The sequence below is a fragment of the Leucopleurus acutus genome (genome assembly GCF_964270905.1).
Source record: "Leucopleurus acutus genome assembly, chromosome: 1".
NCBI lineage: Eukaryota > Metazoa > Chordata > Mammalia > Artiodactyla > Delphinidae > Leucopleurus > Leucopleurus acutus.
The window spans coordinates 24,805,104-24,919,524 of record NC_139142.1 but is presented as its reverse complement, the minus strand read 5'-3'; the positions used below and the strand labels follow the sequence as shown (position 1 = coordinate 24,919,524).

General features: G+C 40.8%; 3 protein-coding genes and 1 pseudogene across 4 annotated transcripts; 1 reads left to right on the top strand and 3 right to left on the bottom strand.

Annotated features, from left to right (window-relative positions):
* Window positions 1-27,632: 27,632 nt before the first annotated feature.
* Window positions 27,633-57,676, bottom strand: ALKBH1 (alkB homolog 1, histone H2A dioxygenase; the record flags this gene model as incomplete). Its single annotated transcript, XM_082838439.1, has 6 exons — window positions 27,633-29,067; window positions 29,900-30,093; window positions 38,575-38,665; window positions 51,283-51,445; window positions 55,123-55,231; window positions 57,485-57,676. 6 exons carry the CDS (start codon window positions 57,674-57,676, stop codon window positions 28,662-28,664), a joined length of 1,155 nt encoding a protein of 384 aa, XP_082694565.1. The 3' UTR covers window positions 27,633-28,661.
* Window positions 57,677-57,780: 104 nt separating this feature from the next.
* SLIRP (SRA stem-loop interacting RNA binding protein) lies at window positions 57,781-69,164 on the top strand. Its single transcript, XM_082854228.1, has 4 exons — window positions 57,781-57,880; window positions 65,232-65,290; window positions 68,495-68,602; window positions 69,052-69,164. Exons 1-4 carry the CDS (start codon window positions 57,784-57,786, stop codon window positions 69,121-69,123), a joined length of 336 nt encoding a protein of 111 aa, XP_082710354.1. The 5' UTR covers window positions 57,781-57,783; the 3' UTR covers window positions 69,124-69,164.
* On the bottom strand, window positions 62,749-63,432 carry LOC309960192 (RAD52 motif-containing protein 1-like; annotated as a pseudogene). Its single transcript has one exon. The product of its transcript is annotated as an RAD52 motif-containing protein 1-like (transcript).
* A 19-nt stretch (window positions 69,165-69,183) lies between the features above and the next one.
* Window positions 69,184-104,994, bottom strand: SNW1 (SNW domain containing 1). The gene is made up of 14 exons (XM_082854216.1): window positions 104,958-104,994; window positions 100,318-100,471; window positions 96,091-96,252; window positions 88,654-88,749; window positions 88,455-88,561; window positions 87,419-87,523; window positions 85,080-85,149; window positions 84,327-84,392; window positions 82,592-82,708; window positions 76,443-76,584; window positions 73,546-73,642; window positions 70,439-70,556; window positions 69,932-70,095; window positions 69,184-69,855 (listed from the first exon to the last, which is right to left on the bottom strand). The coding sequence occupies exons 1-14, from the start codon at window positions 104,969-104,971 to the stop codon at window positions 69,657-69,659; spliced, it is 1,611 nt and encodes a 536-aa protein (XP_082710342.1). The 5' UTR covers window positions 104,972-104,994; the 3' UTR covers window positions 69,184-69,656.
* Between the last annotated feature and the right edge of the window lie 9,427 nt (window positions 104,995-114,421).

Here is a 114,421-nt window from a genome sequence, read left to right as displayed (position 1 = left end):
ACCAAGATTGGATTTCATCAAAATTAAGAAATTTTAGTATTCAAAGGACACCATTAAGAAAGTGAAAAAACAGGGCTTCCCTGGTGGCGCAGTGGTTGAGAGTCCGCCTGCCGATGCAGGGGATGCAGGTTCGTGACCCGGTCTGGGAAGATCCCACATGCCGCGGAGCGGCTGGGCCCGTGAGCCATGGCCGCTGAGCCTGCGCGTCCGGAGCCTGTGCTCCGCAACGGGAGAGGCCGCAACGGGAGAGGCCGCAACAGTGAGAGGCCCGCGTACCGCAAAAAAAAAAAAAGTGAAAAAACAACCTACAGAATGGGAACAAATAGGGACTTCCCTGGTGGCAGGTGGTTAAGAATCCGCCTGCCAATGCAGGGGACACGGGTTCAAGCCCTAGTCCGAGAAGATCCCACATGTTATGGAGCAACTGAGCTCGTGCACCACAACTACTGAGCCTGTGCTCTAGGGCCTGTAAGTCACAACTACTGAGGCCCGTGTGCCTAGAGTCCGTGCTCCGCAACAAGAGAAGCCATCGCAATGAGAAGCCCGTGCACCGCAACGAAGAGTAGCTCCTGCTCACCGCAACTAGAGAAAGCCCGCGTGCAGCAACAAAGACCCAACGCGGCCAAAAGTAAATAAATAAATAAATAAATAAATTTATTTAAAAAAATAAAGAATGGGAACAAACATCTGCAAATCATTCATCTGATAAGAGACTTGTATCCAGAGCATATAGAGAACTCTTATAGTTTAATAATAAAAAGACAAATAATTTTATTTTTAAATGGGCAAAGGATTTGAATAAACATTTTTCCAAAGAGGAAATGCAAATGTCTAATAAGCAAATGAAAACATGCTCAACGTCATTAGTCATTTGGGAAATGTAAATCAAAACCACAACTTTGGGCTTCCCTGGTGGCGCAGTGGTTGAGAATCCGCCTGCCGATGCAGGGGACACGGGTTCGTGCCCCTGTCCGGGAGGATCCCACACGCCGCGGAGCGGAGCCTGTGCTCCGCAACGGGAGGGGCCGCGGCGAGAGGCCCGTGTACCGCAAAAAACAAAACAAACAAACAAACAAAAAACCCAAAAAAAAACCCCACAACTTCACAACCACTAGGATAGCTAAAACTAAAAGCCAGACAATAGCAAATGTTAATGAGGATGTGGAGGAACTGGAACCCTCATACATTGCTGGTGGGAATGTAAAATGGTTCAGCAGCTTTGTAAAACCGTTTGGCAGGTCCTCAAAATGTTAAACATAGGGTTAACATATGGCCCTGCAATTCCACTCCTAGATACCTACACAGGAAAAATGAAAACATATGTCAACACTAAAACTTGTATACAAATCTTCGTAGCAGCATCATTCATAACATCTAAAATGTAGAAACAACTCAAATGTACATCAGCTGTTGAATAGATAAAGGGTCATATATCCATACAATGGAATATTATTTAGCAATAAAAAAGGAGTGAAGTACTGATACATGCTACAACATACATGAAACTTGAAAACGTTATGCTAAGTGAAAGAAGCCAGACCAAAAAAACTATATATTGGTCCAGAACAGGCAAACCAGAGACAGAAAATAAATTAGTGATTGTCTTGGGCTGGGGTGCGGTGGGGTATATGTGGGGGTAGAATAAGGAGGGGGCAGAGGGATTGGGAATGACTGCTAATGGGTACAGGTTTTGGGGGTGGGACCATGAAAATAGTCTAAAATTAGATTATGGTGATTGCGGTGCAACTCTATAAATATACTAAAAACCACTCACTGCATTGTATACTATGGGTGTTGAAGTTTAATATATATAAATTACATCATGATAAAGCTGTGAAAAACAAAACCTAAGATACTTTACTAAACAAAACAAAACAAAAAAACAACCAGCTCTCACCAGGATACTGTCGTCTTCTTTGATAGGAAAGGGTCTGTGTTTTATAAACTCTGTAATTTCAGCAGCACCTACCGCAGTACCTGGCCCATGGAGTACTTGATAATAATTGAATAAACGGAAGGAAGGAAGGAAGGGAGGGAGGGAGGGAGGGGAGAAGGGGGAAGGGAGGGGAGGGGAGGAAGGAATGGATGGATACGACTGTGATATTCCTTCAAAAACTACTCACTTTCTATAGTGTGCCGAGAGCTAACATACATTATGACCGGCCCCACCCTGCATATGAGGAAACTGAGTCTCCTAGAACAGGGGTCCCCAACTCCTCGGCCTGCTAGTAACCTGGCCGCACAGCAGGAGGTTAGCGGAGGGAGGGCGAGCGAGCGAAGCTTTATCTGCCCCTCCCCGTCGCTCGCATTACCGCCTGAACCACCACCCCACTCCCCTTGCCCCACCCCCATCCATGGAAAAATTGTCTTCCATGAAACTGGTCCCTGGTGCCAAAAAGGTTGGGGACCGCTGCCCTAGAGGATCAGTAACAGACTCAAATCCATATACTAGTAGTGAATGGCAGAGGGAAAATCAGAACCCAAGGCTGTATACACCGAAGCCAATAGCCTGTATACTAATTTCTATAATTCTGGTGGTGAGGCCTAAGGACAGATTTCAAAATATAGGGGTGAATCTCACCTATCTTGATATGAGTAAGAGAACTGTAGATGCATGTGCATCAGGGCATTGATGGGGGGCACTGGGAGGGGAAGGAAAGGGATAACTGCTGAAAATCCATGTTAAGTGTCACTGGGGTTCAAAGGGGCCCAGTAAATAATAACCTTAACTTCACTAAAGTTCTGAACCAACTGAGAAGTAAGACAAAAGGGTCAGCAGATGCAGAATTAAAGCATTGGGTTAAATTCATGGGCTTGGGGCCTTTGTGAATTGCACAGGGCCCTGTACTTGGTTTAATGTTCTGCCATCACCATCTTGAAATTTTCAGTGACTCATTTTGTACTGGGTCCCCCAAATTACATAGCTTACAAAAATGTCACCTGAAAAATGTCACTTTTATTACTGTTATAAGGGATCTGTGGCTTGTGTGTGAGTGACAACTTCTCACCTCCAATCTAGACCTTGGGCAGCCCACCTAAGGGAAAGTTTGAGTCTGCAACACATATGCATGTTTCCATCTCCCAATGGTCCTGGTGGAGAGAGAAAGAAAGAAACCGGATTCTCCTAGCCAGGACCGTCAATAGAGCATCGCCATCCAGGGGAGAACATACCCCACACCAACCAGGTACCCCATTCCACCTCCCTGGGGAAGGAGGGGCAGGAGGTAAGTCAGAGAAATGCGGAAAGAGGCATTCTCTTTTTACAGGAGTCTTAGTCAAGATTCTTTTAGTTTCAAGTAACAGATAGAGTTAAATTAGCCTAAATGGAACTGGAAGTTTGAGGAAGGTGTGGCAGACACTGTTTGTTTTATATGCAACACCAACCCCCTCCCCCTCTTACCTTCTTCCTTGCTGATTTTATTCAGGTGCAGGAAGGATATTCCTTGATTTCACAGCAGCTGTCCTGCCAACCCCACGAATCATAATTGGTCTAAGCTAATCATGGAAAGATAATTCCCCTTTGCCACTCACTTTTCCAGCCTCCCTTGCAGGTAGAGTAGATACTCAACACTGTTCTAGCCAATATAAGAGGAAGTCTTCTGCGGAGCCTCTGAGAAAGAGGTATTTCTCTTTATTAACAAAAATTGAGCCCCTTCCTCTCCCCTCTCTTCTTTCTTACTTGATGCAATGATGTGAAAACATGATATCTAGAGCCATGGCAGCGATACTGAGACCATGAGGCAACAACAAGCACAAGAATGGAAATTCATCATGCTGAGTAGCATAGCCAAAAGGTGGAAAGAACCTGGGTCCTTAATGACATAACTGAACTGAACACACCCCAACTATGCCTGTCTCCAGACTTTTTAAACGAAAAAAAATGTCCTAATGGTTCAAGCAACTGTCATTTAGGTCGGAGGTCCCCAACCTTTTTGGCACCAGGGATCGGTTTCTTCCACAGACAGCAGCGGGTGGGGTGGTGGTTCAGGCGGTGATGTGAGCGACAGGGAACGATTGGGGAGTGACTGGGCAGCAGCAGATGAAGCTTCGCCGGCTCACCCGCTGCTCACTTCCTGCTGTGCAGCCTGGTTGGGGACCCCTGATTTAGGTTATCTCTTACTTGCAGTAAAATACATCCTATCTCACACAGGCTTATATATCACATTCATTGCGAATCTCAAGGAACCCCAGGGCAGCTGCTCTCAAAGGTCAGGAAGCAGGAACAAGAAAGCTGTCATATCCTTAGGGAGTTACTCTTCTAGCCTCATCTCTGCTTCTGAGAATTTGTGTCCTTCTTTCTTCTCTACAGACCAGTTTTCACTGATTCAACATTCACATGGCAAAGCCTTCCCTGTCTGCATTTCCTGCACCTAAGAGACCAGCTCAGGTTGCCATTGGAGTCTCCAGCTCAATTCCAAAGTCTGGAAGAGAGAATAGGCTTGACCCAGTTGTGAGTCCCGTACCTCCCTGGCCCAGTTAATACCATGGAGGCAAGGTCATGTGCTCAAACTCAAACATGGCTGCCAAGGGCTCACCCAGAAGTGTGGTGTGTGTGACGTTCTCAAAGAAGGGAGAGACAGGGGCTAAAAGATACCCCTAAGTGTCTACCATATTGGGTGAGGAAGAAAGGAAGGGAGATAAAAATCATGTTAAGTACTTTAGGGAGTGGGTGAGAAGGGGCCAATCAGCTTGAGAGAAACAGATTCCAACAGCAGGTGAAAAGCTGACAGGTAAAAGCTATCCCTGGGCATTGCTGAAAATTCCTCAGAAAAGAAGCCAAATTTCCATCTTGTAAGGACTTTTCTTGAATGAGGAGTGAGGAAAAGAGGTGGGTAAAGAAATAAGAAGGAAAGAAAGGACTGGCCCTAGAGAAGAAAAAGAGTTGTCATTGAGAAAATAGAGGGCAGGATTAGGCATCCCTCTAACCTCTCAGCCCAGGCCCACCCCGGAAGAGTGAAAGCCAGGACTTGAGGCTATTTCAGGCCGAAGTCCCACAGAGAACGTGCGTAGGTGTGCATTCCCTAGCAATAGCTGGCAGCAACGTTTCTGTCTAGAAAAGGTCACCGAAACAGATTGGGGTTAGCCTTAATATTGTTTCCCTACAGAGATCAGAACACTTGCGTGGAGGCCAGAACGGCGCCCTGCGGGTCGCCAGGTTTTCACGTGGCCCGAACTGATAAGTGCAGTAATGGGGCGTCGGCTGTGAGCGGGGCAGTGAGCAGTTCCGAGAAGCGCGAGGGAGGGGGGCTGGGGGCGTGCGGGGCAGGAGGGTGTGACTTCTAAACTCTTTCCCCTCCTGTGCGCTGGGAACGGCAGGGGCAGAAAGGATGCGCTGGCGCAGGCGCTAGCCCAGGAAACTGAAGCCTGTGTTTGGCGAAAGCACCGGAAGGAAGTCGGGGAGGTAAGATAGCAGGGGTTCGGAATGACAGTTGGACAGTTCTTGGAACACAGAAGCTGGGGTCGATTTCCATCCAACTGTCCCTCCCTCCCTCTGTCCCTCCCTCTTTGCCAGCATTCGTACGTGGTCCATCCGCACAGCACTAGCCATCCCCCCACCCCACCCCCGCCCCTTCTTTCATCACTCCGCTCCTTCGGGAGAAATCAAGTCTGTTTTGTTCACTTCAGAACCTCCAGGGTGTGCGCTGCACATAGGAGATGCTCCACAAATGTTTCTTTAATGAGTGAATGGAACTTTGTGCGTAGAACAAATATATAAACAAGACATAAACATACTGATCGTCTGATAAGGGAGTACTCAGGGAGGAAAGTAAACTTTTACGCCACTTCGTCTCTTTGAAATGTTGGATTTGTTTTGTGCTGGTAAAGAATGAGGAGGCAGGGGAAAGATTTGGAACCCCTGGATCAATTAGTAATTTCCCAAATTAATTCGTTCGCGGGGAACTTTTGTTGAAATGACATTTTTACCTGGAAACCTAAACAATTAAAAAAAGATTGAAAACAGGAACAGCAAAACCAACAGCTGCTCTCCTGCCCCATCCTCACGGAAGAGCCGGTTTTAATAAACACTCATTTACTACTACTCCGGAGTTACTGGGAAAGAACTGAAGCCCAGATGGATGTGAACTAAAATTATTGTGGTATGGGACTTCCCTGGCAGTCCAGTGGTTAAGACTCCGGGCTTCCACTGCAGGGGAATGCAGGTTCGATCCCTGATCAGGGAACTAAGATCCTGCATGCTGGGGCAGCAGGGCCAAAAAGAAAAAAAAAAAAATTATTGTGGTAATCATTTAACAATATATGTTATGTCAAATCATTATGCTGTACACCTTAAACATATACAGTATTGTATGTCAATTATATCTCAATAAAACTGAATAATTTAATTAAAAAAACCCTGAAGTCCAGAGAGGCTAAGTGACTTACCCAGTGTCACACAGCAAAGAAGGAAAGAAAGGGCAACAACTAAAAAAGCACAGGAACTTGACTAAAAGCCATCAGAAAACTATGGCCTGCAGGCCATATTCTGCCTGCCACCCGTTTTTGTACAGCCTGAGAGCTAAGAATATTTTTTATATTTTAGGTATAGCTAAAAATCAAAAGAAGAATAATATTTTGTGACAGGTAAAAATTATATGAAAGTCAAATATCAGTGTCTATAAATACAGTTTGATTAGTACACAGCCATGCCCATTCACTTTCTGCTCCTTTCACACTAAAAAGGTGGAACTGAGTAGTTAGCATGCAAACTGTAAGTGGCCTGCAAACAAACCTTGAAATATTTACTATCTGGCCCTTTACAGAAAACATTTGCTGATTCCAGGTCGGGAATTCTCAGCAGTTCCTTAGGTTTTCGATGGCCTTGGAAGGCCTTAGATGCTGGGGACTGGCTGGGGTATGTGAAGGGTGAGGGGTGAGGGGAGAGAGGACTGCATATATTGGGGTGCTTTTTATTGGCTACGTTGGGTCTTGGTCGCTGCGCACGGGCTTTCTCTACTTGCGGAGATGAGGGTCTACTCTTTGTTGCGGTGCTCAGGCTTCTCACTGAGGTGACTTCTCTTGTTGCAGGGCACGGGCTCTAGGTGCATGGGCTTCAGTAGCTGTGGCTCGTGGGCTCTAGAGCGCAGGCTCAGTAGTTGTGGTGCACGGGCTTAGCTGCTCAGCGACATGTGGGATCTTCCTGGACCAGGGCTCGAACCTGTGTCCCCTGCATTGGCAGGCAGATTCTTAACCACTGTGTCACCAGGGAAGTCTGATGTTGGGGTCCTTTGGTTAAAGGCCTGGAAACCAAGGGTGAGTTCAGGGCCAGGTGTAGGTAGTACAGAAAAAAAGGCAGGCCTAATGTAAGGTGTTCTGTGGTAATTAGGAAATCAGGGCCAACCTGACTTCCTGAGACTCTCCCATAATGTGTTCCGGACACTGATTATAAACGAGGGGATTATAAACAAGTTTCTAGGGTGCTGCGCAAGAGGCTCCCAGCCCTGTTAGGAGACTGACTGCACATCGCAAATGATAAGAACGCTCTGGTGATTATGGCCGACAATGTCAGCTCCTCACCAGGCCCTGTCCCTCCTCCTATTATATTAGCTAACACTTACTGAACACTTTCTCTGTGTCAGGCACTGTGCTAAGTACCTTTCAAGCATTATTTCCTCTGTGGGCTAGACTTTAATATTCTTATCCCCATTTTGCAGATGAAGAAACTGAAGGTTAGTGAGACTAATGTTACACTTTGGCGACTGAACAAGGAAGTGGGTGGGGTCAGGATTCAAACTCAGGTCAGCCTAATTTGATAGTGTCTTTCTTAAGCAGCACACTGCGTTGTCAGTGAAGGAAGCTGGATATATCTCAGTCCATGCAATGTCTTTGAGAATGATAGAGTGAATCATTCAGGGTCTGATCAGGAAACGGGAAACCACTGTGAGCACTTGAAATAGAGGGAGTTTAATGCAGAGAATTGGTGATAGAAAAGCTGAGAAGCCCGAAGGAGAAGCCCGAAGGAGACAGCCCAGAACTTAGCAATGCCAGGCAGCTACCAGAGCTCCTCAGCTGCAAGGGTGTCTTCGCCTGTTCAAGCTGCTATAACAAAATGCCACAGACTGGGTGGCTTACACAACAGAACTTTATTTCTAACAATTCTAGAGGCTGGGAAGTCCAAGATCAAGGTGCCAGGGAGGTAGAATTCATTCTGAGGCCTCTTTTCTAGGCCGCTACCGACTCACTGTGTTGTGTGTGATGGGGGAGAGAAGGGGTGGGAGGGAGGGAGAGAGAGAGAGAGCTCTCTGGTGTCTTTCTTAAAAGGATCAGTATTCCATCCTGATGACCTCATTTAACAGTAATCACCTCCATAAAAGACCTACCTCCAGTACAGTCATGTTGAGGGTTAGGGCTTCAACATATTTGAATCTGGGGCGACACAACCATTCAGTCTGTAAGGAAGGGTAAAAAAGGAAGGTGGTGTTATGGAGACCAGGGATGGGGTCAATTGGTTTAAGTCATAACTGTGGAGGGCCTGCCCAGCAGGAGGTAGAGGCACTGAAAAGATTCAGCAGCTGCTGGGACTTCCCTGGTGGTCCAGTGGTAAAGAGTCTGCCTTGCAGTGCAGGGGATGCACGTTCGATCCCTGGTCAGGCAACTAAGATCCCACCTGCCGCAGAGCAGCTAAGCCCGCATGCTGCAACTACTGAGCTCACGCGCCTCAACTAGAGCCTGCGTGCCACAAGCCACAGAACCCACGTGCTCTGGAACCTGCGTGCCACAACTACAGAGCCCATGTGCCCTGGAGCCTGTGCGCCACAACTAGAGAAGAGAAAACCCACACGCCACAACTACAGAGAAGCCCGCGTGCCACAACGAAAGATCCTGTGTGCCTCAAGGAAGATCCCGCATGCCGCAACTAAGACCCAATGCAGCCAAAAATAAATTAAGTAAATAAATAAATAATAAATAAATCTTAAAAAAAAAAAAAGATTCAGCAGCTGCTACAGATGCTGTTCAAGGCAATGAGAAAAGGGGAAAACACTCTGGCCTTTCCCTTTCTCCCACCTCCTGATTTCCTGTCTTCTATTGGCTAGGCCCAGCAGGAAGCCAGCTGACTCAGGAAGTCGTGGGAAATGCAGTCTACAGGAGCCAGTCCTGCTTTGGCACAGAGCAGGGGGAGTAGGTAAATAGATCTGGGGCTTGGACTGGCCCAAGGAGCTTCATAGAAATTCTCCTGCTCTGTGCTTGACAAACATAGCTTAGGTTGTCATTACTCAAGAGCCGTGGTGAGTTGCCTACCAAGAACTCATGATGAATTTAAGTATAAATTCAACATACATGTAATGAAAACACTCCTAAAATATGTGGGTTTTTTAAAGGTGCCAAAAGACATACACACACACACACACACACACACACATATATTTATGTATAAACATATACCGTGGTCCCGCCTGTGTATGTCTTACGGTAATTAACACTATAGCTGTTGTAGTAGACAACCCCAAAGACTCCGTAGCTTTACAGAATAGCAGTCTAATGTGGGCTAGAGGTTCTTCCAAGTGGCTCCCCTTCCAGTGATGACTTATGATGGGATCCTCCTATCATGTAACTGTGCCCCCTTAGAGTCCTTCATTTCCAGGCAAACATAGAGAGCCATACATATAGCAGAAGGGCTGTGCAGAAAAGTGGGCAGGTCCCCTTAGGGGATCCTTCTGGAAGTAGTATATATCACTTCTGCCCGCCTTCCACTGGCCCGAGCTGTCACAGAGTTCCAACTTAATTGCAAAAGAGGCTGAGAAATGTAGTCTTTCTGCAGGCCCAGGAAGAAGAAAAGGGCTTGATGAGCCACTGTGTTTTTTTGTTTTTTTGTTTGCGATACGCGGGCCTCTCACTGCTGCGGCCTCTCCCGTTGCGGAGCAAAGGCTCCGGACTCTCAGGCCCAGCGGCCATGGCTCATGGGCCCAGCCGCTCTGCGGCGCATGGGATCCTCCCGGACCAGGGCACGAACCCGCGTCCCCTGCATCAGCAGGCAGACTCTCAACCACTGCGCCACCAGGGAAACCTCCGAACCACTGTGTTTTTTAAAAAATAAGCAAACATATGCTTGTGTGTGCATAAAAATGTTTCTGGAAGGATATACATAAGCAGGACCAGCTACATAATTTGGGGGCCCAGTGCAAAATGAAAATGCTAGGTCCTTGTTCAAACGTGATTAAGAATTTCAGATGGTAATGGTAGCACATTAAACCAAGTGCAGAGGGCTGAGCATGGGGGTCTGGGTGACTGCAGAGGTAGTACACCCATGAAGCTGGCCCTGATAAGAAACTCCTAACGGGATTACTTCTGTAGAGTGGTACTGGGAATTGGGGCAGAGAGGGAGAATTTGCTTATCATTTTATACTCTGGCATTTTTTTCCAGGTACATGTATTATGGCAATAATTTAAAAATATTTCGCTCATAATGGATTTGAGCTGAGACATACACAGCCACCTTAAAGGGGCAAAATGCCTTCCAGGTTAGCAGAACTTGACACAGTAGCTTGATTGAAGCCATTGGCTTATCTCAAGAAAGAATATGTCTGTTGGAAAGGGGTTTGTTCAGCAATGGGTACTTAAAAAAGGATATGCAAAAAAGCAAACATTGACAGTGCCCCATCTAAGCCTTGTCCTGGGAGGGTGATACATGTGTATCTGATATATGTATCTATATATCTGTAATTTTATGTATCATATAAAGACAGCATTTTATGAGTATATAATTATTTTATGAGTTTAAATTTACGGCATTTACTGGACTTCCCTGGTGGCACAGTGGTTAAGAATCCGCCTGCCAATGCAGGGGACACGGGTTCGAGCCCTGGTCCGGGAAGATCCCACATGCCGCGGAGCAACTAAGCCCATGCACCACAACTACTGAGCCTGCGCTCTAGAGCCCGCATGCCACAACTACTGAAGCCCGTGGTGAAACAACTACTGAAGCCCGTGCACCTAGAGCCCATGCTCCGCAACAAGAGAAGCCACCGCAATGAGAAGCCTGTGCACTGCAACAAAGAGTAGCCCCTGATCGCTGCAACTAGAGAAAGCCCGCGTGCAGCAACGAAGGCACAACGCAGCCAAAAATAAGTAAATAAGTAAATTTATGGCATTTACTTCTCAATGAATGAGAAAATGTAAATCATTCTGATACACAGAAAAAAATTGAAATTTTTGCAATCTGTTGTGATATCAGAGGCATCAGAGTTAGTATTTTTGCTTTGTTTGCCCATGTCTTGGTCAGGATAAGTTAGATTATGCTGCCGTAACAAATGATCCCAACATCTCAGTGGCATGTAACAAAGGTTTATTTCTCATTCAGGCTCTATATCCAGCAGGGAACAGACTCTGCTCCATGTTGCCTTCACCTCAGATCCTGGCTCTCCTCATTGTGGTCCAGAGAAGAGAGAACAACGATGAACATTTGTTAGCTCTTAGAGCTCTGGCTCTGAAGTGACACATATCACTTCCACTTGCATTTTATTGTCCCAAACAAATCACATGGTCAAGCCTGATGTCCACAAGGCAAGGACATATAATCTCATCCAAGGGAGAAGCAGTGAATACTCTTAAACAACAGTACAGTCTACCACAGCAAGATACTACAGAAACTGGATTCATTAGAAATGATAAAAGCTCGCCCGACAATCTCAAGGATTCTAATTAAATGAATCCCCAAGCTTGAAGTAAAAATGAGAAAGTTTATTTCAAAGATGAATCACTAGGTACTAAGCTTATTCTTATCATAAATATAAAAGTCAGATAAGAAGCACCCATCTTAGAACAAACATTAAGCTCTCTATATTATGTTACTATCACCTTGTGATGTGTTAAGTATTCATGTTTTATTGCCCGACTGATTCTTACCCTGTGATAAGAGCAAGTCTCTAGGAGATAAACCTGACCTTTGCTCAGTATTCAATTGAGTGCACAGGGCATGTGCTTCTGTGGTGTACCCACTTGGATAATGTCCCATGAGCATACATGCCCAGGCCTAGTATTTTCAATAAAAACCGGTACAGAACCACGTCTTCTCCGTCAGTGTCCCATTTACAAGGTGTTCAAGTATATTCATAGACGTGCCAGGAAAACCCATCCCAAGGACTGCTCCAAAGTCTAGCTGCACTAGTTACCATGCTGTGGTACCCAAATAAAGAAATAGGGCTTGGAAATTCGAATACCTGAAAAGGTCAGGTGATAACTTTAGTGATAAAAAGGATGACAAAGAGCCCTTGGCCTTCAAACTCATTGTCAGCAGGCTAGGGGGAAGGGAGGAGACTGACAAAGGGAAGAATCTGAGCTTCTAGGAAAAGCAGGTGCTACTCAGCTCCAACCAGTGGTTGCTACGTAGAAAAAAAAAAACACACCTTTTTTTCCTTAAGTTGCAAATTAAATTTATGTGTGAAACCTGCTGATTTTAAATTTTGTCACTAATTCAAATTTTTGAATAACTGTGTGAGCCAATCTAAACACTGTTGTAGGCTAAGCCTCGAGCTATCAATCTGCCATCTCTGAAGTAGGTAAACCAGGATAGAGAGATTTGGAGGAGGGAGGAGAAATCTGGAGAGAAGTAGAGAAGGACTCCCGAAGGAGGGAAGGTGGAATGGAGCAGAGCAGCAGGAGGAAAGGGATGGGGACAGATCCTAGAGGAAGAGGGACCTGGGAAAAAAGACAGAGATGTTGAGACACAATATTTAGAAAGCTTCATGATGTGTAAACTCTTCACTCTTCTTTTCATAAAACCTTCAGGAAAATAAGACTTTCAGCACAGGCGCTTTGGGAGTCAGATCTGTGCTTTCTTTGTACAGTGGTCCCTCGGTTCCAGGACCCCTGCGGATACCTAAATCCAAGGGTGCTCAAGTCGTCTATGTAGGATGGCTAGTACAGTGGGCGCTTCGTATGTGGGATGCAGACCCTGTACATCACTGTGTTGAGACTGGCTGCAAAGAGGCCCAGTTACATTTGAGTTGTGTTTGAGACTCCACATAATGCCCCTTGTTCTGAGTCCAGGTCGCAATCCAGTTTCCCAGATGGGAGGAGAGGCCGGGGAGGTGGGAGATTCAGAGCTTGGGTCTCAGAGGCAGGAAGAACTGGGTTTGAATTGTGGGTCCACCGCTTATTTGCTCTAAACATTTCTGAACCCCAATGCAAAGTGGGGATAAAAATAGTACCACTGTATAGTGTTGTAGAGAGACTTATTTATGAAGATAAAACGCTCAGCACAATACCTAGCACACGGTATGCACTCAGCAGAGTAACTGTAATTGTTATCGTTACTATTTATATATTATTATTTTCCTTTGTAGTCATAAGCGCATAGGGAGAGAACTTGCTGGTCAGCAAACACAAGTAGCCTATCAATCCAGTTACAAGTTTTACTTCTTATTAGAAAATGATTAAACAGCTCTCCTGGTTTTATACATCGGTCTCTCGGGGTTTGGTGGTGTGAATCAGCCATTGGGGCATGAGTCCTGCTTTACACAGTCTGGCATTTTTCCTTTTGCTGAGAAATTTACCCTTAGTGCCTCCCACTCTGGAGGAATTATTCCCACAGTCTGTGGGCTTCTCTGGGCGGGAACCAGGTATCAGCTTCACAGTCCGCGCTTCTGGAAGGGATGAAAGCCTGCTGTCTGCTGAAGTGGCTTCGTCTCCCTCTCTCCCTAAACCCTGTGCCATGGTCTGCTCAGTTGTAAAGGGAAGAGAGCAAATTACCCAAGAGAGCGGTGTTTCATTACTATGGAGGGAAATACCATGTTGCTTGGCTCCCTTAGTTTTGGTAATATGAGTAGGTAGGAACTTAGCTCTGAGCAAATAGTATAAGATGACGTTCCTATGGCTTTAGTAAAAGCCACTTTATACGTAGACCTTTTATGACCAATTGGTATAAGGACCTCAGGAATCTTCTGGAACCAAAGGTTCCAATATTCCCTATCCCTGTTCTTAGTCCTCCCCCATGGAAGTATGAGAATTCTGTTCAGGTGAATCTGGTTGGTTTTTGACCTGGATCTTGTAGCAGCATTATTGTTTCAACCCAGGACTGCTGGAATAAAATTACCGTGAGATAGGTCTTCATTTACAATTCAGACTAATATGGAATCACACACACACACATCTGGAATGCTACAAACCCAACTGAAAACAGTGATTATCTTGTTCAGGTGGGATGGCTGGCAACTTTCACTTTCACTTTAAACGTGTATGCTTGCATTTTTCACAAGACTGTATTACTTTCATAATCAGGAAGAAAAAAAAAATGATCCTGTATTTCCATTTTGAAGAAAAAAAGGAAGAAATGATAGCAGCCTAGTCACTTGAGTATTTCGGGTGGACAAAAAAGTGTTAATTTAATGCTTGTTGCCTAAATTAGAGGACAGAGAGCAGAGAAGGCAGGCAGTCGGGAGAAAGGAAGGAGGGAGCAGGGATGACACACGCTGGTCCCGCCAGGGGAAGGGGGACAGCAGGGACTGTGGGCAGCCCTCCGGGGCACAGAGAGTCCTGTGGGAGCAGCTGGCTGTGTTAGCACAAACCCTGACAGGTCGCCAATTTGGGTTATTAATTTAGAGATGGGGAATCAGGGATCAGTTGTTTTGGCAAAACTCAAAGTTACACCCTGTTTCTTATTCTTAATCTTTACACTGCAAACTATGCCCACGGGTCTGCCCTTCCTTGTTAAGAATGTGTGACCAGCTCTGAGTCTGGAACAAGATGGGAGATTTAGAATCAAGATTCAGAACCAGGAACTTCCCTGGTGGCACAGTGGTTAAGAATCTGCTTGCTAGTGCAGGGGACACGGGTTCAAGCTTTGGTCCGGGAAGATCCCACATGCTGCGGAGCAACTAAGCCCGTGCGCCACAACTACTGAGCCTGCGCTCTAGAGCCCATGAACCACAATTACTGAGCCCATGTGCCACAACTACTGAAGCCCGTGCGCCTAGAGCCCGTGCTCCGCAACAAGAGAAGCCACTGCAATGAGACACCCCAGCACTGCAACAAAGAGTAGCCCCTGCTCGCTGCAACTAGAGAAAGCCTGCGCACAGCAACGAAGACCCAAGGCAGCCAAAAATAAATTAAATAAATAAATTTTAAAAAGATTCAGAACCAAAGGAAGTGAGAAGAAGTGAGAAGAAGTGTGGCAGGCAAAGCCAACCCTTCCTGTCTGCCATTAGTTCAGGAACTAGACTGAGGGCTTTCCAGGCACCAGTCACAGGGGTGGCCGTGTCCCATGCTCAAGATCCAGAGACAAGAGAACAGGCTTCTCTCAGGCTCTTAGGCAGGAAACAAGGACATGTGTCCGAGAGCCGTGGTCGAGGAGGTGGCTTGGAGCGCAAGAGGGCGTTGTGGCTGCCCCGCTCTCACTTGCTGTCCATGTGTCCTGGGAATGTGACTTAACCCCTTTCCTGTCAGTTTCCTGGTCTGTAAAATGGGGATGATCATAGCGCCTGGCTTTGGGGTCATAGTGAGGATTAAAGGACATAGCGCCTCTAGAGCCCTCAGCGCTGGGACTGGCATTACTGCTCAGTCAGCATTAGCTATTGTTCTATAGAAAAGTGCTCAGAGGGACCCCCTGAGGGGTCGTGAATTCTCCCCCAGGGAGCTGCAAAGAAGAGTGAAGTGGGTCTCTATGGAGGAGTAAGAGTTTGATGGGCAGTTTATTGCCAGCAAAAGAACAGAGGTGCGAAAAGAGCAAGCCCTCTGGCCCGACCTAAGCACAGGTGTGTGTGCCGCGTGGGAGGCAGAGGTTGCGGGGGGGGGGGGTGGAGGTGTGTGTGCGCGTGCGTGCGCGTGTGTGTACGTGTGTGGGGGGGGGGGGTGGGGCAGAGGCGGGTCCTGGAAACGTAGGCTCGCTTAACATTGAGAAGGGCCTTGTCAACCAGGCTGAGACCTGGGCTTTAAAAAAAAAAAAAATTTTATTTATTTATTTATTTTTGGCTGTGTTGGGTCTTCGTTGCTGCGCGCGGGCTTTTCTCTAGTTGTGGCGAGCAGGGGCTACTCTTCTTTGTGGTGCATGGGCCTCTCATTGTCGTGGCTTCTCTTGTTGCGGAGCACGGGCTTTAGGCGCGTGGGCTTCATTAGTTGTGGCACGTGGGCTCAGTAGTTGTGGCTCGCGGGCTTAGTTGCTCCGCGGCATGTGGAATCTTCCTGGACCAGGGCTCGAACCCGTGTCCCCTGCATTGGCAGGCGGATTCTTAACCGCTGCGCCACCAGGGAAGCCCAAGGCTTGGGCTTTATTTTTCATTTGAAGCCCATGGAGGGGTGTGTGGGGCGCTTGAGAAATTTTGCTTGTATTTGAGGTTTCTAAGCAAAGAACAATAGGATCAGATATGGGTTTTGGAAAGTAGGTTCTGGAAGAGGTGTCCATTCAGGAAAGTGGCCAAGAGCCTCTAGCTGTTGTCCCTGGACTGGTCACTAGAGGGAGGCCTGGGCTCAGAAGTGGCGCCTCACTGCCTGTTGTTGACAGTCTGCTGGTCCCTGGCCTAAAAGGGATGCTACGGAGGCAGTCAAATCCTGACTCACATCAGCCCTTCGGCTGAGGCAGGCTTGCTAGATTATGGACAAGCACACTGGCAAGTTAGGAAGAAAAGGAACGCCCCTGGTATGCTGTGGGCACCTTGACCTCCATGCATCTATAGATACATGCATCTATACAACTGACCCAGCCCATCTTCCTTCTCTTCCTGTCCCTGCCTCGCCTCCACACCATGTGTGAGGACACCCCAGCCTGCATGGCCAAGCTTTGTCCACACTCCAGCAAGTAACCTGCGGGCCCAGGGGTGCATACACTGGTGGGAAAATGAACCTGAGGGTGAGGACTGCAAAGGCCCAGGGAGCAGGCTCGGGCTATTTGGGAAGAGAATTTTGGGATTCTGGGTGCTCAGAGCACAGTCTAGAAAGAGGTTAAGAGCTCTGGGTAGGCACCTCTGTTGGGCCTTGAGGAGAGGACTGTGGCTAAGGCAGGGAGCAAAGGATGTGTCCTGTTTCACCCAGATCCTGAGTGAAGGATTTTGTGTTATTTCTGTCTTTCCACGTGATATCCAGCTTGAAGCCCAGAAGCTAGTGGGCAGAATTGCTTCTCCTTCTCCAGCTCTTGACTGGCCTCTTGTGTGAGACAGCAGAGTCACTTTTCCTTTGTCGAGGACTCTGTGGTTTTAAGAAAGATCTCGAGTTCTTTGACACTCTTCTGGAGAAATGGAGCTCAATTCCCCTTCGGGGCTGGACTCTTTTCTGAAGAATACAGAGAAAGTGATGGTGTTCGACTTTGGAAACTAGGTTATAAAGGCAATGTGACTTCCTCTAACTGCTCTGGTGACGCCCTCAGCTGTGTCAAGGGGGCCCTCAGGCAGTCCTGTGGAGAGGCTGCGTAGGGTGGAGCTGAGGCCTCCTGCCAACAGCCATGCTGGAAGCTGATGCTCTAGCTCTGAACAAGCTTCAGACGAAGGCAGCCCTGACCTGCAGCCTCATGACCATTCAGCTAAGGTGCCCCTGGGACACGGTGTGAGATAATACACATTTGTCATTTTAAGTCACTGAGTTTGGTAGTAGTTTGTTATGCAGCAACGGATAACTACTGCAGGCTTCGAGGGGTTCCCAAAAGTTAGCATTCTTATTTCCTGCCTGGGTTTTGCATAAGTCAAGACATAAAACAAATGAAACGTGCAAGATGAAATATCACCTTTATTGGTAGTAAGAGACCAGTCTTCAGCCAACTGAGGCTGCTAATACTGAGACCCAGAATTTAAGCAGACGTACCCACCCAATCCCAACACTGAGTGGAGACAGTCCTTCCCCTCGCAGAGGGGTCCTGCCCTATAAGAGTAAAAGCAAGAAGGTGGGAAGAATGTTTACTCAACAGGTGGGCTCACACCCAAGGGAGACAAGATGTGGGCCGAGTCAAGGATGCCCAAATATTCTTTCCAAAATTAACAGTCAGTCTCTACTCACTCTTCACCACTCTACTCACCAGGGCAGGAGGAGCAGTGGGGCAGAGAGAGTTCCAGAAGTTCCACTAATCAAGCTTCCTTCACCGGGAGGAAATGTCAGGAGTGAGGAAGAAGTTCCCTCCCTCATATCCTTCCTTTCTATCTGTCTGTGGTCCTATCCCATGCACGTGACCTGTGACCTCTTTCTTCCCTCTAGGGTTGGCACCCCTGGCATCTTTCTAATAGTGTTATTCTTATGCCTGTTGTGTCCTGGGAACTTGATGCTTTGCACAGTGCTCTGCATATAACAGGCCCTCACTCAGGACATACTGGGAATCACGATGCTTCACACTTGCCATTTTGAGACTGAGGTTTTCTATTTTCTCTTTAGCTTGCCCTGTTGTTCCTAGCCTTGGGGGCACTGTTTTATTAAATCATCAGTGCCGATGGACCAAACCATCTTTGCAGGAATATTGTATAAGTGTGAAATCATCAATCTTCTTTTTTTTTTTTTTTTTACAAAGACCTCATCAAGGAGAATCATTACATTTTATGGGTGAAAATGTGGTTCTGAAAATTACTTAATGATCAGCAAGCAGTGGCAGAGATCCAGAAGAGAACAGAAAATCCTGTCATCCATTTTGATAGCTCAGTAATAATATGCACATCTATTTCACATATACAGCTATTTCAAAGTCTGATTACATTTATTTCTTATCATCGGGAATCTAGTGAAATAGCTATACTTTCTTTGCTCTTTCTCTAAATTCCTTACTAATGGACATTTAGGTTATTTCTGATTGTTCACCGCCACAAATATCATTGCTACGAACGTCCTTGTGCTTTCAGGTCTCCCTGCCCTGATCCGTCCTGTCCACTGCTGCCTGAGTTAAGGGAGGGGCAGGGACAGAACCTCAGTAGGTGCTTAGGGGCCTCTGGGTAAATATCTGCAAGGTTTTGGCCTAACCCCTTTCCTCTCTAGAAAACAAAGAAGCATTTGTGCACCGGCCACCACTGTTCCTCTCTCTCTTTCTTATCTTCTTGGGCATCATGAAAGGGTTGGAGATGACGCACAAAGATTTATAAAGGAAGATGGAGATATGGCTCTGTGTTAGGAACGCAGGAAAGCATATGGACCCTGGCAGGCTTCCATGTGGACCTGTATGGGGGCTCTGCACTCATGTAGCCCTTTAAACTCTCTGGAGGGCTCTGTGCTGTCTGGGGGTGCTTTTGGAGTCCACATGAGTGGCCGAGGTGTTGCAGGAAAGGGTCTGCCAGGGTGTGTGTGTGTGTGTGTGTGTGTGTGTGTGTGTGTGTGTGTGTGTGTGTGTGTGTGTGTGTGTGTGTGTGTGTGTGTGCGCGCGCGCGCGCGCGTCGCGGGGGCTGCTGACAGGGAGCTACATGTGCCTGAGTGTGGATGTGACCAAACTCAGGGATATGCTGCTGTTAAATGAAGCGAGGCATTGCCATGGCAACATAGCTCTCTGTTCCCAGCCAGATGCCAAGCCCTTAAATTATATTTTTCTGGCTGAAAGCGCCTCAATCACCTCTGGTCTCCCAAGCAATGGGGGTGCGGGGGCAGCAGATGCCTCACCCTCATTTCCAACCTTTTCACAAAGCCCAAGAGGTAATAAGCAGGGGAGGTGTCATGGGGGCACTGATGAATCTTGTCTGGGGAAGGCCCTGGGAGCAACCTCTGGTGAAGGGGCTTGGGGACAGCCATGGATAGGCCCCCCCTTCTATTATCTCTGGGTCCAGTGATCTGGGGTTGACATTCTCCAGCACTTCATTCTAGAAGGAAATTTGTACAATGAATGTCAGTAGAGATGCCAATCATTTCTTCTGCTAATCATTTCCTTTCCTTCCACCCATTAGCCTTCCTTTGATTTTGATGAGCAAAGTATCCCTGTGTCCCTGGCCACAGCTGACCGGACAGGGGGAACATGTAGAATACCAAGCAGATTCTCCTCCAGAAGTCTGGATGGGGGTTAATTATCTACTTGCAAACAGCCTGGAAGGTTTAAGGTGCAACTTGGGGTCAGCTTTGTGTAAGTCAAGTCAGCAAAGAGGGTCTGCAGTCCCAGGAAGCAGACACAGGCAGAGGGAAGTCAAGACCAGAGAGGGTGGTTGAGGGAGGGAAATGTGGCAGTTGCTGTGGTCCAGGGGTCTTTCCTGCTTCTGGTTCTCAGGGAGGCTCTGTGCATTTCCTGCCCTCAGATGCTTTTTGTAATTTGGTAAGTTTGTGTCTTGCAGTGGAATGGTCCCTGATTAAGGCATGAGGAGCACTTGGATAGGGTTTGGTTGATGATGCTGGAAGTGCCTTTTCTAGCCACATTCCCACTCAGGATAAGCAGTAAACTCCTCAAAAAAGGTTGCCTGGAAAATTTTCAATTGTCCAACAGTATTTTATTGAGCAGCTATGTACCAAGCAGTATTCTAGATGTTAGGCAAATATCAGTGAACGAGACAGAAGAGAACCTGCCCTTAGGGAGCTTGTTCTTTGGAGGACACATATAATAGAGTGAACAAAGGACATGACAGCAGACATTGCTAAGGGCTATGAACAAAACGAATGAATCATACAGAATCATAAACTATTAAGGTTTGAAAAAGTCCTCAAAAGTTTCCAGATGCTTTTATTCCCACAAGACCAAAGAAACAAAAGAGATAATAAATGGCCTTTAGCCACACAGGAGGGTAGTGAAGCTACGTCCAGCTCATTCTTTGCCAGCTTTTATGTTCCTTCCTGTAGGAAGCCTTTCCCTTCCAGCTCTCTGTTACATGCCCCTCCTGTTGCACCTTGCACTTGGCTCATCACAGCATACTTTATTGTGTTTACAGAGGTATTTTTCCCACGTACTGTAGGACCTGAGGGCGGGAACAATGCCCACCGCATTCACATAACACAGTGACTCACACTGCATAGATGCTTAATAACGTTGCTGGATTAATAAATAACAAGGGTTGCTGCTTGACAGACAGCAGCAACACTGATGTTTCTTCAGCTCCTGTAGGCAATTCTTCTACCATGTGACCCCTCCAAAGGCAGGAGTAGTTGGATAATGACACAGACATGGCATGGTTGTCTTCAGAGATAGGAGAAGAATCTTCCATGGCCAGAACCCAGGCAAGGGGGTTTGTTAACTCTTTTACAGCTTTTGAGATGGGAGCCTTTGGTGTTGAGCACCTCTTAAAAACGAAGGCAAAACGTTTAGGGCCTCTATCTGGTGGCTCTCAGGAAGTGCTGGATTCCTGTTGATGGGAGCAAATGGGAGCAGCCGGCCATCAGTTGGGCTCATTTTCAGGCCTAATCTCACTTTGGAGACAGGACAGTTAACATCTACCAAAAGGGAACACACACTGAACCCAGGAAACGTACACGCGCACCAACACCCACCCGTGTGCCCCCAACAGCAGATTTTGCCTCTCCTCCCTCTTCCCCTCACCTAATAAATAATAAATCTTAGGGCCCTGTGGACTTCAATGCTATCTAGCCAGCCATATCCCTAGAATACAGTAATCATTTTCAGGGGAGGACTGTGGCCCTCGCCAACTGGTTCAACCTTAAGGCTGACTGTTTACTGCCCTAGCGACCAAAGCCCACGCTGGTGTTTCCATGGCGGAGGTAGAACAGGGTTTCCAGGCGTGGCAAGCTGAGCTTAGGACAGACACAAACGTGATGGAGGCTGATTCTCTTGCCTGGATGGATAGGATCATACACTCCCCAGTCAGCCCATGGAGAATCCCAACCCAGAAACGGGAACTAAAGCCTTTGTGGGAGCAGCTGAAACTGGCTGCTTTCTGCATCACTTAACACAGTACCCGATCTTATTTATAATAGGAAACTTCCAGAGAGTTTGGAGATGTATTTCCTCCATTTTTCATTACTGCATATAATTCTTTATAGGGTTTGCCATGCATAATTAAAAAAATTATATGAATAATACATACATATGTTCTTACAAAGAAATCAGACCACACAAAAGCCATAGAGTAAAAAGTCCCTTCCACCACCTCCCAGCCCCTCTCCTTCCCACTCTCCCATCTTTACACACATGTACGTGCATATACAGATAATAGTCTTGTTTAGTTTTTACGTTTTAATTCATACACTGTACATAGAGTTTTGCTATTTCATGTTTTTCAATAACCAATGTGTCTTGGAGCACTTTTTTTTTTTGGCCACACTGTGTGGCGTGCGGGATCTTAGTTCCTGGACCAGAGCCCCCTGCGGTGGAAGCGCGGAGTCTTAACCACTGGACTGCCTGGCAAGTCCCTTGGAGCACTTTTCATGTCAGTACATTATTGTGAAGGGCTCCATAGTATTAATATTCCATAGTGTGTATGAACCATAATTCAAATAACTCTTTCCCTACTGATTAACATTTGGGTTGTTTCTAGTTTTCCACTATTTTGAACACTGTAATGAACATCTTTTTACACATATCATTGTGTCCCTGATAGGCATTTCTATAGGGAAGATACCTAGAATTGCTGTGTCAAAATTTAGCTAAACACTGATAATATAATAGCTTTATCAATGTAAATTTCATTTTCACACATCCCACCAACACTGGCATCCATTCATTCAACAAATATATAGTGAGAAACTACTATGTGCCAGGCACTGTTCTAGAAAACTAGGGCACACCTCTGCCTCAGGGCACTTAGAGTCTAGTGGTGGGAAACAATATTATTTCCTTATTTCTTAAAAATAAGGAAAAAAGAAATTACTATTAAAAAGAAATTATTTCCTTATTTCCTATAATGAAGTTTTATGTCATAAATGCTATGGAAAATAGTGTGGTAAAGAAAATGAGGAATGGCAGTGGGGTTGAGATTTTGAATAGGATAGTGAAGGCAGGCCTCACCCTGGTGATTCTGAGCCTTCCTTGAAGGAAGTAAGTACAAATCTCAGAGAAGAGGGTGTTCTAGGCAAAGGCAAGTTCAGCTCAAAGGTCAGGTACGTGCTTGGTCTGTTCAGAGGGGCAGCAAGGAGGCCAGTGTGGCTTGAACAGAGTGGGCGAGAGGACCAAGAGAAAATGGGGGGCCAGAATGGCGAGGGACTGGTAGTCAACTAAAAGGGCTTTGGCTTTTACTCAGCGCAACAAGTGACATTAGAAAGTTTTGAGCACCAGAGTGACATGAGCTGCCTTAGGTGTTAACAGCCTCTCTCTGGCCTTAGTTAAGAATAAACTATAGGAGTAGAAGGTGGGGACAAGCGTGGAAGAAGTCAGAAGGCTACTGCAATAATAATCCAGTTGACGGATGATAGTGGCTTGGGTCAGGGCGCTACAGGCAAAAAGAAGGGATTAGACTCTGGATACTTTGAGAGCAGAGCCATATTGACCATTAAGAAATAGGGTGGAAGTAAAAAGAACAGTCAAGAGGTTAAAATCTCCTTAAATTTTCCAAACAGATGGGTACAAACATCTAATTTACTTACGTCTCATTGCTTTAATTTGCATTTCCCTCACCCCTCCTTACCCTCCTCTTTCTCTTGGTGAACACTTGATTTCCTTACCAACAATCCTGCTTACTGGGTAGCCTTGCTGTTTAGGCCAAACTCTGAGATTAATTTCTCATTTTAGAAGAACAGCATTGCAGAGCTGCTAGGTAACACAGGATTACTTGGTCAAACCTCCTTAAAGGTGAGAAAACTGGGTTGCTCAAAAAGGTTAACTGAGGCTCAGTGGAGTGACTTATACAAGGTCACCCAGCTAAGTGTTGGAGCTTTATTAAAATTTAGCTTTCCTGATAACCACTCTATTTCACTTTCCATCGTCTATACCATCTTCTTAGAAATCTGTTTTTCCAATAAAACTAATTGAGAACCAACAAACTCATTTCCATGAGGGCTCAAATTTGGATAGGATAGTTGATCAAAAGGATTGTCAATAAAAATTTACTACGCAGGCTAAGAAACTAGATTTGCATTGCTTTTTCCACTGTAATCTTCGAAGCAGGAGAAAACAGGTGAGGTGTCTTTCCTGCCTAGCTCTGCCAGCCCCTCATTCACACTGAGATCAGTAATCATTCCTCGGGCTCCTTTCCACCTCATTACCATTCTAATTTGCCTTAGTATAATCTACCTAGGATATTAGGGTTTTATTTTTTTCCCCTACTCTAATAAACCAACCTTTTAGATGAAGGGAAAACAGAAAAGGGGTAAGACCAGCTTATCTTAGTAAAAAAGGAATTGGGAAAATTAGAACGTGGCAAGCCAAGTCTTGCTGAGTTTGTCCTGTTCAGCACATCTCTGTCTCACTGCAGGCCTGGGATGCTTTAGGAAAAATCTGATGTAGGGTGCTGGAAACGGGCAAGAGGCTCTACTGAAATAATAAGGAAGCAGTAGTGAGAAGATCCATCTTAGCCAGATGGAAGGGCCTCAGACTGGAACGGAGCTGATGAGGGCAGTTAAAAAGGTGAGTGGACACTACAAAGCTGCTGCTGCTGAGTGCAGTGTGTGCCTTACCTGCCCCTTCCAAAAAAGCAACACAAAGGCCTTCTTCAAAAGAGCAGTTTGTGCTGGCGACAGAAAATTTGGGAGATGTAAGATTATAACCCTCCAGCCTTTTCTGTGCATACAAATTGTGCATACAAAAAGCACTGGTAAAATGCTTGTGCATTCTGTTGTTAAGCTGTTTTTCTCAGTTAACATATTGAGCATTTCTTCTGATTACTGAATATGTCCCTAAAACGTGATTGATAGTGGTTATATAGTATCTTATTACATAAAATAGTTTCCTCCAACAAGCTCTTCTTTTTTTTTTTTTTTTTTTTTGTAGTACGCGGGCCTCTCACTGTTGTGGCCTCTCCCATTGCGGAGCACAGGCTCCGGACGCGCAGGCTCAGCGGCCATGGCTCACGGGCCCAGCCGCTCCGCGGCCTGTGGGATCTTCCTGGACTGGGGCACGAACCCGTGTGTCCCCTGCATCGGCAGGCGGACCCTCAACCACTGCGCCACCAGGGAAGCCCAACAAGCTCTTCTTGTTAGACAATGCTGATGTTCCTAGATTTGCATTCTAATACATTTCAGGTAGAGGCAGAATTACAAGGTAAAGGACTATTTTTTTTAATTGGAAAAAAAATTCAAGCATGTATTCTTTATTTAAAAAATGACTCAGGGACTTCCCTGGTGGCGCAGTGGTTAAGAATCCGCCTGCCAATGCAGGGGACACGGGTTCGAGCCCTGGTCCGGGAAGATCCCACATGCCGTGGAGCAACTAAGCCCATGTGCCACAACTACTGAGCCTGCGCTCTAGAGCCCGGGAGCCACAGCTACTGAACCCCGCGTGCCACACTACTGAAGCCCGCGCGCCTAGAGCCCGTGCTCCGTAACAAGAGAAGCCACCGCATCACAACAAAGGGTAGCCCCCACTCGCCGCAACCAGGGAAAGCCTGCATGCAGCAACGAAGCCAACGCAGCCATAAATAAATAAATAAATTTATTTTAAAAAAAGACAAAAAAATTTTCAATGTAAAAAAAACCAGAAATACAGAAAAGCACAAATAGAAGAAACATCAACTATAATCCCACTATCATTCACACTTTGGTATACCTATCCTTCCAGTTTTAAAAAAATATATAAACGATCTATACAGAATTAGGTTACTATGCATGGTTTCATAACTAGGTTTTCTCATTAAACACAAGTATTTCCTCATATCTTTACTTGTTCTTCCAAAACATGAATTTTAATGGCTATAGTTTTCCTCTGTATGGTTATGTCATTCCCACTAGGATATAAGCACCACAAAAGCGGGTACTTTGTGCAAATCAAAGAACAGTGCTCAATAACCATTTATTGAACACATACATGAATTTAATCAACTCCTTGTTGCTGGACATTGAGCTTATTTCAAACTGACTATTACATTCTTATACAAAAATCTTGCAGACAGCTCTAATTACTTCCTTAGACTCAACTAGAAGTGAAATTTATTGGGTCAAATGGTACACATTTTAGAACATTATTAGGATGACCATATAATTTATCATCAAACCAGAACCCTTCTGAGAGGAAAAGGGAACATCATTCAGGCCTGCCCTGGCCCAACTGGGATGTACAACAGAATTACAGGTTACATGATGCCAAACTGAGTCTTAAAGGTTATATAGCAAGTTACACTGCCACTTGCAGAGCATGAGTGCCAGTTTCCCCAGACCTAACATTTGTGACTCCACTCTTGATACCATATACATCCTAGAACACAGAGTATCTACCCTGGCATTTTTGATATAAAATAATAAAGAAAACAAAATATCTTCCCCTTGATGTTTTCTCTTGGTTTCAGGCTCCTTTCTAGGGGTCTTTTTTTTTTTTTTTTTAACATCTTTATTGGGGTATAATTGCTTTACAATGGGTGTTAGTTTCTGCTTTATAACAAAGTGAATCAGTCATACATAAACATATCTAGGGGTCTTGTTTCCTTTCTAGATGTTGGCAAATGTTTGCTGTACAGCCTGGATCATATCTTTTAGACTTTGTTGCAATTATTCAACTCTGTCATTTTAGCATGAAAGCAACCACAGATAATCTGGAAATGAATTAGTGTGGCTGTGTTCCAATAAAACTATTTATGGACACAGAAACTTGAATTTCACATAATTTTCATGTGTCACTAATATTATTCTTCTGAGTTTTTCCCCCCACCAGTTAAGAATGTACAAATGATTCTTAGTCCATGGGCAGTACAAAAACAGAGGGTAGCTCACAGTTTGCTGACACCTGACTTAGAAAACATCTGGTAGACAACTAAAACAAACTTGGTGGGGGGGGGATCATCCTCATTTAAATGTAGAAAAATCACCAACTTTTCCTTTTTCCTTGAGCTGTATCATTTCTGCTGTCAAAGTATAGTTGCATTATATACATCTTCAACTATATGTGCCTCACAGAAATATACATAAAAACGAGAGAAGTGAACTGTGCAAACAATTCTGCTCAGCCCTCTCCACCCCACAAATGAGTCCAGGAGCACATCCCTAGAGGAAGCGTGGGCTGGGAGACAGGAGTCTTCCATCCTCTTGGCTGGCCTCAGTTTCCACATGCTTCTCACAGCATACATATCTTGCTTGATGGAGTGTGAGTTTACAGTTGGAACACGTATTTTTTGTAAAATATTGACCCTGAACACAAGGCAATACCTTCATCTGATAACTGACTAAAGAGCAATCTTCTAATGCTGAAAGATAAGCTGACTGCTGGATTTACTAAATGACATGTGTTGGTGTTCAGTGGGTCACATATAACGTACACAGTGTTCATATAATGTACATTATTAAAAATTTAAGGGATTTTTCCAGTGGTAATTTTAATTATATAAAATTATCCTATCACGAACGAATTTTAGAACCTATGTATGTACACATAAAGGATGAACCTGTTAACTTTTATTCCTTCAAACAAAAAAAAACCTACCAAGGATTACAATATAAACTCAATATTCAACACTCGTAAGAAAAAAAAGGCAGGACAGAGGAGAAATGCAAATTTGGCAAGTCATGTCGCAAGCAACAGGTATCAAAGCAGCTTCTGGTCAGTCGTCCACACAAACAAGTAAGCCAGAATGTTTCTAAGAGTCCAGATAGTAATAAAATATTGGCAATATTATGTGTCTAGAAAGGAGCACTAAATTTCCATTATTGTTTGAAATAGCAATATCCATCTAGGAAGATGGTAATAAATATTTTCATTTTATGAGTGAGGAAACTGAGGCCCACTGAGACAAGGTAACTTAAAGGCTCAGGGTGTACCGAGGTGAACTGGTGGGGATACACAGATTAAACGCAGTGCTTCATGCATTTTCCATACTGTCTACAATACAAAAAACAGCAGTGACTGGAATATCAAGGAATATTCTCTCCTGTGAGACAGCCACAAAGAATACTTAGGGCAGAAACAGCTAGAAGGCTTCAATAGCATGAATACAGCAAGTGAAAATAGGAAAAAAACGAATCCCAGAATCACTTACCCTCAAACATAGATACAGATCTTTAATTTAAAACTGAGTAAGTTTATTCATGGGGAAAACAGTTACAGAATACCCTTAGGACTTTTTTAGTCCAACAATTAAAATTGCATTTAAAAGCCAACGGGAAGAGTTTATTTACAGACCTGAAAGACATCTGGAGAAACTACTGTCCCTCTTTCCTTGGGTTTATATATATTTACCCTTTAGGCAAGAGAGATAACTGTGATTGTCTTTTCTAGGAGATGCGATTTCCAGTTCCACTGTCTTAAGTGTATAGGATTTTTCTGTGAAGGCCAGAGAAGATCAAAGAATTTGGTGTTGACTGGAAGAATTAAGAAGGTAAGACTAATGGTTGGTTCATGGAACCACAAATCACTAGATGGGGTGGTGGAAGGGTAATTATGTTTCCCATCAATAAAACCTGAGGTATTTAAAGATTCCACAGACATGGAAACTCACGTCTACCTTGCTCAGAGATAACGGCGAGGCTGAGAAGGCTGTTGTGGGAGCTCATACCTCCTTGGACTTCGCACGTACGTTAGTGCCAAAACCTAACCGGGACTGGATCACGTCAAGCACTTCTCTGACCGAAGTGGTTAATCAGTTTTCTCTTCAGGATGGGTTCCAAGGCAACAGTGTGATCAATGATGAGTTTTTCCCTGTCTCTGCTTTTGGCCTGTCTTTGTGCTGAAGTCTGCGGCAATACAAAACAGCATGGTCATTTACTGTTAAGACCTGCCTGAGTAAAAGAGTGGGGCTCTCCAAGTCTCAGCAGTCAGGGTTTAACCTAGCTCATTTTACTTGGCTGTTCTCATCATCCAGATGGCAGGAACCCTCTGGGGTGATGTCTCTTTTATTCTCCTCCATGAGTTCCAAAGGGAAGTCCTGACCTATGGCCAGCACCTGCCGGACAGTCATGTTAACACGAGCAGTTTTCAAGTAGCTGGCGCACACCTGCCAGTCCTCCACAGAACAGGGCTCCACCACTGAGTCTCTGGGGAGGTCAGCTGGGAGAGGCGTCTCTAGGCAGCAAGGCAAGCTTTCCCCTTCCAGACTGGGAAGGACCCTCGGGACTGCATGGTTCAACAGGCGGCTGAAACCTGACATTACCATGATGTCACCACTGTGCAAAAACATGGGGGTGGGCGCTTCATCTCTTTTGAGGCCACCCAGGAGAAAGATGGCAGACTGTCCGAAGCTATAAAAAAAAAAGTAAAACAATACAAATAGTAAGTTTCTGTTACTAGCCACGACTGAGAAAGTTACTGCCCACTGCTTTTTTTTTTGGTTGCACTGTGCAGCTTGTGGGATCTTAGTTCCCTGACCAGGGATTGAACCTGGGTCCACAGCAGTGAAAGCATCAAGTCCTAACCACTGGACCACCAGGGAAGTCCCAATCCTCCTTTTTATACCATGCTAAGATCCTTCTTTTCTGGCTTGTGTCTATGAGCGACCAGCCCATGATCTGTTATTTAAACTTATTATAGCCCAGAGAACTGCTGCAAAATAAAATCTGAAGCAATTAAATAAGCAAATTAAAATTTATTTGGGTCCTTTAATATATATTTATAATTCCTGTTCACTTTAAAGATAAGGCAATTAATAAAAGATTCTGTTCCTGCACTTTCCTCATGAGATACAGGTGCAGTACTTTGCAGAAATATAAACTTACATTTAGGGAGAAAAGGAGAGTAAACTTTTCAGGCTTCTGTGCTTTGCTCTCCTCTATTCCAAAAAGGTTGCTCATTTTGCCTTATGGCCTCTACCACTTATCTATTCCACAGACACTGACAATACCTCTCATTATAAGACAGACTCCATGCATCTTAAACAGAAATATTCATTGTAATTTGGTCATTACTTGAAAAGGACTAGGCTAATTTTACTTATGATACATGGCTAAGATGCCCAGAAGTGAAAGATTATAGAGTCCAACCATTTAAAAAATCTAATGTTTTATTTAAGCTTAAAAGTGCTTTAGAAAAAGGAATGAACTGATAAGTAATTCAAAATCCCTAGACCCAACTTACCTGAACGAAAGCAGGGGTTTGGAGTGATCTAGTTCAGATTTGTCTACATGGATTCCTAGTGTGGAGTCTAATCGGTAGTAATTCAGGATACCTGCTTCAGCTCGGAAACCCTGAAATCCACAGGCAGCGGCTACTTGCTCTGAGAGGAAAGCCAGGTCAGAAGGGAAAGGTGTATAATGATCTGCTGAGTATTTCTTTGATAAAAGTAGGGAGAATAAGAAAAATAAACAATGATCTCAGGAAAATAGGAAAGTGTGGCATAAGATTAATTACCACTTTAAAATCATCTAATTTACATGTAATATATTGATTGATTGATTTACAATGTTGTGTCAGTTCCTGCTGTACAGCAAAGTGATTCAGTTATACCTATGTATACATTCTTTTTTTTTTTTTCGGTATGCAGGCCTCTCACTGTTGTGGCCTCTCCCGTTGCGGAGCACAGGCTCTGGACGCACAGACTCAGCGGCCATGGCTCACGTGCCCAGCCGCTCCGCAGCATGTGGGATCTTCCTGGACCGGGGCACGAACCCATGTCCCCTGCATTGGCAGGCGGACTCTCAACCACTGCGCCACCAGGGAAGCCCTACATTCTTTTTAATATTCTTTTCCACTATGGTTTATCACAGGATACGGAATATAGTTCCCTGTGCTATACAGTAGGACCTTGTTGTTTATCCATTCTCTATGTAATAGTCTGCATCTGCTGACCCTAAACTTCCAATCCCTTCCTCCCCCATGGCAACCACAAGTCTGTTCTCTATTACATGTAATATTAATATAGCATGATTTACCCATCCCTCAAATACTATAGCCAGTTTGATTTTGGACCCCTCAGCCTGCAACGTAGTTTCATGTGATTTCACTGGTCAACCTGATGGGATGACATGCTCAAAACATCTGAATTTAAACCGACTTACACTGTGGTCAAGGCACGACCTTAAAATGGAAGTAATTTTCAGCAATTTACCCCCTGAACTGCCTCTATTTTTTGTACCTAAGGATCATAAATATCCTTTTTCTCTTAAAAAACAAAAAAACAAAGGCCAGAATACTCTCTCTACAAAACATATACAATTTCGGAGAATGACAAGGCAGCAGCCTCCTATGCAGATGAGGCTGACGGCTAGTCTGGCTATGTAAGCCAGCAGCATCCTGATCTCTTCCTTGGGCTGATGCTCCTCTCTCATTCCTCCCGTTACTCAGTCAACCTCATATCTGATTAGAAAATCCACTTTTGTCTCACATCCCCACTAGTGTTGACTAGCTGGAGCAATGGTCATGACTCTGGAGAGATGTGAGCTTCTTTTTTTTTTTTTTGTCTTCAGTAAGTGATTATTACTGGGACAAAAGACAATTTGGTACACATCTGCTTCAAAGCACAGAGGATTCAATACAGCAGAAACAATCCATTAACAGGAATGCGAACAGTAACACCAACTAGAAACCTATCACACACACACTAATCTTTCATCCACATTTTAAAAAATGGGCTTCAGTATATTTTTGTTATTTCAGTATGTTAACAATATACTTATTTCCTGTTTCTTTCTCTTCCTCATTTTTCTTTTTTTATTAGTCATCAATTTTATACATATTAGTGTATACATGTCAATCCCAATCTCCCAATTCATCACACCCCCACCCCTGCCCCCCCCGCCGCTTTCCCCCCTTGGTGTCTATACGTTTGTTCTCTGCATCTGTGTCTCAATTTCTGCCCTGCAAACTGGTTCATCTGTACCATTTTTCTAGGTTCCACATATATGCGTCAATATACGACATTGGTTTTTCTCTTTCTGACTTACTTCACTCTGTATGACAATCTCTAGATCCATCCACGTCTCAACAAATGACCCAATTTCATTCCTTTTTATGGCTGACTAATATTCCACTGTATATATGTACCACATCTTCTTTATCTATTCGTCTGTCTATGGGCATTTAGGTTGATTCCATGACCTGGCTATTGTAAATAGTGCTGCAATGAACACTGGGGTGCATGTGTCTTTTTGAATTATGGTTTTCTCTGCGTATATGCCCAGTAGTGGGATTGCTGGATCATATGGTAATTCTATTCTTAGCTTTTTTTTTTTTTTTTTTTTTGCGGTACACAGGCCTCACTGCTGTGGCCTCTCCTGTTGCGGAGCACAGGCTCCAGACACGCAGGCTCAGAGGCCATGGCCCATGGGCCCAGCTGCTTTGCGGCATGTGGGATTTTCCAGGACCGGGGCACGACCCCACGTCCCCCCCATCGGCACGTGGACTCTCAACCACTGTGCCACCAGGGAAGCCCCTATGCTTAGCTTTTTAAGGAACCTCCATACTGTTCTGCATAGTGGCTGTATCAATTTACATTCCCACCAACAGTTCAAGAGGGTTTCCTTTTCTCCACACCCTCTCCAGCATTTGTCGTTTGTAGATTTTCTGATGATGCCCAGTCTAACTGGTGTGAGGTGATACCTCATTGTAGTTTTGATTTGCATTTCTCTAATAATTAGTGATGTTGAGTAGCTTTTCATGTGCTTCTTGGCCATCTGTCTTCTTTGGAGAATGTCTGTTTAGGTCTTCTGCCCATTTTTGGATTGGATTGTTTTTTTTTTTAATATTGAGCTGCATGAGCTGTTTACATATTTTGGAGATTAATCCTTTGTCTGCTGACTTGTTTACAAATATTTTCTCCCATTCTGAGGGTTGTCTTCTAGTCTTGTTTATGGTTTCCTTTGCTGTGCAAAAGCTTTGAAGTTTCATTAGGTCCCATTTGTTTATTTTTATTTCCATTACTCTAGGAGGTGGATCAAAAAAGATCTTGCTGTGATTTATGTCAAAGAGTGTTCTTCCTATGTTTTCCTCTAAGAGTTTTATAGTGTCTGGACTTACATTTAGGTCTCTAATCCATTTTGAATTTATTTTTGTGTATGGTGTTAGGGAGTGTTCTAATTTCATTCTTTTTACATGTAGCTGTCCAGTTTTCCCAGCACCACTTATTGAAGAGACTGTCTTTTCTCCATTGTACATCCTTTCCTCCTTTGTCATAGATTAGCTGACCATAGGTGCATGGGTTTATCTCTGGGCTTTCTATCTTGTTCCATTGATCTATATTTCTGTTTTTGTGCCAGTACCATATTGTCTTGATTACTGTAGCTTTATAGTATAGTCTGAAGTCAGGGAGTTTTATTCCTCCAGCTCTGCTTTTTTCCCTCAAGACTGCTTTAGCTATTCGGGGTCTTTTTTGTCTCCATACAAATTTTAAGATTTTTTGTTCTAGTTCTGTAAAAAATGCCATTGGTAATTTGATAGGGATTCCATTCAATCTGTAGATTGCTTTGGGTAGTAGAGTCATTTTCACAATGTTGATTCTTCCAATCCAAGAACATGGTATATCTCTCCATCTGTTGGTATCATCTTTAATTTCTTTCATCAGTGTCTTATAGTTTCCTACATACAGGTCTTTCGTCTCCCTAGGTAGGTTTATTCCGAGGTATTTTATTCTTTTTGTCGCAATGGTAAATGGGAGTGTTTCCTTAATTTCTCTTTCAGATTTTTCATCATTAGTGTATAGGAATGCAAGAGATTTCTGTGCATTAATTTTGTATCCTGCAACTTTACCGAATTTATTGATTAGCTGTAGTAGTTTTCTGGTGGCATCTTTAGGATTCTCCATGTATAGTATCATGTCATCTGCAAAGAGTGACAGTTTTACTTCTTCTTTTCCAATTTGGATTCCTTTTATTTCTTTTTCTTCTCTGATTGCTGTGGCTAGGACTTCCAAAACTATGTTGAATAATAGTGGCGAGAGTGGATATCCTTGTCTTCTTCCTGATCTTAGAGGAATTGCTTTCAGTTTTTCACCATTGAGAATGATGTTTACTGTGGGTTTGTCGTATATGTCCTTTATTATGTTGAAGTAGGTTCCCTCTATGCCCACTTTCTGGAGAGATTTTATCATAAATCAGTGTTGAATTTTGTCAAAAGCTTTTTTTGCTTCTACTGAGATGATCATATGGTTTTTTCCTTCAATTTGTTAATACAGTGTATCACATTGATTGATTTGTGTATGTTGAAGAATCCTTGCATCCCTGGGATAAATCCCACTTGATCATGGTGTACGATCCTTTCAACGTGTTGTTGGATTCCGTTTGCTAGTACTTTGTTGAGGAGTTTCACATCTATATTCATCTGTGATATTGGTCTGTAATTTTTCTTTTTTTGTAGTGTCTTTGTCTGGTTTTGGTATCAGGGTGATGGTGGCCCCATAGAATGAGTTTGGGAGTGTTCCTTCCTCTTCCATTTTTTGGAAGAGTTTGAGAAGGATGGGTGTTAGCTCTTCTCTAAGTGTTTGATAGAATTCACCTGTGAAGCCATCTGGTCCTGGACTTTTGTTTGTTGCAAGATTTTTAATCACAGTTTCAATTTCATTACTTGTAACTGCTTTTGCTGCATCCCACAGGTTTTGGATTGCCGTGTTTTCATTGTCATTTGTCTCTAGGTATTTTCTGATTTCCTCTTTGACTACTTCAGTGATCTCTTGGTTATTTAGTAACATATTGTTTAGCCTCCATGTGTTTGTGAGTTTTACATTTTTTCCCTGTAATTCATTTCTAATCTCATAGTGTTGTGGTCAGAAAAGATGCTTGATATGAGTTAATTTTTTAAAAATTTACTGAGGCTGGATTTGTGACCCAAGATGTAATCTATACTGGAGAATGTTCTGTGTGCACTTGAGAAGAAAGTGTAATCTGTTGTTTTTGGATGGAATGTCCTATAAATATCAATTAAATCTATCTGTTCTATTGTGTCATTTAAACCTTGTGTTTCCTTATTTATTTTCATTTTGGATGATCTGTCCATTGGTGTAAGTGAGGTGTTAAAGTCCCCCACCATTATTGTGTTACTGTCGATTTCCTCTTTTATAGCTGTTAGCAGTTGCCTTATGTATTGAGGTGCTCCTATGTTGGGCGCATATATATTCATAATTGTTATATCTTCTTCTTGGATTGATCTCTTGATCATTATGCAGTTTCCTTCCTTGTCTCTTGTAACATTCTTTATTTTAAAGTCTATTTTATCTGACATGAGTATTGCTACTCCAGTTTTCTTTTGATTTCCATTTGCATGGAATATCTTTTTCCATCCCCTCACTTTCAGTCTGTATGTGTCCCTAGGTCTTAAGTGGGTCTCTTGTAGACAGCATATAGATGGGTCTTGTTTTTGTATCCATTCAGCGAGCCTGTGTCTTTTGGTTGGAGCATTTAATCCCTTCACATTTAAGGTAGTTATTGACATGTATGTTCCTATGACCATTTTCTTAATTGTTCTGGGTTTGTTTTCGTAAGTCCTTTTCTTCTCTTGTGTTTCCCACTTAGAGAAGTTCCTTTAGCATTTGTTGTAGAGCTGGTCTGGTGGTGCTGAATTCTCTTAGCTTTCACTTGTCTGTAAAGCTTTTGATTTCTCCATCGATCTGAATGAGATCCTTGCCGGGTAGAGTAATCTTGGTTGTAGGTTATTCCCTGTCATCACTTTAATTATATCATGCCATTCCCCTCTGGCTTGTAGAGTTTCTGCTGAGAAATCAGCTGTTAACCTTATGGGAGTTCCCTTGTATGTTATTTGCCATTTTTCCCTTGCTGCTTTCAATAATTTTTCTTCATCTTTAATGTTTGCCAATTTGATTACTATGTGTCTCGGTGTGTTTTTCCTTGGGTTTATCCTGTATGGGACTCTCTACGCTTCCTGGACTTGGTGGCTATTTCCTTTCCCACTTTAGGGAAGTTTTCGACTATAATTTCTTCAAATATTTTCTCTGGTCCTTTCTCTCTCTCTTCTCCTTCTGGGACCCCTATAATGCGAATGTTGGTGCGTTAAATGTTGTCCCAGAGGTCTCTTAGGCTGTCTTCATTTCTTTTCATTCTTTTTTCTTTATTCTGTTCTGCAGCAGTGAATTCCACCATTCTGTCTTCCAGTTCACTTATCTGTTCTTCTGCCTCAGTTATTCTGCTGTTGATTCCTTCTAGTGTAGTTTGCATTTCAGTTATTGTATTGTTCATCTGTTTGTTTGCTCTTCAATTCTTCTAGGTCTTTGTTAAACATTTCTTGCATCTTCTCGATCTTTGCCTCCATTCTTTTTCCGAGGTCCTGGATCATCTTCACTACCATTCTGAATTCTTTTTGTGGAAGGTTGCCTATCTCCACTTCATTTAGTTGTTTTTCTGGGGTTTTATCTTTTTCTTTCATCTGGTACATAGCCCTCTGTCTTTTCATCTTGTCTATCTTTCTGTAAATGTGGTTTTTTTTCCCACAGGCTACAGGATTGTAGTTCTTCTTGCTTCTGCTGTCTGCCCTCTGGTGGATGAGGCTATCTAAGAGGCTTGTGCAAGTTTCCTGATGGGAGGGACTGGTGGTGGGTAGAGCTGGCTGTTGCTCTGGTGGGCAGAGCTCAGTGAAACTTTAATCGGCTTGACTGCTGATGGGTGGAGCTGGGTCGCCCCTCCCACCCCGCCCCGCGTTGGTTTTCTGGCCTGAGGCAACCCAACACTGGAGACTACCTGGGCTGTTTGTTGGGGCTAATGGCGGACTCTGGGAGGGCTCACACCAAGGAGTACTTCCCAGAACTTCTGCTGGCAGTGTCCTTGTCCCCATGGTGAGCCACAGCCAACCCCCGCCTCTGCAGGAGACCCTTCAACAGTAGCAGGTACGTCTGGTTCAGTTTCCCCTGGGGTCACTGCTCCTTCCCCTGGGTCCCAATGTGTACACTACTTTGTGTATGCCCTGCAAGAGTGCAGTCTCTATTTCCCACAGTCCTGTCAAAGTCATGCAATCAAATCCCACTAGCCTTCAAAGTCTGATTCTCTAGGAATTTCTCCTCCCGTTGCCGGACCCCCAGGTTGGGAAGCCTGACGTGGGGCTCAGAACCTTCACTCCAGTGGGTGGACTTCTGTGGTATAAGTGTTCTCCAGTCTGTGAGTCACCCACCCAGCAGTTATGGGATTTGATTTTACTGTGAGTGCACCCCTCCTACCATATCATTGTGGCTTCTCCTTTGCCTTTGGATGTGGGGTATCTTTTTTTGGTGAGTTCCAGTGTCTTCCTGTCGATGATTGTCCAGCAGCTAGCTGTGATTCTGGTGTTCTCACAAGAGGGAGTGAGAGCACGTCCTTCTACACCAGCATCTTGGTTCAGGGCTGAGAAGTGAGCTTTAACTTCTCATTAAGAAAGACGTTTCTGAAAAGTCTTTGATGGATGGCCAAGCCTTTTCAGTTGGAATGTGTTTTACTTTTTTCTTCTTTTCCTGAACTGCATATGAGAGCTCCTATTTAATTTCTGAAAACTAAGGGTGTAGTTAGAGAACTTTAAGGTTTTCTCTAACATTTTGTTTTAGTCCTTCAGAAGACCAGCCACTTAGAGCTCCTATTCTATCACTAGATTGCCTCTGCTATAATATAAGAATTACCTTTTTGGGCTTTCATCCCTATCCAAACTGTCTATGTACTACTCTTCTTTCTTAATTCTCTTTCTCTTTTTCTGATTACCCTTTCAGTACTTTTGATAATTTTCACTCCATGTTTTTCTTAGTAAATGAGGCTAACTTATTCCTTGGAGAATAACAATATCTACAGTAAAATTCATATCATAAAAAACAATAAGCTAACATTTATGGTGTTAATACATTTAACTGCTTAGAATAGCCAGGTACTGTTGTTAATACTACAAAGGCGTTAATCATTTAATCCTCACAACCACCTTATGAGGGAGGCACTATCCATATTGAAGGCAAGATTCAAATCCAAGGTGTCTAACCCAAAGAAAACCACGTGGCCATTTCCCCAAATACAGATGTCTAGTTTTCCATTAAATCTATATCACTGAAAATAAGAATTTTATCATGAATAGTTCTGAGCAACATTTACCATTATTTTGAGTAGTTAACATATTTATTAATGAGCTGGGTTGACTGAAACTATGGAGCTCTTAAGAAGTAACTGATTAGTAGGAAGATGGTCTATACCAATTTGCTTTATTCAGTTTACTCTCAGAATTAGTCCTTCCACTTGGTGGCAAACATATCATTGCGAAAAGAGGCACTGAGATGCCAGCGATAAAGGAGGCGTTTTCTGAATCGTAGGGGTCACAAAAGAAGAAATTGTACCTCAAGAAAACATGGAACTTTGTTAACTGTAGGACATTCTTTCCCATCTCTCTCCTGCTCAGACCTTATACAGCAGTCAAAGGCGTCTAGCTCTTGAAAGTTCTTTTGTGAGTTGATGGAAGAGAATACCAGAAGTACATGGAGCTTCTTTTACTCCAGGCACATATTATGTAGAAAATAAATGATCAACAAACACTAAATAATAATGGAAATAAAGACTGTAATTGAGAACTGCTCTTGAATACAGTAAAGAAAAATCTGTATCCCTGAAGCCTCCCCAGAAGAAGCACCAATGACTTCTGATAAAATAATATAACCTGAGAACATATGAAAAAGTAATTTTCTCTTGATAAATTATTCATTCCTCTCGAGATACCATATCAAGAGGATTTTAAGAGGGAATAAATGAAAGAAATCCTTCCACATATGTATAATCTGATACTTTAAGCTTGGCCAGGAAGAAGTCAAACTATGTGGGCCCAAAAAGAATAAAAATGGAAAAACAATGGAATTAGCAAGAAAATTTTAATACCTTATTGTCCCAGTTATAATGGTAGCCTAGGGTCACCCAGCGCAGTTTCTCTAGTAAACTTCGGGGTCTCCGTTTATTCACTTCTTTATACCTGCAAAGATTGGAGACAAAAATGATTTATTCACTTCAAATGGCAGCAATAGCCTGTTGTATGGATCCTGGAGTCTAAATTTGGTATTCTATATAAGCTGTTAGCCAAGACCTCCACAGGGGAAATTAGAACAGAAATGAATTGACCAAGAATACAATACTACTGGGGCTTCCCTGGTGGTGCAGTGGTTGAGAATCTGCCTGCCAATGCAGGGGACACGGGTTCGAGCCCTGGTCTGGGAGGATCCCACATGCTGCGGAGCAACTGGGCCCACGAGCCACAACTACTGAGCCTGCGCGTCTGGAGCCTGTGCTCCGCAACAAGAGAGGCCGCGACAGTGAGAGGCCCGCGCACTGCGATGAAGAGTGGCCTCCATTTGCCACAACTAGAGAAAGTTCTCTCACAGAAACGAAGACCCAACACAGCCAAAAATAAATAAATTTATAAAAAAAGAATACAATACTACTAAAACACATGTTAGCATTTCTAATTTCTAATCGTTGGTTCTAAATCCTCTGCTGAATGGGATCAATTTTAAATGTCGAGTTTCCAGCATCTCAATAATAATTAAACAAAATGACAACAGAAATGCCTTTACCAGTCCATGGGAAATGGGACAAAGAGCCCTACAGATAACCGAAAATTTGGCTAACAGAACATGTTCAATTTGGTTTGCTAAAAGCAGGATGTGATTAATTACAGCTATCAACTATGTCTAGAATAATGGCGGCTTCCCAGAATTGCAATTTGGGGAAAAAACATTTGGCAAAATACAGTATACAATCAAAAATTACTGGTTTAACATGACTTCTTTAACCCCATATAACAACTTAGATAACTGAGGCCCAGCTAACAATTAAGGGCCACTGTAATTGATTTGGTTTCTGACATTCCCTTATTCAAACCACAGGAGGTTTCTGTAAAATGGAGGTATCATTTCTGTAATTATATCTTGTTTAATCAAATCTATGGGATTAACTACTCTTTTTCTTTTTTTTTTTTTGGCCGCGCTGCATGGCTTGCGGGATCTTAGTTCCCCGACCAGGGATTGAACCCAGGTCATTTGTCAGTGAAAGCACGGAGTCCTAACCACTGGACCATCAGGGAATTCCCTAACTACTCTCCTTCTAAAGAGGAAGATTGTTTGATTTACCTCTAAGTATCTAAAAATACAAGAATGCTAGGTCTAATCATTTTATTTAGTTTGTTTTTTCTATGTAATTTACATCATTAATGAATCAAAAAAATTTTTTGGGGGGTCTAGGAACCACTGCTCTTTAAAAAAGAAAAGATTAGGCTGCTTTAAGGAGTTTATATTTTGACAGGAGAGGACAGGTAAGTGTAAGAAATGAGGGGAAAATTTAAGGCAGTATAAAATTTGGCACTAAACTGAATAGCACAAGACTTGGAGGGCCACTAGAATTAAGAAAAAGCAGAGCTCAAAGTCAACTGTCTAATCAGTTAAGGCTTCATGGCAGAGTTGGGGAGTTGAGTATGGCATTGAAGAATGGTCAGCATTTAAACAAGGAGTGATGCAATAGGCAATATAGGCACAAAGCATGAACAGAAGCCAAGGATTTATTACAGGCTCACACTGTAAGTGGCACTCATCTTGAGGTCTGACAAAGTTTACAGAATAGATGCTATCTGTCCTCAAAGAGTTTACATTCTAAGGAGATTGCCACACAGACATACATCAAGACCAGTAACTCAATAAAAAGAATGGATCAAACACTGATATATTTAGGACAGCTGTGAAGAAAGAAGCATAGCAGGTCCGACTGCTATCCTTTGAAAGCACTGCATATTAGGTTGGCCCTTGGAAAGAATCTGGAACTTGGATTCTGGGGAGGTTCACACCATTGCCAGAACTCACTGTGCCTACATTGTCTGTATAAACAATACAGTTCATGCTGAACACCTGCCTCCCTTCTGGGAGTCTGAATTTTTGTCAGGCAGAGACTGCCTATGTGCCATCCCCTAGTAAAAATCTGGGCACTGAGCTTCTTTAAATCATACTGATGCTGCTGGTCCAGGAACCACACTTTTCTAGCCAAAATTAAAAAACAAAACACCTTCTATCTTTTTCTAGCTCAATAAGAGATCATTTTATTCTTGACAAAGAACCCAAAATCAGATTGATCTGTACAAATAAAGATAACAAGGCAGCTCTGAAAACCTGACGGCATTTTAGACATTTGATATGGCACCAATAAGCTGCTTTTCATCAAAAGATTGGGTCTAATGTTCTTTAAGAACAGGGTATACATTATTATAATTAACACAGGTTTATGGTATTAATAAAATTATCAAAATTATAGTAACAACCAAACACGAACATATAGCCTATAACATATCCTTTAAAATTTAGTTTCTTTTTTAGGAAACCAAAAAGAACATGTCTTTTCTACCTTAACTGTATCACTATAAAAAAGGCTTTGGGTTTTGCCTATATTATAGAGGGGGATAGGTCCAGGATGCAAAAGAAGTCAGAGAAGAGCCATGCTTTCACAAGCAATAAGTCCAGTCCCCATAACAAAAAGGAAAAAAAAAAGCTTAAAGACGCTTAGTGAAAGAACAGTTGTGATCACCGAGTATGCCATTTTGAGGTGAAAATGTGTGTGTGTGTGTGTGTGTGTGTGTGTGTGTGTGTATGTATGTACTGTGTTAGACCCAGGTAGGTATGAGATTCTATCCCTTATTTCATATCCTCTTCTGAGAACTTGACTTCCATTCTTGCCTTTGTATAGAATTTCTGGAAGGAAAAGTAGCAACAATTGTTGTAACATTTGCCTTCAAGATGTGAGAGAAGGACTGGCCAGTGCTAGACATTTCTTGTCTTAGTACCATTTAGGGACCTTTCTGGTCCCCACGGGCCTCGTGGGTAACAAAGATTCCAAAAAATTCACTTGAACATTGTGAATAGTATAAGGTCCAAACCAAGTTTCACATGCTCCCAGATCTTTTTCAAACAGAAAATACTGAAGGATTAATGAAAGGATGGGTGGGCTGTTCTTTTTTTGTACCTGATTTGTCCAAAAAAGAAGCCAAGAAGGCTCAGTGCCAGTGGAGCCACTTATCCACCCAAAGGAAGGCAGGGAATATGCTGGCACCTAACCTAACTTTAAATCTTCACCCAATTATCCAAAAGAATGTTTTCAAGCAGGTGTGACCCTAATTATTGGTTCTCACTGCAAACAGAAACATGCTGCCCCTCCAGGCACTAACTGGAGGATGATGGATGGGTGGGCTGGCACCTTCTCCCCGGTGAATGTGCCCACCCAGCACTTTGCTCACTTTCTGTCAGGGGTAAAATCTTAATGTAAGTGTTGGCATTTCTTTCAGCAATCATCCTATAGCACTGCTTTCAACTGAACCCTAACTGGGTGGAAACGAACTCCTGTCCTGCTTGTCCACTCTCTATGCAGTGGGTAAGCACTGGTATTTTCTTTTCTTTCTTGCCTCAAGGGACAGTAGTGAACCATTGTGAAAGCAAAACTACTCACTCAGGGCAGAAGTCTGAAGGTTGTTTATGACAGAAAACCTTCAAAATCCTATTGCAGGTATTGCTTTTTCGATCATTTTTAAAGATTTAGGGATTGAGTCTTTCACAACTCTGAATATTTCCCTCCACGACTACAGCTTTCTGTCCTTCATCCTTTCCTAGTCTCTCATTTCCTTTACAGCTAAAATTCCATCTCCTGTCCCTAGAACTCCATTTTTTCAGTATTTGAGTGCTTCCAGTTTTGTTTCCCTTCTCAACCTGAATCTGTCAGTCAGCGCAAATAGACATCCAACTCTACCTTAACACTCTTTTGCTATCTTGCAAATGTTAGTCTCATCTAATCTTCTACCTTCTGCTGTAAACTTTCACCATTTATCCAAAGTCCTCAGTCCTGCTCTTGCTCCCTTCCAGGACAAGGAGAATACAGAGGCCTGATCAAGTGATCCAGTTACTGATTTCAACTTTCCTCCCCTACACCTCTAAACTTTTTGAAATCCTTACTCTGTCCTTCCTTCCTGGTTTCAGCAGTGGTCTTACTTCTTTTCATTAAGGCCAATTCTCCATCTATACTATCTCCCATTTCCCTTATGTGGCCTCTGAGGCCCTTCTCCATTATCATCCTTCTTCTCATATTTTCAACTCTTCCTGTGTACTTGTTTCTTCCTCTTGATCTGCAAAAATGTTCAACATTTCCACATACTTGAGAAAACATCATTTCAACTTGACCTCTTACTCGGATACCCTATATGTCCTGCCTCCCTCTGCTCCACATTGCTTCTTCTCTTCACAATTAAATGTTCCTAAAAGGACTCAATATTTGCTGCCCCCACCCCTCCTCTGAGATCTGACTTTTGCTTACACCACTCTACCAAAACTAGTTTAGTTTCAATTATACCATTTAATTGTCAAATCCCAGGCCTACAGACATGGTTGGTCCTTCTCTTATTTTGGAAACACTTCCCTGCCTTGGCTTCTAATAGTATCTTTTTTCCCACCCAGAGCTGATGCTTCCTAGGGCCAATCACCGCCTTTTCTCTGTATGTTTTCCATAAACAAACAAAAAAACACATTATTCCCACTGTTTGCTTCACTATGGCCTTCATGTGTAACTCCCACATCTATATCTATCTGTTTCTCTCCCTCTCTCTCATTATGCTCCTAAGCTCAGTTCCATATTTCCAAAGGCATACTAGACATCTCCATGTGGATACTCCACAGGCATTTCAAAAACAATAAGCCCCAAACTACACTAAGGATCACCTCTGCTCATTCTCCTCTTCCTCCAAACCCTATTTCCATTAAATCTTAGTATATAATGTTCCACTGAGGAACATGGAGGGGCAGGTATGTTTTTGAGATAATGATTTTGTTTTCTTTGGATACAGACTGAGAAGTGGAATTGCTGGATCATATGGTAGTTCTATTTTTAATTTTCTGAGAAACTTCTATACTGTTTTGCTAAGTAAATAATTACAGCATTATTTACAACAGCCAAGACATGGAAACAACCTAAGGGTCCAACAACAGATGAATGGATAAAGAAGATGTGATACACACACAGAGTATTATTCAGCCATAAAAAAGGGAAATCCTGCCATTTGTGACAACTTGGATGAAACCTGATGGCATTATGCTAAATGGAATAAATCAGAGAAAGACAAACGATCATACTTTTATGTGGACTCTAAAAAATCTAGAATAGAACAGACTCGTGGTTGCCAGAGGCGGGGGTGGTGTGTGTGTGTGTGTGTGTGTGTGTGTGTGTGTGTGTGTGTGTGTGTGTGTGTGTGTGTGTGTGTGTGTGTGTGAGTGAGAGAGAGAAATGGGTAAAGGTGGTCAAAAGATAAAAACTTGTCATTGTAAGAGAAGTAAGTTTTGGGGATGTAAAGTACAGCATGGTGACTATAGTTAACACTGTATTATATACTAGAAAGTTGCTAAGAGAGTAGATCTTAAAAGTTCTTATCACCAAGAAAAATAATTTGTAACGATGTGAGGTGACTAACGTGAACGAAGTTTATCGTGATAACCATCTGGAATATATACACGTATGAAATCATCATGCTGTACACCCTGGACTAACACACTGTTATGTGTCAATTACCTCAATAAACTTGGGGGAACCCCCACAACTGAAGTGTAAACCTGCCTGTCACTTAGAAATCTGTGCATAATCCTTAACTACTTCTCTGTCACTTTTCATAATCTCTTGGTTCCCAAGCCCTATACAAAATGTCTTTTCCAGGCCTTTTTCATCTTTTGTGTGGGTTATTAAGCTAAATTCTTTCTTTTTTTGGCCGCACCACACAGCATGCAGGATCTTAGCTCTCCGACCAGGGACTGAACCCGCGCCCCCTGCAGTGGAAGTGCAGAGTCTTAACCACTGGACCGCCAGGGAAGTTCCTTAAGCTAAATTCTTTTTTTTTTTTTTGTGGTACGCGGGCCTCTCACTGTTGTGGCCCCTCCCGTCCGGACGCGCAGGCTCAGCGGCCACGGCTCACAGGCCCAGCTGCTCTGCGGCATGTGGGATCTTCCCGGACCGGGGCACGAACCCGTGTCCCCTGCATCCGCAGGCGGACCCTCAACCACTGCGCCACCAGGGAAGCCCAAGCTAAGTTCTTAATTTTACTTTTTGCAATGACTAAATTTTCAATCCATTTTCCTCACTGCCACAAGAATTATCTCTCTAAAGTGAAAAATCTATTACTAATCTTGATGAATTCCTCCTGTTTATAAGGACAAAGTCCACATTTTCCTATTGTGAAATGAAATTTATGTTTTATGGCAAGATGAGATAAATTCATTCATTCATTCATTCATTTGCTGCGCCGCACTTTTTGTGAGATCTTAGTTCCTTGACCAGGGGCTGAACCCAGGCCCTTGGCAGTGACAGTGTGGAGTCTTAACCATTGGACCGCCAGGGAACTCCCAAGACAAGAAAAATTTAAACATAAAAAAATCTTCTCTGCCCTTTGGCTCCCTCTCTTCCCCTTACTGTGCATTGTGTATCTGCATTATGCATCGAGCAAACCTCCCCCCGTCGGCAGAAATACCTGCTCACGTAAAGAGCAACATTCTCTTAGCAACAAGACAACTCCTTAAAAGATAATGTTCCTTCTTGATCTTGTAAGGGGATGCTGAGATCTGGATTGTGTAAATTGTCAATAATCCATCACTTAATATACAACTCTCTGTGTCAAAAAACTTATATAACTGTGCCTTGACTTCTAATGGCTGAACAGTGCTTGGAGCTTTCTGACATGCCGTTCCCAAATAATAATCCTCAATTTGGCTCGAATAAAATGTTTCCATTTCTTTCTTAGATCGATTAATTAATTTTTTGTCTACAGTATATGGCATGCAAACCCCCTTATAATCCGGCACAAACCTTTCTACTTTCATCTTCAAACATTTCCTACAAGGTAACCTACCCTCCCCTTCTTTCATGGCTGTGTTTTTGACCACACAATTTTCTACTGAAATGCTCTCTCCTCTCCTACTCTACTCTCTGCATAGCAGATTTTTCTAACTTGCTTTTCCACACAGTTTAAACACTTAAGGGAAATCTTTATCCTCGACTCAGTCTCTCCCTCTATCTACTGTGCCCATACAGCACCTTGCAACTTCCTCTATTGAAGAATACAGGTTTAGTGCTGTAAATACCTTATGAAAGCACCTGAATTCCTCCTTTAATAGTCCCTTCCTCAAAGACATGTAATGAGTTTTATATCCATGCTAGCACCAAATATTTCCTAAAGCACAAATGTACATTATTTAATAAATTAATGAAAATAAGATGGAAAGGTATTGTACTATACAGTTTTTAATTGATGATTCTCAAGTTCAGCATTATGCTTTTATTGGACTTATAGAGAAGATATCAATTTACTTAAAATTAGTATTTACTGAACACCTTCTAATATATACTAAGAATTGTGGTTGGTGCCAAGGCTACAAGAATTTCAAGGTCTGGGGGCAGGGATGGGGCAGGGCAGGTAGTAGGAAGGAGAAGGGGGCAGATGACAGGATTCACTACAATAAATGCTATAACAGCATCATAAAGTCTTAAAGAAATAGAAAGGGGAAGGAATTAATTCTGCTTCCACATTGAGAATATCAATGGAAAAAAGCACACATACAAAAATGGATACAAAGCACTTCATAAGCTAACTTATGGAATAAATAAAGCTAAGTTGCTTTATTTAAATGTATATTTTCCCTTGCCTTATTCTTTTTTTCTTTTTCCCCGGTATGCGGGCCTCTCACTGTTGTGGCCTCTCCCGGATGCACAGGCTCAGCGGCCATGGCTCATGGGCCCAGCCGCTCCGCGGCATGTGGGATCTTCCCGGACCGGGGCACGAACCCGTGTCCCCTGCATCGGCAGGCGGACTCTCAACCACTGTGCCATCAGGGAAGCCCTGCCTTATTCTTTAAAAAGTTATTTTTGAATAGATAATACATTCACAAAATTCAAAAGGCATAAAAAAGTATCCATTAACTAAGTAATTCTACAAATATTTATTTAGTAACTACCATGCACTGAAGAATAAAAACACAGGGCAAAGGGATAAAGAGGACGGGAAACAGGGGCTATTTTTAATTGAATAAAGGAATCATCTCATAAAATGACACCAGAACAAACAGCTTGTACAAAGAATCTGAGTATGCCTGATGTGTTTAAGGAACAGAATGGAAGCCAGTACTGCTGGAGAATAAATGAAAAGGAATAGGAGATGAGGTGGGAGAGCCAGATCATCTAGGCCTCATGGCCTTGATAAAGCCGTCTGATTTTATTCTAAGTGTGACGGGGCTGTAAACAAAGAATCTGACTGGCCTTTGTCCTTGGTTCTTTACAGCAAGGTTTTAAACCCTTGGAATTTCTGGGAGGGACAGGAGTATCTGTTATTCACTGTGGACCCTAAGACCACACCTGAGTTTATGCTTAAAAGATGACTCAGGATGTGGGTTTGTTAAGCTAGAAAGACCAATGTCAACTTAGAGGGTTTAGGCTTGAAGTGATATTAGCATGACCTACTCGATAGGTGGAGGGCTAGAGACTGAGTTCAAGCATGCGGCCAATGAGTCAATCAGTCATGTTCAAGTAGTGAAATCCCAATAAAGCTGTGAACACTAGGCCTTGGGAGAGCTTCCTGGGAGGGCTACATGCCCTGATTCCATGGGAAGAGGACATGGAAGCTCTGTATTCAGGACCCTCCAAGACATCACCCTACAGATCTCTTCATTGGATGGCCCTGATTTGTATCCTTTATAGTGAAATTATAATCATAAGTATAATGCTTTCTTGAGTTTTATGAGCTGTTCTAGTGAGTTAATGAACCTGAGGAGGTCATGGGAATTCCCCCGAATTTGTAACCAGTTGTTAAGAAGTGTTGTACAGCCTGGGGCCCTCCCAAACTTGTAGGTGGTGTCTGAAGTGAGGGTAATTTGGTTAAGGACCACGCCCTTAACTTGTGATGTCTGTGCTGACTCTGGATGGTTTGCATTAGAATTGAACTGCAGTATTGCACATTAGAAACTATAAAAGAAATGACACAATTTCTATACTCTGTAGAAAACAGACTGAAGAGGCACAAGAGCAGACACAGGGAGACTGGTTAGGAGGCTACTGCAGTAAATGATGGTGGCTTAGACTACAGTGGTTGTGGAGATGCTGAGGAATGATTTTGTTTATTACAACTGTAGACCCTACTATATTTGCTGGAGGGTTGGAGTTAGGATTTTTTAATGGCTGTATAGTGGCTGCATTCTACTGCTGGGGTCTGTCATGCTTGATTTATCTGATCTCCTGCTGACAGACACTTGTTTCTCATTTTCCCCCCATTACAAACAATGCTGCAATAAAGATGCTTACACCTAACTATAGTACGCTTGTGCGAGCATCTCTAGCTACACTATTCACTGACAATAAACTTTGAACAAAACAGAGAATTGAGGTGCCCTAATATTGTGAACAAACTATTTTTGCTAATATGTTCCAAATATTCCTTCATTTCCTACTTAAAAGTTTCTTCCTCCCTGACCACAGAAACCTAGAAAGTTAAAATCGAAAGGATTCTTAGAGGTCCTCTAGTTCAGTGGTTCTCAATGTGAATGTTATGGTAGATAATCAGAATCTCTAGGGAAATCTTTTTGAACCACAGACCTTCTCCCTTTCTGATATGCTCTGGGACAGTGGGAGAACTGGCATGTACTGTCTAGGTGACTCTGACCGTGATTCAGTCACCTTGAATGGCTTATCCAGCCCAATCCCTTTGTTTCCCACATGAGGAAACTGAAACACACATTCTATACAGTGACAGAAGGAGAACTAGTCCCTCATCGATTTTCAGTGCTGCCAGCAATGTCTGAGCATATCAATTTCTTCCAATCCTTGACAACAGAAGGTATGACCATAGCATTTTTCATTTTTTGCTAATTTATTAGACCAAAAAAAAAGGTATCTCACCATTGTTTACAGGCTGATTTATTAAAGAGATTCATCTGAGCTATTATACAAAATGACAACTGGGATTTCTACAGAGTCATTTGTCAGAAACAAAAAAATCAATTACTTGAAAACACAGGCTGGCTTAGTAACAAACTCTAACCTCTCTGACTAATTTCACTCAGCCATGATCTTCCTTTACTTTGCTCTCAATTCTACAGAAGACATACTTGAGAACAGGATTTTCCTTACTGCTCTTGTCTATAACATAACCTACAGACCAAGAAGGTTTTAAAGGAAAACCAATGCATTTAATTTTCATTTTCCTTTCAACTTAAGAAAATCGTCTATTTCCCTGCTAGAATTAATATGACATAGTTTCTGAAAACTATACCATTAGAGCCACTTAAGTTCAAACAGACCACACAAAGCTGGTATAATGGTTTTAACAGGATGTTCTAAGGATTTCTCACATATTATCTTGTTTAATCCTCACACTATTAAATGAGGAAAAGACGACTCTGAGGTACAGAAAGGTTAAGAAACTGCTTAAGTTAACCAAGCTAGTAAGTGGCAGAGCTGGGATTTGAACCCAGGCAATCTGACGCTAGAACTAGTACTTTAGGTCACTGAACTCTTTACAATCTGGCCCTAACCTACCTTTCCGGTGTCATCTCTTGCCAATTCTATTCATGACTTCCAGGAAGCATCTCCCATCATCTATCTTTAATCTAGCCACTTAAGTGACCATACTCATAATCTTATGAACTCTATCCTTGTACCTGCCAAATTGTATTTAATTATGTTTACATGTCTCTGTCCTCGACTAACCTACAAACTGCTTGAAGACAGGAAGTGTGTCTTTTTGGTCTTGAATCTCTAACACACAAGCACAGTTATCTGACACAGCAGAAACTCAACAGGTATTTGTTGAATGAACACATGAATGTACATATTCTGTGCTCCTATCTCACAGAACAAGTTACTCTGTCTTTGCTCAGGCTGCTTTCTCTATCGACAACACCTTCTTGCTTTTCTGACTGGCAAATTCCTAATCATTTTTTTTTTTTGCAGTACGCAGCCCTCTCACTGTTGTGGCCTCTCCCATTGCGGAGCACAGGCTCCGGACGCGCAGGCTCAGTGGCCATGGCGCACGGGCCCAGCTGGTCCACGGCATGTGGGATCTTCCCGGACCGGGGCATGAACCCACGTTCCCTGCATTGGCAGGCGGACTCTCAACCACTGCGCCACCAGGGAAGCCCTCCTAATCATTTTTGAAAACTCATTTCAAATGGACAGAGAAAAAAAGAGGATAATGGGCCCAATTAAAAAATCATTTTTCCTTGACACCTCCTTCTTTCCTAGAAGAATTATTTCTTCCTCTGGCCCCCACTGCATTTTCCTAAACACCTATCGTAGCAGTTTCTGAGCTCTATTATTTTATTCCTTTTGATACTGAGTTCCTGCTGTAGACTATGCACTCCTGAGTGCAGGGACAGTGTCCTGTTTATCTTTTTATCTCCAATGCTTAGCATCACACCTGGTACATAACTGACCCTCAAAAAATATTTGTAGGGGCTTCCCTGGTGGCACGGTGGTTAAGAATCTGCCTGCCAGTGCAAGGGACACAGGTTCGAGCCCTGGTCCGAGAAGATCCCACATGCCATAGAGCAACTAAGCCCGTGCGCCACAACTACTGAGCCTGTGCTCTAGACCCTGCGAGCCACAACTACTGAGCCCATGTGCCACAACTACTGAAGCCTGTGTGCCTGGAGCCCGTGCTCCACAACAAGAGAAGCCACTGTAATGACAAGCCCGCACGCCGCAACGAAGAGAAGCCCCTGCTCGCGACAACTGGAGAAAGCCCGTGCACAGCAATGAAGACCCAATGAAGACAAAAAATAACTAAATAAATACAAACGATAGTAAAATAAATAAAAATAAATAAATTAAAAAAATATATCTGTAGAATGAATGAAATGCTGAAACAACATTAAGGTACAAGGACTAGTTTCCACGAACAACAGCTGACCTACCGTAAAACAGGGAGTAACACTGACTTCATCTAGGAGAGTAGTGCTTTCAGTGTTACTTTCTTCAGGATACCGTAAGTCTTCAAAAAAGACTTTTGAAGTCTTTTCTACTTTAGGTAGAAAAAAGGGCTGAAGCCGAATGAAAATGGATAATCTGGGCTTCCCTCGTGGTGCAGTGGTTGAGAGTTCGCCTGCTGATGCAGGGGACATGGGTTCGTGCCCCGGTCGGGGAAGATCCCACATGCCGCGGAGCGGCTGGGCCTGTGAGCCACGGCCGCTGAGCCTGCGTGTCCGGAGCCTGTGCTCTGCAACGGGAGAGGCCACAGCAGTGAGAGGCCCGCATACCGCAAAAAAAAAAAAAAAAAAAGAAAATGGATCATCTGATGATTGAGGATAAACTCATTATCTAAGATATGATAAGCAAATCTTTAAAGTGGACCTCAATTTAATATAACTGTCAAAGTGTCTGTCCAAATGTTCCTGGGGGAAAGAATATAACTGTGCTGTATTTGAATGGAAATGAGGAAAAATAAATGTTAGTAACTTTCACTGAACTATTATAGAGTAGTTCATTTAAAGATCTGTGATGACGTGAGCTGAACACGAATGCTTTACTGTGACTGGTAAGACTTACCTTAGACACTCTTTGCTCTGTTCCCACAAATCTTGGGTCTCTTCTGTAGTCATATGTTTGTCCAGGTTACATACATTAGGTTTCTGAGAATATAACTTAAGGCACTGCTTCACCCAGTGCCACTGGTAACCTGGGAGGAAGGGGTTTGGGATAAAAATAAATCCTATACAAAAGATGGATGAGAAAAAAAGAAGAGGAGGAAATCCTCCATCAGTTAATCAGATCATGTATTTTTGGTGACATCCTTATACCCATTACATTATTATTTATTCCGTGTCTCCTTTTGCTAATGCTTCCAGTGGCTTCCACACATAAGCATATATTCTCATTCCTATTCTCTAATTTAAGAGGAAGAGGAGTTCCTTCAAGTTAATAAAAGCTGTTTTGATGATGAATGTTAGACATCTACCACTATGCAATTATCTCTAGTTTTTTGGGTTATCCTCAAGAGAAACAAATACTACACAATTATCAATTGTGTTATTCCAAAGCAAACTTCAGAACTGAAACTGACAAGTCACCTCTCAAATTTCACCAGGTATCATTTAGAGAGGTGGAAACTGCTTCCTGTAGTTACTACTTTTGTGATATCTCAGTGTTGCCTTTTTTGTTTTCTAATATCTGGCTAATGATTTTTTTAATATAAAATCATCTGTTAAAATAATTGGTGTGATTTCTGCTTCCTTTGAACTTTGATCACTATAACAGGGAAGAAAGGTGGTATAGACATCTGCTCAGTATGCAAATACCTAACCATCTCTCCTCTGTAAAAGACGAATAACAATACTTAACTGGAATCCTATGCATGGTTAAGGATTCATTCATCAAACATTCAACAAACATACACTATATGTACTTTCTTAAGAATTAGAGATAAGGAGATGAAAAACTTTGTCCTAAGTGCCTGGAGATAGAACAGTAGAGACGGTTATACAGATAATGCCTTTAGAAGTCTGGCTGTGAAAGGAAACAAAGGCTGAGGAGTAGTCACAGAAGAACAAGGGGGGAGTTTATCGTTTTTAGGGTTTGGAAAGACCTAAGCATGCTTACATGAGCAAAGAGCCAGCAGAAAGGAACTGGTTGAAAACAGAAGAGAAGAAAGAACCACAGCAAGGTCTTGAAAGCTGGAAGGGGTAAAAGAAGGTTGGATTAAAGGGTGAAGGGAGTGGTTTTGAACAGAAGCAATCCCTTTTCCTCTAAAATTGGAGGAAGGAATGGACGTTCACTTATAAGTGTGGAGGCCACTTCTGCATGTCATGTATTAGTCAAATTCTCCAAGTAATTTAGGAGTAACAGGACTGCCAATATTTTTAAAGAAAAAAAATATGAAAAAAATTTCCAATAACCTACTGTCTGCTATCACCACTATTTCACAAAATAAGAATATTGTAATACCCACAAAGATATCACATCAAAGGAAGAATACTTCTGATCTAATTCGTTTGAACAGTGACAGGAAACTGAATACTTTTATTTTATAGGCAGTCCATTCCAGACAACTGTTGTCTTCCTTTTATGGAGTTAAAATTTGCCTCTTTTTAATTTTTCATGCATTGGTCTCAGGTCCTGACACATACAGCAACCCCAAATCAGTTGTCAATTCTTCTTGATAAATGCCTCTAACTCTGTAGCTAACATTTACTGAGCATTTACTATGTGCAAGGCACTGACCTAAGTACTTTACATGTACACTCACATTTAATCCTAACCTTATGAAGTGGGTACTACCTTTAGATACATTTTACATATGCAGAAACTGAGGCCAAGAGAGATTAAGAAACTTGCCCAAGATCATACAGTAGGAAGTGACAGAACCAGGACATGAAGCCATGTAGTCTGGTGTCAGACCTTAATCACTAGTATGCATTGCTTCCCACCCCTTTTTGTGTACAACAAATTTTCAAATGTTTGATGCTGTCATGTTCCCACTCAGGTCTATTCTTCCCCAGGCTCAGCTTCTGGTCTTCAGACCCATCATCTTCCTGCTCACTCTTGTAAGGACAGCTTGTGGTATACTCAGATTCCTTCAGAATAAGCAGGATCCGGAAGTAAACATAATCCTTCTGATCAAGTCAGAGTAAGAGGAGACTCCTTTCCCATGTTCTGGACATTGTACTTCAATTAAATGCAGCTTACAATGGCAGGAAACATAACACAATGAGGTACCAACTCAAATGATGTGGCTTAAGTGTGAAGTCCTAGGAAACCTCAAATAGCAAGTACAAGCATACCTCAGAGATACTGCGACTTTGGTTCTAGACCACGGCAATAAAGCAAATATTGCAAGTCACATGAATTTTTTGTTTCCCAGTGCATATAAAACTTATACTTATGCTCTACTGTACTCTATTAACTGTGCAATAGCATTATGTCTAAAAAAACAATGAACACACTTTAATTAAAAAATTTAATTAATTTATTTTAAGTATATAAAATAATGCTGAAAAATGCTAACCATCATCTGAGCCTTTAATGAGTTGTAACTTTTTTTGCTGGTGGAGGGTTTGAAATATTACGAGAATTATCAAAATGTGACAGACACACAAAGTGAGCAAATGCTGTTGGAAAAATGGCACTGACAGACTTGCTTAATGCAGCGTTGCCAAAAACCTTCAGTTTGTAAAAAAGAAAAACAAACAAACAAAAAACAGTATCTGTGAAGCACAATAAAATGAGGTATACTCCAATCTGGACAACAGAAAACCGAAGTGGGATTGATAACTTTGTAGTCTGAACAATCTGTTAAGGGAAGAAGGCACAACAACAGAAACATGGCCGTGAAAACAGGAGCAAGGCCTGAAAGGTAAAGAGCAGCATTCAAGAACAAAAGGTGCACAAAACACTACTGGTGATGTATGCTCCTCATTTACTCAAACTCATGAAGAGCAATGCTTTCATATATAAAAGCCACCATTCAACTGTTTTCTTTGTGACTTCAGACACAAAACTGGTCTTTAGTTCTTTAATATAGAACTAAAGTGCACAAGGCCTTTTATAAAAGTTTTAAAGCTGTTACCCTTTCCAATGTTACCAACATATACTTCAGTGCTGATAATGTACCAATAACTGTAACACAGACCTGGCCCTTGGTACAACAAAAATTAATTTTTTTTAAAGGAATTTTTCTTGCTTTTAACCCATATTTGAAATCACAAGTGCAATGTTAACTTTATGTCTTCTAGAAACAGGATGCAAATATAAAATCGTTCGGCCAAATAAGGCATTTACAAATTTTCTAAATCATTCATGATAATTAATCTATCAACACAATGGTCCCATAAGCCTAGAAAAAAGGTTAATAACATTACCCACTCTTCATCATTAATTTCTCTACCTGTAAAATGAACTACCTGATATCACTAAAATTCAAAATTCTAGATTATTTAGTCTTTTAGGACTTTTGATCTCATTAACTTTAATTCTCTTTTCAAAAATTCAGCCTTGATGATAGCAACAATTTTTAAGTTGTTATGCCATTTGTGAATGTAGGGATTATGTGACTTGAATGAACATTATGAGTTACTCTATCAATTCAAAGTGCTTCTTTTGCCAGAGTAGATGTTCATAGCTGCAGCAAGGAGTCCAGAGTCAGTGCCCTAATTTTTGATTCGTACCTGGTTTGTCACTTTCTGCACTATAAGGCAGGCATTACTGACTCCTGTTCTATCCTTTGGGAATGCCAAATAAATGGAAATCTTAGACATGGCAGAATTCAGGAGGGGTTTGGGAGTGGAACATTTGTGTGTTTAGTTTTCTTCTTTGTCTATTTACTTGATTATAACTCCTCCTCCAAAATTAGACAAATGATTGATTTTGCCTTCTGAGCTCAAGTGCACTCACCAGGATAGCCTTGGAGACCGTAGGCTCTCCACTTGCTTACGGGCTGAAGTCCAGCTCTGTATGCATCATGGTCACTGACTGAGGACACATTTAGGTGAGATTTGACCACCTGGCAGAGGAAGGAAACAGAAGTCAGTGGGTTAGAGCTATTTTACAGATTAACTGTGAGAATCTCAAACCTCTAAAGGCATTTGTGATATGGGGCAGTTAGGAGTCCTAAGTTTGGGGTACTAAACTTAGCTCTATCACTTACTTAATGCATGACTCAGATAAGTCACTTAACTTCCTAGAACCTTAGGTTCCTCAGCTATGTACTAATAAACACAACAGAGCTATACAAAATTGAAGTAGTGATGAGCAGCAGACTGACTTTGGCCTTTAAGACTATCTTTTCCTATGATACCACACCTTTGTGATTTCTTATAGGACTCTGAATTACGAAAGGTGTTTGGTATATGGAATACTCTAAGTCACAATGCTATTTACTTCGGTTAGGGCTAACAATAATGCTCCTGAGGAACTTGTACACAGATGGTGCTTAAACAGAGCTATGAGGAACACCAGGCTGGGGAGGGTGAGTGCTCAAACCACTCAGAAAAAATGGTTCAATAAAACATTGGGAATCCTGTTTGCTAGAAGTACAATATTTGCTCTCTTAGATGGAACTTCAAAATGAAACTTGTAACTTTTTGTCTTTGTTAGTTACTTAAAAATTAAGCTTTTAAGGGGCCTATGAAGGTTTCTTTGCATTTAAGAGTATCTTATGGATGGCTCATTAAACTAGTTGAGAAATCCAATATTCAGTCACTAAAGTAACTAAGGATATTTAAAAAAAACCAAACTATTCTTACATTAATAATAAACTTAGGGTCTGGCTTGCCTTAGAATACCTCCAATGTTCTCTCCCCAAAAGATATGATGATCTCTTAATCTATTAACTTTGCCAAGAGTGTAGATTTCCAGACAAACTACCAACAAGTGGCTGCTGTATGTATACCCAGTCTCTATAATGAAATGGCTCTCTGAAACTCTCTGAGAGTCCTGACCACCTAACTCTTTCAAGTACCCAGAGAACAGAATGTTTTTATTTCAAACATTTCATAATGATTTCTTAAATAGATCATACTTAATACTGCACTGTAATTCAGCAACACCCTCAAACTGGAAAGAAGTCTGTGGACCTAATCTATCATATTCTAAGCTGAATCAAACCTCTCAGCCTTTTAAAGTTTGTCTGCTTCCTCCCTTGTCAGACTGTTAGCCATCACTTTCTCCTCCGCTCTCATCTGATGTCTTATTAATAGCAACTTTCTTCTTCTCTAATTTGCTACTTTCAATCTGTTTTGAGCTGGAGAATGAAATACTACCCATGTTTTTATGTACTAAATAGATAGTGCATTTACTGTGTACTTACTGTTTTAGGTACTGTGCCAGATACAATGTCCCCTTCTCAGGTGGCTTACATTTTAAAATTATTTAAGTATTACGGTAAAATATGGGCAAAAGGAGTTGAATGAAAGTCTGAGGGGTTCTTCCATGAGCCAAGTACACTATTCCTGGACTTTCTCTATGTTATTTTGACAACTCTAAGACCATCTCTGCTAACAAATGAAGTTTCTAAGAAGCTGAGTTCTAGACAAATACGATGTTACTATAGCATTCCAATTTTATTGAGATTACTAAGCTTGAAAAGAATGCCTCATCCAGCCATCTGTGGACAACACCAATGGCAAATTAGGGATCTATCTTCAGTGTTAAAGCGATTGAAAAGAAACATACGTTATAGTTGTGATTCTCCCTGCGTCCCCTCCCCCTCTCCCCATGTTTTCTTCAATTTCCATGAGGAATAATGCAGAAATAAGGTAGAAATAATGTATAGTGCTTGGATTCAGTTGCCCTTTACTTTCAACCTGGAGGGATTATCTCAGAATCTTTCAATGCCCTCTTTCTAAAAGTCCCAGAGAAGACAGGCCCTTTTATGGACAACGGCTTCTAGAAAACTCGGGTAACTTGTTTCAAGCCGTAGAACGCTACCGTAACGTCTGCGAACACGGTTTACGGGTTTTCACACAAATCTAGGTGCAAATTCAAATGGACAGTTAATGTAAGTAATAAACACCAATTCCCAAGCATTTTTTGACCGAGGCCGCAGCCAGGAATAGCTGCGTGGAAAAATGGTCAATAGAGCCCTTCATCGCCAAAGTGTGATACTTTCTGGGCAGTTCAACTGTGCACCCATGGAAGGCGGGGATCGCTCAATAACCATCAGTCTGGAAGCGAAAAGAGGATAGGAGAACACTGAAACCTCTCCAAGAAGCGAGGCGTGGCGACGGGGAGGTGCGCGCCGCTCCTCTCTCCGTACCTTGTGGGCACCAGGCCCCGTGTCGCGGGCTGCGTGGGCTACCGAAAAGTCGATGACCCCTCCCAGGTCTACGGTCCCGGGGCGGCTCTGCCGGTAGAAGCGGAAAAGCTTCCGAAAGGCGTCCTCCCCAGGCTCCGCCGCCAGCGCCGCCACAGAGCCCATGGCCGCCGCCATCTTCCCCATCTCCCCCATCTCGCTGCCCGGTCTCCTTTGACCTGGAAGCTGATTTCCGTGCTCCGGATCAGGCAAGTTCTTCCGGGGTCGTGACCTCAGGTCACTGGAGGTCTCTCATTCAGAAGATGGCGGCTTCGGCAGCGAGGAGAGCGGTTGCACTGCGTACGAATATCCGCCGGCCGGTTGCGTTTGTCAGAAAAATTCCATGGACCGCGGCCTCGAGTGAGTTGCAGATGTAGTAAGGGCGGAAGTTTTAGGTCCAAGCAATCCTGAAAAACCTTGCTTTCTGCGGAGCACTTAAATCAGCGTGGCGGTTGGATTAAGGCGGCTGAGTATGCTTCTGAGCAAGCCACTGAGTAGAAAGAAATTTTGTTTGCAATTAGCCGTGTAGGGATGCCCCTTGAGGTTTTGGGGCACGTATTCACGGTCTCTAGCCTTTCGGAGTTTAAAGGTTTAGTTACTTGGAAATTTAAGACTAACGATTTAGAAGGGGTTATTTTGACGGCAGGGTGGAGGATGGATTCAAAGTGGCAAAAGTAGTTTCAGTGATTTAGTTCAAAAGTGAGGATTTCAGGGCGGTGATAGAAGGAAGAGTCAGATTCACTTATGTTAACCAAACAAAATCGACAGATGGCTTGAATGGGGGAAGAGTACGGATGGGGGAAAGGGTGGAATGACTTACAGGTTTTTAGCGTTGGTGAATTTCGTGGTTAGACTGTAGGAGAAGCAGATCGAAAGAAGATGAGGAGTAAAGTTTAAATCTGTTTAGTTTGAAAAACCTGTGAGGTCTCCGTTAGTTGGACAGAGGACGGTGTGTATCGATGGAGAAATGCACTCTGAAGCCGTACTCCTTGGGTTAGAGTTCCAGCTTGGCCATTTGGTAGTTGTGTAACCTGACTAACGGAAGTAACTGGGGAAAAGGGCTCACTATCGTGCCTCAGTTTCACCATCTACAAAATGGAGTCAATAATAACTTCCTCCTAGGATTGTTGATTGGATTAAATGAATTTATATGTAAACTGCTTAGACTTGTGCTCAATACAGAGTAAATACTCAATAAATGATAGTTGTTTTCATGATTACAAAAATTGAAGCTCATGGGAGAGGCCTAGGTTGGAGATAGAGGGCTGGGAGTAATCAGTACTGAAATCTCTCACCAACGTTGATTTTTGTCAGCTGCAGTTTTGAGTTAAGGTTTTTACATATGCTTACAAAACTTTAAAAATCCGTGGTCACTTTTGCAGACATTCATGTATCAGGTCAGCTCCCTTAAACAAGGAATGGAATGAGTGTGGGTAGTAGAATGGGAAATAGATCAGTTTGTGCCCCACCTTCTCAGACCACACCCAGCAGAATGTCTTGCTTTAGGCCCTGTGAAACTGGAAAGGCCGAGGGGTTTCTGCAAGCATCTTGCAGATGCGTTTCCAGACCATAATGGACTTGCTCAAGATCCTTAAAGAGTGTATAAAATACGACCTTGACTACAGTCTCTCTCAGTTCATTCATTCAGCAGATGTTTAAGGAGTATCTGTTATGTGGTAGGCATTGTTCTTGGTGTTTGCAGCTGTTTTTCCATAACAGTTGTAGGTAATTTGGGAAAAGGGTTACTTTCTAGAGCTAGTTTGTTTTGGAAGTGAATGTTTTCTAGAACTTTTAATACCTGGTTTAAAACTATTTTGTTTATCCTCCAGTAATATGTTCTGTGTGAGAGCCTGATCTTGCCAACTGGTTTGATCAACTATTAGAGCACTACAGAAATTTAGCCCCTGTGGCTGGTTGAAGGATTACTGGACATTTATTTATTCATTCAGCAAATATTGCCCTGTTGTGTACCAATCACTGTGGACATAGTGGACTAAACACTTGGCAAGCTTATGGTATAGTGGTGGGGGTGAGGAGACTTACAAACAACAAATATAGGCAGTTTTTGAACCAGTGAGGTTTAAATGAACTAGGGTGGTGAAACAGGTAACATGAAATGTAAATCAGTGAAAGTACAAGCACTGTATTACAGAAGAGAAAGCGATCATGTAGTTTTTTGTTTTTTGTTTTTTTCAAATTTAATGTGTGATTTTTAATAGATCCTGTGTTGAGGGGGGAAATTTTAAAAACACGTTTAGGAAACAATTTGGAAGTTTAAAATATACACTGGTTTTACCAAGTCCAAGCTTGTGCTACTCACTGCACGACAGGCCAGTAAATTGAGAGATGAGTTGTTGGGTGGGGCAAGGAATAGCAGCTTTATTCGGAAAGCCAGCAGACCAAGAAGACGGTGGACTAGTGTTCCAAAGAAACACCTTCCCTGAGTTAAAATTCAGGCTTCTTTTATGCTGAAAGGGAAGCGGGTAAACCCCTGGTTCCAGCCAGACTCCGGAGGGGATGTGTTAATTTCTTCTTTGGAACAGCCATTCACAGGTGGGCCTGGTCCGGACATTTCCTATGAGCTAAACAAAGGTATTTTAGCTTAACACTCATTACCAGGGAGGCAGGGTTCCCAGAGATGGGCCATTATGTATAATTTTTTTTTTTTAAAGAAGATGTTGGGGTAGGAGTTAATTAATTGATTAATTAATTATTTTGCTGTGTTGGGTCTTTGTTTCTATGCGAGAGCTATCTCTAGTTGTGGCAAGTGGGGGCCACTCTTCATAGCGGTGCGTGGGCCTCTCACTATCGCAGCCTCTCTTGTTGCGGAGCACAGGCTCAGTAGTTGTGGCTCACGGGCCTAGTTGCTCCGCGGCATGTGGGATCCTCCCAGACCAGGGCTCGAACCCGTGTCCCCTGCATTAGCAGGCAGATTCTCAACCACTGGGCTACCAGGGAAGCCCCATTATGTATAATTTAAGCTTTATAGGCAACATCCCTTTAGAGATTAACTTGTCATAGAATACAAAAGTTCTTCCCTATTACACTGGGAGTTAGATGAAATTAGGAAATTATCATTGACTTGTGTGATAATGATATTGTGGCTATAAATTATGTCTTTATTCCTAGGACAGGAGTGCTGAAGTATTGAGAGACGTAATGGCACTGATGTGTGTATCTTACTTAAAATGTTTTTGAAAAACTACATATATGTGCATGCATATAGATATGTGTATATGACAAAATGTTAAGAATGACTGAATTTAGATTGTGGGTAGATTTGTACATCTCTGCTTGCAGCCAATATGTGTAGATGTCACTACCTAATTCAGGAAGCAATTTTTTGAAAACTCCTCACTGTTTAACTGTTACACCTCAGGGAAGAGGATCTATGTTCATTTTGTGGGGTCTCTCCTCTGGCCATGCCCAATGATCACATCAATCTCCAGAGAACGGTTCAGCTTCCTATCTATGCTTCCCAGAGCTGTTAATTTGTTCTTGGTAGAGATGGACAAATTAATGTATTGTTTCTTCTTTTACTTCCTGTTCTTAGAGAACAAATTTAAATAAGTGACTTTTTGTCCTATATTGAGGTTAACATCCAGTTTCTCTATGGATCCACTGGTGTGTTTTAACATAGTATTGTGGGTCATCACCTTTACTACTCCCAACTTTAGCACAGCTACTCACACACTACACACTCACATCCCTGAAGGTCTGTGTGTGCCTCAGTTTGACTCTGCTAGGTGAACAATGCTTATTTTTTTTTATATGTATAACTGATTTACTTTGTTATAAAACAGAAACTAACACACCATTGTAAAGCAAATATATTCCAACAAAGATGTTAAAAAAATAAAAAACAATAAAATAAAATGTTGCCATTTCCTCCAAACTCTCAGTATTCACGTCTCGTTACTAATTCACCACTCTGTTATTAGGGGTTACCACTGAATCAGTGATGACTCCAGAACTTCTGTAGAAGGGGTTTGGGGCAGGTGAGCAATTCATTCTGGGAAAGAGAGTCTAAAAGCAAGTGAATGGCCATTAAATTAGCATGGGCAAACTTCCCACATCCCACCTTGCCTCAACAGAGCCATTAATCTAGAAAAAACTACAGTGTCACTTTTCAGAGGTCTACCCTGTGTGCACACATGGAGAAGACACTTAGAATGTTAAAGTCAGCATGTTAAGCAATTTTCTTGAAATACTGTAACTAGCACCCTATTTACTTTCTTCACAGTCCTTTTCATAATCTATTTAATTTTAGTCCTTTTTAATTGTCTGGTACACCTTTAACACCTAAACTCCAAGAGAGAAGGAGCTTCATCTTATTTCCAGTGCCTAGCACATAATGGTTTCTAAATGGAACTGATTCCAAAATTGGCCTCATTTAGGAAAGGATCTGTTGTTATAATCAGGTTTCCGAAATCTTTAGTATCAATACGGAATCCTTTCCTCTCACATTTCACAGGAAGCTAAACTTCTTAAAGCCCAAACATGGATACGTCTGAAGTTTCCTTGACTGATTTAAATTGAATTAAAATAATTATATTGTACAGGAAAAACTTTCAAAATTTTTACATTTTTCAGAACATAACCACCTTTTCTTTCTCTGCTTTCTTCCCTTCGAAACAAACTTTGCAACACTGGGGTGAGTCAAATAATCAGAAATCTAGCCCCAAGTTAAGCTCTCAATGACATGAAACACATTTTTTGCTCCTTTTTAATAAAAATCCTATATGCAGTACATTAATGTTTTCTTTTAGAAATTACGTTGACAACTTAATCCCTAATTTGAGGCATCCATATAATTGGTTTACAGAAAGGTTCTTCGGCAAAATATTTAACACAAGATATATATGAGATGCTGAGATCTGGGTAATATACCTTACTTGAAAGGCATGAATAGTTTTTAAACACTGTAGCATAATCACACTTAAGGCCATAGTTAACTTTCTTCCCAAATGCCTGCAATTCTATTAGAGGGGAGTTCTAAAAGGCCTGTGTCTTCTCCTGTGTCCACAACTGTAGACGTACACTGATGGCCCTCAATCCTGCTCTCCAAACTTCAAACAAGGGGCCAGAGACAAGGCTCGGGACTTGGAAAAGTCCTAGAAATTCCCTGCCTCCAAAGCAGTTACAGAGTTTCACCTTTTCCGAAGGATGACAGAGCTGAGTAGACATGCCAAAATCTTCCAAATCCTGCTGGTTGTTTTGAATTATGGCTACACTGGCTGTGTACCCCTTGAGTTTTTATCTCCACATACTTGAATTAAATCCTGTAGTTCCTCTTCGGTTCTAGCGTCTGTGACCTCTTCACATGGTCTATATGCCACAGCTATTTTACCACTTTCTAAAACCACAATCAGCAGTTTCTGGAATGCATCTCTCATAGCCTTCTGAATAGCAACCTTCTGGGTTACCTTCCTTTTCATAAGGAATGATAATGACCCTTCCTGCAAGTTATCCAAAGGTTCCTCAGCCATGCCAACTTCGGGACTCCTGCACTCGTGGGAGGGCAACACCACCTCTTGATGATCCTTTTTGACCACCCATTGAAACCAAAGTAGTAATTTGCCAATTCTTGGCATCTGGAGCTGTTTAGGGCAGGCATATTATGTTGAACCGCCTTATGTCTGGTGCCGAGACGAACCTTCACTGGAGATGTCTGAAAAAGCTGCTTCTGGACGCATGGCTTTTGGGCTCTGTGGGCAACCCTTGCTGAATAAAACTTGATGATGGCATAGAACCCAGGACCGGCCACTGCTGCGTTTGGGAAGACTCGGACCGAATACAGAAGGCCAAACTGGGAGAAGATGACAAGGCCTCGGCCGTGGGTCCAGAGCTCAGCACACCAGCAAGGTTTTGTCACCCGCGATGGGAACCGCAAAAGGTACCAACTCCACCATTTTACTGTCACCGCGCGTGCGCGGCTCGGGGCGCAAGCGGACTGCGCCTCAACAATGCTTATTTTGAACTCTTCTGCCTGCTGCTGCCTGCTAGCTAAAAGGTCAGCAGTATTTTCAGTGTTTCAGTATTTTAAGGTTAGGCTGCTGATTTGCGTCAACAACAGACAACAGTAGTTAGGAGAAGGAGCAGCTGATGGGCTCAGCCAGAGTCGCAGGCCAATAAAGGCTGTTTCACAGGGCCAGGGAAGGGTCTCTTCACGGTACAAGTGGTCAGTCGGGCTGATGCAGTGAGGCTGCTCAGTAACTTACTGGGAAACCAAGGGCGGTGGGCACACACTTGAAGGCTGCAGGCACTTTGGGCAGAGTGAGGAGCAGCGCGAACGTTCAGCTTCGGGGCCAAAAGGAAACCGGGGATCCTGCCGCCATCTGCGCAGCCATCCGGTCAGGGACACGCGGTACCCACTTATCCAAGTCCGGGTGGGCAGCCACGCGGCGGGGAGGAGGCCAGCGGCGGCCAGGTGGGATCTGGTAAGGATTCAGCAGACGCTCTGGGGGAGGCGGGCTCCAAAGGTGTGCAGCAAGCCCCGAAGCTGCCGGCGCCCCCCGTGTCCCCTTCAACGAGATACACCTGGGCGCGCAGCCAGAGCGCTGGAGACATTAGGAAAGCTGTGAGGCCTCAGCTGCATGCATACGGCCAAGTTTGTTGGACACCTTCGAGTCCCCAGGCCTGGTGAACTACACTGGGGGTGAGCCACTGCTGCACGGTTAAATTTGAGCCTGGGCCCCTGCAAACCTGTGAGTTCTGGTTTGCAGCTGCAGGCTGTGCAGGAAAAGTAGCACCCACACTTCCTCGTCCCAGTCTCACGCTTCACGCTCTTCCTGGGCGCCGAGAGTATCATGACGTACGGATCCCGCACCCACCCAGCCCTGCACAGCTACTGCAGCAGGTGCGGGGTGCAGAGTTTCCACACATTAGTCTCTCACCCCAGCGTTTACAGCGTCACCCCACACTTCCTGGACGCGGGCACGCCGATCATGTAGTTTTTGCTCTTTAAAATAATCTACTATTCATCTTTGAGGCCTCACAGGGCTAGTATGTTGTCTTGTTTTGCAGTAGGAGCCCAATAAAATCTGTGAATGTTTTTGGCTTGGGTCTTGAAGGATAGATACAATTTAGGCAAAAGGAGATTGGATTACTACATGTTAAAGGGAAAGAACAGCAGGCAAAGACAGGAATCCACAGGACAGATACACAGATTTTCATTTGTTGTACTAGAAAGTAACTATGGGCATGCAATGGGAAGTAAGGCAGGAAGGATAGGTAGGGTCGACTCAACAAACTTTTAAGAGTAACAACGATATAACCCAATGTAAACTGTAAATAATGAAAGGCAAGTAAATTGAGATTTTATTTGGAAATCTCTAATATAGCTAACAACATGCTGTACTGTAATTGTTTTTCTGTCTTCTGTGTAATCTTCTGAGGCATTATAATCCATGCGTTTAGCACAGTACCTGGTGTGGTGAAGACACTCGGTATTTGCTGGGGATGAAGATTACAGTCAACTCAGCAATTTATCTGTCCATGTTCCCATCTCATCACCTTCCCAAATCTAGTACATTACAATTTTATAATCAATACCATAGCTATTTCCTAGATCTTAAGGCTTCAAGGGAATACAAAGTAACTCCTGTTCACAAGAAGTTTGGGAGCTCTAGGAGCCCTTTTGGTTTCTGTATCAATCTGGGATGGAGGATACAAAATTAACAACTCTTAATAGTTTTCTCTTCTTATACAGGTGAACTGAGAGAACACTTTTCACAATTTGGCCATGTACGGAAGTGCACTGTTCCTTTTGTGAGTATTATCTTTTTTTAAAAAAGTAATAATGTTATCCTCTAATTCTTGATTTTTTTGTGTGAAAGCATCAATTTATAGAATTTGTAATGAAGTGAAGCTGTTCAGTCTTTGTTGATTAAATTATGGGTGATACTGCTTTAAAAAAATAAACCTTATCCTAGGTATTTGAGGTATTTGTGTTAGTTTTTTATTGTTGCATAAAATTATGACAAACTTAATGGCTCAAAACAACACACATACATTATCTCACAGTTTGTACAGATCAGGAGTCCAGGCATAGCTTTGCTGGGTCCTCTATTCAGAGTTTCACGTAGCTGCGATCCAGGTGTCAGCTGGAGCTGCAGTCTCATCAGAGGCTCAACTGGGAACGATTGATTTCCAAGCTCCCTTAGGTTGTTGGTAGAATCAGTCTTTCAGCTGTAGGAGTGGGGTGTCTGCTATCTTCCTGGCTTTCAGCTGGAGGCTGCTCTCAGCTCTTAGGAACTGCCTGCAGTTCCTTGTTAGCCAGCTTCTCTCCCATGTGGCAGCTTGCTTCAAAGTCAGCAAGGGAGTTTCTCTGGTCTGGTAAGATAGTTTTATAATGTAGTCTTTGGAGTGACACGCCATCATCCTTGCTGTATAACCTGATCAAGGGAGCAATATCCCATCACTTTTGCTATATTCTTATGGTTAGAAGCGTGTCATAGGCCTTGCCCACATTCAAGGGGAGAGATTATACAGGGTCAACATGGTGGGACACATGGAGATCTTGGGGCTGTTTTGGAATTTTGTCTATTACAGTGTTGTAATAAGGACTTCAGAGAGTAGAGGATAATTTTATCATAAAACTAACTGGTGGAGAATATTTTAACCTTTATCCTCATTGAGTTGAGTGCTTTTTGTGTGTGTTTCTATTTGTTACATTTTCTTTGCCTCCTCATGAGGGTTTAGAAATCAATCTATAGGGAATTCCCTGGCGGTCCAGTGGTAAGGACTCTGTGCTCTCACTGTGGAGGGCGTGGGTTCAATCCCTGGTGGGGGAACTAAGATCCCACAAGCCTCAGGGTATGGCATAAATAAGTAAATAAGTTAAAAAAAAGTAATGGAGTCCTTTAATTCCAAAAAAAAGTCTTAAAAAAATCAATCTATAGATTTGTTCTACTTTATCCTGGGCTGTCTTTTTCTGTGGACTCTAGATTACTGTTTTTTGGGATGTGTGATGTGAATACACAGATTTACACATGCTTCACTAAAACTGCTTTTTTCCTCATGGCACTGAAAAGGCTGTGGTAAAGTATCAACTTAGATTCTTAACGCTTGGTTAAACGTTACTTGCCTTACAAAGATCTAACAGATTACGCATATCCAGTGCTAGTAAAGGTGTAGGGAAACTGGTACTGAAATTGTTGAAAAGTTAACTGATACCTTTACTGAAGGGTAATTTGGCAAAATCTATTAACAGTAAGAATTTGCCTTTGATCTAGCAGTTCCATTTCTAGGAATTTATTCTACAGAAATGTGAGGTCAAGAATGTTCAAAACAACATTGTTTAATAATATCATAATTGGAAAATCTAAGTGTTCATCAGTGGGGTTGGTTAAATAGATACTAATTCATTGATACAATGGGATTTATAGTTGATTAAAAAAATGAGCATGCGTATTACAGACATGAAAATCTATAAACATAAAAAATAGTTTTAAAAGTGTATGAAATTGGGCTTCTCTGGTGGCGCAGTGGTTGAGAGTCCACCTGCCAATGCAGGGGACACGGGTTCGTGCCCCAGTCCAGGAAGATCCCGCATGCCGCGGAGCGGCTGGGCCCTTGAGCCATGGCCGCTGAGCCTGCACGTCTGGAGCCTGTGCTCCACAACGGGAGAGGTCACAACAGTGAGAGGTCCGTGTACCCTCTCCCCCCAAAAAAGTGATGAACTTTGTATTTTTTGAAGAGCATTAAAAAAAATGTTTCTTGGGAATTCCCTGGCAGTCCAGTGGTTAGGACTCCGTGCTTCTACTGCAGGGGGCAAAGGGTTCGATCCCTAGTTGGGGAACCAAGATCCCGCATGCCACGTGGCCAAAAAATAAATAAAAATATTAAAAAATAAAGTTTCTCCAAAAGGTAACATTTTTCTTGGTTGCCATTTCCCTCTTAAAAGAATTTAGGAGCCAGAGTTAACAGATTTTAGATTTAAACATGAGGTTTTGATTCTTGGGAAAATTAAGTAATGTGTAACAGGAAGAAAATTAGTTTCTAGTAACAAGTTCATTGTACTCAAGTTAGAAATGCAGGTTCCAATTTTAGATACATAGTATCTAAATTTTAGCACAAAAATGTTAATGCCTTTACAAATGGAAATGGCCACCTGGAGTAGAGTGCTTTAGAAATCGTCCTATCTGAGGTAAGGAGTGAATCACTGGGACATTAACAGAAACTTTTCCTGTGTTCTAGGTTAATACTTATAAACTTACCTTCCAGGTATATGGGGGCAATTTCCAAGAATGTGTTTTTGGGGGCAGAGCACAACATAACTTTGTAACAAGACTGATGATGTACATTGAGTGAATAGACATCTTGTCCTTTTTTACATAGAAGGGCTGGAGGGCTGGGCCGGGTACGTCTAAGCACACTAGAATCTCTGATGTATAAGACATATAGAATCTGATGTATAGGTTGAATGATAAGCACTCTGTCTTTTGCACAAAGGGAAGTAGCAGAACTGCTTAAATTAACCAGAAGTCTAGAACTAGGTAAATAAGGGTAACTTTTTTTTCCTTTTTCATTAGGAGCATGTGATGATAATGATGGTAGTTGTGATGAGGGTAGTTAATCTCAGAAATTACTAGAAATGCACCTAGGTCTTAAGGGTTAATTTTCTAGTTTCTAGAAGTGAAGAAGTTAGAAACAGGAAGAGTACTTCTTTATGTGATCAAAATTTCACTTGACTGTTGCTGTTAATGGTTTATATCTAGAATGACACAGAAAGCTCTTTACTCATATTTTATTTCTCCAGTGGCGGTAGAGAAGCAGAGAGAGTGTTATGATTAAGAGATTAAGCTTTGGGTAAATAGGAGAGTATTTGTATTAAAGCAGGGTTTTTTATATTTATTAAAATGTGTTTTACTCCATTTTGGCAGATGAAAAAGTTGGTAGTTTGATTTGGAACTCCTGGAAACTTTCTCAAGTTCATGATTATTAATCTCTGCCTAAATTTTGAATTTTTAGGACAAAGAGACTGGCTTTCACAGAGGTATGGGTTGGATTCAATTTTCTTCAGAAGAAGAACTTCACAATGCACTACAACAGGAAAATCACGTTATTGATGGAGTAAAGGTAAATATTTTTCTGTATCATGTCATGAGCTTTCTGTATATCAGTTAAATAGGTCAGAAGTGTGAAATGACAGGGACTTTGGAAGATGTGTAATTTAATGTTTGTTAAAGAATGGTGGTGGTGGGAGAGTGCCCAGTTCTAAAAGGTCTGGAAAGGGAAGTACAAGAAGACACTTTAATGGTTAGCAAGGTATATGCAACACAGAACGGTGGAAACAGCAGGGAGACCCTGGTTGAAATCCTGGCTTTTCCACTTACTATGTGACCTTGGGCCAGACTGATTTACAATTTTTAATTGAAGTTCAGAGAGTCTTAAGTACAAGGAACAAATAACATCCTTTGACTTCCTGATGCTGACTCCCTAATAAAACAACAGTTTTCAGTTTTAATGTTTTTGCAGACATTGCCTTTCCTTAGAGTGCTTATTATGTGATTGCTTTTTTTTCCCAGCTCCATGTTCAAGCTCAAAAACCCAAAGCTTTGCAAGGGGACCAAACATCTGATGGAGAGAGAGATTTTTGAGACCATCACTGCCTATTAAATAAAGTAAACAAAACTGGAAATTCTGTCTAAATGTTTTTATTGGAAACAGATAGTTGCACCAAGCAAGAGCTTACTTTCCCCACTCCAAATTAAAACAGAGCACAACAGGGGCCAACATCATTTGGCAGGACACTTCCAATATGTGAACATCCTTCTTTCTACGCACTGTGGTTGGGCTAACTTTATTTGTAAGCAGTCATTCTTAGACAAAATATTAACCCCAAAGTACTAATGTCACTCGAAAGGGAAGTGGCCTTAATTTCATGTGTGGGGCAGTATGTTCTGTAAATGCCAAAAGGTGGGAGAAAGCACAAACACAACCCACTCTTTAAAAAAAACTAAATAATTCAAAGTAGAATTTTTCCATCCCCCCCTTTCTCCTATAATAAAAAGTAGTGCTGGGCTCTGACACCCAGATTTAGTTTTCATCCTGGCCATTTACAAAGTGTTCCCCTACATGACTTTCATCATTAGGGTTATGAATAATAGTTCATTCACTCTGAAGAAAGTATCTACTCCTTTCTCCTCTTCTTGCCTTCATGCTCATGTTCCTTGGGGCGGCTGCTATCTGAGGGTCTTTTAGAGCCACCGTGCTGTTTGGCTTCTTCCAAAAATTTGTCCAAACCAAAAGGATCCTCCTCAAACTGAACTGGTCCTTCTCGGCCTCTTTGTCTACGGTCTGAACCAGAAAACTCCTTATCGGGAACAAATCTAAGGAAAAAGAAACGACCATGAACTACTTTGTTTTCACTGGTGCAGACACAAACTAAACTGTCTGCCTTGGTACCTGTTAGTCTTTATTCTGGCTTCTAGGTCATCACCATACATGTCCTTGTCCAGATTTTTACTGGGCCTGTAAATATTCTGGGCCATATCTTTACCACCTCTCCAGGCTTGATCATAAACATTGTAAATTTCATCTTCTCCACCTGCAAAACCACTGTCCATACCCTGTGGAAAAATAGAGGATGTTAAAAATGTACATGTTATTATTTATTAAAAGTTGAATCTGATTACATTCTTGTGAAGAGTAAAAACCCTTGCTCATTCATAGCTCACATTTTCAGTAATCTGAACTGCAAATAAAAAGGTCATTAAAGAACAGTCACAAAGTCCATTAACTTTTGTTCATACCCGCTTTGGGTTCTTAGGTTAAATGTGGTGCTCACTAACAACTGACTGCTTTAGCGTAGTGGTCTTTAAAATTGGAGGATACTAGTATGTTAATTTCCTTTTCCCTGAGGATTGGTATTCATATAACAGCTAATATATGCTATTTCTAGACTCTTTGTACCTTGGATTGGTTGAAGAGCCTTTGGTCATACTGAACTTCATTGGAAGTCCGAGGATTGGGCACACCCAGAGCAATGACTTCGCTGATATCTCGATTTTCATTTCTCTGCAGTTTCGACCTGTTTTGAAATACCATGTCACAAACTGAAAATTCTTCACAAACAAGTTGAATTTCCACTTAAATACAATCGATATCAGAAGCAGAGTAAATATGTACATTCACATCTTGTGAATATATATATTCCTTGATAATGCATCATCAGGATGGCAGCTCTTAGGGCATTTCAGATACATGATTATAAGAGATAGGGTTTTACAGTTAAGCCTTCATGATAGCAGAAAAGAACTGCTAAGAGACCCTTCTTTCCTTGAGATAAAATTGGTATATAACATATAAGTTTCAGGACTACAACATAATTTGGCATCTGTATACCCTACACAAAGTGATCACCAAAAGTCTAGTTACTATCCATCACCATACAATTGACCTTCAGCCATTTCACCAATCCCTCAACCCCCTTCCCCTCTGGTAACCACCAATCTGTTTTCTGTATCTATGAGTTTGTTTTTGTTTTGTTTTGTTCATTTTGTTCTGTTTTTGTAGACTTCACATGAGTGAAATCACACAGTATTTTTCTTTCTCTGACTTGTTTCACTTGGCATAATACCCTCAAGGTTCATCCATGTTGTCACAAATGGCAGGATTTCATTTTTATGCCTGAGTTGTATTCTAGTGTACACACACATGCCCCAGATCATCTTTATCCATTCATCTGTTGATGGGCACTTAGGTTGCTTCCACATCTTGGCTATTGTAAATAATGCTGCAGTGAACACAGGGATGCATATACTTTTGTGAATTCGTGTTTTTGTATTCTTCAGAAAAATGCCCAGAAGTGGAATAGCTGGATCATATGGTAGTTCTATTCTTAATTTTTAAAGGAATCTCCATAGTGTTTTCCATACTGACTGTACCAATTTATATTCCCACAAACAGTGCATGAGGGTTCTCTTTTCTCCACATCCTCTCCAATGCTTGCTATTTCTTGTCTTTCTGATAACAGCCATTCTAACAGGTGTGTGGTTTTAATTTGCATTTCCCTAATAATTAGTGATGTTGATTATCTTTTCATGTGCCTGTTGACCATCTGCATATCTTCTTTGCAAAAATGTCTATCCAGATCCTCTGCCCATTTAGCTGGGTTTGTTTTTTTGTTGTTGAGTTGTATGAGTTCTTTATATATTTTAGATATTAATCCCTTGTTGGATATATGATTTGCAAGTATCTTCTCCCATTCAGTAGGCTGCCTTTTCGTTTTGAAGATGGTTTCCTTCACCGTGCAGAGTTTTTAGTTTAATATAGTCCCATTTATTTTTCCTTTTGTTTCCTTTGCCTTTGGAGTCAGATTCACAAAAAACATTGCTAAGACCAATGTCAAAGAGCTTATTACTACTTGTGTTTTCTTCTAGGAATTTTATGGTTTAAGGTTTTACATTCAAATCCTTAATTCATTTTGAGTTAATTTTTGTGCATGGTGTAAGATAGTGGTCTAGTTTCATTCTTTTGCCTGTAGCTGTCCAGTTTTTCCAATACCATTTATTGAAGAGACTGTCCTTTCTCAAAAGAATCATTCTTGATATGGAAGTCTTTAATACAAGCAATCACCTTGTAATGCATGCTGAGATATGAAACTGCTATGGTCTATATCTGCTATTATAAAGGGTTAGGGGGAGTAGATGCCAATTAGATGTATCACACGAATCATTTTCAATAAGCTAGAGTCAGTTCTTTTACCTAACCACACTTAGTAAGTTTATTCTATTAGAATTCTGAGGTAAACATGTCAATGACTGGATTACTCAGTAAGATTTTTGACATTCAGATTAACTTAATTCCCCTGCTGTTTCAGTACATATGAAATCTACATCGCAGTGATACCATAGTAACCATCATCATTTATTTTACTAGAGACTTAGGTCTTAAAATGATTTCTATAGACAATCTAATTTTCATACAATCACAAGTTTAAAGCTTTTCTATGTTATCAATTCTCATAGTTACATTACTGGTTTTAAGGGCTCAATTTATCCACAGAGCCATTTTGATTTTTGCAGCTTAGGAATTTCAGACTAAGAGTGTCATTAACTGTGCACTTTCATACTTTGTTCCTCTCTCCTACACTGTACATTTAAACGCAACTCTAAATTCAGATTTTCTGCTTCCCTATAACTTCACTCATCAGGGAGATGAAATATGCCATTAAACAACAAAGAACACCACCAGCAGGAATCTGTTGTAGATATGACTTGAAAAAATAGATTGTATCAGCTCAGAGGAGGATGAGAGCATGGAAAACTGCTTATTTGGAAAGAAAATGTTTTACATTTGCATTTAACCCTTACTCAGAATTCCACCTCTGTATTACAGCATGTCTTCAACGTTTCAGCAATTTCAGTCCTCGGCCTTCAGTGAACCACAAACTTCACTAATCCCTACTTTATTCCCACTCTCCATACATGTATTTCCTTTGTTCTATACAAGTCTGTACTTACTAAGAGCACTCTGTCAATTTTCCTAAGTAATTTCAAATGACAGCTCTTTCTGAATTTTAAGTAAAACTGCTCATGAAAAGAGGCTGACCTTCACTTCTTACAAAACCTGCTCTTCTTCCCCACTGTACTTGGTACAGTACTCTGCACGTGAAAGGATCTCAATAAAGGTACAGAAGCTTATTTCCTGTCTAGAGGAATAGGCACATGATAAATTTGTCTCACCATTTGAAACAGGAAAAGAACAGACCAGAACAGGCATATCCACGACTTTCTATTCACAAACATGATCTCAATTCCCTTTTCTATATCCCCATCATTCTCAATTCTAGCTGACTCTACAAGGTAATGGAAGAAAAGATAACTTCCATGGATAGTTACTTCTTCTGCTAAGACAGAGTAAGCAGTTAAGTGCAAGAAAATAAGTGCTGATTTATTAAGTTATCAACCTGAAGAGGAAAGAGAGAGAAGCAAACTGGTCTTAGTGCACTAAACCTCCTCTCTAAAAGGTTCACAGAGGCCACTTCATAATTCGTATTTATCTCAAATAGTACCTACCTCTTATCTGGAGCTGCCCTGGAAAGATTCCGGTCATGCTGTCTCTCTTTTCGCCTGTCATGCCGGATTTCATCCCTCTCACGTGCCTCCCCATCCTCTGTGTGGACACAGTTGAAAATTGTTATTATTATTATTTTTTTTCAGTATGCGGGCCTCTCACTGTTGTGGCCTCTCCCGTTGCGGAGCAGACTCCGGACGCGCAGGCCCAGCGGCCATGGCTCACTGGCCCAGCTGCTCCGCGGCATGTGGGATCTTCCCGGACCGGGGCACGAACCCGTGTCCCCTGCATCGGCAGGCAGACTCTCAACCACTGCGCCACCAGGGAAGCCCTGAAAATTATTTTATCACTGTATTACCCATTAATATTTTGAACAAGAGAATATTCTTTAACCTTAGACAGAAAAATCCATGAATTTCTTTGTACTCACATTCAGCCCTTTTAACCTTACTTGCCATTAATTTAAATCCAACAGTATTCGTTTAATTTTTGAATGTGAATTCCAGAATCATGCATGCAGCTAAAGTGTTTAGGCATAAAGTGTACTGATATCTTTATGAAACACATCAAAGTAGTATGGTGGATTAACAGATGGAGAGAGAGCTGGGTAGGTATGTGATAAAGCAAATTTAGCAATGCTAATAGTTTTTAAATAAATGTTAACTGTAGAATCTAGGTGGTGGAGATATGTGTTTTCATTGTACAATTCTTTCAACTTTTCTATGTGTTTTAAAATTTTCATAATAAAATGTCAAGAAAAAAGAATTATGCAAAGTTTATCCTTATATTTTCAAAGACTGACTTCGAATAAAGAACCTTTTGCTCATGGTACATTGGGGCTGGCTGCACCTTGATCTGTATCTATTGTGTTTATGTCTATCTTCATTTCTCTGCCCTCTCCAGGCTGAAGGGATATAGTGTAGATATAGAAGGAATACAGTGTAGAGCATGAGCTTTGGAGCCAGACTGTGTGGATTCAAATCCTGTTTCTACAACAGATTAGCAAATGTGAAATTGTGCTGATGACTTAACCCCTCTGAGACTTCGTCTCCTCCTCTGTGAAACAGTGATAATAACAGAACCACCGCATAGAGTTGCTGTAGGGATTATATAAGGTAATATATGTAAAGTGCTCAGAGTGGTGCCTGCAATAATAAACACTCAATAAGCGTTAGCTTTTATTAATATTTGGCAAGATATTTTTAAAATTTTTAACTAATTTCTCAAGAACCATTCTGTTTTTTGTTTTTTTTTTTTAATCAGTTTAGAGAACTTAGATACAGGGAAGTTTTACTCTGAATTACCTTCAGAGGCTAGGTTACAACAGGTAGCTTTTTAAATCTTGCCTCATTAAGACATATATATATGATTCAAGGAAGTGGATTACTACTTATAACCTTAGTTACTTCCCTACAGTTGAACTCTAGACTCCTATAACAAACTGTCTGCTTGACACCTCCATTTTAAACTTAACATGTCCACAACTAAACTCTTAATCTTTCCCTCCCAAATCTCTTCCCCCTGCAGTCTTCCCAATATTAGTAAATGGCAACTCAATCCTTCTCAAATATTTAGATCAAAACTTCTAGAGTCATCCTTGACTCCCTTTCTGTCATTCCTCTACCAAATCCATAAGCAAATTTTGTCAGCTCTACTTCCAAAATACTTCCAGTAACTGACCATGTTTTCACTACCTCTCATTATTATCTCTCATCTGGATTACTGCAATAGCTTTCCAAACGGTTTCCCTGCTTCTCCAAATGACCATTCCATAGCCTTCTAACATATGCAAAATCATGTCACTCTGCTCAAAACTCTTCAAATTGCTTCCCTTGTTACTTGAAGTAAAAGCTATGTTCTTACAACGACTAGAAGGCATACATGACCTGGCCACTTTGCCCTAACTACTCTGACACCTCATCTCCTACTGCTTAGCTTTCTCAGTCTAATCCACCCATACTGGCCTCCTGCTTTTCCTTGAACACACCAGTTACACTCCCAACTCAGGGCCTTTGCACTTGCTGTTCCTTCTATCTGGGATGCTCCTCCCTCAGATATCCACATGGCTCAGTTCCTTACTTCCTTCAAGTGTTTGTGCTAATGTTACTATCTCAGAAGTGAGGCCTATTCCAACTACTCTCTCCTTCTGGCACTTTTATACTCCTTCTTTGTTTTATTTTTCTCCATAGCTATTATCACCTTCTAATATACTATATGACTAACTTTTTTTGGTCTATCTACATTCACTAAAATGCTCACTGCTATACCCCCTACTTGTCTAGTAGAAAACTCTGTGTCTAGAAGAGAGCCTTGCACACAGTAGGTGCTCAGTATGAACTGAATAATTACACTAGTCTAGGATTTATTAATGAAAGAAAAACTACCCTCATAATTTTCTTGAATTAGAATTAGTCTTCTCACTCTACCTGAATTAATATACCAATGTAGACCACTAGATAAAGCCAGAGAGAAAATACTGGCAAATTTAATGATCAAAGGCCTACAAGATAGAAAAACTGTGGATCAGTTTACCATGTGGGGGAGATGAATTATTCAGTTGGAGATAAGATTTCTCTAAGTTTCAAGAAAATTAAAATAAGAGAAAACTAAGCCTATCATTTGAGTAATATGTGATTTTTAAAAGTATACTGCTCAGAACTTTAATAACTTCTGGTGTTCTTGCATATTAGAGGCCCACATTTAAATACACATTCTTTATTTTCTACTGCTTCAGCTTAATAAGGCAGAAATTACTGTTTCACTTCTAAATTATTTCTGAAATATCTATATTTATATGTATGTACTCCTTCTGTATGCAATAAAAAACAATAGAGATTTTCTAAAATGAGATAGATATTATTAACAATGCAAATTCAGTTTAGTAATGAGTATGTCATACCTTTTTCCACATGGGTTTTGATCCCAGCTCTTCTCTCCCTGGCTTTCTGGGCCATTTCTCTAAGTTTCTCTTCATGTTTCTCCTTTTCTTTTTGAGCCATCTTTCTCTCTACTTGAGCACGCATTTCCACAGCTTCACGAGCCTGTTAGTAAAGTCAGATGTTAAATAAGACACTACTGGGGATAAAGAATTACAGCTGTCATGTAACTCCCTGACTAAACTCTGGCTTGAAAGAAGTTATAAAGAATTCAAATTTGTTACTGCCGATTAAAACAAAGATTCTTGTCTACAAAAAGATTACTTGCCTAGAGGACATTGCAAATTTAGCTTTTTCACTCAGAGAAATGTTTTAGTGGTTGAAACTATAGTGACCCCAATCAATCCTGTGAGTCAGTGTTTCACTAATGTTTCCTCAGAAACAACCTAAAAAATAAAATTAAACAAGATTCCAGTAAAGCAAATTTCAATATCAATAACAGGAACTGGTTATATTCTCAAAATCAATCAGACCAACTCAAGATAAAGCCTTAGAGGGCAGACAGCAGATGCAAGAAGAATTACAATCCTGCAGCCTGTGGAACAAAAACCACATTCACAGAAAGATAGACAGGATGAAAACGCAGAGGGCTATGTACCAGATGAAGGAACAAGATAAAACCCCAGAAAAACAACTAAATGAAGTGGAGATAGGCAACCTTCCACAAAAAGAATTCAGAATAACGATAGTGAAGATGATCCAGGACCTCGGAAAAAGAATGGAGGCAAAGATCGAGAAGATGCAAGAAATGTTTAACAAAGACCTAGAAGAATTAAAGAACAAACACCTAGAAGAATTAAAGAACAAAGAAACAGAGATAAACAATACAGTAACTGAAATGAAAACTACACTAGAACGAATCAATAGCAGAATAACTGAGGAAGAAGAACAGATAAGTGACCTGGAAGACAGAATGGTGGAATTCACTGCTGCAGAACAGCATAAAGAAAAAAGAATGAAAAGAAATGAAGACAGCCTAAGAGACCTCTGGGACAACGTTAAATGCAACAACATTTGCATTATAGGGGTCCCAGAAGGAGAAGAGAGAAAGGACCCAAGAAAATATTTGAAGATTATAGTCAAAAACTTCCCTAACATGGGAAAGGAAATAGCTACCCAAGTCCAGGAAGTGCAAAGAGTCCCATACAGGATAAACCCAAGGAGAAACACACCGAGACACATAATAATCACATTAGCAAAAATTAAAGACAAAGAAAAATTATTGAAAGCAGCAAGAGAAAAACGGCAAATAACATACAAGGGAACTCTCATAAGGTTAACAGCTGATTTCTCAGCAGAAACTCTACAAGCCAGAAGGGAGTGGCATGATCATACTTAAAGTGATGAAAGTGAAGAAACTACAACCAAGATTACTCTACCCAGCAAGGATCTCATTCAGATTAAACAGAGAAATCAAAAGCTTTACAGACAAGCGAAAGCTAAGAGACTTCACCACCACCAGACCAGCTCTACAACAAATGCTAAAGGAACTTCTCTAAGTGGGAAACACAAGAGAAGAAAAGGACCTACAAAAACAAACCCAGAACAATTAAGAAAATGGTCATAGGAACATACATATCGATAATTACCTTAAACGTAAATGGATTAAATGCGCCAACCAAAAGACACAGGCTTGCTGAACGGATAGAAAACCAAGACCCATATATATGCTGTCTACAAGAGACCCACTTCAGACCTAGGGACACATACAGATTGAAAGTGAGGGGATGGAAAAAGATATTCCATGCAAATGGAAATCAAAAGAAAGCTGGAGTAGCAATACTCATATCAGACAAAACAGACTTTAAAATAAAGAATGTTCAAAAGACAAGGAAGGACACTACATAATGATCAAGGGATCAATCCAAGAAGAAGATATAACAATTATAAATATATATGCACCCAACATAGGAGCACCTCAATACATAAGGCAACTCATAACAGCTATAAAAGAGGAAATCGACAGTAACACAATAATGGTCGGGGACTTTAACACCTCACTTACACCAATGGACAGATCATCCAAAATGAAAATAAATAAGAAAACACAAGCTTTAAATGACAAAATAGACCAGATAGATTTAATTGATATTTATAGGACATTCCATCCGAAAACAGCAGATTACACTTTCTTCTCAAGTGCGCACGGAACATTCTCCAGGATAGATCACATCTTGGGTCACATATCCAGCCTCAGTAAATTTAAGAAAATTGAAATCATATCAAGCATCTTTTCTGACCACAACGTTATAAGATTAGAAATGAATTACAGGGAAAAAAACCCTAAAAAACACAAACACGTGGAGGCTAAACAATACATTACTAAATAACCAGGAGATAACTGAAGAAATCAAAGAGGAAATCAAAAACTACCTAGAGACAAATGACAATGACGATCCAAAACCTATGGGATGCAGCAAAAGCAGTTCTAAGAGGGAAGTTTATAGCTATATAACCTACCTCAAGAAACAAGAAAAATCTCAAATAAACAATCTAACCTTACACCTAAAGGAACCAGAGAAAGAAGAACAAACAAAACGCAAAGTTAGCAGAAGGAAAGAAATCATAAAGATCAGAGCAGAAATAAATGAAATAGAAACAAAGAAAACAACAGCAAAGATCAATAAAACTAAAAGCTGGTTTTTTGAGAAGATAAACAAAATTGATAAACCATTAGCCAGACTCATCAAGAAAAAGAGGGAGAGGACTCAAATCAATAAAATTAGAAATGAAAAAGGAGAAGTTACAATAGACACCGCAGAAATACAAAGCATCCTAAGAGACTACTACAAGCAACTCTATGACAATAAAATGGACAACCTGGAAGAAATGGACAAATTCTTAGAAAGGTATAAGCTTCCAAGACTGAACCAGGAAGAAACAGAAAATATGAACACACCAATCACAAGTAATGAAATTGAAACTGTGATTAAAAATCTTCCAACAAAGTCCAGGACCAGATGGCTTCACAGGTGAATTCTATCAAACATTTAGAGAAGAGCCAACACCCATCCTTCTCAAACTCTTCCAAAAAACGGCGGAGGAAGGAACACTCCCAAGCTCATTCTATGAGGCCACTATCAACCTGATACCAAAACCACACAAAGATACTACAAAAAAAGAAAATTAGAGACCAATATCACTGATGAATATAGATGCAAAACTCCTCAACAAAATAATAGCAAACGGAATCCAACAACACATTAAAAGGATCATACACCATGATCAAGTGGGATTTATCCCAGGGATGCAAGGATTCTTCAACATACACAAATCAATCAATGTGATACACCATATTAACAAACTGAAGAATAAAAACCATATGATCATTTCAATAGATGCAGAAAAAGCTTTTGACAAAATTCAGCACCCATTTATGATAAAAACTCTCCAGAAAATGGGCATAGAGGGAACCTACATCAACATAATAAAGGCCATATACGACAAACCCACAGCAAACATCATTCTCAATGGTGAAAAACTGAAAGCATTTCCTCTAAGATCAGGAATAAGACAAGGATGTCCACTCTCACCACTATTATTCAACCTAGTTTTGGAAGTCCTAGCCACAACAAATAGAGAAGAAAAAGAAATAAAAGGAATACAAATTGGAAAAGAAGAAGTAAAACTGTCACTGTTTGCAGATGACATGATACTATACATAGAGAATCCTAAAGATGCTACCAGAAAACTACTAGAGCTAATCAGTGAATTTGGTAAAGTTGCAGGATACAAAATCAATGCACAGAAATCTCTTGCATTCTTATACACTAATGATGAAAAATCTGAAAGAGAAATTAAGGAAACACTCCCATTTACCACTGCAACAAAAAGAATAAAATACCTAGGAATAAACCTACCTAGGGAGACAAAAGACCTGTATGCAGAAAATTATAAGACACTGATGAAAGAAATTAAAGATGATGCAGACAGATGGAGATATACCATGTTCTTGGATTGGAAGAATCAATATTGTGAAAATGACTACACTACCCAAAGCAATCTACAGATTGAATGGAATCCCTATCAAATTACCAATGGCATTTTTTTACAGAACTAGAACAAAAAATCTTAAAATTTGTATGGAGACAAAAAAGACCCCGAATACCCAAAGCAGTCTTGCGGGCAAAACACAGAGCTGGAGGAATCAGACTCCCTGACTTCAGACTATACTACAAAGCTACAGTAATCAAGACAATATGGTACTGGCACAAAAACAGGAACATAGATCAATGGAACAAGATAGCAAGCCCAGAGATAAACCCACACACCTATGGTCAACTGATCTATGACAAAGGAGGCAAGGATATACAATGGAGAAAAGACAGTCTCTTCAATAAGTGGTGCTGGGAAAACTGGACAGCTACATGTAAAAGAATGAAATTAGAACGCTTCCTAAAACCATACACAAAAATAAACTCAAAATGGATTAGAGACCTAAATGTAAGACTGGACGCTATAAAACTCTTATAGGAAAACATAGGAAGAACACTCTTTGACATAAATCACAGCAAGATCTTTTTTGATCCACCTCCTAGAGTTATGGAAATAAAAGCAAAAGTAAACAAATGGGACCTAATGAAACTTCAGAGCTTTTGCACAGTAAAGGAAACCATAAACAAGATGAAAAAACAACCCTCAGAATGGGGGAAAATATTTGCAAACAAATCAACGGACAAAGGATTAATCTGCAAAATATACAAATAGCTCCTGCAGCTCAATATTAAAAACAACAAGCAACCCAATCCAAAAATGGGCGGAAGACCTAAATAGACATTTCTTCAAAGAAGACATACAGATGGCCGAGAAGCACATCAAAAGCTGCTCAACATGACTAACTATTAGAGAAATGCAAATCAAAACTACAATGAGGTATCTCCTCACAGCTGTTAGAATGGGCATCAGAAAATCTACAAACAACAAATGCTGGAGAGGGTGTGGAGCAAAGGGAACCCTCTTGCACTGTTGGTGGGAATGTAAATTGATACAGCCACTATGAAGAACAGTATGGAGGTTCCTTAGAAAACTAAAAATAGAATTACCATATGACCCAGCAATCCCACTACTGGGCATATACCCAGAGAAAACCATAATTCAAAGACACATGCACCTCAATGTTCACTGCAGCACTATTTACAATAGCCAGGTCATGGAAGCAACCTAAATACCCATCGACAGATGAATAGATAAAGAAGATGTGGTAAATATATACAATGAAATATTACTCAGCCATAAAAAAGGAATAAAATTGGGTCATTTGTAGAGATGTGGATGGATCTAAAGACTGTCATACAGAGTGAAATAAGTCAGAAAGAGAAAAACAAATTGTATATTAACGCATATATGTGGAACCTAGAAAAATGGTACAGATGAACTGGTTTGCAGGGCAGAAGTTGACACACACGCAGAGAAGAAATGTATGGACACCAAGGGGGAAAAGTGGCGGGTGTGTGTGTGTGATGAATTGGGAGACTGCGACTGACATGTATACACCGATGTGGATAAAATGGATGACTAATAAGAACCTGCTGTATAACAAGATAAAATTCAAAAAACAAAGATAAAGCCTTAGTGTAGATGTGCAAGAGATAATTTCCATAAGGGTGCTCACTGTGATACAGAAGGTGTACTCTTCTATATTCCATACACACGCCATGATGTATGTAAAGTTCAAATACACATATTAATACCATGATATTAATAGACAGCCAATATTATGAATGTCATTTTCTATAGCATTCAACACATCGGAATGTTTATTTGCCCCTCCCTGATACCTTTTGGGAGACATCTACATTTAAAAGAGAGAAAAATGATGAAACCTAAAAAGAGCAGCTGGCAATCTTCCCAAAATGTGATCGGCCTAGTTAATCATTATTCTGGAATGTTGTGAGGAAGCCGAACCACCAGTGGTGAGGACGGTGTACGAGTCTACGAACGCTGAGACCAGGTACAGAGCTGCAACCAGCACTTGTCATCTCTCGAACACATCCACAGGTGACAGCCTCTTCAGGTACTCAGCAGTGTAGCTAAAATAACAGTATCTTAGGTAACTGAGAACGGATTTACAAATTATCAAGAGCATTAAACAACTTAATTATAACAGATCAACCTTCCGATCAGCAATGTAGAGGGCTTCGGCCAGTTTTGCAAAATTTTCATTGATGTGAACTGTCTGCAGTCCTCTTCCATCAGCTGCCAGACGTTTATCTAATGGAATTGTATAACCCTAGTGTGAAGGAAGATAGAAAACACTGGTCACAAAAGAGCTACTGCAGAGTCTTTAAAACTAGATTTATATATGTCCGTTTTGACAACCATTTAAAGTTTTTTCCTTACATCTTTCTTCACAATTAAGCAACAACAGCAGCAGCTAACAATGAGTGCTTTATGTGGAGGATTGTTTAAGCACTTTATATCCATGGCCTCATTTAACCTTCACAACAATTCTGTAAGACTGGTAAAATTATTATTTCCATTTCACAAATAAGGATACTGAGGTAACGACCCCAAGGTCATACAGTTAATAAACAGACAAACTAGGATTTAAACTTGGGAAGTACGATTTCAGAGTGCACGCTCTGGGAAAACATTCTCATGTTAAGATTGTGGGTTATAATAAAAGGAAATCACTATCAAATAGTTAAAGTTGTTCATCAAGTAAATGTAACAGCCATACAAAGGTAGAACAAATCACTAAAATCACAGCATCTATAGGTAGCTTAATCTGCTATACTGTTCTCATGACTTGTCAGATTCTAGGAACCCTGCAAGTTTTAGTAAATGGAAAAAAGATAAAATTTGCTAGACAACTAAGATTCTGTGTTTTGAAATTCTGCATTCTACTTCAACAACTCAAGGAATACATTTGAACATTCATGTAATTTTCAGGCTTAGCTTTATTCTTCCAGATTTCTGACTAGACTCCCAAATACTGACCTCTAGTCCATAGTCTTTATTCCCAATATAAGGAAGTGTTACAGAGTCAGCTCAAGATACCATAGTTACATACATATTAATCAATCCAAACCAGACCACCCAACAATCTTTTTGTTTCAGGATGAGTGTATAACTTCTTCTTTTTTTTTTTGGACACGCTGCACAGCTTGTGGGATCTTACTTCCCCGACCAGGGACTGAACCTGGGCCCTTGGCAGTGAAAGTGCGGAGTCTTATCCACTGGACCACCAGGGAATTCCCTAACTTCCTTTAAGGAATAATTTATATTTAAACCATGGGTTAAAGTAGCCTTCTTCACCCATCAACATCAGAATCATGAAATATTATTTGAGAGAAAAGAGGAAACAGTGATTAGGAAATTTATTCTGCATTATTTTACAGATTCTTCATGACTCCTGGTAGCTTTGGTGATTAGTACATATAGTTTATACTTGCATTGTTATAAACAGAAACAAGTAATTTAAAAATTAAAGCACTGAATATATCCAAACATTTACTCTGTTTTGTCATATGATTATTTAAATTGGTTTAAATCCTTTCAGGAAGAATTTTAGATATAAATTTGAGTTTTCTAAAGAATACTATCTTTCATTGATATGTTACTTTATTCTACCCTTTCCTTCTCTATATGCTTCCAGTAACTACAATTTACTAGGAGAATCCACATGGTATTCATGTGCCTGGCATACTAACATTTCTATTACATTAAAATAAAAAGAGAAAAGTCACATAAGTTGAGTGTTCCTTCTTGAAAATCTTCAGCTAAATGAGATGCTGAGGTTTCAACTAAAGGTCCCCAGGCTGAAGGTCCTTCCTGGGTGTTTTCCAGGAGGTTCTAAAACTAAGACAAGTTAATTACCTTTTATGATTTTATGACAAGTTAATTACCTTTGCATTTTTCCAGTTTGAAATACAGGGAGGAATCTTCCACTCTTGTTGTTCCTTCACAGTCATCTGAATTGAGAAAAGAGAGGAAGAAGAGACATTTTTAGATTTATAAGCTAGCTAAAAACCTAAGTGCAATCTTTCTCTTCAAAGACAGCTCAGTATACACTACATATGGATGGATTTAGTCAAAGGTCCTAATTCCATTTGTTTGGTGGCACTATATACTATGTTCCCACATCATGGGTTCTAGTAATAACTTTAATATAAAAAATGGAAAATAATCTGTAAATTATTTTTGACAGTTATAAATGCTGGTTAGTATTTTTACATATTTAAACTGATGTGACTTCTTTCAGATAAGAAACTTGTTTTTTTAGTTGGGTAATAAAATATCTAAAAAAAGCCACTTGGACTATGAAGCACAGACCTAATGATCCCAGGTACTTCCTTCCTATAACTATGATAACATTCTTCTTGTCAAATACCAGACCCTTTTCATTCCATTAAATGCAGGGGTTAGGTTAATAATAATAAAACTACTAGCTAACATTTTACATACATTCTCATAGGCACTCTGGAACTGCATGTTATAGTCTTGAGTGGGTCCCTATTTGGTCTTGGAAAACAAATTAAAGAAACAATAAGTGTGGTGAAATGTAACTACATAGGCACCTAGACTTTATTCTGTGAGGTTATTTATAAAATTAGTAATCATGAGTACAAAAAGAGATTTTAAACTAGAGCAAAGATTACCTTTCGGCTAGGAGAATGCATGACAGGTGCAGGAGGAGAAGGTGGTCCCCGGGGAATTTTCTTATTAATCCTGAAGGATAAACCAAAGCACAACCACAGAGTGATACAGATTTTTCCTTTTATAGTTAATATGTCGTCTCCCCTCCTTATTTTTTATTATGTAAAGCTTCAAACAGATACAAAAACAGAGAGTATATAACAAATGTCCACCTATTATATAGCAACGCGTTGAGAAGCTAGAGCTGGTGTATTCAATTAAGAATGTGCAGATTATGACCTGCTGAATGAGGGGCACAAGACACCCACCCAGGGTCGGCAGATAGCTCTCTGAGCATCCAAGCTCCCACTCTGGGGAAGTGAAACCCATTGGGTTGTTTCAATTAAAGGTGCAGTTTTAATACACCCACCTGAAGAAGTAGAGTCACAAGATTTATTATTACTTTCAGATCCCAGAAGTGAGGAGTGAGGAACGAGGAAAGAACTGGAGGAAGGATAATCTTCTGTCCTAGGCCACAAGTGAGCAGGAGATGGAGAGCAGGATAGCAATACCTATTACTTATAAGGTAGTTGGGACAGAGGATACTAACTTTTCCTGGGGCTTAACTCTAAGTAGTTATAGTCACCCTTTGGTATCTGAGGAGGATTGGTTCCTCGACGCCTGAGGATACCAAAAGCCGTGAATGCTCAAGTCCTTTATTAAAGTGGCGTAGGGGCTTCCTTGGTGGCGCAGTGGTTGAGAGTCCGCCTGCCGATGCTAGCGGACACGGGTTCGTGCCCGGGTCTGGGAAGATCTCACATGCCACGGAGCGGCTAGGCCCATGAGCCATGGCCGCTGAGCCTGCATGTTCAGAGCCTGTGCTCCGCAACGGGAGAGGCCACGACAGTGAGAGGCCCGCATACCGCAAAAAAAAAAAAAAAGTGGCATAGTATCTGCATATAACCTATGCACATCCTCCCATATACTTTATTTATTTATTTATTTATTTATTATTATTTTTTTGCGGTACGCTGGCCTCTCACTGTCGTGGCCTCTCCCGTTGCGGAGCACAGGCTCTGAACACGCAGGCTCAGCGGCCATGGCTCATGGGCCCAGCCGTTCCGCGGCATGTGGGATCTTCCTGGACTGGGGCACGAACCCATGTCCCCTGCATCGGCAGGCGGACTCTCAACCACTGTGCCACCAGGGAAGCCCCTCCCATATACTTTAAATCATTTCTAGATTACGTATAATATCTAATACAATGTAAATGGTATATAAATAGTTCTGGTAGGTGTGGCAAATTAAGTTTTGCTTTTGAGAACTTTCTGGACTTTTTTTTCCTGAATTTTTTTTTACAAACTATTCTTTTGGCCATGCCACGCGGCATGTGGGATCTTAGCTCCCCGACCAGGGACTGAGCCCGTGCCCCCTGCAGTGGAAGCACAGAGTACTAACCACTTGACCACCAGGGAAAACCCTCCCGAATATTTTTGATCTGTGGTTGGTTGGAACCACGGGTGCAGAACCTGCAGATACAAAGGGCCAACTATATTTTAAAAGGTTCCCTGGGAAAGGCAAAGTGGGAACTTATGACCGGCATCCTAAACACAAGTCTTAATCTAAATGTCCAGTCTCTAGGTGTGAGCAGGGTTATCATACTGTAAAATGCCTAGGCAGCAACTCAGGAAAAAAAAAGTTGTTTTCCTCAAAAGTTGTTTTTCTCATCACAACCACTCAGCTTCAACAATTATTAAAACACAGCCAACTCTGTCATCATCATTACCCACTTCACCTCCACACTATTAACATCATTTCATTGAGCAATATACTTCTGCCTTCTTAAGAAACAGCTTTATTGAGGTACAACTTATGTACAATTAACTATACATGAAGTGTACAATCTGATTAACTTCTGACACAAATAAATACCTGTGAAACCATCATCACAATCAACATAGTGAAGATACCCATCACTACCAAAAGTTTCTGCATGCCCCTTTGCCTATCCCTCTTTTCCTCTCATCACCTATCCATACTCCCTCCTTCCCAGCAGGCAACCACTGATCTGCTTCCTGTCATCGTAGACTAGTTTGCATTTTCTAGAGTTCTATATGAAAAGAATCATACAGTATGTACTTGTTTGTGTCTCACTTCTTTCACTCAGCATAATTATTTTGAGATTCACCCATTTCACTTTCCTGCACATATTAAATAAAGTTTATTCCTTTTTATTGCTCAACAGTATTCCACGTATAGAGGCTCACGATCTGTTTACCCATTTACATGTTGATATACATTTTCCTCCTTTGATATCTCTTTTTAGGAATAGTGGTTCCTTCTCATGAAACCACCTACTTACTTGAACCTTGGGGGTTCCATCGGATCTTTCTGCATTTCCACCATTCGAATAACTCTCTGTTTAGCTCCAGAGTTGAAAGCCACTCCTTGTTGAGATGGTGTGTATCTAAAGAATGTAGATGAAACTAAAGGTATAACCAGTTCAAGTTTTCAATAGGTATTTTTCTTCTATTACAATCCTAAACTGGACTACACTGTCAATTTCTCTCACAAAGTATTAATCGAAAATTGCAACAAGATTTAGGCAGAGCAGATAGCAACAGAGATAAGAGAACTAACAGCAATTCTGAATTATAAGCACAATGTAAACTACAGTTGTATTAATTTGCAAATAATTCATCACAGTCCATTTTGAACCATGGAAGCCACAGTGTTCAATTTCACAGATAAGAGGTCTAGAAAATAGCACCTATTTTGTAAGTCTGCACCTATTTGAGGAAAAAATGCCTCATAATATCCTCAGCAAGCAACTTATAGTTAGTAGTTTTTGACTAAGCATAGGCTGTAAAACAGAAAGAATAATGGCAGCAGTCCTACCAGCTCTCAATTCTCCGTTAATATCTATATATGAATCATCTTTCCACATAAAGATTTAGTTGAGTGAAATCCCTCAAAATTTGGAAGTATTATAAGGATGCCTATTATTATATAAATGATATTAATATATTAATATTTATAGTATATTATATTAAATAATTATAATAGTATTATACTATATAATATTTCCAATATACTAATGTTATATATTATATAAAAATGGAAAACTATAATCATTGTGGTTTGCATCACATACTCTATGTAATTGTTAATTTCTAAAAACAAAAAATGTTTTAAAAATAGCATAATAGCTAATATCTTAAAAGTGGATAGCTTAAAATATTCTGCTTTCAACTGAATGCACAAAGAGTCAATAGGCTTCAAGTCATTATTCAAAAAACTGCATTTACAGTTGTGACTAAAGATGGTGAAAGAATACCAGGACCCCCAACTCCAATCACTTCCAACATGAAACTAAAACCTCCAGGCATGATTCATACCGGATATACTGAGCAGGAGCCAGTTTATCAGCTGCTCGGACTGGCATGGCTGCAGCAACCTTCTGCGATACGGATTTTTCTAAGGCTACCCTTGTCTTTTCTGTTATCTGAAATAAGAAACAACACATTGAGTGGTTTGAAAGTTAATAAAGATGTAAAATGTCATCTAAAATAATTATATATATCAATTCCCAGTTACCTCTTTAATGGCTTCTTCATCAGGTCTTTGCAGGTCTGGGTCATCTGCATTCATGACTTCTTTGGGAACCAGGTCAGTGTACTTGCTATAAATGACCTAAAATGTTCAAACAAAAGCAGGCTTAAGAAAAGCAAAGAATGAAGAGAAGCAACCTCATTAAGCCATTTCAGAAGTCAAAATGTCCTCTCAGCACACTTATAAATTTAGGACACAGATTTTGTCTTTTAGATTTTAAAACCAAGGAAGTTTAAAATATATATACACAAATTGCTGCCCTGGCTATAAAAGTTAATAATTTTCCTCTGACCTCATGCATTTAAATTATTTGAGATCGTCTAATCAAGTCAGTGTCCAAATAAATTGTGCCAACAAAATCTTATGCATCAGTGATCCCTATTTTTGAGCCTCACTAGGACTTGAAATTAATGATGATATAAACTGCCTATAGCACCATTATCTTGGATTACAAGCTCACTGGAATTTAAGTCAGGTTACTGAATAATTTCCAAATTCAGGAGGCCTAAAAAATTTCATTGACCTCACCCTACTTATAATGTTTGTCTTTTACGGCATCAACTCTATTCATAGACTAAGAAAATGAACATATGCCATGGTCAAAAAACCCAGAACACTTTCTTCCATGAAAAAAAAAATTCTATACACATACCTTATTTTACACTCATTATCCAAATTTAGGACTGTTATCTGATTGGTAGGCCTCTGCCGAACAGAATATTACTGACTTTCATGTCCATCTATCCTTTCGAATACTTCCATAATAACTTACATGGCAGATTTTATAGAAAAACAGAAGTACTGGAAATTTAACAGATAAGCAGCATTCTAGATTTTGCTGCTTGAGTTAGGAATTCTTTGACACACATACAGATAAAGGACAACTTATAAATATGAAAGAAAACCAAATTCCTGGGCACTTGAGATCTTCAGAAATTTTCTGCAGAAGAAAATGTTTACTACTATAAGTCAAAGTCTTATATCAATAATTGCATTCTACCATGACATTCCTTAAAACAGCTTAAAGGAAATTCATGCTATTGCTAATTTCTCACTCCAGACAACAGAGCAAAAAAACTTAATGGCCTATACGACCTGACCTGGCTTTGCCTACAGCTTCAATCTTCCCCTGTACCTCTCGCTCCCTCATTCTTTATGCTTCAGTCACATGGACTCTTCTGTTTTTCGAACACAACCTGCTTTCCCCCAATTCTGGGCCTTTACAGAGTATTGCTCCCGGTTCTTCAATTGGGTTCTCAACCTGAGTCTTCATTCAAAGGTCAGGTATGCAAGGGGGAGGCCTCACTATGACTACGCTCACTAAAGGAGCAACCCCTCCCTACCCAATCATTCAGTGTCACAGAACTCTGTTTGCTCTCTTCAAAGCACTGCTTACAGTATGAAATTATTAACTACTTTAAATCTTTACCTGTCTTGCCCATTAAAGTAATAACAATTATAATAGGTAACATTTATTAAGCACTTATTTTGTGCCACTGTTCTTTTGCTTTATATATATAAACTAACCTAACTTTCGCATCAACCCTATGAGGTGTGCACAATGATTATACCTACATTATTGATGAGGAATCTCTCATTCATTAAAGTATCTACAGTGCTTCTAACAATGCTTGGTCCCCAGGAGGCATTCAGTCAATAGTTTTTGTACAAATGATTGAATGTGTGACTTTCAGAGATGCTCTATTCTATGCTAAAGGTACATATATTTGGGGCCTGCAGAATGTTCTACATAAGCTGTTGATTTCCTGGAAAAACTGTATCATGACTATAGACTGAAATCTCTAGCTTGTTTTTCTCAGGAATAAGAAAAGGGATCAGGTAAGAAATGTAGATAATTTACCACAAAATACGTCTATTGATATGGGAGCTACTAGTGTCACCATCCTCTCAGAGTGTTCATTTTGGAAGGGACCCTAAAGCTCACTCCAGTGAGAAAAGCAAGGCTCAGTGCGTTAAGATCACACAGCTTGTAGCTGACCTCAAAAGTTTTACTTCTTGGGCTTCCCTGGTGGCGCAGTGGTTAAGAATCCACCTGCCAATGCAGGGGACATGGGTTCAAGCTCTGGTCAGGGAAGATCCCACATGCTGCAGAACAACTAAGCCCGTGCGCCACAACTACTGAGCCTGCGCTCTAGAGCATGCGAGCCACAACTACTGAGCCTGCGTGCCGCAACTACTGAAGCCCGCGTGCCTAGAGCCCATGCTCTGCAACAAGAGAAGCCACCACAGTGAGAAGCCCACGCACTGCAATGAAGAGCAGCCCTGGCTCGCCACAACTAGAGAAAGCCTGCATGCAGCAACAAAGACCCAACGCAGCCAACAATAAAAATAAATTAAAAGTCTTACTTCTTTTCAGTATGGAAAAAATCTATATCATAATTAAAAGTTATATAACAGTCTCTAGAAAATAATACCAAGACTATGAAGACTTAATTACTTTTACACAGTAATTGCTACAGGAAGGGATTCTACTCCCTGGTAGTTGTATATACTCAACATAAAGTCTCAATACTAATTTAGCATACAAGAGCCATTTGCTGCTTCTTATTTGGGTATTCCAAAGTTAATAACCCTTTAAATGAGCATCAGTAAGATTCTAGCATTTCACAAAGCTGATGAAGGACATCTGAAGAGCAAGATTCCTCCATGGTATTAACTATAAAACCCCCAATTTTTATTGCCTGAGAAACAAATGTGCTGAAGAAACTCAGTATATCTCAGGGGGCAAAGGGGCTGGGGAGGATTATCCGAAAAATTACAATATACCTTCCAAGGTATCAGGAGCACAAATGAGTTTTGTGAACAAGATAAAGTAATAACTCATCTATGAAACAGAAGTTTTTTATTACTGAAAACTGGCAAAGGATTGGATTGACTAAAAGGATAAGCTTGTCAGCATAGCTACCATTTCAGAGGTAGAGAAAGAAAACACTGTCTTTACAGACATAGTTCGTGAAATCCCATGAACAAGGTAATAACATACAATTTATCTTGGGGTTAAGGTTGTTTGGAGTTTTTTTTGGGGGGCTGAGGGGTTGAAGGCATTCTTTTAGGCAATATCATGTATGTAACATTTCCTATTTAATAATTTCAGAAGGAAAAATGTAAACACCAGGCTTTTTATTTCAAGATTTATGACTGAAGTCACAACTGGAAAAAAAAAAAAAAGGATTTAGTTCTATTGAGATTTACTTAAAAATGTTTTTCTCCTTCCCAATTTTGTATTACCATTAAGTCTTGTACACAGTATTTACTTTACGTTTAGAGAGATCAACCGCCTTAGCCTTGCCCTAGAATATTATCCCTTGGAACCTTTCCTTGTTCACCTCTTATACCTACAGCTAGTATTTTCCATTCTTGCTCTTTCACTATTAATATTTCAGTGAGAAGTCCCTGGTTTCTGAAGAATGCCAGATCCCTCTGATACAAATCAGGAACCACTGCAGTATAGCGCAAATTCAATAATCCAATAAGCCATTTTCATCCTATGTCAAGGACCTTGCATATCAGCATTCTGAATGACAATGAATTTTTTAAAAATCTCATTTTGTGCATTTAGTAGCCAATTCCTACTTCTAAAACAGGAAAATCAGTGGTTTTAACACAGGGCAATGCTAACGCCTCCAACTCCCCTCCCAGGGCCTATGAAAATATGTGAGATGTTTCTGTTTAAGACAATGGTGGGGGCGGCAGGAGGGGGCACTACTGGCATTTAATAGGTAGTGCCAGTTATGTTAAACATAATACAATGCTCAAGACAGTCCCAAACAATCAAGAAGTGTCCCTCTCCTCTAAATGCCAATGCATAGTTAATGCTGAATTATTACATGCAGTCTAGAACTTCATGCATTAATACATCCACTTTTTAAAATAACGTATTAATTAAATTTGTATAAGGAATTCAAGTGTATATTCCAGGGTATAAAGTCCAGCAAGGAAATACATCCATCATAAACAATGTTAGAATACTCCAGGTAGTCACTCTCTTCAGTATCTTTCTTCTCAACTCACTGAGTGCCCTATTCTTTTTTTTTTTAATCTTCATTGTGGGTATTTATTATGATTTTTTTTAAGCAGTCTTAGGAGCAGTTTTCAGAGCAGTTTTCGGTTCACAGCAAAATTAACAGGATGTAGAGAGATTTCCTATATACCCCACACATGTACAGCCTCCCCATTACAGTCAGGGTTAGTATGAACCTGAGAGTGGTACCCCTATAAACTACTAGTCTAGGGTTCATTTCCAGTGGCTGATTTCTAGGCAAACATGTAAGGCTTTTACTGTGTAACGAACAATACTATGGAGACCTTATTTGGCCAGAATACTGAAATCCAAAAATAAACAGTTCAGTTTTAACATTTCTACTCTACTTTCAATACAAAAGAATCACCAATATACATGTAAAATGGGCTAAAACTGTATTTCATTCAAAATTACACATCCTGTCAAAGTCAAATTATTGTCCTAAAATGCTTTTTCCTAATAAATGAGAGGAGAGGTAGCAAATACCGATAAAGCATAGTTATTATTCCAGAGAAGGAGAGGTGCACCAAAACAAAGGTGAATGAAGGCCTTCATGGCCCAGGGTAAATTTCCAGTATATGCCCTGTAAGTATAGGGACCTATTTTTCCTTTTGCAGGAGTGGACCATGCTTCCTTAGTGGCTTCAGGAAAAGTGGCTTTCTGTTATTCAATAAATATTGCTATAATACCTCCAACAAACACTTCTGAATGCCTGTGTGTCAAGCTGTCAGGCACTAAGTTAGGTGCCAAAGAGGAAAATGAAAAGATATAACCTCTGTACTCAAGGAGCTTTTAGTCAAATGACATAGAACATTGTTAGTGAATGGATAACTACAACAAAAGGATAATTGCAACAAAATGGATAATTACAACTGCTACTTTATAGTAAACACAGGGAATAGGGAGGAAGGACACCCAGTCTAGCTAGGGAGGATCAGGGACAGTATCCTGGAATAGTGAAGAGCGAGTTGCGACTTGAAAACAATGGAATTTAGCCAGAAAAAAGAATAGGGAGACGGCTTTCCCCAGCATCGGAGGGCACCCAGGGGAAGCTCCCAAGGCAAGAAAGAACGTGCCATAATAGGGGAGCTGCAAAGAAGTTCCTCATAGCAGACATTCATAGGGAATGCCTGCAAGTTTCTTCTTCTTTAACAACCACCTGTTATGGTGATTATTTTGTATTGAAAATAAATAGAACAGCTAAAACTGGACTCTTTATTTTTGGATTTCAGTATTCTGGTCATGAAAGTTGATGCTAGGCTAGAAAGGTAAGCAAGGGATCAAGTGTGCCGTAAGGTGCTTGGCTGGTTCTTATCCTGAAGGCTATGGAAAGACTTTAAGTGTGCATGCTTGTATGTGTTTTTGTGGGGGAGAGAGGGAGAGAAACAGAAAAACGTGAATGACTGTTTCTTCAGGCAGGCAAGACAAATGCCAAGGAGATGGGTTCAGACTCTGCTGCAGTAAATTAAGCAAGAAAAAATAAGCGTCTGAACTAAGTAGCAAAGAAGGGACAATACTAGAGAAATGTTAAGGAAATAAGATAAATCATGGTGACTAACAGATGGAGGGTCTGAGGCAAACACAAAAGAATGGAATGATTGTTAAGCAAAGGCTTTTTAGAGAACATAATGGCATTATGTGTCACATTTGAAATGTGAATATCCTTTGACCCAATGCATAGACTACTAAGAATTTATTTTACACAAATACTCATGTGCAAAAAGATGTTTATATATGGATCTTGAATATAGCACTGTGTGCAAAACTAAAAAATTGGAAACCACTAATGCTTAGAATATCTATATAGATTTTTCTTAATGAAAATCTTCAAAACATCTTAAGTAAGAAAAAAAAGCGTCCATGGGAGTTATGAGAATTAAAATCTCATTCATGTAAAAAAAGGATGTGTATGTTTGAGTGTGTACGTGTGTGTGTATATATGTAAAGTGGGAATACATGTAAAGGTGAGGTTACAAAGAAAAGGGGAAGGGACGAGATCCAGGATACACTAGAATACACTTGGCAAGATTAGGTTTAGATAGGAGAAGAGATTTGTTATAGAGACAAAAGGAATAGTCAACAAAAAGACACGTGCAGGATAAAGAAAGCCACAATTTTCTTCCAATAGCCTTATCTGCAAACAGATGGGGAGTCGCCTGTTAAACTGAGGGGGGATGGAGAGGAGTAGGAGCTAAGCTTGGAGGAACATCAAGACAGCTCTGCTGAAACCTGAGATACAAATTTGCATGACTGCATAATTGTTTTCCCCAAAAACTAGCAGCCATGACGGAGGAGCAAAGGATGGTTTATCATTAGTGCTGTCTTACAGGGTAAAATGAAAATGTTTGGGAGAGAGAGAAGCAAAGGACAGGTAGTGAAGGTTCTCAAGTACCTTCCCCAATATCTTCAATTCTGAAGAGCCCTTTTACCTCCAAAATACTCCAAATACTTGGAGTATTTATTAAAAAAAAAACAAACTAGGTCTTAAAAACAGTTCCTTGGCTCTGAGTGTGGCTGCTCTGTGATGAGATTATTTTAAGTAAACTTCATTTTTGGTCTTTGGATTACTTTGTAAGCAGGGCCATCCTAAAAGTAGCAAGTGTCAGTTTTGTACTTAATCAAGGGAGAAAGAAGTTTATATGATTAATTCTATTCAAATGAACCATTAAAATAATTAAGTATCTATGTACTCTTTTTTTTCTTTTTTTTTGTGCGGTACGCAGGCCTCTCACTGTTGTGGCCTTTCCTGTTGCAGAGCACAGCCTCCGGACGCGCAGGCTCAGCGGCCATGGCTCACGGGTCCAGCCGCTCCGCGGCATGTGGGATCTTCCCGGACTGGGGCACGAACCGGCGTCCCCTGCATTGGCAGGCAGACTCTCAACCACTGTGCCACCAGGGAAGCCCAGTATCTATGTACACTTTAAGTACATGGAAGAGAAATAGAAGACTATACACAAAACTAAATTTAATTTTTTTAGGGTGCTAGGATTGTAGATTTTAAAAAATTTGCTAGCCTTTAAAAAAGTTAGTACTATAAAAGAATTGTTTTTAATATACAGTGCTGTATGTCAATTATATCTCAATAAAACTAGAAGGGAAAAAGAAGAACTGTTTTTTAAATGTAAAACAAATACATAAAAACCCTTAAGTATACATAACCTATCATCAATTTGGGGAATTTCAAAGGAAAAAGTCATTGCTGTTATGAAGTCATATTATATCGTTCATATTGTTATGAAGTCATCTTCAGTTAGCCTAAGTATACGTCACTGTTACTTTTAACATAAACTAAATGGCCAGATTTATCATTTTTCATACAATTAAAAAAACTCCTCACAAAATATTTATCAATGGGGGAAAAAAATCAATGAGAGGGTTACCTTGTCTTTTGACTGTCCCTGTCGAGCAATTGCATCATACTTAATTTTTCCTTCAGCATCCACCTGAATGGCCAGTGCATTTGACATTTTTTTCTTTCGTCCCATATCCAGGGGATACTGGGCCACGTGGATCTCTGGAAAAGCACCTCCATCTCCAAAATCCTGTATATTAAAAAGAAATAAAAAGAATATTTAATAGTAGGTTTGAGATTTAAGATATATTCACTTATTCAACAAATAACCATTGAGCCCTTATTATGCTAGATGCTACAGAAATGGCAGTAAACAAAACAGAGGTCTCTGACCTTGTGGAGTGTGCATTTTAGTGGGCAAAGATATAAAAAGCATAATTTTTGGCTTGTGATAAATGCCTTGAAAGCAATAAAGGGACTTGGAAGAGGGGCTATTTTCTTTCTTATTTTTAAAATTTATTAATTTATTAACTTATTTTAGGCTGCATTGGGTCTTTGTTGCTGCGCGCAGGCTTTCTCTAGTTGCGGTGAACAGGGGCTACTCTTCCTTGCAGTGCGCGGGCTTCTCATCGCGGTGGCTTCTCTTGTTGCTGAGCATAGGCTCTAGGTGCGCGGACTTCAGTAGCTGTGGCTCGTGCGCTCTAGAGTGCAAGCTCAGTAGTTGTGGCGCACAGGCTTAGTTGCTCTGCAGCATGTGGGATCTTCCCAGACCAAGGCTCGCACCCGTGTCCCCTGCATTGGCAGGTGGATTCTTAACCACTGTGCCACCAGAGAAGTCCCAAGAGGGGCTATTTTTGATAGTGTGGTTGGGATAACCTTTGTGAAGAGGTAACATGAGCTAAAGCCTGAATGATGAGAAATCAGTCGTGGGAAAATCTGAAGGAAGCATTTTCCAGGCAGATTATACAGCAAGTGTGAAGGCCCTGCTGCAAGAACGAACTTGGCATGTTCTAGGAAATGAGTGTCCATTAGGGCTGTAGCTTACTGAGGGCAGAAGAGCAGACATACAGGTGATAAGTCTGCATGGTGGACAAACACCAGATCACGAAAGGGCTTCTAGACCATGGCAAGGATGTGGATTTTATGTACATGACAGGAAGAAATTAAACAAAATGTTTAGCATAAGGAAAAGATTTTTCATTTTAGCATACATAATTTTCTTAGTGAAGGACAGGTCATGCATGCTATAGGTAGAGCAAAAATGTAAAGTATTAGGGAGTTCCCTGGTGGCCTAGTGGTTAGGATTCTGGGCTTTCACCACTGTGGCCCAGGTTCAATCCCTGGTCGGGGAACTGAGATCCCGCAAGCTGAGCAGCACGGCCAAAAAAAAGTATAGAATTATATTTCTTCTTCAGATTTTAACAACATCTTATTTATTCAGTGTTCCATGAGAAGCAAATAAATAGGAAGGACCCAGAAATGAGTTTACCATATTTCTAACGATGATTATACAATTACTTAGAAGAGAATTAAGACTTCTAAAGTAGAATAAGCTTAGTCTGTCAATGAAGTTTAATATTACAAAAATTTATATCATCAAATTAATATATGAATATTAAATATAATTTAAATAGTTTTGTTAAATTTAATAATACTTGCCTACACATATATTCTCATTTAATTCTTGTAGTTCTTCAACACCTCATATTTTCATATGGAAAAAATTCAAGTTTAGAAAAGTTAAAAGTGATTTTTCCAAGGTCTCATGGATAGCTATGAGGACCTGAACCCAGATCTTTTGACTCCAAAAGTTGTTAAATTTTTTACTAAACTGAAATACCCTGACTCAAAAAAAGGCAAATCATTTCACTAAGAAATGAGAGAAAAAATATATTAATATTAATCATTTAGAGGGGGTTTGATGGAAAAAAATTATGAAAATAGCCACTTTTATATGATCTCCTCCTTCAAGAAATATTCCATTAGATCCTGGATATGTGATTTTCTAGGTACAACATGCTTACTTGCTAAAGAAAGGTTTGACATTTTTTAAAACAAACAATAAAGCTAAAGGAGACGTTTTCTTGTAAATTAGGCAGAAAATAGTTAAGGTATTCCCAAGAAAGGTACTACCTGTAGCCAGGCCATCAATCTGACATGGGCTCAGATTTACTAGAGTTCTTCAACTATAATAAGCACTTCAAGACTGTAGATGTGGCATTACGTGGTCATAAAGCTTGCCAGAAAAATCATAGCTTTTACTTTAAAAACTAGAACAAGATGCTTTCTTCCACAGAACTTTCACTCTCCTCAAGAAGCACTCACAGTATTTCTATTAGCTGGCCATTTTGGTTTGATTTTCAAATAAACTGTTCTGCTCCAACAGGATATATGACACTTTTGATAGTCAAGTAAGATTTTAAAAGCTAATAGTACCTGAATGTCCTGATGCTGAAATGCAAGTAAGGATGAGATTTCTACTGTAGGTAAAATGATGCCTGCCACCCCACCCTAATCTATCGAGAGGCCAAAAGTAGAGCATCTGTAATCCCTAAAAAGAAACACTCAAGCCTTCTGTTAGATAATGACAAGTTCTGTCTTTCTTGCCACAGATAAGATGGCATCACAGCTTCCTTGATATCTTTTATTTTGCTCTGCTTCTCACAAATTACATTATCAGTGAAAACAAAAGCAACAACAACAAAAATCCCATCATAAGTGTGGTAAGACTGGCTTTCACACACTAGAATTAATAAGGACCAGAGGACTGCTGAACAAAAATCAACCAGAGAAACAAAAAAATCACCAGGGAATATGTTAGGAGAAGACATGATCTCTTTAGTTGAGTGTTCTTCTAGGCTGTACAAAGAGTTTGGTAGGGCAGGGGGTAATGACAAACATGAGAGAGGCTGAGAATACAGTTGCCTTTTTATAGGTGCTAAGCAACATATTTCAATCCACTGAATACTTAGTTCACTATGATCACCACTTGCAGGCATATGAAAAAAAGCTAAGGACACTTGGCTCTTCCCATTTGTAAAGTAAAATTATAACCATATAAAGACAGAACACGACAAAGTGATAAAATGAAAATAACTGGGTACAAACATGAATAGGCACAGAGGTTTTCAATAGGGCAGGTATATCCCTTGGGAATTGGAGGAGGAAAATTTGCAGGTGTCAGAATGAATACAGGGAGATGGAGAACAGGAAGCAGCTCGGAGGAGGAAAGTCTCAAATGTCTGCGTTTCTCCCTAGATTAAAAAAAAGGTGATCAAGCATGGGCAGTATGCCCTGGAATTAGGGAAAGGAATACGCACTGAACTGACGCACAAGATCCTGTGAATAGGTGCTGCCAAAAAAGTTTGTTCTTTGGGAACAAGCTAGAGATATAAAAAGATCATTTCAGATTCCTCCTTCTCCCTCACTGCCTCTGAATCAACCAACAAATTCTGTCTCTTATACCTTCCCCCAAATTTATCTAATCTGTATGTTAGGATATATTAACATTCTCAAGTTGAAGATAAGAAAACAGATGAAGAGAGCTTAGGACCTGTCCAGGGTCACACAAAGAGTAAGGAACAGGGCTTCCCTGGTGGCGCAGTGGTTGAGAGTCCACCTGCCGTGCAGGGGACGCGGGTTCGTGCCCCGGTCCGGGAAGATCCCACATCCCGCGGAGCGGCTGGGCCCGTGAGCCATGGCCGCTGACCCTGCGCGTTCGGAGCCTGTGCTCCGCAACGGGAGAGGCCACAGCAGTGAGAGGCCCACGTACCGCAAAAAAAAAAAAAAAAAAAAAAAAAGAGTAAGGAACACAGCTATAATGCAAAACAATTAATTAAAAAAAACCTCCTTGTCAGTGTTCTATCCACTATACCAACAGGAAGAAATCAGAAAAGGAAATGCTGCTGGAGTTTTCCCTGGAGGAAAGTTGTTTCTTCAGGGTGATGCAGCATTGTGCATGAAGGGGAGAGGAAGGGAAAGGCACCTGAACGTGAAACCATTTTTCATCTTTTTCCTCTTACTTTCCCATTATTTTCCATATACTATAATCCCCCCCCAAACATAAACGGTTTGTTAGTTTCTTCTGTACATAAGTAACAGTTTGACATAAGAATAGACATAAATTGTACACTTTTTCAGTGATCATAAAGCAGTGAGAATAAGCAAGAAGAAAAAGCTCAATCTTCTGAGGGAAGTACATGTCTTGAGAGCTCACAACCAGAATTTCTATCATACTGACATTCATATGCAGAAGTTCTAGGGTTTAAACTTATTTTACAAAGGTGCTATAATAATTTTCAGCACAATTATTTACCTCTAATAACCGAGGTATCCAGCCTTTCCGGTACCCGTATGGGGGAGGTTCTCTTCGGGAGGAGACCAGTGAGGTCTGTCGTGATCTCTGCGATCTTGCTTTTTCTTCAGCCTCAAGCTGGTCCTGAGATAGCTGAGTAGGTGCAGGTAAAAAGCTATAAGCAAAGATAATAAAAGTCAGAATTTTAAAAACTCTTATATTTGATTATTGCAATTTGGCCATCAGACACTATTTTCCTGTAATACTTTTTCCTTTGAGCAAAAGAACAAACTTTCCAATGATTTATGGCAGGATTATCAGTCATTTTATTATGCCTGGAAAGAAATAAGTACTAACAGACATACAGTAAAAACATCTGACCAGGATGCAGGCAACTGGTGCCCAGAATAAAAAATTAACAGATATTTCACATAATAAACCATTGAGTTTTTATGCTTCCACCTTTATTTTCTTACAATAAGTAAATTTTCTCAATTACCAAGGGGTCAACTTTTTAGTATATGGTTTTCTTAGTGTCTTTACTAGTCTTTTACTCCTTATTTTTAACTATTTTACTCTTATGCTTCCTACTTTTAACTATTTTAGCATCAATACAAAAAAATAATTAGCACTGAATGTAGCAAAGAGGTGGATAAAAAAAGAAAACACGAGTTGCACATTTAAGTGTGTTTTCCCAAGGTATCTAGTTTAGAATGGAATTTAAAATTTAAGAGGTCAAAGATCCAAAGCAGAAATTCTAAAGATGTAATTTGGTACTCTTGAATCAAAGCAGCCTTTCTACTAAACCATTCTTAACTTTTAAGTATGATAAATGTTATTATAGAGATATCCCAAAGTACCACAAAAGGATTCCAGTATATGAATAATACATTTAATGGAAAAGTTAAGGTTCCTTTGTGATTCTTGACTAGTAAGAATATGTGAATAGGGCTTCCCTGGTGGCGCAGTGGTTGAGAGTCCGCCTGCCAATGCAGGGGACATGGGTTCGTGCCCCCGTCCGGGAAGATCCCACATGCCGCGAAGCAGCTGGGCCCGTGAGCCATGGCCGCTGAGCATGCGCGTCCGGAGCCTGTGCTCCACAACGGGAGAGGCCACAACAGTGAGAGGCCCACGTACCGCAAAAAAAAATAAAAAAGAATATGTGAATAAGCAGTAGAGCTTATTTATTCAAAAATATTTAGTGGTTGCTGGGGTGCAGGCACCCCAGTGTTAGGTAGGCAATGAGATGATGAACAGAAAAAGACAGCTGAGTCTTGCAGGGGAGAGAGACAATCAAAATCACACAAATCCACAGTAATCCACTTACTAAGTGATAAGAAGAAGTACAGAGTGTTATGACAGCGTATGTCAGAGGGCTCTAATCCAGTCTGGCGGGTCAGGTAATGTGATGGCTAAGGACTCAAGAGTTCAAATCCTACCTATGCCACTCACTAACCTGGATTAGTTGTTTACCTCTCTGAACCTCAGTTTTCTCATCTGTAATGACAGACCATAAGATTACCTATCTCACAGAGCTGTAATAAGTATTAAATGACAGTACCCATGACAGTACCCATTTGGCATGGTGTCTAAATACCATTCAATATGTGTTCCATAAATATTTGATTATTTGGAGCTGTTCCCCAATTCCCCCAGTTTGGGTCAGTTGCCCAAACTAACCACCCATGCTCTCACAAGACCCTCTATGTATCATTATTACAATATCTACCTTATTTACTGCTATCATCTATTTATTTACCTTTCTTTCTCTCATTAGACTGTAGGCAACTTGAGGGCAGGAATCACGCCTTTTGTTTCTTTTATTCCTAACTCTCTACGCATTGTCTAGCTAGCTCACAGCAGGGCCTACTTCAATGTTGGCAAAAGAAATATATTCACTCTTCCCTTTGCACTCATTTTTATGTTACTTGTTCCTTTAAACAAGCCATCTCGGGATCTTTACATTTGCTGTCCCACTGCCATAAAGTAGTCTATTTACTTATTAAGAAAACTCTTCCCCAGATTTTTTAGTGCTTGCTTCTTAGTATTCATTGGCCCTGCTCAATTATACCTCCCAACAGCTGTCACATGACCACCTTGTCCAAAATAGCATTCCACCCCACACTTTGAGTCACTCTCTATCCCTTTATTTGTATTTTATTCTTAGTACTTACTACCTGAACTTACATTACTGATTTGTTTACTCCTGCAGTCTGTCTTCCCTAGAATATAAGTTCCGTGAGGATAAGAGGTTTGCCTGACTGATTCAATACTGTAAAACCAACCCTAGCCTGACACATGGTAGACTTTCAACACATGCGATTTACTAACTGGATGAATGGAGTCAAACGTTTTGGGCTTATACCACAGTTGTTTTCAGTAAACCATGTATACCCAATACATAGGAGGGATAAAAAGACAGTAATAAAGAAGCCAAAATATTTACTTATGTTTCATTTCTCTTGTCTTTACCTTCTGTTGGAAGAACCAGTCAGTAAAATGATCAAAAGGCAGAGTTTGGACAAACCAGTAAACACGAAATCTGGCCTGGATTATGATTAGAACACACCCTAGCCTTCCAGAGGGTCTTAATTTTGTTGTTCCCTGTAAAGGATGATATTCCCATGAGGTACACTCCTATGGTGGGGGTGGGCTGCATAAGCCAGCAGAAAGTCTACCTCAGTGTTTCTCAACTGGGAGCAAAATATCTACAATATAGACATTTGACAATGTCTGGAGACATCTTGATTGTTAGAACTTGGGAGGTAGGGGGTAGAAAGGGGTTTGGAGGTTCCACTGGCATCTAGTGGGTAGAGGCCAAAGATGCTGCTAAACATCTTAATATGCGCAGGACAGTCCCAAACAAGAATGAATTATCCAGTCCAAAACATCAGTAGTGCCACTGTGCAGACATCTTAGTCTATCCTTTCCCCTTTACTAAAGAAAGCGTATTAAATGCAAGTGATATTATTAGATACATAACCTTAAACACACGAGTTTAGAAAGTTAAATCAGTATGACTTTAAATCTTTAGTTAGTAACACCAGGACTGTAACACATCAGCATGTCCAGTCCCTGCTGTTAAGAATCCCTGGTAGATTTCAGAGATAACAGTTCACCTGGAAACTTGAGACCATCTCTAGAAACCAAATTAGCTAAAACTCAACAAAATCTGAAAGCTATGTAAGTCAAGCTATTTAAAGACTGCACTCTGCCCCTGCAATTTTAAGGAAAAATAATAATAATTTTTTGGCCACGCCACACAGTTCCCCCAACCAGGGATTGAACCCGCGTCCCCTGCATTGGAAGCGCTGAGTGTTAACCACTGGACCATCAGGGAAGTCCCTGCCACTGCACTTTTAAGCACACAATACCCACAATATCTCTGATATTTTTCCTTTGTGTCCTTTTCCAATTCCATCTTTTCCACAAAGCCTTTCCTCATAACTCGACTAGTCTTTGTCACACTTCTCCCATCTGGAGAGCACTCAATCAAATGTTTGCTGCCTGCAACATTTACTAAAGAACACGCTCCATTTCATTCAGCTCATTCCATCTAATTCTTTTTGCACTTAAGGTTAGTACTACACAATAAGCATTCTGTGTGGTTCTTTGTTTCATATCTGTATGCCTTGTACCCCATCTTCCCTGCAGCCAAAGACTGTCAGATTTCCTTCTGTATACACACAAGCCCTAGGATAGAGCAAGGCATCCAAAAGTAATTCTCAAAAGAATTTTCTGATTCAAATATGTTTAGGATTCATAACTGTCATCAGCCAGGAAAAACGTATGTGAGGAGAATGAAGGGTGTTTAGGGAACTCAAGCGTATGTACTAACGTGATTACTTTCTTTACCCTCTGTGACACTCAACTTTTCCTGTTGCGTTCGTTCGCATGGAAAGTTTTTCTATTTAGATGGGGCAGCAAGGTCGACAACTAATAGGAGTTACGTAACTCCTTGGAATCTCCCCCTTAAGCATCTTTCTCTTAAAGGCGGGGACCACTTTACTTGCGGTTGCCAAGGCAACCGGGACAGCAAAAATCCGAAGTGGTTCCATCTACGGGAAGAAATTCTAAGGCCCAAAGTTAAAGTGCGGAGCAGCGGCGCGAATTAGTAGACAGCGGCCAGTACTATGGCTGATTTTAAATCTCCGTTCAGTGCCGCGCTCCCACCTTTTTTTTCCCGGGAATCCTTGTTTAGGGACAGAGACAGGAGAGAGACTTCGGCAGGCGAACGGCAGTAAGCCAGGCGGTCGCCTCCCACCCGCTTCACTCTGCCAAGACAAATAAGCCACTGCCCTCCACACTCCCATCGCGCCCACCCGAGCCGCGGACCCGAGGGAGCTCTCTCCACACCCCCAAGATGCTTAAGCGAAAACACATGCGACTCCTCGGCATCTTAAGCCAGAGAACTATTCCCCACGCCGCGGCTTTCGGTCCTAGTGAGGGGGCGAACTCAACCCGGGAAGCCGCTCAGGAAAGACCCCAGCTTCGGCTAGGCCTAGTCGCCCCGGCGGCCGGAGAGAGGGCCTAGCCGTGGCCTCGGCCTCTGTCGCTCTGTGACCCGGGCCGGGTTACTGCCCGGAGAATGTGGGAAGAGAAATGAAAAAGGTGGGTACTCCCAGACCCTTCCGTATCGAGGACCCAAATCAACAACTCACCTGGTGAGCGCCATCTTCTTCCGCTTCTTCCAGCGCGAGCGACAGCACCGCGGGGCGGGTCTTTCCCGGTAGAGAGGTGGGGAAAGGAAGGAGCGCGCGGTGCGCAGGCGCCCTTGCCGAATGGCCTTCTGGGATTTGTAGTTCTTGGAACAAGACTACAATTCGGTTCTCTTCTAACTGGAGTTATCACGGGATAAGCGCTTCAGTTAAGAAAAAGCAAATGCATCTCTTCCACTGTGACACGATAGAGCGTTCTCTAGGCAAAATACTAACGAAGTTGAGATGCTTTTTAAGTCTCTTTATTTTATTCTACACTTAATCACATTTTCCATGTTGGGGTCCCAAGTACGAAAGCCTTCCAGGGGCGGCAACGTTAAATAAAAGAGTGGGAAATCGTGAGACTGGCGAATGCAGAATTATTGGACGCTGTGAAAACATTCACACTCAAAAATTTTTACATGCTTTCTTTCTCCACACTCCACCTCCAAAACACTCTCCGGGGGGGAGGTATTGTGTGATCCTTAGTAAGTTACCTTTAGAACACTCCTTATGTGTATTATGTATGTATGTTTTTATATACGTAAGTGTTTTAGATAGATTGTCTTTTACATAGATTATGGATTAAACACAGTCTTTGATGAAGTGATAGGATACATGAAATCTGCTTCAAATATTGGGGAGAGGGAGGTGGGTGGAATATACGGTAGATGAAACAAGAATAGCTATGAGTTTTGATCACTGTTGAGGCTAGATAATGGGGAAATGGATATTTATTATATTATTCTCTCTACTCTTGTATACGTTTGAAATCTTCCATGATGTAGAAACGAACTTTTTTTTTTTTTTTTTTTTTGCGGTACGCTGGCCTGTCACTCTTGTGGCCTCTCCCGTTGCGGAGCACAGGCTCCGGACGCGCAGGCTCAGCAGCCGTGGCTCACGGGCCCAGCCGCTCCGCGGCATGTGGGATCTTCCCGGACCGGGGCATGAACCCGGGTCCCCTGCATCAGCAGGCGGACTCTCAACCACGGCTCCACCAGGGAAGCCCGAAACGAACTTTTAATAGCAGTATAGCACACATACAGAAAGGTGCATGCACTCAGTGTACAGTTCTTTGAATTTTTCCAAACCACACACACTAGTTTGAGCAGCAGCAGAAGCACCCCACATCCAAGATCACTTGATTTCTGGTGTGACAAGATGTTCACGGCTAATTTAGTACTTTTTCTGCCCCAGACCTTGAATCAGTCCTTTATCCAAGAAGGTTTTCTTTAAGTGGAAAGTGATATTTAAAGAAAACAATCTGGATGCTACAAATGCTCATCGTTACTGGACAATTATTGTTTGTAAGCCTTTTCAGTGGACAGAGCTAAAAAATTCACATATACACATAGTTTTTGAGAAAATGCATCATGCATTTATACTAATATTCCAATCCAAGTTTAGGATTATACAGATTTTACTTTGATTTTATATGTGTATCTCTTCTGAAAATCTCAGTACCTAATGGTGTTAACATAATTACTCATTTGCCTTATCCTACTATATATATAATGGTTTCAGAATAACATTTCTAATATGATTACTAAACATATGCCTAATGATAATAGTTTCTGAATTTTTTTTCAAGTCTTTTCTGTCCTCAGGGTATATCTCTCTAGGCATGTACAGTCAAGTTGCATTGTTTTAAAGTGACTTGGAATAATTCCTCCGTGTGTCATTATGCCACTAGCTTGATACCCAGTTAGGTCTGAATATTTCATTTTGCTTTGGATTTTTGGGAGCTGCTTTTTTAAAAAAAAATAGTTTTGTGAAACACTTATATGGTTTCAAACCCAAAATTTACCAAGCAGGTAGTACATTTAGGGAAGTCTAGATTATTCCCTGTCTCTTCCTTCTTTTTCCTTTCCTCACCCTGTAGATAACGTTTAAAAATATTTTTTATAGTTTATCCTTCCACTTAAAAGTATACACAAATAAGTATATATATATTTTTAAATAAATTTATTTATTTAATTAATTTATTTTTTGGCTGCGTTGGGTCTTCGTTGCTGCGTGCGGGTTTCTCTAGTTGCGGCGAAAGGTGGCCAGTCTTAGTTGTGCTGAGCGTGCTTCTCATTGTGGTGGCTTCTCTTGTTGCAGAGCACAGACTCTCGGTGCACAGTCTTCAGTAGTTGTGGCACGCGGGCTCCATAGTTATGGCTTGCGGGCTCTAGAGCGCAGGCTCAGTAGTTGGGCATGGGCTTAGTTGCTCCACGCATATGGGATCTTCCCAGACCAGGGCTTGAACCCATGTCCCATGAATTGGCAGGCGGATTCTTAACCACTGCACCACCAGGGAAGTCCCCATATATATTTTTTTATACTTCTTTTTCTTTCTTAGACAAGTAGCAGATACCATACACACTTTTGTTCATTTTGCTTTTTTCCACTTGTCAATATATCTTGGAGATCACTCCTTTGCAGGATATAGAGATTACATCGGAGGTTCTGAACAGAGGAAAAACTTGATCTGACGTATGTTTCTAAGATGATCATTATGACTACTATGTTAAAAATGGATTCCAAGAAGCAAGGAAGGAAATGGGGAGACCAATGCATAGCTTTTGAGATAATTTGGGGAGAGATGCTGATGGCTTAGGCAGGGAGTTAGTAGTGGATATGGTAAGAAGTTGGAATCTGGATCTATTTTGAAGGTATAAGCAACACATTTTGATGATGGAATTGATGTGAAAGAGAGTAATCAAGGATGATTCCAACCAGGATAGAGTTGCCATTTACTGAGATGGGACAACTGCAAGAGGGTCATGTTTGGGGTGGGGGGGAGGAAGATCAGGAATTTGGTTTTCAACATGTTACATTTGAAATGCCTTGTTAGACAGCCAAGTAAATGTGTCAAGTAGGCAGTTTGTATACAAGTTTGAAGTATGGGGGAAATGATCTAGGTTGGAGACAGATAGTACTTACATTCATGATACCAGATGAGATTACCAATGGAGCGAGTGTGGGTACAGAAGAGAAGTAGTCCAAGGACGGACTTCTGGAGTTTAGAAGTTGGGGACATGGGAGGAACCAGTAAGGAGACTGAGAGAGAATTGCTAGAGGTTTGATCAATGGAATTAGGAGAGAAAGCATAGGCCTTTCTTTTGGATCAGAAGCTATAAGGTTGTAGGTGTGATTTACCAGTATCTATCTTTCCTGGCATAAAGCAAGAGCCTGTGACAGGGAAGAAAGAAGCCACCATGTAAAAAGGAGAGACCAGAGAGTAAAGAGAAGGAGAGTAAGAGATTGATAGAGGTTGAGACCTCTGAACAACATCATGGGAGTTCCTGGATCCAGCAGTGCCTAAAGACCACACCACCTTGAATTTTTTTAACCAAGTGAGCCAATAAATTATTTTGTTGCTTTAAACTAGTTTGAGCTTATTATCATTTACAACAAAAAGGTTATTTTCTGTGCTCCCATAATAATTGTTCTTCCCCCAGTCTTTTTTTTTAATATCTTTATTGGAGTATAATTGCTTTATAACAGTGTGTTAGTTTCTGCTTTATAACAAAGTGAATCAGCTATACATATACATATATCCCCATATCTCCTCCCTCTTGCATCTCCCTCCCACCCTCCCTCTCCCACCCCTCGAGGTGGTCACAAAGCACCGAGGTGATCTCCCTGTGCTATGCGACTGCTTCCCACTAGCTATCTATTTTACATTTGGTAGTATTTATAAGTCCATGCCACTCTCTAACTTCGTCCCAGCTTACCCTTCCCCCTCCCCATGTCCTCAAGTCCATTCTCTACATCTGCGTCTTTATTCCTGTCCTGCCCCTAGGTTATTCAGAACCATTTTTTTTTCAATTCCATACATATGTGTTAGCATACAATATTTGTTTTTCTCTTTCTGACTTACTTCACTCTGTGTGACAGACTCTAGGTCCATCCACCTCACTACAAATAACTCAATTTCGTTTCTTTTTATGGCTGAGTAATATTCCATTGTATATATGTCCCACATCTTCTTTATCCATCCATCTGTCAATGGACACTTAGGTTGCTGCCATGTCCTGGCTATTGTAAATAGTGCTGCAATGAACATTGTGGTACATGACTCGTTTTGAATTATGGTTCTCTCAGTGTATATGCCTAGTAGTGGGATTGCTGGGTTGTATGGTAGTTCTATTTTTAGTTTTTTAAGTAACTCCATGCTGTTTTCCATAGTGGCTGTATCAATTTACATACCCACCAACAGTGCAAGAGGGTTCTCTTTTCGCCACACCCTCTCTAGCATTTATTGTTTGTAGATTTTTTGATGATGGTCATTCTGACTGGTGTGAGGTGATACCTCATCATAGTTTGGATTTGCATTTCTCTAATGATTAGTGATGTTGAGCATTCTTTCATGTGTTTGTTGGCAATCTGTATATCTTCTTTGGAGAAATGTCTATTTAGGTCTTCTGCCCATTTTTGGATTGGGTTGTTTGTTTTTTTGATATGGAGCTGCATGAGATGCTTGTATATTTAGGAGATTAATCCTTTGTCAGTTGCTTCATTTGCAAATATTTTCTTCCATTCTGAGGGTTGTCTTTTCGTCTTGTTTATGGTTTTCTTTGCTGTGCAAAAGCTTTGAAGTTTCATTAGGTCCCATTTGTTTATCTTTGTTTTTATTTCCATTTCTCTAAGAGGTGGGTCAAAAAGGATCTTGCTGTGATTTATGTCATAGAGTGTTCTGCCTATGTTTTCCTCTAAGAGTTTGATAGTGTCTGGCCTTACATTTAGGTCTTTAATCCATTTTGAGTTTATTTTTGTGTATGGTGTTAGGGAGTGTTCTAATTTCATTGTTTTACATGTAGCTTTCCAGTTTTCCCAGCACCACTTATTGAAGAGACTGTCTTTTCTCCATTGTATATTTTTGCCTCATTTATCAAAAATAAGGTGACCATATGTGTGTGGGTTTATCTCTGGGCTTTCTATCCTGTTCCATTGATCTATATTTCTGTTTTTGTGCCAGTACCATACTATCTTGATTACTGTAGCTTTGTAGTATAGTCTGAAATCTGAGAGCCTGATTCCTCCAGCTATGTTTTTCTTTCTCAAGATTGCTTTGGCTATTCAGGGTCTTTTGTGTTTCCAATATTCCACAAATTGTGGAATATTTTGTTCTAGTTCTGTGAAAAATGCCACTGGTATTTTGATAGGGATTGCACTGAATCTGTCGATTGCTTTGGGTAGTATAGTCATTTACACAATGTTGATTCTTCCAATCCAAGAACACGGTATATCTCTCCATCTGTTCGTATCATCTTTAATTTCTTTCATCAGTGTCTTATAGTTTTCTGCATAAAGGTCTTTTGTCTCCTCAGGTAGGTTTATTCCTAGGTATTTTATTCTTTTTGTTCCAATGGTAAATGGGAGTATTTCCTTAATTTCTCTTTCAGAATTTTCATCATTAGTGTATAGGAATGCAAGAGATTTCTGTGCATTAATTTTGTGTCCTGCTACTTTACCAAATTCGTTAATTAACTCTAGTTGTTTTCTGGTAGCATCTTTAGGATTCCCTATGTATAGTATCATGTCATCCGCAAACAGTGAGAGCTTTATTTCTTCTTTTCTGATTTGGATTCCTTTTATTTCTTTTTCTTCTCTGATTGTTGTGGCTAAAACTTCCAAAATTATGTTGAATAATAGTGGTGAGAGTGGACAACCTTGTCTTGTTCTGATCTTAATGGAAATGGTTTCAGTTTTTCACTATTGAGAACGATGTTGGCTGTGGTTTTGTCATATATGGCTTTTATTATGTTGAGGTAAGTTCCCTCTATGCCAACTTTCTGGAGGGTTTTTATCATAAATGGGTGTTGAATTTTGTCGAAAGCTTTTTCTGCATTTATTGAGATGATCATATGGTTTTTCTCCTTCAGTTTGTTAATATGGTGTATCACGTTGATTGATTTGCGTATATTGAAGAATCCTTGCATTCCTGGGATAAACCCCACTTGATCATGGTGTATGATCCCTTTAATGTGCTGTGGGATTCTGTTTGCTAGTATTTTGTTTGAGGACTTTTGCATCTATGTTCATCAATGATATTGGCCTGTAGTTTTCTTTTCTTGTGACATCTTTGTCTGGTTTTGGTATCAGGGTGATGGTGGCCTCATAGAATGAGTTTGGGAGTGTTCCTCCCTCTGCTATATTTTGGAGGAGTTTGAGAAGGATAGGTGTTAGCTCTTCTCTAAATGTTTGATTGAATTTGCCTGTGAAGCCATCTGGTCGTGGGCTTTTGTTTATTGGAAGATTTTTAATCACAGTCTCAATTGCAGTGCTTGTGATTGGTCTGCTTATATTTTCTATTTCTTCCTGGTTCAGTCTCAGAAGGTTTTGCTTTTCTAAGAAGTTGTCCATTTTTGCAGGTTGTCCATTTTATTGGCATAGAGTTGCTTGTAGTAATCTCTCATGATCCTTAGTATTTCTGCAGTGTCAGTTGTTACTTCTTTTTCATTTCTAATTCTATTGATTTGAGTCTTCTCCCTTTTTATCTTGATGAGGCTGGCTAGTGGTTTATCAGTTTTGTTTATCTTCTCAGAGAACCAGCTTTTAGTTTTATTGATCTTTGCTATTGTTTCCCTCATTTCTTTTTCATTTATTTCTGATCTGATTTTTATGATTTCTTTCCTTCTGCTCACTTTGGGGATTTTTTGTTCTTCTTTCTCTAATTGCTTTAGGTGTAAGGTTAGGTTGTTTATTTGAGATGTTTCTTGTGTCTTGAGGTAGGATTGTATTGCTATAAACTTCCCTCTTAGAACTGCTTTTGCTGCATCCCATAGGTTTTGGGTTGTCATGTTTTCATTGTCATTTGTTTCTAGGTATTTTTTGATTTCCTCTGTTATTTCTTCAGTGATCTCTTGGTTATTAAGTAGTGTATTGTTTAGCCTTCGTGTGTTTGTATTTTTTACAGGTTTTTTTCCTGTAATTGATATCTAGTGTCATAGCGTTGTTGTCAGAAAAGATACTTGATACGATTTCAATTTTCTTAAATTTACCAAGGCTTGATTTGTGGTCCAAGATATGATCTATCCTGGAGAATGATCCATGAGCACTTGAGAAGAAAGTGTATTTTGTTGTTTTTGGATGGAATGTCCTATAAATATCAATTAAGTCCGTCTTGTTTAATGTATCATTTAAAGCTTGTGTTTCCTTATTTATTTTCATTTTGGATGATCTGTCCATGGGTGAAAGTGGGGTGTTAAAGTCCCCAACTATAATTGTGTTACTGTCAATTTTCCCTTTTATGGCTGTTAACATTTGCCTTATATATTGAGGTGCTCCTATGTTGGGTGCATAAATATTTACAATTGTTATATCTTCTTCTTGGATTGATCCCTTGATCATTATGTAGTGTCCTTCTTTGTCTCTTGTCATAGTCTTTATTTTAAAGTCTATTTTGTCTGATATGACAATTGCTACTCCAGCTCTCTTTTGATTTCCATTTGCATAGAATATCTTTTTCTATCCCCTCACTTTCAGTCTGTATGTGTCTCTAGGTCCGAAGAGGGTCTCTTGTAGACAGCATATATATGGGTCTTGTCTTTGTATCCATTCCACCAGTCTATGTCTTTTAGTTGGAGCATTTAATCCATTTACATTTAAGGTAGTTATCGATATGTATGTTCCTATTACCATTTTTTAATTGTTTTGGGTTTGTTATTGTAGTGCTTTTCCTTCTCTTGTGTTTCCTGCCTAGAAAAGTTCCTTTAGCATTTGTTGTAAAGCTGGTTTGGTGGTGCTGAATTCTCTTAACTTTTGCTTGTCTGTAAAGGTTTTAATTTCTCTGTTGAACTTCCCCCAGTCTTAACATTTACCACACTTTATAGATTTTGATGGGTTATGTGACTGCAAGGGAGATTGAATCTCTCTCACCATTCACTTGTGGCCATACAATTTTGGGAAGTCCTCAACCCTCACTGGATTTCAGATTCCTCATCTTTTAAAGGACAGCATAGGCTCAGGTAATATCACACATCCCTTCTAGTGTCAACATCCTTTGATTGTTGGTATTTTTCTCTAGTTTTTAAACTTCTGCATAAAGAGGTTTAAAAATATGCCATTTTAGGGACTACTGATACGTACAACAACTTAAATGAATCTCAAAGGCATTATGATGAATGAAATAAGCCATTCTTAAAAGATTACATGTTATGTGATTTTATTTATGACATTCTTGAAAAGATAAAACTATAGTGACAGAGAACAGATCAGTGGTTGCCAGGGATGAGGAGTATGGGAAAGATGTGACCCTCTACAAGGCAATTTTGGGGGGTTATGGAATTGTTCTGTATCCTGACTGTGATGGTGGTTACATGCAACTATACATGTGCTAAAATTCATAGACCTGTACACCCAAAAAGTCAGTTTTACTGTATGACACTTAAAAAAATAAAATTTTTAAAATTCCTGGTCCAGTTCTTACTACCATACTGTTAGAAGGGCCTACTTAGCCTCATTCTGCATCAGCAATGTTTACTCTACACTTGCTGTGGTTCAGAACACATCTTGGGTTCCTAGGCCCATAGAAGTGGTTTCAGAAAACGTGTTTTTGTTTTTTTTAAGAAGAGTAAGGGAATATTTGATGTATTTGTTTACTATTGCTGTATAACAAATTATCACAAACTTAGTGGCTTGAAACAACACCCGTTTATGAACTCACATTTCTGTAGGTCAGAAGGCTGGCACAGCATGAATGGGCTCTCTGCTGAGGGTATCATAAAGCTGAAATCAAATGTTGACTGGACTGAATTCTCATCAGGCTGAGGCTCTGGCGAAAAATCCATTTCCAGGCTCATTCTAGTTGTTGCAGTTGTAGGACTGAGGTCCCTGTTTAGTTGTGGGCTATCGGTGAGGATCACCCTCACCTCCTACACGCCACTCTCAGGTCCTTCCCACATGACCCCTGTGGTTAGTTCACATCATGGCTGTTGGCTTTCTTCCAGGCCAGATGGAGCACATCTCTCTGACTTTCTCCTCTGCTATCAACCAGGGAAAAGTCTTTGCTTTTATAGGACTCATAGATTAGGTCAGGCTCACCCAGATAATCTCCTTATTTTAAAATCAACTTTGCCTTATAAACATAACACAATCAGGGGACTGATATCTCATCATATTCACAGCCCCAGGGCATGTACACAGAGCTGGGTGTGGGGAGAGGATCATGGGAGAAATCTTAGAATTCTGCCTGCCACAGGATATAAGCCAAAAGACAAAAAGTATTTTGGTAAATGCAGGGTTATTGATTGTATTGTATGATGTACCAAGCATGATCTGGGAGTCTGAAGATATAAATTCAAGCTATAGCTTCACTGGTAAGCTGTGTTATCATGGTCAAGACACTTAACTTCTTTGGCCCCCAATTTTTATCAAACTTAAAATGCTGATCTTGTTACCTGCTTTATGTATATATCATAGAGTGATTGTGAGACTTA

Bases quoted from the DNA above. Each gene is read 5' to 3' on its own strand.
- SLIRP (XM_082854228.1), top strand. From the start codon at position 57,784: ATGGCGGCTTCGGCAGCGAGGAGAGCGGTTGCACTGCGTACGAATATC. The intron at 57,881-65,231 runs GTGAGTTGCAGA...CTTCTTATACAG, and splicing joins TCCATGGACCGCGGCCTCGA to GTGAACTGAGAGAACACTTT. The intron at 65,291-68,494 runs GTGAGTATTATC...TTGAATTTTTAG, and splicing joins GGAAGTGCACTGTTCCTTTT to GACAAAGAGACTGGCTTTCA.
- SNW1 (XM_082854216.1), bottom strand. The intron at 88,562-88,653 runs GTAACTGGGAAT...TTCTTATTTCAG, and splicing joins ATGAAGAAGCCATTAAAGAG to ATAACAGAAAAGACAAGGGT. The intron at 70,557-73,545 runs GTAGGTACTATT...ATTTCAAAACAG, and splicing joins AGGGCAGCTCCAGATAAGAG to GTCGAAACTGCAGAGAAATG.